The sequence below is a fragment of the Henckelia pumila genome, chromosome 1, assembly GCF_033568475.1.
Source record: "Henckelia pumila isolate YLH828 chromosome 1, ASM3356847v2, whole genome shotgun sequence".
Classification (NCBI taxonomy): Eukaryota; Viridiplantae; Streptophyta; class Magnoliopsida; order Lamiales; family Gesneriaceae; genus Henckelia; species Henckelia pumila.
Window position 1 is genome coordinate 115,900,672 of NC_133120.1, and position 144,179 is coordinate 116,044,850.

General features: G+C 35.2%; 7 protein-coding genes across 18 annotated transcripts; 5 read left to right on the forward strand and 2 right to left on the reverse strand.

The window, feature by feature from the left end:
* Positions 1-12,616: 12,616 nt before the first annotated feature.
* On the reverse strand, positions 12,617-15,566 carry LOC140873366 (uncharacterized). Its single transcript, XM_073276475.1, has 8 exons — positions 14,890-15,566; positions 14,663-14,806; positions 14,514-14,579; positions 13,818-14,423; positions 13,555-13,730; positions 13,325-13,490; positions 12,950-13,219; positions 12,617-12,871 (listed from the first exon to the last, which is right to left on the reverse strand). The coding sequence occupies exons 1-8, from the start codon at positions 15,496-15,498 to the stop codon at positions 12,617-12,619; spliced, it is 2,292 nt and encodes a 763-aa protein (XP_073132576.1). The 5' UTR covers positions 15,499-15,566.
* An 8,676-nt stretch (positions 15,567-24,242) lies between these two features.
* On the forward strand, positions 24,243-27,397 carry LOC140883133 (F-box/FBD/LRR-repeat protein At1g13570-like). Of its 5 annotated transcripts, XM_073289510.1 has the most exons (5): positions 24,243-24,482; positions 24,740-24,770; positions 24,998-25,822; positions 26,143-26,298; positions 26,712-27,397. In XM_073289510.1, exons 3-5 carry the CDS (start codon positions 25,007-25,009, stop codon positions 27,027-27,029), a joined length of 1,290 nt encoding a protein of 429 aa, XP_073145611.1. In that variant the 5' UTR covers positions 24,243-24,482; positions 24,740-24,770; positions 24,998-25,006; the 3' UTR covers positions 27,030-27,397. The 5 variants fall into 5 exon arrangements, with proteins under 5 accessions (XP_073145611.1, XP_073145619.1, XP_073145602.1 ...); XM_073289518.1 differs by having other exon boundaries at positions 24,243-25,822; positions 26,712-26,804; positions 26,914-27,397; XM_073289501.1 differs by having other exon boundaries at positions 24,243-24,770.
* A 14,427-nt stretch (positions 27,398-41,824) lies between these two features.
* On the forward strand, positions 41,825-49,165 carry LOC140874723 (uncharacterized). The gene is made up of 6 exons (XM_073278089.1): positions 41,825-41,843; positions 41,968-42,065; positions 47,970-48,286; positions 48,354-48,426; positions 48,505-48,601; positions 48,799-49,165. Exons 1-4 carry the CDS (start codon positions 41,835-41,837, stop codon positions 48,359-48,361), a joined length of 432 nt encoding a protein of 143 aa, XP_073134190.1. The 5' UTR covers positions 41,825-41,834; the 3' UTR covers positions 48,362-48,426; positions 48,505-48,601; positions 48,799-49,165.
* Positions 49,166-52,875: 3,710 nt separating this feature from the next.
* On the forward strand, positions 52,876-56,030 carry LOC140885955 (F-box/FBD/LRR-repeat protein At1g13570-like). Of its 5 annotated transcripts, XM_073292565.1 has the most exons (5): positions 52,876-53,115; positions 53,373-53,403; positions 53,631-54,455; positions 54,776-54,931; positions 55,345-56,030. In XM_073292565.1, the coding sequence occupies exons 3-5, from the start codon at positions 53,640-53,642 to the stop codon at positions 55,660-55,662; spliced, it is 1,290 nt and encodes a 429-aa protein (XP_073148666.1). In that variant the 5' UTR covers positions 52,876-53,115; positions 53,373-53,403; positions 53,631-53,639; the 3' UTR covers positions 55,663-56,030. The 5 variants fall into 5 exon arrangements, with proteins under 5 accessions (XP_073148666.1, XP_073148667.1, XP_073148665.1 ...); XM_073292566.1 differs by having other exon boundaries at positions 52,876-54,455; positions 55,345-55,437; positions 55,547-56,030; XM_073292564.1 differs by having other exon boundaries at positions 52,876-53,403.
* A 14,007-nt stretch (positions 56,031-70,037) lies between these two features.
* LOC140874722 (uncharacterized) lies at positions 70,038-77,829 on the forward strand. The gene is made up of 6 exons (XM_073278088.1): positions 70,038-70,220; positions 70,632-70,729; positions 76,635-76,951; positions 77,019-77,091; positions 77,170-77,266; positions 77,463-77,829. The coding sequence occupies exons 1-4, from the start codon at positions 70,059-70,061 to the stop codon at positions 77,024-77,026; spliced, it is 585 nt and encodes a 194-aa protein (XP_073134189.1). The 5' UTR covers positions 70,038-70,058; the 3' UTR covers positions 77,027-77,091; positions 77,170-77,266; positions 77,463-77,829.
* Positions 77,830-81,550: 3,721 nt separating this feature from the next.
* On the forward strand, positions 81,551-84,704 carry LOC140885877 (F-box/FBD/LRR-repeat protein At1g13570-like). 4 transcript variants are annotated; one of them, XM_073292559.1, is made up of 5 exons: positions 81,551-81,789; positions 82,047-82,077; positions 82,305-83,129; positions 83,450-83,605; positions 84,019-84,704. In XM_073292559.1, the coding sequence occupies exons 3-5, from the start codon at positions 82,314-82,316 to the stop codon at positions 84,334-84,336; spliced, it is 1,290 nt and encodes a 429-aa protein (XP_073148660.1). In that variant the 5' UTR covers positions 81,551-81,789; positions 82,047-82,077; positions 82,305-82,313; the 3' UTR covers positions 84,337-84,704. The 4 variants fall into 4 exon arrangements, with proteins under 4 accessions (XP_073148660.1, XP_073148661.1, XP_073148659.1 ...); XM_073292560.1 differs by having other exon boundaries at positions 81,551-83,129; positions 84,019-84,111; positions 84,221-84,704; XM_073292558.1 differs by having other exon boundaries at positions 81,551-82,077.
* Positions 84,705-125,237: 40,533 nt separating this feature from the next.
* LOC140873385 (uncharacterized) lies at positions 125,238-125,726 on the reverse strand. The gene has a single exon (XM_073276486.1). The coding sequence runs from the start codon at positions 125,724-125,726 to the stop codon at positions 125,238-125,240; it is 489 nt and encodes a 162-aa protein (XP_073132587.1).
* Between the last annotated feature and the right edge of the window lie 18,453 nt (positions 125,727-144,179).

Sequence of the window (144,179 nt, forward strand, 5' to 3'; positions counted from 1 at the left end):
TCTCATGGAACGATTCCATGGTGTGGGTATCAACCGTTCAACGATTGAATTATTGTGTGTGTAAAATTCAAATAACAATTTAAATAAATTTTACCTCAAATCTCGCAACGAGATTAATGGACACCAACAGAACAATTCTGCTCTTGTTGTCTCTCCCTGGAACCGATGAACGCCTTCAATCAGGTCCACGAACAGAGGTTTAATCCCTCTGATAGATTGCACTAGAAAATCTATCAGAAGTTTTCTGCGAAGAGAATACACGAATTTGATTCGTTATTCCTGACTGCAATTCAAAATCACAGACCGGAATTTCTCAGACAGAGAGGGAGGGGGTTCGGCCGAAATCTTTTGAGAGGAGGCTAGGGTTTCGAAAATCCTGTCTCAAAAATTATGACCTGTTGTGTTTTATTTCTGTACTGAAATAACTTATTTATAATGCAGGCCACTAACACCTTAGGGCCCATTAATCATAAGCTGGGGCCCGACAAGCAAAGCCCTGCTCGTTCAGAAATTAATATAAAATTCATCGTGACTCCGATTGATGAAACGATTTCACCAATGTGCACAGAAACCATTTCTGCACATTTTAAAGTCAAAATAAATTTTCCTGAATCCGAATTCAGTGGTTTCCAAAAATGTCCATCCCTATGTCATTTTAGGAAACCCTACTCCCTTACTCTTATTTAAGAAGTCCAACTCCTTAGTTCATTAAATTTAACTCTTTAAATTTAATTATCTCAACGGGGATTAAAACTCCATTACACTGTGTGACCCTCAATGGTTCAGGGATACAGCTAGCCGTGGGCTCACAACTCCTTGTGACTCGGAACAACACTTTCCGACTTGCCCAACGAATCATGGTAAAGCGCCTAGCAACATCGCCCCATGATTCCCTAGGTATCACTGATAGTGCCTACAAGAACCAGTAGATTTTGGTTAGCGTACAGTACGGTCCCTTCATCCATATATCCCGATCGAATCAACAACCATTGGTATATCGAGAGTCGCTCAAGATTCGATAACTATGCAATGCATCTTGAAGATCAAATTAGTGACATCGCATGTGCTACTAAGAAACCATTTCTTAAATCACATCAAGTACTCTGGCCAGAGATTTGTCACACTAATATCTCCTCAGATCGCATAGGATATCCACACTCGCAAGTATGTGGTGAATCCTCGACAACAATGCATCGACTCCTATATGTGTCGTAACTGTACCCAATCTCGACACCTGATGACCCCCTCAGAGTCGGTAAACGAGTCAAAGCACAGTACTAGCATATAGAGTCTCCATGATGTTTCGAGTCGTAAGGACTAATGGTGTACAACCAAAACCGCGGACTTTATCCACTCGATAAGTGATAACCACTTGGAAAGTCCGGATAGGGTAGTTCGACTATTCATCATATGAATATCCATTTGCATGCTTCGAACATCTCCATGTTCCCTACCAATGAAACGTGGTACTCCGCATCGCAAATGCTAGTCTCAAACTCGAGCGATCCTTATCCTTATTATCGGACGGCTCAATCGACTAGGAACGGTTTTAGAATATACAGTGACTATAAGATGTATTTCATGATAGACATCTCCATGTTCTACCACATCTTACATACACTATAGTATATTCAAGGTCTTTATCAAAACAACAATAGTATATCACAATATAACAATATGAAGTAATATAAAGTCATTGCCATTAAAAAGTGTAAATAATATTAAACAAAAGATTGTTTATACAAAGAGTCAACAAAGCCCATAGCCACACAGTTGGCTCACTGGGCACCTACTCTTACAATCTCCCACTTGCCCTATAGCCAACTAGTCATACTACGTAGACCCATTGCTTCGCGATGTTTGTCAAACAATGGTCCTGGCAAAGGCTTAGTAAGTGGATCAGCGATATTGTCTGCAGAGGCCACTCGTTCGACACTGATGTCTCCTCTTTCCACAATCTCCCGGATTATGTGGTATTTCCTCAGTACGTGTTTGGATCTTTGATGAGACCTTGGTTCCTTTGCTTGAGCAACGGCACCCGTGTTGTCGCAGTACACCGGGACTGGACCAACAAATTCAGGAATGACGCCCAACTCTTGGACGAAATTCCTCATCCAAACGGCCTCTTTAGCAGCTGATGCTGCAATGTATTCAGCCTCAGTGGTGGAATCCGCTGTGGTGTCCTGCTTGGAACTCTTCCAAGAGACAGCACCGCCATTGAGCATGAACACAAATCCAGAGGTTGACTTCGAGTCATCCACATCACTTTGGAAGCTAGAGTCGGTATAGCCTTCCAGTTTGAGTTCTCGTCCTCCATAAACCATGAACATATTCTTAGTCCTTCGCAAGTACTTAAGAATGTCCTTCACGGCTTTCCAATGCATCTGACCAGGATTAGACTGATATCTGCTCGTGACACTCAGAGCAAATGCTACATCCGGTCTGGTAGATATCATCCCATACATGATACTACCTATAGCTGACGCATATGGTACATGTGTCATATTCTCTATCTCTGCATCAGTCTTGGGACACATAGACTTGGATAGAGAAACTCCATGACACATGGGTAGATGTCCTCTCTTGGACCCATCCATTGAAAACCGTTTCAATATGGTATCGATGTAGGTTGATTGAGTGAGTCCTATCATTCTCTTAGATCTATCCCTATAGATCTGTATCCCAAGAATGTAGGATGCCTCACCCAAATCCTTCATCGAAAATCTACCTGATAACCATATCTTTGTTGACTGCAACATCCCTACATCATTCCCAATGAGTAGGATGTCATCAACATAAAGTACTAAGAATGTCACCGCATCCTTAAATACTTTCTTGTACACGCAAGGTTCCTCGGGTTCTTGATGAAACCAAAATCTTTTATTGTTTCATCAAATTTCTGGTTCCAACTTCTTGATGCTTGTTTTAGACCATAAATTGATCTCTGAAGCTTGCATACCTTATGCTCGCTTCCCATGGATGTGAACCCCTCAGGCTGCTTCAATATATTTCTTCCTTAATGTCTCCATTAAGAAAAGCAGTCTTCACATCCATTTGCCATATCTCATAGTCATACCATGCAGCTATGGCAATTAGGATTCTTATGGACTTGAACATTGCGACTGGTGAAAAAGTTTCATCATAGTCAACTCCTTGCCTTTGAGTATAACCTTTCGCCACCAATCGCGCCTTGTAAGTCAATATCTTACCATCAGGCCCAAGCTTTCTTTTGTAGATCCATTTACACCCTATTGGAACAATTCCATCGGGAGGATCCACTAAAGACCAGACTTGGTTAGTATGCATCGAATCCAATTCAGACTGCATAGCTTCAAGCCATAAATTCGAATCCGCATCAGAAATTGCTTCCTTGAAGCTTCTTGGATCACATCCAATGTCGGGTTCATCTTGACCCTCTTCAAGAAGAAGACCATATCGAACTGGAGGTCTAGAAGTCCTCTCGGATCTTCTAGGTGCAGGCGTGTCCAGCAATGGTTCCTGAGGTGTAGGATCGTTATTTTGTATTTCGGGTTCTTCTCGAACTTCTTCGAGTTCCATCATCTCGCCTTTCTTGTCCAATAAGAACTCCTTCTCCAAGAAGGTGGCATTCCGTGAAACAAACACCTTTGTTTCAGCAGGATAATAGAAATAATATCCGATTGAATTCTTCGGATACCCCACAAAATAACATAAGCTGGATCGACTATCCAACTTATCTCCCACTGTCCGCTTCACGTAAGCAGGACATCCCCAAATCCTCAAGTACGAATACTTAGGAGCTTTGCCATTCCATAACTCATATGGTGTCTTGTCCACTGCTTTGGTGTGGACGTTGTTTAACAACAATACCGCCGTTTCAAGCGCATAGCCCCAAAACGAAGGTGGAAGCTCAGTGAAGCTCATCATAGATCGAACCATGTCCAACAAAGTTCGATTACGACGCTCCGACACACCATTAAGCTGTGGTGTCATAGGAGGAGTCCACTGAGAGAGAATCCCATTCTCTTTTAGATAGTCCAAAAACTCGGTACTCAAGTATTCTCCACCTCGATCCGATCGAAGTGCTTTAATACTTTTACCTAGCTTGTTTTCTACTTCAGCCTTGAATTCTTTGAACTTTTCAAATGCTTCAGACTTATATTTCATTAAATATAAATACCCATACCTAGAATAATCATCAGTAAAGGTAATGAAGTAGGTGTGGCCATGTTGAGTCCCTACTCTAAATGGTCCACATACATCTGTATGGATCAAATCCAACAGATTTTGACTACGCTCAGGCTTCCCTTTAAAAGGAGATTTAGTCATTTTACCTTTTAGGCAGGATTCACAAGTAGGTAGAGAGTTAATATCAGACATATCAAACATGCCCTCTCCCACTAGCTTGTTCATCCTCCTTGAGGAAATATGACCTAGTCTAGCGTGCCAAAGGTTTGCCGGGTTTTGACTATCGATTTTCCTTTTGTTTGTTGTCGCCGGTTTATCAATATAATTTATTGGAACGTCTTTTAGTTTTAAGTTGTATAGATCGTTTTCAAGTTGTCCATTTCCAATTAAACATTCATTCTTGTAAATACTGCAAATCCCATTCACAAAATTACAAGAATAACCATCTCTATCAAGCATAGAAATAGAAATAATGTTTTTAATTAAATCTGGCACAAATAAAACATCTCTCAACAATAATTTAAAACCGTTCTGCAATATCAAACAAACATCTCCAATGGCCGTAGCTTCAACTCTGGAACCATTCCCGAGCCTCAGCTGGGTCTCACCCATTCTAAGCCTGCGACTTCTTGTCATCACCTGCAAATCATTGCAAATGTGAGATCCACATCCGGTATCCAATACCCAAGAAGTTGTATTAAGTGACATGTTTATTTCGATATAGAACATACCCTTTGCAGTTCCCAACTGCTCAAGATACTCCTTGCAGTTGCGCTTCCAATGACCCGGCTTCTTGCAGTAATGGCAAACATCCTTGGATTTTCCATTGTTTGAAGCCTTTGTCTTTTGCTTCTTCTCGGGTTCCACTTTCTTGGGTGGGGCAGAACGTTTCTTGCCCTTCATACTTGGCCCCTTCTTAGCAGAAGATGAGGAGCCCACCAAGAAAGCTGGCTTATCCTTCTTAAGTGTGGATTCATATGTAACGAGCATATTGACCATCTCTTCAAGGGTGGCCTCTATCTTGTTCATATTAAAATTTATCACGAATCCATCAAATGAGGAAGGAAGAGACAGAAGCAACAAGTCCACATTGAGTTCATGCTCCAACACCAAATCAAGGGTCGCTAACTTCTGTATGAGCCAAATCACTCGTACCCCATGATCACGGACCGAAGTCCCTTCACGCATGCGGCACGTCATCAACTCCTTAACAGTAGAGAACCTTTCAGCCCTCGACTGAGCCCCAAAAAGCTCCTTGAGTTGCGCGTGAATGTCAGCAGCATTCACCGTATCCTCAAATCGCCTCTGGAGTTCATCAGACATCGAGGCTTGCATATAGCATTTGGTCTTGATGTCATGGTCCCACCATGCATCAAGCTTGGCCAATTCCTCCGGACTAACATCAGCTGGTGCTTCCTTCGGAGGTGCTTTCTCTAACACGTAGAGCATTTTCTCCGAAGTTAAGACAATCTTCAACTTCCGGAACCATTCCGTATAGTTGGCGCCAGTCAGCTTGTTTTGTTCGAGGATCGAGAATAATGGATTTCGCGAATTCATTGTATGAAATACTGAAAAGAAAAACAGACATATATCAATGATTGTTTAACAATTTACTAAGACATAAAATAGGCGAATTTAATTTTATGAATCTCACTCCCACTATTTTAACGGTTTCACCACCCTCTAGTGAAAACGGGAAACTTTTTCCTTAGTGAGAACATGGAGTCCAATTGACAAACTTATGGTCCCGAATAATATCAGCCAACCATAATTCTCAAAAGGTAGAGCTCAATTGCTTCCAAAGCAACCCCCATGTGTTTACCTCATGTCCAATAAGGGCCTAATAATATGACGCCGTTTAAAGTGACATGTCAAGATAACCCATCAATATTAAGTTGTGATGGACGGTCGCCATGTGGATCCCCCAATAATATGAGCCGATCCCATGGGAGTTCCACCCAACTTACAACATTTGTCGATCCAATGTACAGCTTTCCGACGGACGGGCCCCCCCAATAATATGAGCCGGACCGTATCCGCGGGTAGCATCACATACATTGACCGTTGATGGAAGGTAGGAACATTTAAACAATATTTAAATTTCCTTTATTTATCTTGATATAAATTTTAAATCATATTTAAAATGAGGGATTTTAATTATAAAAATATTTGTCTCATCATTTTAATTTATTGCATGCATTGCCGGATTCACGCAATTTATGTCAAAACATGCATACAATCATAATATCACATATTATATAGGATGATCGATTCCATTTCTAATTGACCCGTGGTTGCCAATCACGGGTCTTAGTCCAATCCTAGGTAATATGCAGTATGCAAATGCAATCCTATTACATATGCTTCCAATTTACATTTCTTCAGTCTTCATTGTCTGCTGGGCCCACCATCTTCAAATCTTGATCTCCCACTAAATCTAATGTATTTACAATAAATAACAATGACAAGTAGGGGATACATTTTTAGGGGGTGGGAACGGGCTATAAACCAAGCCCACTTTTATTACATATGACATTCATATCGGGCCATAAACCAGGCCCATTAATAAAACCAACAACAATAAAGACAAAATGTAAATTCCTAACATACACCTACAAAATTGGTCATGGCAATCGATCATCCTTATCCAATAACATTTAATTCAAAATTAAATTATTGGATAACATGCATTGGCAATTCAAATTTAAACAAGATAAAATCATATTTTATATATAAAATCACATTTCACATATAAAATCATATTTTATCTACATATCAAATAAAATCATATTTTATCTATAAAATCCAATTTTACAAATAAAATCATATTTTACTCAATATATCATAAGATCATATCTTATATCAATTGTACCAAAATAATTGATTTCAAAATTCAATTTACGGATAAAATATTAAAATTTTCTAAAAATTCAAATTTATCCAAAATCAATTTTAAAATTTACGGACTCGAACAATTCGATCCGAAATCTCGTGAACCAATCAAAAACAATTTTTGACCGGACCAAAAATAAAATTTTAACATATTAAAATTAATTTTTAATAAAATATTAATTTTTCCCGCGGGCCACCCGGGACACTCCCGGGTTGGCCCGCACCCGGGGCGCGGGCCGGGGCAGCCCGGCTGCCCCCTTAGGGCAGCAACGCTTGCTGCCCTGGCGGCGCCTGGCGCCGCCGCAGGGCGGCGCCGTGCGTCGCCCTGGGCGGCGCTGTGCGCCGCCATGGGCAGCGCCGAGCGCTGCCCTGCGCAGCGCCGTGCGCCGCCCTGGGCGGCGACGGTCGCCGCCCTGGGCGGCGCCGTGCGCCCCCTTTGGGCGGCGCCGTGCGCCGCCCCTGGGGGCAGCGACCATCGCTGCCCCCTCCGGGCAGCGATCCAATCGCTGCCCGGGGTTTCGCCCCCGGAAAAAAAAAAAAAAAAAAAAAATTTTTTATTAAAAATATTTATTTTGTTTCAAAAACCGAGACTCAAAAATTTTGTACAATTGATTAATTCAATCGATTGATCTGAGCAACCTGGCTCTGATACCACTGTTGGAAAACTGGCGAGTTCCCAGACCAATTACGATTGATACCCGGTGCAGCGGAAGTTTAAAAATTTTTCTCATGGAACGATTCCATGGTGTGGGTATCAACCGTTCAACGATTGAATTATTGTGTGTGTGTAAAATTCAAATAACAATTTAAATAAATTTTACCTCAAATCTCGCAACGAGATTAATGGACACCAACAGAACAATTCTGCTCTTGTTGTCTCTCCCTGGAACCGATGAACGCCTTCAATCAGGTCCACGAACAGAGGTTTAATCCCTCTGATAGATTGCACTAGAAAATCTATCAGAAGTTTTCTGCGAAGAGAATACACGAATTTGATTCGTTATTCCTGACTGCAATTCAAAATCACAGACCGGAATTTCTCAGACAGAGAGGGAGGGGGTTCGGCCGAAATCTTTTGAGAGGAGGCTAGGGTTTCGAAAATCCTGTCTCAAAAATTATGACCTGTTGTGTTTTATTTCTGTACTGAAATAACTTATTTATAATGCAGGCCACTAACACCTTAGGGCCCATTAATCATAAGCTGGGGCCCGACAAGCAAAGCCCTGCTCGTTCAGAAATTAATATAAAATTCATCGTGACTCCGATTGATGAAACGATTTCACCAATGTGCACAGAAACCATTTCTGCACATTTTAAAGTCAAAATAAATTTTCCTGAATCCGAATTCAGTGGTTTCCAAAAATGTCCATCCCTATGTCATTTTAGGAAACCCTACTCCCTTACTCTTATTTAAGAAGTCCAACTCCTTAGTTCATTAAATTTAACTCTTTAAATTTAATTATCTCAACGGGGATTAAAACTCCATTACACTGTGTGACCCTCAATGGTTCAGGGATACAGCTAGCCGTGGGCTCACAACTCCTTGTGACTCGGAACAACACTTTCCGACTTGCCCAACGAATCATGGTAAAGCGCCTAGCAACATCGCCCCATGATTCCCTAGGTATCACTGATAGTGCCTACAAGAACCAGTAGATTTTGGTTAGCGTACAGTACGGTCCCTTCATCCATATATCCCGATCGAATCAACAACCATTGGTATATCGAGAGTCGCTCAAGATTCGATAACTATGCAATGCATCTTGAAGATCAAATTAGTGACATCGCATGTGCTACTAAGAAACCATTTCTTAAATCACATCAAGTACTCTGGCCAGAGATTTGTCACACTAATATCTCCTCAGATCGCATAGGATATCCACACTCGCAAGTATGTGGTGAATCCTCGACAACAATGCATCGACTCCTATATGTGTCGTAACTGTACCCAATCTCGACACCTGATGACCCCCTCAGAGTCGGTAAACGAGTCAAAGCACAGTACTAGCATATAGAGTCTCCATGATGTTTCGAGTCGTAAGGACTAATGGTGTACAACCAAAACCGCGGACTTTATCCACTCGATAAGTGATAACCACTTGGAAAGTCCGGATAGGGTAGTTCGACTATTCATCATATGAATATCCATTTGCATGCTTCGAACATCTCCATGTTCCCTACCAATGAAACGTGGTACTCCGCATCGCAAATGCTAGTCTCAAACTCGAGCGATCCTTATCCTTATTATCGGACGGCTCAATCGACTAGGAACGGTTTTAGAATATACAGTGACTATAAGATGTATTTCATGATAGACATCTCCATGTTCTACCACATCTTACATACACTATAGTATATTCAAGGTCTTTATCAAAACAACAATAGTATATCACAATATAACAATATGAAGTAATATAAAGTCATTGCCATTAAAAAGTGTAAATAATATTAAACAAAAGATTGTTTATACAAAGAGTCAACAAAGCCCATAGCCACACAGTTGGCTCACTGGGCACCTACTCTTACAATCTCCCACTTGCCCTATAGCCAACTAGTCATACTACGTAGACCCATTGCTTCGCGATGTTTGTCAAACAATGGTCCTGGCAAAGGCTTAGTAAGTGGATCAGCGATATTGTCTGCAGAGGCCACTCGTTCGACACTGATGTCTCCTCTTTCCACAATCTCCCGGATTATGTGGTATTTCCTCAGTACGTGTTTGGATCTTTGATGAGACCTTGGTTCCTTTGCTTGAGCAACGGCACCCGTGTTGTCGCAGTACACCGGGACTGGACCAACAAATTCAGGAATGACGCCCAACTCTTGGACGAAATTCCTCATCCAAACGGCCTCTTTAGCAGCAGCTGATGCTGCAATGTATTCAGCCTCAGTGGTGGAATCCGCTGTGGTGTCCTGCTTGGAACTCTTCCAAGAGACAGCACCGCCATTGAGCATGAACACAAATCCAGAGGTTGACTTCGAGTCATCCACATCACTTTGGAAGCTAGAGTCGGTATAGCCTTCCAGTTTGAGTTCTCGTCCTCCATAAACCATGAACATATTCTTAGTCCTTCGCAAGTACTTAAGAATGTCCTTCACGGCTTTCCAATGCATCTGACCAGGATTAGACTGATATCTGCTCGTGACACTCAGAGCAAATGCTACATCCGGTCTGGTAGATATCATCCCATACATGATACTACCTATAGCTGACGCATATGGTACATGTGTCATATTCTCTATCTCTGCATCAGTCTTGGGACACATAGACTTGGATAGAGAAACTCCATGACACATGGGTAGATGTCCTCTCTTGGACCCATCCATTGAAAACCGTTTCAATATGGTATCGATGTAGGTTGATTGAGTGAGTCCTATCATTCTCTTAGATCTATCCCTATAGATCTGTATCCCAAGAATGTAGGATGCCTCACCCAAATCCTTCATCGAAAATCTACCTGATAACCATATCTTTGTTGACTGCAACATCCCTACATCATTCCCAATGAGTAGGATGTCATCAACATAAAGTACTAAGAATGTCACCGCATCCTTAAATACTTTCTTGTACACGCAAGGTTCCTCCGGGTTCTTGATGAAACCAAAATCTTTTATTGTTTCATCAAATTTCTGGTTCCAACTTCTTGATGCTTGTTTTAGACCATAAATTGATCTCTGAAGCTTGCATACCTTATGCTCGCTTCCCATGGATGTGAACCCCTCAGGCTGCTTCATATATATTTCTTCCTTAATGTCTCCATTAAGAAAAGCAGTCTTCACATCCATTTGCCATATCTCATAGTCATACCATGCAGCTATGGCAATTAGGATTCTTATGGACTTGAACATTGCGACTGGTGAAAAAGTTTCATCATAGTCAACTCCTTGCCTTTGAGTATAACCTTTCGCCACCAATCGCGCCTTGTAAGTCAATATCTTACCATCAGGCCCAAGCTTTCTTTTGTAGATCCATTTACACCCTATTGGAACAATTCCATCGGGAGGATCCACTAAAGACCAGACTTGGTTAGTATGCATCGAATCCAATTCAGACTGCATAGCTTCAAGCCATAAATTCGAATCCGCATCAGAAATTGCTTCCTTGAAGCTTCTTGGATCACATCCAATGTCGGGTTCATCTTGACCCTCTTCAAGAAGAAGACCATATCGAACTGGAGGTCTAGAAGTCCTCTCGGATCTTCTAGGTGCAGGCGTGTCCAGCAATGGTTCCTGAGGTGTAGGATCGTTATTTTGTATTTCGGGTTCTTCTCGAACTTCTTCGAGTTCCATCATCTCGCCTTTCTTGTCCAATAAGAACTCCTTCTCCAAGAAGGTGGCATTCCGTGAAACAAACACCTTTGTTTCAGCAGGATAATAGAAATAATATCCGATTGAATTCTTCGGATACCCCACAAAATAACATAAGCTGGATCGACTATCCAACTTATCTCCCACTGTCCGCTTCACGTAAGCAGGACATCCCCAAATCCTCAAGTACGAATACTTAGGAGCTTTGCCATTCCATAACTCATATGGTGTCTTGTCCACTGCTTTGGTGTGGACGTTGTTTAACAACAATACCGCCGTTTCAAGCGCATAGCCCCAAAACGAAGGTGGAAGCTCAGTGAAGCTCATCATAGATCGAACCATGTCCAACAAAGTTCGATTACGACGCTCCGACACACCATTAAGCTGTGGTGTCATAGGAGGAGTCCACTGAGAGAGAATCCCATTCTCTTTTAGATAGTCCAAAAACTCGGTACTCAAGTATTCTCCACCTCGATCCGATCGAAGTGCTTTAATACTTTTACCTAGCTTGTTTTCTATTGTGGTACATCATCCGCAAATATTTTCCATTGTGTTGATGGTGCATTGTCAAAATTGCAGTACAAAATATATTTATATGTAGTACAAGACCTTGCAAATAAAGTACAAGAATTTCTGATTGTGGTATAAGCATTGGTTAGATGTGGTACATCGTCCATAAATATTTTCCATTGTGGTGCTGGTGCATTGGCAAAAAAACAGTACAAACTTTATTGATATGTAGTACTAGCCCTTGCAAATTAAGTACAATAATGCCTGAGTGTGGTATAAGAATTGGATAAATGTGGTACATCGTCCGTAAATATTTTCCATTGTGGTGCTGGTGCATTGTAAAAATAGCAGTACAAACTTTATTGATATGTAGTACAAGACCTTGCAAATAAAGTACAATAATGCCTGAGTGTGGTATAAGCATTGGTTAAATGTGGTACATTGTCCATACATAGATAAAAGAAACATAATATAGACGATTGGAGTAATATAGTAGAAGAAACATGAAGCATAACATAGCCTATTTGCAGTATCAGTTACATAGATAAGTAGTACACTATGTAGCAAATCAAGTAAAAAACGTTTTTACTTCCCTGATACAGTACCAAATTCATCAACAACACAGTTATGCATCCGATCAATACACCAAAAATAGTTATGGTGTAATAAGCACCAGTATGTTCAACCAAACTACCAAATACACTAACAAAAATCATTGTCCACTCCATTATCATTTCTGTCAACTCATTTTACTCAAACCATATTCGTCACTTAGGATGGCTGCAGCAACATATGCCCTTATACCGTCTATTTTGCAATCAGTCTGATGATTCCATGTAAACGGGTCATCACGAGCATAGCACTTTGCCCATAGGCAAGTAAACACACCACAATCGGGATTAGGCCCTTGGCCTCTACACTTTGGGAATCCAACGGTGCAATTGGAAAGGTCAAGGTCCTTGAACAGCCTCAAGTATCCTAATAGAAATTCAACCTGGACACAAATCGAATTATTGTAATAGTGAACTAATTGCATCACATAATGAGGGAGGTACAATACTGAAAGACTTACAAACTGTCTCGCACTTGTCCTGTCATATGAGCTGTCTATTGAGTTCCTCACCATAAATTCCTTTTTTTCATTATTCCACACAAGCAAAAACCAATGGGATCTCACACCAATAGGGAATAATACATATCTGCATATCATCATTACTTCCTTATTTAGATCGTGTAACTTCACCACAGTACTCTTCGTACACTTCGAGAGGAAGTCCACGTATTGATGATCCTCAAGTGATTTGTTCTTGTAATGCTCACCAAGTACTTTTAATACATCACGCTACAAAAAATATTTAAATTGTCAACAATCAATTTTAATACTTAAATACATAAATAGAAGAACAGTGGATGAAATACGGTTAATTACAAAGGTAGCCATACAAACCTGAACCCAAGGTTGAACCGTATAAATGGGGAGGTCGTGGTTATTGGAGCGGCACAAAATTTTCAGGTAGCATTCTATTATCTCTCCCCGGACATAATTTCCAAACAACAGATCACATAATTGAGGTCCTTCCACTGATAGGTATGAGTCATTCCACACCACACAACTGTGTAAAAAAAAAATTCAGTGCACTAGTTAAAATATACAATGTAATAAACATGATGACTTACTCCAATTTTTCCCGTGAAAGAAAAGAAGTAATGGCTTTTCTCTCTGAATCAGTCACTAAATCGTGTCCACAAAAATCTGTCCGACCCTTGTATGCTTGCAAAGGATCCTCCACCACCTGTCCAACATCTAGTGTCACCTGCTCAACAACACGATCAAGATCTACGAGGTAGTCATCCTAATGAAACACACAATCAAATAGAAGCAATATAAGTCACATATCAAATAAAGAAAATAAAAACTATACGTAATATATTACTATTACCTCTGTCGTACTACCAACCAAACTACTAGATTTCTCTCTCAATCGTTTTGAAACTCTTCTCGGCACATTCATCCAACTCTCCTTGTTACTCCTACTCGCGCGCTCCACTTTCTTTCTTATGTTTACAATCTTCTTAGGATCAAATCCACTTGCAGCATCGCTCTCGTCAACCAGCAATTTTGAAACACGATCATCAATATTTTGACCGAAGGCTTCTTCATCATCCTTTGAGGTCATTTTAATAGAATCCACAATCACATCATCAACTATCTTCTTTGGTTCATTCTCAACTTCATTTTCTACTTGCATTTTATCACCTTCCTTCTCATCTAACTTTTCAAATCCATCCTCCATTTCATCAGCAACATCATTCACATTTTCATGAATTTTTGGAACTTGTGTCTCAATCTGCACACTATATAAGTCATTGAAATTGCCATCAAAATCCTTACCACCAGAATTTTTTTGACTACTAATTTTTCCAGCACCACTTTTCGAACCGTATCTGCGTTTCAAATTCTCAATCTCAGAAGACTGTTCCCTAACAATCTTCTCCAAACGAGTGACATCTGTTTTCAAAATATACTCATTCGTTGTTGACATTACCTGTAACAAATCAATCACAGAATTCATCAACAAACTTTAAGAACATTACAATTAATTGGACAAAGTATAAATACGCATCACTTCACGTACCACAGCGCTGGAAGATATCTCCTCAACAAACACTCTTTCGTTAGGGAATGGAACTATAGGAACAATCTATTTATAACATAAAATCGCAAAGTTAGAACCTTATAATTATTTTGGATAATATTATATCAAAATGACATATCAAATAGGACCTTCATTCTCGTAATTGTGTTAAACAATTCTTCGACAGAATCAGAATTGTTAGGAATTTTGCACTTCGCCCAACGAAACACACGGGGAAATTTCCTAATACTTGTCTGAATGGCAAACAAAGGTACACTCTCATACAACCATGCCTACATTGAAAGATTTTTAGATTAAGTATGTACAAGAAGAAATGTTATATATGACCAATGTATTAAGGACAATAAATACTAACCATCAACCCCACTAAACAACCATCTAGATACTTCTTTCGTTCTACTACACCTTGTTCACCACCGATATGGGCAGCCATGTTCTCGCAAAGGAATCGGTACGCAGCATCACCCCATGAGTATTCAAAGAAATGATCCAGATCATCGAGATATGGCATAATAAATCGTGGAGTTGTATAATTTCCAACCGGAAAAATCACACAATTGAATAAATACAAGATAAACATCCTCGCAAAGTCCTCGACATATTTTTTTTTCTTCTTACGTGCTAGTTCAAGAAGTTTCAAACGAATACTTGATCGGATTACCTTGCTTACACTACCCCCAAAATAACGAGTTACAAAGGAAGATTCCATTTTCAAATCAATATTCACTGGTTGTCCAACATATTTTAACCCCATAACAATGGAAAACTCTGACGATTTAAAAGGAACCGATACATTACCATCACCAAACTTGAAGGACAAAGATTGAACGTCAAACCTGCTCAACACTGCCTCAACCTTCAAACAACTAAAGCTAAGCTTTGGCATCTTCAACCATTCTGAGAATGGAGAATCATTTATCCACTGTAGTTGTCTTCTCTCAATTACAGATGAAAGTTCTTCCATTGTACTCCGAAATACTGCAGCAGAGCAGCGGCTTGGTGTCTCATATGCCCTACGGATACTACGTTTCATCTCGGATCCTACTCGTTCTTGTACTATTTCTAAATCAAAAAAAAAAACCGTGTGTCAAAAGTCATAACGATAAGATTTTGATAAACAATTTTCACGGTAACAAAATAGAAAACATAAACTGAAGGGAATATTTTTAATTTGAACTATTTGAGTTGTCTATACCAAATTCTATCCAAACAAAACATTGATAAATCTAGTTTGAACTCTCAAAACTACAAATCAAATTTCCAAAATTTCGCATACACAAATTTTAAAATTGGTTTCCACAGTTTCAAAAGATTTGTAACAACCTAGATGAAATTGAATAAAAAGTTGGACAAATTGAATAAAAATATTAGAAGATAAAAAATATCAGAAGAAACTCACTGCCTTTTTTGCTTTGCTTCTGCTCGTTTTCCATGTGACTGACAGATTTCAAAGCGACGATAGTGATTTGAAATCTGTTGCAAGCCCGTGAGTTTAGCGTGGATGCTAGATGTTGGGAGAAGAGATGAATATTGGTCGAGATTGAGAGATCGTCGCTTTGAAATCTGTTGCAAGCCCGTGAGTTTAGCGTGGATGCTAGATCTTGGGAGAAGAGATGAATATTGGTCGAGATTGGGAGATAAGAGAAGATGATGAAAATTGGTGCAGGCGATTCTATCAAAATGAGGGAAGAGAAGAAGAGAAGAAGGGCGTGAGAAATGATTGAAAATAATTTTCCAATTAAAAATCTAGATAAAATAATAATAATAATAATTTAAACGGTAAATTGGAGTTATATACCCATCAAGAAACATATTTTGGCTTTCAGTTCCCGTGTCAGATAAATTAATTTTCCACTCCCTGACACACCACAAATCTTTTTACTAACTCCCTAGTTGAAAGATTTACGCATTCATTGAACAATTTGTGATTTTTTCTTCCTCTCTCTTCTCCCCTGTTTCACGGTACAAAAGCCCCATGGGAAAAAATGGAAGAACACCTATAAAAGTTTTCTCATCCTTCCTACACTGTCAACTCGATCTTCTCCTTTACTCTTGTTTTCTCATCCATTTTTTTTACCATTATTGTTTACTCCATTTGGGAAATCGCATATCAAAAAAAGTCTTTGCACTGATTTTTTCGATTTGTTGCACTTTTTATTACAGGATTTATTCAATTAACAGTTGATTTTTGTTCGATTTTCATAGGGTATTGTTCAATTTGCCTCTGTTTCCATAAATTTTTAGCTGCAAGTTCGATTTGCCTCTACTTTTCTGTTTTCTCTTCGCATGTTTCTGTTCAATTTTCTGTTGGTTTTTTTTCTGTAGGTTTTTGTTCAATTTGTGGTGGTTTTAAGAATGTCCCGTAGTTGATTTCAGACTGTGTTTTGGATGTTTTGTTGATCTTTCTTTTTTTGTTGTTCTCTTTTTTAAAAAAAATTATATTTTCGGATTACATTTCTTGATATTTGGGTTTTTATGTGTTTTTTTTAATTATTGGTGTTGATTGTTTAATTCTTGGTTGGACTTGAATTTTGATAATTTATTATTATTGGTGTTGATTGTTTCAATGAGAAAAGAGAACGAGGATCTGATGTTCACTAGCTTTTTGAACTTCGACTTGTGTAAGAAATCATGGATGTTAGGGTTAAATGATTCATGAGTTTCGATTGAGAACAATATTTTCTGCGTAGATTGTGCGGTTCAAGTTTTCAAAAGTTTGAAAGATTCTGGATTCTACTGATATGATATTCGTTTAGGATTTCTTTTTAGAAATGTTATTTATTGATGATAATTGAATTCGTAAAACATCTGGTTGATGTTAGCATGAAATTTTGACAGGATATTTCAGTATTTCTTAGTACACAAAATTGTATTTTCTTATCAAGCTATGAATACAATTTATTTTTATTATCCTAATTATTTCGTTTAATTTTTATTATTTATGTTGAGAGTTTATGTAGAATATAAACAAGATCAACTGTTTAGAAGCTAATTTATATTTGGTATGAGTTTGGTCGAAGCACAATATAGATGGATTCGAGAGATAGTTCGAAGTGAAGTGATCTTTGGTAGCTGTCAATACCATAGGGAGTTGTACATGATATTGGTAATGATTCGACGAGTTTATTGGAGTTATTTTTGGAGTTGTCAACAAAGTGTGTCGAGATTAATCGAGAGACGGTGTTTTCTCGTACGTAGGTCCTCATGATAAAATGTTTGTGACTTTGAACAATGACGATGATGTCTCGAACATGATTCAATTGTACATGCATCTAAAATTGACAATAATTGATATGCGGGCTCTGAGAAGAAGCAAACAAATGTGAATTAACAAATGTGTTGAAAGGTAGTTCTCTTGAATTTTCCTTTAAACTGAATTAGAGTAGTTGTATTGTTTTTCAATTTCTGTAATACTGATATGTTTTCTTAATACTAATTTTGTGGAAGTATTGTACTGCATCAATTGATTTTAAAGTTCACTCTCAGAAGATTTGTGCAAATTACAGCAATATAAAATTGATTCCATGTGCAAACGTCATCGAGACTTGTGTTCGGTGCCATAGGAAGGAAAATAACATATGCGCATTCAAAGAAGGGGTTTAAGATTATGTTTTTTGATAATATGTAACACATGCATTTAATGTTTTATTTTTTTTCTTGTTTGTCAATTTTTATTTATAATGTTCTTGGTTTCTTGGCAGAGTCAAATGACAAATGGTACATTGACAAGGATCCCCGTTTCACAAGCGTGGATGTACATCTAGTATTTGAAGAATGAAATTAGTCTTGTATTTGATGATCAAATTATCTTGGTGACTCAAATTTGTAGTACTAATAGTAGTTTATTTTGTTTTGCAGTTTGCAATGATATACTGATTTAAATTCTTGGTGTTGGTGTTATTTGGTTCTATCTTGACGGTGTTGGTGTTTTTTAGTTCAAACCCCATGTAGTACTAATATTATTCTAGAAGTAGCATTATTTTGATAATGATATTAGTACCGGGTAACTGTAGTACTAGTATTATTCATCATAGCTTCGTATTGTTTGGTTTAGCCACATGTAGTATAACATTGTTTTGACAATGATATGAGTATTAGGTGAAGCAAAAGTATTACTAATTAAACTAAAAAAGCTACATAAGGTCATTACAATGTAGTTAATTGAACTAATATCATACAAGAATGAAGACTCTAATTGATACATTAGTTTATAGTACCACACGGGGTATTATTGAAACAACAATTAAGATATTATGTACCACAAATCAAGAAATACGCACTATACAATAAATTCATCGTATTGCTGATATCGTACAAGAACAAATTTCATTAACTCATACATGTGTCCATGGTATCACGCATTGAGTATTATTGATACCACGGTTAAGCTACAGTGTACCACAAATAAAGACACAAGTACTATATAGTAAGATACAAGTACTATGTATCGTTACAAATGGTACTATATTTCTGATCATGCACCAACACCACTATGTAAAACATGTACGGAAGATATACCAAATTTAACAGATTCTCATACCATGATTAAAGGTTATTATACTTCATTTTCAAGTAAACGTACTACGTATCAATACAAATGATACTGCGTTTTTGAACCACGCACCAACACCACAATGTAAAACATGTGTGGAAGATATACCAAATTTAACAAATTCTCATACCATAATTAGAGATTATTATACTTCATTTTCAAGTAAACGTACTACGTATCAATACAAATGGTACTGCGTTTCTGAACCACGCACCAACACCACAATGTAAAACATGTATGAAAGATGCACCAAATTTAACAAATTCTCATACCACAATTAGAGGTTGTTATACTTCATTTTCAAGCAAAGGTACTACGTATCAATACAAATGGTACTGCGTTTCTGACCACACAACAATATAAAATGTAAAACATGTATGGAAGATGTACCAAATATAACAAAATCTTATACCACCATTTGACGTTATTATACTTTATTTGCTAGCTAAAGTACTACGTATCGATATAAATGGTACTTCGTTTCTGACCACGCACCAACACCACAATGTAAAACATGTATGAAAGATGTACCAAATTTAACACATTCTCATACCATAATTAGACGCTATCATACTTTATTTGCTCGCTAAAGTACTACGTATAGATATAAATGGTACTGCGTTGCGGACCACTTCATTTTCAAGCTAAAATATTTTGATTTATACTACAAAATTAGACATTTGATGTGTAAACATGTGTTAATCACCATTGATGATACAAAATTAGGACAATGGATGCATAGATAGAGTTGTTTTAATCATATATGTTACAAACATATACAATGGATACATATACATGTGTTTGTTAATCACCATATATGTTACTAAATTAGACATTAGAATGCATAAACATGTTATAATCATGATTGATACTAAAAATTTAGACATTTTATGAGTGAAAATGTTTTAATCACCATTGATGTTATATAATTAGGACATTGGATGCATAGATAAAGTTGTTTTAATCATAGATGTTACAAACATAAACAATGGATACATATACATGTGTTTTGTTAATCACCATATGTGCTACCAAAATTAGACATTAGGATTCATAAACATGTGTCAATCATCATTGAATCATGCACTTGATGCACAAACATGTGTTAATTACTAGTCATTGATCTCCCTTCTTGTAATGTATATATGCAGTACGAATGAAAATGTACCAAATTTAACAAATTCTCATACCATAGTTAGACGATATTATACTTAATTTGCAAACACTATGAGACATACCAAATTTAACAAATTCTCATACCAAATTTAATAGAATCTCATACCACAATGAGGCATTATTATACTTTATTTGCAAGATAAAGTACTACGTATCGATATAATTGGTACTGCGTTTCTGAACATGCACAACACCACCATGGAAAACATGTATGGAAGATGTACCAAATTTAACAAAATCTCATATCACAATGAGGCATTTATTATACTTCATTTGCATGCTAAAGTATTACGTATCGATATAACTGGTACTGCGTCTTTGAACACGCACAACACCACCATGGAAAACATGTATGAAAAATGTACCAAATTTAACAGAATCTTATACCACAATGAGGCATTATTATACTTCATTTGCAAGCTAAAGTACTACGTATCGATATAATTGGTACTGCGTTTCTGACCATGCACCAACACCACCATGGAAAACATGTATGAAAGATGTACCAAATTTAACAAAATCTCATACCACAATGAAGCATTATTATACTTCATTTGCAAGCTAAAGTATTACGTATCGATATAATTGGTACTGCATTTCTGACCACGCACCAACACCATCATGGAAAACATGTATGAAAGATGTACCAAATTTAACAGAATCTCATAACACAATGAGGCATTATTACACTTCATTTGCAACCTAAAGCACTACGTATCGATATAATTGGTATTGCGTTTCTGAACACGCACCAATACCACCATTGAAAATATGTATGGAAGATGTACCAAATTTAACAGAATATCATACCACAATGAGGCATTATTATACTTTATTTTCAAGATAAAGTACTACGTATCGATATAATTGGTACTGCGTTTCTGAACATGCACCAACACCTCTATGGAAAACATGTATGGAAGATGTACCAAATTTAACAGAATCTCATACCACAATTAGACATTGTTATACTTCATTTGCAAGCTACGTATCGATATAATTGGTACTGCGTTTCTGACCACGCACCAACACCTCTATGGAAAACATGTATGGAAGATGTACCAAATTTAACAGAATCTCATACCACAATTATACATTATTATACTTCATTTGCAAGCTAAAGTACTACGTATCGATATATAGTACTTATGTCTTTATATGTCGTACACTATAGTTTAATTGTGGTATCAATAATACAAAATGTGTGGAACCACGAACACATGTATGAGTTAATGATATTTTTTCTTGTATGATATTAACAGTACGAATGGTCTTACTATGTGTTACTTATGTCTTGATTTGTGGTACACAATAGCTTAGTTGTGATATCAATGATACCCAATGCACGATACCATGGACACATGCACGATACTTCATGTATGTTCCGTATCAATTACATTGTTATGTGGCACTAATGTGAAATATTGTGGTAATACTAAGACTAATTGTAGTATTATTACTAATGTCGCAAACTTCGATACAATGAAAACTAATTGAAGTATTAATACGGTTAAAATAGGACTCACGCACTTGCAATTACTCATTCGATACAAAAAAAACAAGTTCAACACCATTTGCAATGTGCTTGACCAAGCCAAACTTACAACAAAGCATCAACTACTTTTACTTATTTAACAGAGATTACAATCAATAAAACTAAGAGCAACAGACAAGCAACCCAACCAATGTGCACATATCCATCACCGACATGGGATCCACCAGATCTTTTCCCAACTTCCACGCAATTTTCATCGCCAAATTTTTTTGCTTGTCTTTGTATTCATCATTATTGGGGGTGCTCTGGGATTGATCTCTACTACTCTGATTTTTTGTATCTTCTCCCACAAGTCCAGATCCAAGTAATCTTGTAGCATAGTCTGGTTTGCACCAACAAAAAAAACCACACTGATTGTTTTGATTGAGGACTGAACACAAACTTCATGTTTTGATTAGGGATTTATCTCCAATTAACCGTAAAAAAAGGAGTAATTAACACTTTTATCCATAGACACCAATTTACAAAACTTACATTATAATATTCCCAAACAAATTGAAAATAACCAAATCAAAGTTGTGCAATTCAATTCAATCACTAAATTAAAGAGTGCCATAAAATGAACACTATACTATTCGACATTGCACTCCTAATCCATGGTCATTACTCCTAATTGAGTTTCAATTCATCAGGTTTTTATATAGATAGAATAATATTGTGATTTCAAATTTTTGCTCCTCAACCAGTATGAATCATTGGCATCAATATATTCTTTTTTTTTTTCTGACCATTTCTACATCCAGAACACACAAAATAGTATCACCATAATCAATATAAATAAACATATAAACTTTTAAAGTTTATCCAACATATATCATTAAGCTCAGTAACATAAGAAACTCATCAAATACAAAACATAAAGCACAAATCGTTGATTTTGTATCCTATTTTGATATATAAATTAGATTCCAATTTGTTGAGCTATTTTAGTCTATACAAACACCCAACAAAAATAATAAACATAAAACAAAATTAGGATAATAAAAAAAAAAAAGTATCAATTGCATCGATATCTTGCCTGTAATGGTAGATTGAAATGATCCCATATGTTGATTGAAATTGAACTATTTTTCTACCAACCGTCAATCAAAATAAACACAATTTCAAATCGACACAGAGAATCCAGTTCATCTTTAAAATTCCCACTTTGAGTATAAATTAAAAAAATAAAATATTCGGGTCCATTTTCATTCCAAAACCAACCAAATATTTCATGAATTCATTCATCACTGAAAAAAAATTTCTAAAAAGATTTCAACTTTTTAGAAACCACCATACAATCTACACAAAAGACATCTCCCAATCACAATTCGCCCATCATTCAACCATAATATATGCAACTATAGATCAATACTAATTAATAAATAAATAACGACAAACTGAGCATATCCTACAATAAAAAACCAATGAAAATTGAATAGAAACCTATGAAAGCCAACAAAACGTAATGGCAAAAATCAAAATATTAAACCCAACCATGAGTCAATTAAACAATCCCTCTGTTTTATGATGTTCCTCTTTTCTATCTGCTGGAGGGCAATACACTATATATACCCTCTACAATTTAAGGTGTCTGTGTGGTAAATTGTTTTACCCAATTCTCATGCAATTGCTGCTTTAATTCTGAAATTCGAACCTTGCCGAGGAAGAGGGGAAATTCTCGCTCAATTTTTGTTTGCCCCTTTCTCTAATATGTCGTCATGAAATTAGAAATTTTTTTCAATGGCTTCTTTTTGTAGAGCCGAGAAGAATAGCGATTATAAGAAGAAAAATGAAGGAGAACGAAGGACGGGGTTGAGGGAGCGACAGTGTTTCAGCGGCCATGGAGATATTGGTTAGGGTGGAGAAGAGCTGTGATGGGTGAGAGAAGATCTATTTTTTGTTAAAAAGAAACGGAATTCTATAAATTAAATATAAAATAAATGAGGAAAATATGTGGAATATGATATTAGGGAGTTCAAAATAAAGTTTTTTGTGTGTCAGGGATTCAAAAAAGAGAAAGACTGACACATGGACTGAATCATAATTTTTATTTATGAATAGGGATTTAATTTTTATTTATGAATAGGGATTTAAAGCTAGTTTCCCCTAATTTAAAAGGAGACAAGGGAGTGAAAAAAAATTTATTTGTTGTAGTAGGTACCTAAATCTCCAAATTTATGACATGGATACTGAACCCAAAATCAAGTTTTTGATTGGGTATTTAACTATAATTAACCGTAGATTATATTTGATTTGATTTGATTGATTAATTTTTATATAAAAATAATAAATTACCATTTTATCTTTTTTAACAATAAATAAAATATAATTAATATTATTTATAAGAGGTAATATAAAAAAAAGTAGAATTAGATAATATAAATTTATACACATATTCGCTACCAATCATAACTCCGGCGGGGTTTAGTAAATTCTTTAATGAATTCCGAGTCAAAGATCCAATCACACGAAAACATCCCATAAAACCGTCTCACCTTTGTTGCCCCTAATCTTAAATTTATACGACCACGACGTCCAAACCTAAATAATTATTCAGAGATTCTTCATCTCCTTCTTGGTGGCGGCGCAGCTGATATTCTTTGCCTTCTTCTTCATCTGTTCAACCCTCGCACAAATTTCCAGTATCTCAAGGTTTACCAATCTTTTGATCTGTAAAAAAAAGGTGAGATTTTTTTCAATGCAAAAAATTGCCCGAGAAACGTAAATTCTGCTTCTGATTGGAACTCTCTCGGATTTTAATTTTCGTTTGAGAAACTATCATCGGTGATGAGCCATCGAGATAGTCAAAATCACATCTTGTGGTAGTTTTCGTTCTGTTTTTATGTTACATTTGGGAAAATCAAGATTTGTTTCTATTGGATTTGAGTCTTGATTTTCATTCAGTAACTTGGATTTTAGTCTTGTACTGGTCGTTTGCAGATGAACCACGCAAAAACTCCTGAGAAATCAGGTCAGAGTTCTTTTGAAACAGATCTGCTGATTCGGTTATCCAATGATAATTGATTATTTTTTTATTTTCCCAAAGTAAAACTTTTTATTGAAAATAAGTGTTGTATAATATGGTAAAGTTGGTAATTAAACTGTATTAAATTCTTGATTATCGTATATTCAGATGTTTATTTTTAAAAAATAATTATATTTGCATAATGAAGTAATTTTATTTTGTTTCGATTTCAGGATAGAGCAATGAAAACAAAGAAGCGCTCAGCCATGGATTTAATTAGTTATCTTCCCTCTGATATTATAGAAAATATTCTTAAACGATTAATACTGCGCGATGCTGTGAGGACAAGTGTACTATCAAGAGAGTGGAGATATAAATGGGCTACTCTACCAGCTCTTGTTTTGAAAAGCTATTCGCTGCTAAAATTATCTCATAATCAATTGAATTCGGTAGTTAATCAAATACTAATGCTTCACCAAGGACCCGTAAAGGAGTTGGAGGTGGAATATTTGGATTTGGATAGTTCTCATTATCTACACCAATGGTTCGATCTTTTGTCAAAAGATCATCTTCAAAAACTCTTCCTTAGTTGGCGTTTTGGACTGAAACTGAAAGAGTATTGTCGGCTTCCTTCTAATTTTTATTCTTTCTCTCAATTAAGGTATTTGTATCTTTCAAGATGTGTGTTCAGGCTTCCGTCATCATTCAAAGGGCTTAATCGTCTTGTCTCCCTTAAATTCGAGAATGTTAAAATCAAAAGTAATAAGCTAAGTAGCTTAATTTCCAAGTCTCCTTTCCTCGAGTGTGTGGTGATAAAAGGCACTTGCTACACATTCAAAGCCCTTAGAATAAATGCGTCTAAGCTTAAAAAATTTTTCTTTCGTGGCTTTGCCTCATCCGTCTATTTTTTAAATGCTCCCCTCCTTGAGGAAGTCCATATTGTGCTCATCGGCAGATCTTACTTACCACTTCCAGATAAAGTGAAACAGGATAATTTTATGAAATCTCTTGCCCAATTTTCATCCATCACAAAACTGGCACTTAAAGGTTTTCTTCAGGTAAACGTTTCATTTGATCAGTTTTTTGTTATTTTCATTAAATGGATCCATCTCTTTCTATATTCTAATCTGAATGAATAGATAGTTTCCTTTGCATCCATTCATTGTTGAATTGTCTTCATCATAATTTCAATGCTACCAAGATTTTATCTCTGTTAAATGTTAATAAATATTTTTAATACTGATTTTCCTATTTATTAATTTATCACAACAGAAGCTTGCTTATGTGTTATCATTAAAATTGATTAACATGTTGAATTAGGTACATTGTGATTAGTTTGAATTATATATTTTTTACCTTTATTCTTGTTGGATTCCAGCCGATGGCATTAGATGGAGTATGGCAGAATCTTACCTTTGAAATGAATCATTTGAAGATCCTTGGATTGGAAATATCTTCTTATGAACTTGCTCAAATCCGCTGCGCTATCTGCCTGCTTAGAAGCGCCCCTAATTTGGAGACTCTGGAATTTATAGTAAGTGATGTAATTTTTGTTGTGGAATTTTTTGGGAGTAATGGTTACTGTACATCTAGGTTTACATCTTTCTTATTAATTACAAAACTTTCCCTTTGTATTTAAGAGAATATAATTAGGTGTAAGGTAAGGTGTACACCATAAGGTGTAAAAAAAAACATCTAGCATTTTTCATTTGGACTATGCTACATGTACAGAGGATTAAACTTTGGGTTACACGTTAAACTTGAAATTACATAAATATTCTTAGTATATTTTTGAAATAGTTTTTTCAAATAAAGTGGAGGGATAATTTTGTAATTTCATGTGGAACGTGTAATCTAGAGTTACATCAATGTGTACATGTAGCATTTTCCTTTTCAATTTTCGGATATTTTTTTTCTATTTTCCATTTATTATTTCTCTCTGTGTAGATTTCAGCCCCTGATCAGCAAATAATGACTACCTTAGTATATTTGGAGCAGCAACGAGAGGATAATAGCATTTCGTTAAGTGTCCTAAAAAAGGTATTGATTTGCTGGCTATCTCACAAAGAATTTGATTTGGAATTGGTCGAGCTTATTTTTTCTTTTTCCCCTGCGCTGGAAAAATTCTATTTTCCTATTTGGTGTGAAGAATCCTATTTACAAGAGAAATTAGTTACAATGCCCAAAGCATCACCAACAGTGGAAATTTCTTTTGATGATATGGATATGGAGACATGTGCATTCGATATTTGTGATTTTCGCTAGACATTTAAATACATTGATATTGGGGAGTTTAGAATCTTTGCTATCCATCATGGCTTGCTCCTGGCACTTCATACGGGCTTCGAAAATGTTTTGGCCTTCTCGGATTCTACTTAGGTGCTGTCCAAGCAGTGACCTCATCCTCGGATAATCGGAATCCTATCGGAACTAGGACATTCGCTTGTTTTTCTCTTTTGCACACCATATTGCTAGAGTTGCTTTATCGCATCCATCGATTGTAGCGTGGATTGAACGAATTTTTTCAACTTGGATTATGGATGTTTTCCTACTTGATTTCTAATATATTCTTGTCGAAAAAAATAATTCTTGTAATGTTATCTCCATCAATTATTTGCATTTTTATATCTTTATTTTTTGATTAATTTGTTGGATTATGTTAAAAATAATTTTTTACAAAGTATAAATAATTTCATTGTCTTTAATCTTCAATTTTTTTTATTGTCTTTTATTACGTGTAAACAGTATCATTAATAATGAATGTGTTAATCTAAAAAAATAATAATAATGAATGTGTTATTGGATATTTTCTTTTTATTTTTTATTCAAAATCTACTATTACAATTATTTGTTTCTTAATTTTTTCTTGAATGTTGAATACTTCCAATTAAAAATATAACATTTTGTCTTTGTTTTAACCGTCTTGTCGTTTGTGAGAATAATGTGTATTGTCGCAAAAAAATTTAATATATTCAAGTATTATCTTATAGTTAAAGTAAATTTTATTAATAATTTATAATAATATATATCTTTGAATAAAAAATTATTTACATGTCTTAATGATAAAATCATAATTTTTTTTTACCAACTAATAAAAACATTTTCAATATTGTCGAACAATGAAATTTTTACACTTTAAATATTAATCACTTACGGTCATCGATATTTTATAGTTATGTTAACATTTTAAAATAATACATTATCAATTAACTCATATTAGTTTATAGATATAATATTAAAATAAATAGTTTTATTCACATTGTTCAGAACCAATATATGTACAATAAAGATTATTTTCATTGGATGAATTTAAAAATTATTTAAAATTTTTAAGAATAATGCCTTTAAAATTTCTTAAGAACACATATTAAACACTTTAGATTACTTATATAAAAATTGATTCACTTTTAATCTTGTGTATTTTCTTCTTTTTTTACTTGTAATACATCCAACACTTTTCTATACATTTGTTTTTTGCATTTAACCTATCATCTTACGCCCAAGCAAATGATACATGTGTAAACCGATTAATTTTTCTTTTCATAAATTACAATACTGGATATATATATATATATATATAGTAATGATCACCTACACCCTAGGGTGCAGTGTGCGATCAACCCGGTACCGGGTTTTAGTGGTCGCACACGACAAATTCTGCACCCTAGGTGCAGGTGATCAAAATTATATATATATTTAACAATAACATAAGTTATTTATCATGTTTTCATTTCTTTATCGTTTGTATTCGGAACAAATTATTTTTTATTAATACCTTAATATAAATGCATGTTTAATTTATAAAAAAATAGAATCAATTGTACGTTACACTACAGACGTCGGTAAACATCTCATGAATTGAGTGTTAATGAGATTCTAACATATGGGTAATACTCAAATAATTCATCCAAGAGTCCACATCTCAACACATATGCATGATTAATATTATAGAGTTCACATGACATCAGAACCTCGTTTAAATATGAGCACCACACGATTCGATATCGAAAAATTCACGGCAAGAATGATTTCAGTCCATGGAGACGAAAAATAAGGGCATCGCTTGTTCAAAATGGCGTGGACGATGCACTCGTGGGAGATGAAAACATGCCTGATAAGATCAAAGGAATGGACAAGAAAGAAATTCTTGCGAAAGCTCATAGCGTTTTGATATTGAGCCTTGGAGACAAAGTATTGCGTGAAAATATCAAAGGATACGTCTGCTGCTACAATTTGGCTGAAACTCGAGCACCTCTACATGACTAAATCTCTGGCAAACAAGCTTTTCCTCAAGAAAAAGCTATATACATTCAAGATGCCAACTGGTAAGTCGATCGAAGGTCACAACGATGATTTTAATAAAATTATTTTGGATCTTGAAAATTTAGAGATTAAATTTGAAGATCAGGATCAATATTTGTTGTTATTGTATTATTTCCCTGATGCATATGATAATCTAAGAAATACATTGATCTATGGCAAAGAAACTCTCACTCTGGAAGAAGTACATGCGGCTTTGATATCCAAGGAGTTGAACAAGAAATCTGGAAACGAAAGTGATGATCAGAGTGAAAGGATCTTTACTAGAAGAAGATCTGATAAAAGAGAATTTAAGCCAAGAAACAACTCTCGATCAAAGTCAAGAACTAAGTTCAAAAGGAAAAGTTTATTTTGTCATAAGTAGGGGACATTTTAGAATAGATTGTACCGAAAAAAATAAGAAACAAGGTGTAAAGGAATCAGAATGATCAGGGGATGCAACTTTGGCAGAAGATGGATATGAAAGTGCTGATGTATTGCTGGTAACCAGTGATAAATATGAAAAGGAATGGATCCTTGATTCAGGATGTTCTTATCATATGAGTCCATGTAAGGAATGGTTCACATGTTTCACTGAGATCGATGGTGGAAAAGTCCTTATGGGAGACAATATTGTTGGATCATAAATCCAACGTTGAGCTTATATGTAAATAATTATGTGTTGTGGGCTGTCAAATAAAGTTAGCTCATAAAAGTGATCTAAATAAAGTTTCGGTTTATTTGGGCTTTAATGTATCTAATAGGATGTGGCCTTTAATGTGTAGATACTAGTGGGCTTTTCTATTTGATTGATGGACTTAAATAGAATCTCAAAATATAAATATAGGGTTATGGTCCCCAGATCACACGACGTCTACATCGACACAGTCATTCTATTCTATTTTCATCTATAGTTTAGAGAGCATGAGAGAACTGATGGAACTCTCAAAGGCAATCGTGTTGATCTGGAAGGCCAAACCATGCAGATCTACATCGGTATCAATTATTAAGAATTAAGGTACGCTTCCGCTTCAGTTTACAGTATTTAATCTTAATGATTTAGGATGATGATTCTGGGTTTAAGTTTATAGGAAATTTTCCCTAACAAGTGGTATCAGAGACACTCATGTTTAAATCATTGAGATACGGTTTATATTCGATTTGGTTTAATCGAAAACAGAAAATTACAGTGTTCGAATCAAATTCGAATTTTTCAGTCCAGGATATTTTTTTTAAATTTTTGGATTTAAAAAAAAACTGGAAAAATTCGAAATTGTTCCGAACTAGGGTTTGGCCGCCGGATTCAAGGCCCGAACGGCCCTTCCACGGCCAGTATCCGGCGGAAATCGTTGAGGGGTTTTCTTACCCATGTTAAGGCGCCCCTTCCAGTTCAGTCAATCGACCAGAAACCACCGCAAATCGGTCTGATTTCGGATCTATATTTGCGCATGTGTATTGTGCGCGAAAAAGGTGAAATCGAGACCCTTTTCCGGCCGTTCTCGTCGACGATTAGGACCGGAGATGGTGTAGTCGTGGTCGCCGACTCGTGCTCTACCAGTTTTCGGTCGGAATTTGGCTGGAGAAGTGACGGCGGCGGCGGCGGCAGGTTGAAGAAGGTGGAGATGGGTTAGGGTTTTGGCCCAATTTTCGAATTTTTGAAAATTTAATTTTTTTTTTTTAAAATTAAGGAAACAAAAATATTCAGATTTTTGGTAAATTTTTTCTAACCCATCACATATTTTTTGGATTAAGTTTAATTCGATAATAAACCCATTTTGTTTTGGGTTTTAAGGATAATTTGATTTAATGTTTAAATATTAAATTTATTTAAATAATGATAAGATTATATTTTATATATTTTAAAATGAATTAATTGAAACAATATGTTACCAAAGTGACATCTCTTGTGAATACTAATTTATTTTGAAATATAAAAGATTTCGGTTATGTAATTTTTATTTGTATTAATCGGCTCAAAGAAAGATTAATATTTAATATTATTACATATGTGTTTATATAAGGGTAAAATTGTGATAGTTATTCGGTTTTTATGTGAATAATAATCGGCCCAAAGGAAGATTATTATTTGACATGTTATTGACTATCAATTTTCGGTATCCCTTATGAGGTTTACATTATTTGAATTAATTGATTATTTTATATGGATTAAGTTTATCGGGTCAATATACATGGGTCAGTTAATTAATGAGCTTGGTTTATGGCCCAATTTGAATTGTAATTTGTAATAAAAAGTGGGCCTGATTTATGGCCCGTTCTCACCCTTAAATATGTATCTCCTACTTGTCATCGAAATTTATTGTAAATTTATTAGACATAGTGGAAGATAAAGATTTGAAGACAATGGTGGGCCCAGCAGACAATAAAAACCGAAAAAATGTAAATTGAAAGCTCAATGTAATAGGATTGCATTGCATACTTGCATATCACCTAGGATTGAACATAGACTCGTGATTGGCAACCACGGGTCGAATAGATCTAGGCATCGATCATCCTTAATATAATATATGATATTATTGTTGTATGCATGTTTAGACTAAAATGCATGAATCCCGCAAGCATACAAATATTGCATGATGAGACAGTTTTCAAAATTAAAAATCCCTCATTTTAAATATGATTTAAAATTGATATCAAGATAAACAAAAGGAAATTTAAATATTGTTTAAATATTCCTACCTTCCATCAACGAGCAATGTATGAGATGCTACCCACGGGCACGGTCCGGCTCATATTATTGGGGGGGCTCGTTCATCGGAAAGCTGTACATTGGATCGACACATGTTGTAAGTTGAGTGGAACTCCCATGGGATTGGCTCATATTATTGGGGATCCACATGGCGACCGTCCATCACAACTTAATATTGATGGGTCATTTTGACATGTCACAATAAAAGGCGTCATATTATTGGGCTTTTATTGGACATGAGATAAAAACATGGGGATTGCTTTGGAAGCAATTGGGCTCTATCTTTTAAAAATTATGGTTGGCTGATATTATTCGGGACTATGATTTGTCAATTGGACTCCATGTTCCCACTAAAGAAAATAGTTTCTCGTTTTCACTAGAGTGTATTGAAATCGTTAAAATAGTGGGAGTGAAATTCATAAAATAAATCTCGCCATATTTTATGTCTTAGTAAATTAATTAAGCAATCACTGATTATTGTCTGTTTCTTTTTAGTATTTCATTACAATGAATTCGCACAATCCACTATTCTTGATTCTCAAACAAAACAAACTGACTGGCGCAAACTATACGAAATGGTTCCGTAAGTTAAAGATTGTTCTAAGTTCGGAAAAGGCTTTCTACGTGTTAGAAAAGTCTCCTCCGAAGGAATCCCCGGCTGATGTAAGTCCGGAAAAGTTAGCTAATCTTGATAAATTGTGGGACCATGATATCAAGGCCAAAAGCTACATGCAGGCTTCGATGTCTGATGAACTTCAAAGGCAATTTGAGGATGCAGTGAATGCTGCTGACATTCACAAGGCCCTCAAGGAACTTTTTGGAGCTCAGTCGAGATCCGAGATGTATGCAACTGTCAAAGAGCTCATGACATGCCGCATGCGAGATGGGACTTCGGTCCGTGAGCATGGGGTACACATGATTGGGCTCATTGAAAAGTTGGTAAAACTTGATCTGACATTGGAGCACGAACTGAATGCGGACTTGTTACTTCTTTCTCTTCCTTCATCGTTTGAAGGTTTTGTGATGAACTTAAATATGAACAAGATAGAGGCCACCCTTGAAGAGATGGTCAATATGCTTGTTACATATGAGGCCACACTAAAGAAGGATAAACCGATACTCTTGGTTGACTCCTCTTCTAACTCTAAGAAGGGGCCAAATGAAAAGGGTAAGAAACGTTCTGCCCCACCCAAGAAAATTGTACCAAAGAAGAAGAGTAAGACAAAGGCTTCAAACGGGAACAAGAATGAAGATGCTTGCCATTACTGCAAGAAACACGGTCATTGGAAACGTAACTGCAAAGAATACCTAGAGCAGTTACGAACTGCAAAGGGTATGTTTTATATTGAAATAAATGTTTCACTTAATACTATTTCTTGGGTATTGGATACCAGATGTGGATTTTACATTTGCAATGATTTGTAGGTGATGACAAGAAGTCGTAAGCTTAGGATGAGTGAGACCCAGCTGAGGCTCGGAAATGGTTCTAGAGTTGAAGTCAAAGCTGTGGAAGACGTTTATTTAGTTTTGCAAAACAATTTTAAGTTATTTTTTAGAGATGTTTTATTTGTGCCAGATTTGGTTAAAAACATTATTTCTGTTTCTATGCTTGATAGAGATGGTTTTTCTTGCAATTTTGTGAATGAGATTTGAAATATTTACAAGAATGAATGTTTGATTGGAAATGGACAACTTGAAAATGATCTATATAACTTAAAATTAAAAGAGGTTCCAGTTAATTATGTTGATAAACCGGTAACAACAAATAAAAGAAAAAACGATAGTCAAAACCCGGCAAACCTTAGGCATGCTAGGCTAGGTCATATTTCCTCTAGGAGGATGAACAAGCTAGTGGGATATGGCATGTTTGATATGTCTGATATTAACTCTCTACCTACTTGTGAGTCCTGCCTAAAAGGAAAAATGACTAAATCTCCTTTCAAAGGAAAACCTGAGTGTAGTCAAAATTTATTGGATTTGATCCATACAGATGTTTGCGGCCCATTTAGTATTGGTACTAAATTTGGTCACACCTACTTCATTACCTTTACTGATGATTATTCTAGGTACGGGTATTTATATTTGATGAAATATAAGTCTGAATCATTTGAAAAGTTCAAAGAATTCAAGACTGAAGTAGAAAACAAACTAGATAAAAGTATTAAAGCACTTCGATCGGATCGAGGTGGAGAATACTTAAGTACCGAGTTTTTGGACTATCTAAAAGAGAATGAGATTATCTCTCAATGTACTCCTCCTATGACTCCTCAGCTAAATGGTGTTTCGGAGCGTTGCAATCGAACTTTGTTGGACATGGTTCGATCTATGATGAGCTTCACTGAGCTCCCACTTTCGTTTTGGGGCTATGCACTTGAAACGACGGTATTGTTGTTGAACAATGTCCACACGAAAGCAGTGAATAAAACTCCATACAAGTTATGGAATGGCAAAGCTCCTAAGTATTCATACTTAAGGATTTGGGGATGTCCTTCTTACGTGAAGCAGACAGTGGGAGATAAGTTGGATAGTCGATCCACCTTATGTTATTTTATAGGATATCCGAAGAACTCAATCGGATATTATTTCTATCATCTTACTGAAACAAAAGTGTTTGTTTCGAGGAATGCCACCTTCATGGAGATGAAGTTCTTACTTGATAAGAAAGGCAAGATGATGGAACTCGAAGAAATTCAAAAAGAACCCGAGATACAAAATAACGATCCTACACCTCAGGAACCATTAAACGACACGCCTCTTACTAGAAGATCCGAGAGGACTTCTAGACCTCCTTTTCGATATGGTCTACTTCTTGAAGGGGATCTGTGAAGCCACGTTTTTTGGTCATAGGCTAGAATTGTAACAGCCACAATGAGTATGCAGATTAGTATTGCATGTATCAGCCAAGGAGTGTAACAGCTAGAAATCAAAAGATTGTAACAGCTGCAATAATGAAGAATGATGGCTGTTAATATGAGTTATTGGCCATGAATGGGAGGCCCTTCAGCTGCTTCTTACACCTATAAATAGTGGCAGATTTAGCAGGGAGATCACACCAATTTCGAACACAAAAACTGAGTAAAACTCTGCACATTTTGAGTTCCAACCTTCTGCCACTTTTGAGGACTAGCAGAAGCACTACCAGTTCGATAGCAGCAGTTCAAGCAGAGCAAGGTTTCTGTTCCAGTTTCAAAGCAAGCATTCTGTTCTATTGTGGAAGAAGTTTTCTGCTCACGTTTGAGGCTTACCATCAACATCAAGTTCTGCACGATTTGTTATAAATCGAATACGGTAAGAGGGCTTATATCTATATATGTTTTAAATACGTTCATGATCGTGTTTGTGAAAATTCAATCGTACATGGCCTGGTTCATACTTCTTTGAAATTCGTACATGTTTGTTCTATGAAACTCCTTGTTATGCACTGTTAGAATTTGACTTAAGAAGTGGATAAGGAATTCCGAAAACATGATAAGATATGATATGACCCTGATGCGGTGGGTTATAATAACCGTTTAAGGCCACGCCCCCTTAGAGGAGTAAAAATTAGGGACTGATCAGTAGCCATGATTAACGAGATGAATAACAGTGCTATGTCTAAGTTTATGTGATATTCATGATATGTATTGATGCTCAGTTTCAATTCATGCCTTGTTCTGATCTATGTTGCGACATGTGTTGGAACGTGCTTCCTTTGAACTCCTATATATATATGTATATTCGACATTTGCATGTACGATTGGCCCCCTCTTGCTGAGTGTTTCCCAAAACACTTATCCCCCTTACTTCCCTTTCCAGATACTGAAGAGCAGTTGGATGATGATGAGAAAAACGCATTCTGGGGTTGGTGATCAAGTCTAAATTTATGGAATTGCTAGCAGTCTTATTAGTTTTATTATCGCTTATATTTCGCTTCCGCTATTATCATGTTTTGGTTATTGTAAAGACATTACTGGATTTGTAAAGACTGGTTGAAGGCTGTTTATGTACTACATGGCTTGTTGTTTTACGATTTAAAATTGTTTACAACGCTGATGCTACGTTCCGATCACGGGGCGTGACAGGATCAAAGTGAACCCGACATTGGATGAGATCCAAGAAACTTCAAGGAAGCAATTTCTGATGCGGATTCGAATTTATGGCTTGAAGCTATGCAGTCGGAAATAGACTCGATGCATACAAACCAAGTTTGGTTTTTAGTGGATCCTCCCGATGGAATTGTTCCAATAGGGTGTAAATGGATCTACAAGAGAAAACTTGGGTCTGATGGTAAGGTACTGACCTACAAGGCACGATTGGTAGCAAAAGGTTATAGTCAAAGACAAGGTTTTGACTATGATGAAACCTTTTCACCAGTCGCAATGTTCAAGTTCATAAGAATCCTTATTGCCATAGCAGCTTGGTATGACTATAAGATATGATAAATGGATGTGAAGACTGCATTTCTTAATGAAAACATTAAGGAAGAAATCTATATGATGCAATCCAAGGGATTCACATCCATGGGAAGCGAGCATAAGGTATGCAAGCTTCAGAGATCAATTTAAGGTCTCAAACAAGCATCAAGAAGTTGGAACCAGAAATTTGATGAAACAATAAAGGATTTTGGTTTTATCAAGAACCCGGAGGAACCATGCGTGCACAAGAAAGTAGTTAAGGATGTTGTGACATTCTTAGTACTTTATGTTGATGACATCCTGCTCATTGGGAATGATGTAGGGATGTTGCAGTCAACAAAGATATGATTATCAGGTAGATTCTCGATGAAGGATTTGGGTGAGACATCCTATATTCTAGGAATACAGATCTATAGAGATAGATCTAAGAGAATGATAGGACTCACTCAAGCAACCTACATCGACACCATATTGAAGAAGTTCTCTATGGATGAGTCCAAAAGAAGACATCTACCTATGTGTCATGGAGTTTCTTTATCCAAGTCTATGTCTCCCAAGACTGAGAAGAGATAGAGAAAATGACACACATACCATATGCGTCAGCCATAGGTAGTATCATGTATGGGATGATATCTACCAGACCGGATGTAGCCTTTGCTCTGAGTGTCACGAGCAGATATTAGGCCAACCCCGATCAAATGCATTGAAAAGCTGTGAAGGATATTTTTAAGTACTTAAGAAGAACTAAGAATGTATTCATGGTTTATGGGGGAAGAGAATTGAAATTGGAAGGCTATACCGACTCTAGCTTCCAAAGTGATGTGGATGACTCGAAGTCAACCTCTGGATTTGTATTCATGCTCAATGCCGGTGCTGTCTCTTGGAAGAGTTCCAAGCAGGACACCACAGCGGATTCTACCACTGAGGCAGAATACATTGCAACATCAGCTGCTGCTAAAGTGGCCGTTTGGATGAGGAATTTTGTCCAAGAGTTGGGCGTAATTCCTAACGTTGTTGGACCAATCTCGGTGTACTGTGACAACAATGGTGCCGTTGCTCAGGAAAAGGAACTAAGGTCTCATCAAAGATCCAAACACGTACTGAGTAAATACCACATCATCCGGGAGATCGTGGAAAGAGGAGACATCACTGTCGAGAGAGTAGCCTCTGCAGACAATATTGCTGATCCATTTACTAAGCCCTTGTCAGGTCCATTATTTGACAAACATTGCGAAGCAATGAGACTACGTAGTATGACTAGTTGGCTAGTGGGAGATTAAAAGAGTGGGTTCCCGATTAGCCAACTTGTGGCTAAGGGCTTTGATGACTCTATATATAAACAATCTTTGTTTAATATAATTTACACTTTTATAATGGCATTTACTTTATCTTTTATCATATTATTATGTTGTGACATACTATACGATGTTTAGATGAAAACCTTGAATATACTAGAGTGCATGTAAGATGTGATAGTGCATTGGGATGACTATCATGAAACACATCTTATAAGCACTGTATATTCTAAACAGTTCCTAGTCAATTGAGCCGTCCGCAAATGAGGATAAGGATCGCTCGAGATTGAGACTAGCATTTGCAATGCCGAGTACCACGTTTCATTGGTATGGAACATAGAGATGTTCAAAGCATGCAAATGGATATTCATATGATGAATAATCGAACTACCCTATCCGGACTTTTCAAGTGGTTATCATTAATTGAGTGGATAAATCCGCGGTTTTGGTTGTACACCATTAGTCCTTACTACTTGAAACATCATGGAGACTCTATATGCTAGTACTATACTTTGACTCATTTATCGACTCTATGAGGGTCATCAGGTGTCGAGATTGGATATAGTTACGACACATATAGGAGTCGATGCTTTGTTGTCAAGGATTCACCACACGCTTGCGAGTGTGGATATCCTATACGATATAAGAAGATATTAGTGTGATAAATCTCTGTCAAGAGTACATGATGTGCTTTAGGTTACTTGGTTTCCTAGTAGCACATGCGATGTCACTATTTGATCTTCAAGATGCATTGCATAGTTATCGAATATCGAACGACTCTCGATGTACCAATGGTTCTTGATTTGATCGAGATATTTGGATGAAGGGACCATACTGTACGCTAACCAAAACCTACTGGTTCTTGCAGGCACTATCAGTGATACCTAGGAAATCATGGGGTGATGTTGCTAGACGCTCTTACCATGATTCGATGGGTAAGTCGGAAATTGTTGTTCCGAGTTACAAGGAGTTGTGAGCCCACGGCTAGCTGTATCCCTGAACCACTGAGGGTCACACAAGTAATTGATTACTAATCCCCGTTGAGATAGTTAAATTTAAAGAGTTGAATTTAGCGAAAGAGAAGTTGGACTTCTTAACTAAAGGGAGTGGAATTTCAGAAAATGACATAGGGCTGAACATTTTTGGAAATCACTGAATTCGGATTCAGAAAAATTATCTTGACTTTAAAAGGTGCAGAAATGGTTTCTATGCACATTGGTAAAATCAGTTTATCAATCGGAGTCATGATGAATTTTATATTAATTTATATAATAACAGGCTTGGCTTGTTGGGCTTAAGTTATGGATTATGGGCCCTAAGCAGTTAGTGTCCTAATAGACATATAACTTAATCCAGTCTAGAAATTATATATATATATATATATATATATATATATATGTGTGTGTGTGTGTGTGTGTGTGTTTGTGTGTGTGTGTGTGTAATTTTCGAAAAACTCATTCATTCCAACCTTGCAATTTTCGAAAATCACATCTAAATATTAAAAGGAATTTTCAAAAATTTGAGAGAGTGTCTCAAGAGAATTTTCGAAATCCCTTCTCCTTTTGAGAAAATTCAGTTTGTGATTTTTATGAAAAATTACACTCTGAATTGACAGATCAAATCTGTTTAATCTCTTCGATAAACATCTGATTGATTTCTAGTGCAATCAATCAGAGGGTTTTAGTTTTCTGTTCGTGGACCTAATTCAGGAGATTAATCGAGCGAGTCATCAGTTCCTGGGATTTACAACAAGAGCAAAAAATTCTGTTGGTGTCCATAATCAAGCCATAGCTTGAAGAGGTAAAATTATAATTGTTATTATTATTTTACTTGTTGATTTTAATCGTGAGGATTTGATACCCATGATATGAAATTGTTCCATATAAGAAAATACAAATTTTAAAATTCCGCTGCACCGGGTATCACATCTTTGATCTGAGAACGCATTTTCCAACACACTGATCAAGCAGAAAGGAGGATAGCTCACGTGATGATACCAAACCAGATGATTCCAATTAATAAGAGGATTATTCGATAAGTAGATGAGGTTTCCAATTGTGAAGAAACAGTGGTGGTTGCAACTTGCAAAGCAACCACACCGACAAGTATGAGTTGAATTGTTTGGAATGCTTAGGGGCTTTGGAACCAACGAGCATTCCGTGAATTTAAAAGGCTTATAGCCGAAAAAGGATCCAGCTCTCCTTTTTTTTTTTTTTTTTTATCTAAGACGAAAATGAGGGAGTCTTTATGCAAGAATTGGAAAGCTTTGCTCGGATTCTTTGGTATGTTTGTGGTTGATTGTCGAGGATGCAGACGTGGTCTAAATATCGGGATTACGAGGACGTTATATGCGCCTACGAAAAAGGAGATGATAAATGCCTGAATAATTGTTAGGTTTGTACAAGGAGGGCAATGGGTCGAACATGGATAGTATATCATGTCTTCATCTCTATACTTGTTTATAAAATTCATCTACATATCTATTTATTAAATTCATCTCATACATACCCATATCCATACCCATAGTCATCTCGTCGGAGGATCAGATATTCACCTTACCCATTTACATTTATTGTATCTACCTCATGAAAATACATTTTTTCTTACAAATTTGAATTATTTTGATAAAAAATATGTTTATTTCCCAGATTTTTATACCAAAATTTTCAAGAGAATAATAAGAAAAAAATGAAAGATAAAAGAAAATCGATAACCTAGAAATTATATAAAAATAACAAAATATTGTAAATAATAATCACAATATCATTATTCACAAATAACAATACGTTTATATGAATTATTTTCATTGTTTCATCCAACCAACATAATTTAATAAAAATAAATTAAATTAGAATTTTTTAATATAATTAATATGTATATATATATATTATATATATATAAATATATATTATCGAATATCGGGTCGGATATTGGTAGGATGTTACTACATCTGTTTCCATCCTTATATACGATATGCCTATACCCATTTACATATTTCTTTAATCAAGTCCAAAAAAATAAATTTATACCCTATTCTATTCGGATCAGGTATCTGGGGTATTGTTTGGTTCGAGTGATATGATAAATAATATATGAATAAGTAATATAATGCAATATAAAATATATAAAAATGATAGTTAATATAGTATTTGATTTGATTGATAGATTATAGTTTATTTAATTTATTGATTAAATTTTATATAAAAATTAAAAATTACCATTTTGTCCTTTTAAGAATAAAATAAAATATGAATAATATTATTTAGGTGGGTGTATTCAAAGTGGGAGATTTAATTACTTTCACGGAGTCTTGTGGAGTTTAAAAGTCAATAGGTATTCAATCTAAACTTGTATAAACTCTACGAAAATCCAGAGGTATCCAAAATGATTAACACTCCTGTTAGACCATTTTACGGATCTATATCCGTGAGACGGGTGATCCGACCTGACCCAACTAAAATACCCATTCAGTTATAATTGGGATCTTAGCCAAAATCACCGATCTTCTTCAATTCTCACGTTTAGGGATGTAAACGAGACGAGACGAGCCGAGATTTTGAATGTTCAAGCTCGGCTCATTTATAAAAGAGCCGAGCCCGAGCTTATTTAACAAATATATTCATGGCTCACGAGCTTATTCGAGCTTTTATCGAGCCTAAACGAGCTTAATATATTTAAACTATAAATTTAAATATTCATTAAATTAATTAAAAACTAAATTATATATTTGAAAAAATATAATATTATTATTAAAATTTTTAAATTTATTCTAATAAATTAATTTTTATAGATTTTTCAATATTTTTTATAAGTAAAGTGTAAATTTATAAATTAAAAATCAATGCTATTATTTTTTCTTTACATCCCTACTCACATTCCTCGAGTTTCTCTACACGAACAAAATCATAAATCTTCTTCAATTTTTCTTTAATTCTCATGGAATCCCAATCCAAATTGGACGAGAGAATGTATTCTTCTTCAATTCTGGTGGAATCCCAATCCAATTGGGTTGCATTTCGATTGTCGATCTCTCCTCTCGCCGCCGCCGTCATCCTCAAACTCCTATCGCCGTTCTCGCCTTTGAGTCTGATCACAAGGTACGACTATGGATTCATTCGTCCCGCCGTTGCTTAAACCCTAATTTCCTAGTTGATTCTTTTCTTGTGCGTGTTTGGAGCTTGGAGTAATCGGATGAAGAGCGTTTTGGTTGGATGGTTTAGATCTGTTTGAAGCTATGCTTACAGATGTTGAATATGATAACCTACCCAACTTGATTTCTGGATGTTTAGTGCATGAGGTTACTATTGGATTCATGTGTTTGTTACCTAACTTGTTTCTAGTCTATAGCATATTTCACAATTGGTGGACAATTGAAATGGCAGAGGTACACTTTCTTTGTCTTTATTTATTTTTCATTAAAAGAAATTTGATGTTACATGAGAAGCAGGAATAAAAATTAGTTGAATTGTGTTTTGTACATCAATTTACCAGACTTTGTGTTGTTGCAGGAGAGTTACAAGGATTCCTTGCATGTCTATGACTTAAGTCAAGGTCTTGCCAGGCAATTATCGACAACCTGTTTTGGAAAAGCAATTGAAGGCATATGGTAAGATTTACGTTTGAATAGAAGTTTTGTTTTCCAATGCAAACCTAAGATTATGTAGGTTCGACTGTTGCTTCTCTGGGCCCTTAACTGTATACAATATGATTTTTATGTTCTTCATTCCCAATGGTAATTTATTTAAGTCAGGTATAAATACTGGTTTCTTAAGATGTCATTGCTGATGGTATATTAAGCACCTAGCATGGATAACATTTTGATTCAATTCCATACGAACCCTCATTTTTCTTCTGTGAAATACTCGTAATCTACAAGTAAATATAATGGTGGAAAGAATTTCAGCATTTCAATGTATCTTGGAACTATATTTCTCATATAAATTACCATTTGACATCAACTTATTGCTAATTTTTTAAATGTGTAGAAGGTTGATGAATGTTGTTTCTTTTATATTACAATCAATTAAATATTGATGTTTCCTTTTGTCTTATGTTTAGAGTTCCTTAATCATTGTATAGTGTACAAATTGTTAAATTTTAATGGAGTAATCTCTGTTTCTGTTTTTGTTCTTTAGTGTCCTTGTTCATGATTAAGGTATCTAATTTGAGTTGTGTTGAGGAATATACTCAATTTATGATTAGCCTTGTGAAATAAATTTCAACAGATACCAAACAAGGAGGGAAAATATTTGTTTTTTACTGAAGCATAATACCCACTCGAACATATTCATTTTATGAACATGCATGTGAAATAAATTTCAATAGATACTAAACAAGGGGGGCAAGGTCGCAAGGCTTTGTTTTGACTGAAGCACAATAACCCACTTTTTACGCTAGAAGATTCTCCGACTATCAAATTTAGGCTGGTGGTTTTAAGGTTATAATTGTTTGCATAGGTGATTTCAAAAGAATGAGATTTGTCTCCCTTTTTTAATGTAAGGTCAGGTAGGGAAAAAGGAGTGGTATATTTGTGTAGATTATGCAGGAATAATTCTTTTATTGATATTCCAACCTCTTTATAGAGATTCAGTACAACCTATAACTAAGGAAAAAAACATAAATAAGGAAAAGAGAATATACAGCTATACAATATTCTGTAATTACAAAATATACAATCAAATAAATATCCTAAAGATTCAGAATGTGATTTCCTTGACTTTGAACGTGATTCTCAACACTCCCCCTCAAGCTGGAAGAAAGATATCGTTCATGGCCAGCTTGCTTAGTAACTTGTCGAATTGCTTCTTTTGTAGGCCTTTTGTAAGAATATCTGCTACTTGTTCAGATGTAGGAATATATGGCATGATAATGAGTCCATTTTCTATCTTTTCCTTGATAAAATGTTTGTCAACTTCAACATGCTTGGTTCTATCATGGAGGACCGGGTTGTGTGCGATTGCTCGCTGCTTTGTTGTCACAAAAAACCTTTATGGGCAGTAGAATAGGAATCTTAAGCTCTGCAAGCAACTGTTTGATCCATAAAACTTCACAAATACCATGAGCTACTGCTCTGAACTCAGCTTCAGCGCTACTTCTGGCCACCACATTCTGTTTTTTACTGTGCCAAGTCACAAGATTTCCTCCAACAAAGGTACAGTATCCCGAAGTTTATCTTCTATCGGTTACACTCCCTGCCCAATCTGCATCAGTGAACACTTCAACTTGGAGATGTCTTCTATCTTCGAACATAATTCCTTTTCCCGGTGTCCCCTTTAAGTATCTTAATATCCTGTATACAGCATCAAAATGCTCTTGCTTAGTTGAGTGCATAAATTGACTCACCGTACTTACCGCGAACACGATATCAGGACGTGTATGAGAGAGATAGATCAACCTCCCAACTAGGCATTGGTACCTTTCTTTATCAACCATTTCTTCAAGATTTGCAGGTTGGAACTTCACATTTGGTTCTAGTTTCTGCCGGTTTACAGCCAAGTAGGCCAGTTTCTCCCAATAAATCAAGAACGTACTTTCTTTGAGAGACAAAAATACTCCTCTTGGATCTTGCAAATTCCATTCCAAGAAAGTATTTTAGAGGACCCAAGTCCTTGATTTCAAATTCGAGAGCTAAGGCCTTTTTTAACCTAGCAAGTTCTAGAACATCATCTCCTATCAGGATGATATCATCTACGTAAACTATCAGCACTGCCACTTTCCCTTCTCTTGAGTGTTTGAAAAACATAGTATGATCAGCTAGACTTTGGACATATCCTTGAGACTTGACAGCTTTTCCAAACCAATCAAACCAGGCCCTAGGAGATTGCTTAAGGCCATACAGTGACTTTTTTAATCGACACACTTTCAGGTTTCCAAAATTTTCTTCAAATCCAGATGGTATGTCCATAAAAACTTCTTCCTCTAAATCACCATTTAAAAATGCGTTTTTCACATCTAACTGTTGCAACGGCCAGTTAAGATGAACTGCAAGAGAAAGAAGTACTCGAATGGGATTGATCATTGCAACAGGTGAGAAGGTTTCCTGGTAGTCAATTCCATGAGTTTGTGTGAAACCTTTAGCAACCAACCTCGCCTTGTATCTCTCAATACTTCCATCAGGTTTACATTTGATTATGAAAACCCACTTACACCCTACTGTCTTCTTCTCCTTTGGTAGATCAACAATTTCCCAGGTATTATTTCTTTTAAGGGCTTTCATTTCTTCATACACTGCTGATTTCCACTCCAAGTGTCCTAGTGCTTCCTGTATGGTCCTAGGTACAAACAGGTTAGAAACATTTGTTGTGAATCCTCTGTATTTTTCTGAAAGTCTATGATAGGACAAATGCTTGGCGATAGGATATTTGGGACAGTTTCTAACTCCTTTACGTAAGGCAATTGGAACATCAAGGTCACACAAAGGTGAAGGAGTTGAGTTTAGAAGGGGACTACCAGATACCGAAGAACTAGGTGATGATGATTGACCATGCTCAGAATTGATAGGAAGATTCTCAATGGTGGACTTCAACCTGCGTCTATAGTAAACACGTAGCTCAGTGGACATAGGTGGTAATATTTCTCCCCCTGTGTTGGATCCAATATTATTTGGCATAGATAGATTAGACCTTTCTGAATTTTCATTATCCATAATATTCAGTTCTTGATTTATTTCAGGAACAAAAATCATTGGTTTTGGTTTTTCTTGTTGCCAAAAATGATCTTCACTCAAACTCTCCCCCTGAAGAGAGGTTTTGGTATAAAAAGGAGATTTTTCCAGAAACTGAATATCCATGCTAACAAAGAATTTTTTGTGACTGGATTGAAACACTTATAACCTTTTTTATTAGGGGCATATCCAACAAAAATACATTTTTCAGCCCGTGGATCAAACTTTGAACGAAGATAGGACGGAATATGTACAAAAACTGTGCACCCAAAAAGTTTTAAAGGGAGATTATTGATGAGACTTGTGTTTGGAAATGATGTTGTAAGAATTTGCAACGGAGTGCCATAGTTCAAAATTCTACTGGGCATTCTATTAATCAAATAACAACTTGTCAAGATTGCATCCCCCCAAAGATAAGTAGGGACACTCGTATGAAACATGAGAGCCCTAGCTACTTCAAGTAAATGTCAATTTTTACGTTCAGCAATTTCATTTTGTTGAGGGGTATCCCTACAAGTTGATTGGTGTACAATGCCCTTTTGTTTAAAGAAATCTCCTAAACATTCATTAAAAAATTCTGTTCCATTGTCACTTCGAAAAATACTTATTTTAGTTTGAAATTGTGTTTCAATCAAAGAGTAAAAATCTTTAAAAAGTTTTGCAACCTCATTTTTCGATTTCATTAAATAGACCCAGCATAGGCGTGTATGATCATCAATGAATGTCACAAACCATTTTTTTTCCATTAAAGTGGTGATCTTAGAAGGGCCCCAAACATCACTGTGTATTAGGTGAAATGGCTTTGAAGCACAATATGGTTTGCTTTTGTAAAAATTACGATGACTCTTAGCCAATAAGCAAGTTTCACAGACCAATGAGTTACAATCTATTCTCTTAAATAAATCTGGAAATAAATATTTTAAATAGAAAAAACTAGGATGTCCTAGTCTATTATGCCAAAGCATTATTTGATCATGAACAGGATTTGAATGGACACTACCAATGAAACCCTGAGCTTGTTTATTCCTAGCGCGGTTGTCGTCGAAATAGTAGAGATCTTCCATCATCTTAGCACTGGCAATCATCATCCCCGTGTTCAAATCCAGAAATTCACAATGAGAGACACCAAAAATAACCCGACAATTAGAATCTTGAGATAGACGACTAACTGATAAAAGATTAAAAGAGAGTCTTGGAACGTGCAAAACAGGTTTCAAGATTATTTTGTCGGACAAACGAATTGAACCTTGGCCAGCAATGGAAGATAAACTTCCATCTGCAATTCAGACTTTCTTATTTCCAGAAAAAGGTTCATAAGACATAAATAAATATGACAAATTAGTCATATGATGAGAGGCACCCGAATCTATGATCCAAGATGCACGTAAAGAAGAAGAGTATGCACACAAAGTTCGACCTGTTTGGGCCACGGATGCTACAGGGATACCAGGGGTAGATGACGTAGATTTCAGCAGCTTTAGTAATTGCTCAATCTGCTCTTCACTCAAATTTGGATTCCCTGCAGAATGTGCTCTGGCTGGGACATTATTCAAATCATTTTGTTTATGATTTCTCCACTCCTTAGGTTTCCAATCAGCTGGTTTTCCATGCAATTTCCAGCAAGTTTCACGAGTATGTCGTGTTTTGTCACAAACATCGCACCAAATCTTTGGTTTGTCGTTTTGACGATGCTGATTATGAGGTGTACGATAGGCAGCGGCAGCAGTCCCCAATAAGGCTGAATTTTCAACTGGTTCAGCGGGTATTTTCTTGCCAAGCATGACGGTTCTTCTGCTTTCTTCCCGTCGAACTTCAGAAAAAACTTCGCTAAGTGAGGGAAGAGGATGACGTCCTAAGATCCGAACTTCATCAAATTCGATGTTGAGGCCAGCCAAAAATCGGAAAATTCTCGAATTCTCCTCCTTCGTCTTAAAGTGTTTACAATCATCCGCGTTTTTTCACTCATAGTCATATCATTGAATAAGTCAAGATCCTGCCATAAACCTTTGAGAATATTGAAATATTTAGTGATAGAATTCTCACCTTGACACACTTCCATCAGTTTGAGTTGTATTTCGTATGTTTGGGACTGATTTCCAAGATCTGAATACATCAAAGTGACATTATCCCAAAGATCTTTGACAGTAGGATAACACATGTAATTTGCGCTAATTTCCTCCTTCATGGAATTCACCAACCAAGCCATTATCATGGAGTTTTCATCATCCCAAACTGCGTGACCAGCATCAGTCTTTTTGGGCTTTGAAATGTCACTGGTTAAATACCCGATCTTTCCTCTCCCCCTAATGTACATTCTAACTGACTGAGACCATCTGAAAAAATTGTTCCCATTGAGTCGAATTGTAGTTATTTGGACAGAGTGAGAGAGTGATTCAGTTGGAGGTTTGGATATATTAGGTTTGGTATTGACAGTAGCTTCTTCAGACATGGCTAGGCGGGAAAAAAAACAAGTGAATTTGTGAAGAACAGAGACCAATTACGTTGGCTTTGATACCATGTAGATTATGCAGGAATAATTCTTTTATTGATATTCCAACCTCTTTATAGAGATTCAGTACAACCTATAACTAAGGAAAAAAACATAAATAAGGAAAAGAGAATATACAGATATACAATATTCTGTAATTACAAAATATACAATCAAATAAATATCCTAAAGATTCAGAATGTGATTTCCTTGACTTTGAACGTGATTCTCAACAATTTGCATGTTGGATTATGTATCTGTTACTTTGGTTGCTTTGATGCACATTGATTCTGGCTTCTTTTGTTATCAGCATTTTAGGCTGGTGTTACATTAAAGTCTCGTTCCTTTTGCTTGTGTAGGCATACTGGAATTGTGGTCTATGGCAATCAATACTATTTTGGTAGAGGCATACAAAATGCTCCAGTGGGAACACCACCTTATGGGACTCCTCTTAAAGTAGTTGATCTTGGATTTACTCATGTGCTCAAGAATGTATTTGAAGCGTATTTACAAGAAATTGATCATCGGTACACAGCTGAGACTTACAGATTGCTTACTCATAATTACAACAATTTCAGTAACGAGGTTGCCCAGTTTCTGGTTGGTGCTTCGATACCAGACTACATTTTGAATCTCCCAAATGAAGTCATGGGCAGCCCCATGGGCGCTCTCATGTGTAAGTTTAACGCATTTTATGATCATAATCTCTTTTATTCTGTTAATATATTGAATTTCATCTTCAGCTTATTGACAACAATAGAAATAAAGTACTCAAACATTTTGGATTGGAATGAAAGATGCGCTTGATGTTGCAAGGTATCCATTTTTTAAGTGAACTTTTTATATTTTTCTCTGGTTTCATAGCTTTATCAAACTCTTTTTATCACTAACCAGAGGATTGGAATACTTACATGAGGTTTGCAACCCACAAATGATCCATAGAGATATGAAATCATCAAGTATTCTTCTCAATTCCAAGTTCAATGCCAAGGTAATTTTACTGAAGAATGCCAAGGTATCCAGTAGTACCATTTTTTAAATAATGTGATAGATCATCGGCACGTGGTTCTTGCTAGAACATATACATGTATATGTTTTTTTGTGTGAAGGATATGTTAGTTAATTTCTTAAAAGAATGAAAATTGAATCCATCGTGTTATTGTCCACTTATTGTCTTTGGCTGTGTAGAGGAGTTTGGGAGATCATGAAGCATAGGAAGAGTGTCTTGCGATATCTCATAGTTAAGTTTGCCAAGAGAAGTGACGATCATAAGTGGATTCTTGAGCGTAAGGAGGTGACGAATTTTGAGGCAAGATGACATTTAGCAATTGTGATGCTTCCTGATGTGAAGGATTAATATGAGAAGATGCATGAGTTTCTCATTGACCAAATGCATTTGCTGTCAGGATCATTCGCGTACATTGAAAATGCCGATGCAAAATTTTTACGTGTTGGTTTATTCATGGAGTTTAAGAATGAGGAGGGAACATGTCCTATGTACTGTGAGAGTGGTTTTTTTTTGTATGTCAAGCAATACTTGAGCAACTAATTTGAAATAAATAATATTAATGTTTTGTAAAAAGTATTAATTTTTATGCTAAAAGTATTAGTTTTTATATCAAAAGTATTACTTTGTAATATATGCTTATTTGACATTAAAAAAATAATATTTTAGTAAATGGTATTAAATATAATATATGCTTATTTGATATTAAAAAAATAATATTTTAGTAAACGGTATTAAATATTAGTTTTTATATCAAAAGTATTATTTTTTATGCCAAAAGTATTAATTTTTATGTAAAAAGTATTAATTTTTAATATATGATTATTTGACATTTAAGTTTTTGGAAATGACATAAAATATAATTTTATGATCAAAAATATTATTTTTTATGCTAAAAGTGTTGGTGTTTATGTCAAAAGCATTACTTCTAACGTATTTTTATTTGAAATAAAAAATATTATTTTTTGATCTAAAGTATTAGTCTTTATGTTAAAAGTATTATTTTTTTTAGTCTGAAGTATTAATTTTAATGTATTTTTATTTGACATCAAATAATACTTTTTTATGTCAAATTACATATATTAGAAGTAATATTTTTAACATAAAAAATAATAATTTTGACCAAAGAAGCAATATTTTTATCATAAAAACTAATACTTATTATGTCTAATTTGCATACGTTTGAACTAATATTTTTCACATAAAAAATAATATGTTTATTATAAAAACTAATAGTTTTCACAGCAAAAGTAATACTTTATGTCAAATTAGCAAACGTTATAAAATAACACACACAAAATTAATACTTTTGACCAAAAAAATAATATTTTTCACAAAAAAAGTAATATTTTTTATGTTAAATTATCACACGTACAGGACATCATGGATCATATATGATTTGATTAATCTATACTTATACATATATATTAAAAACATAATATATATATATATATATATACACACACACATTGATAATTTTTTTACTGACATCGATTTAATATAAGGTTTTTTTATCTGAAAGAGGAAATTTTAACCGAAAATAGTGTCTATTTTAATAAATGAAGGTGTTTTTTTTTAAATTTATATTTGACCGAAGCTATTTGTCTCAATTTGCATACTTTTTAGACATAATTTTATTATTGAAAAGTTAAATACTTAAATTTTCATAACCAAATCTGAAGAATTAGTTAATGGAATTACGCTAGTTATCAAATTACTTGTCTCATAACCTTTAATTATAACATTGAGATATTTTCAATTTTTCAAAGGTTTTTATGGAGAGGAAATGCCAATCATCTTATGAAGGTTTTGATGCATTTCATGAACTTGTGACAAAAAATTAATAATTTTAATCAAATAAACATTATTAAAAATTAATACTTGGGCATTTTTTGAGAATTTAATATTTTTTATCTAAAAAGTAATAATTTCATTCAAATAAACACAAGTTACAAATTAATACTTTTGAACATAGTAAAAACTAATACTTTTGACATTAAAACGAATACTTTTCAATCACATAAGTATATATTACGAAAATGATATTTTCCACAATATTTTTTGACATAAAACGTAATACTTTTATCGTGAAAACTAATATCTTTAACCTAACAAATAATACTTTTTAATCAAATAAACATATACAAGCAACCATCGCAAAGATCAGTCTCTCGACTTCAAGAATTACGTTAAACCATATCAATTGCCATTGAAAAAGTGGTCTCACCTTTTCAAGTTCATCTTCAACAGCCTTGGTCGTGCTGTGCTGATGGGGTAAGGCATAGCTCTCATAGAAACCTACAATGCATAAAAGAGAGACATGTATGATCCCACGGTCAGAAAATAAAAAGGGAAGCCACTGCAATGCAAATGAGAATATGGATTCTGCGTCTTGTCAAACAACAAAAGTTTTGAACAAAGTACTCTGGGAGATACAGTATAAACCATTCAACAAAAAAATTTACACGGTGAAAAGATCCTGATATGATAAAGATTAAATTTAACACCATCTTCTCCTCCAAGACCTGAACTAAATCCATCGCTTTTCACCAAAATAAAACCAAAAATTTCGAAACCCAGGATTTCGAGAACATGGATTCTTGGGAAAACTAACCTTACAGGGTGGAAGACAGAAGAAGATAAAAAAAACAATCTAAATGCTCACACGAAAATAAATGCATAAACAAAATTTTAAAAAAATGATTCATATCAGATTTATTTTGGTTTAGAAAAAAAAAAAAAAAAAGAAAGAAAAATGGCATTTTGAGCTTGCGATATGTCGATTGTCACAAAATTCTCACCTGATAAGTTTTAGTTCTTCGATGTTTGCGGCGAGTTTCTTATTGAATTCGAAGAATGGCAGCGAGTCAAGATGGGGAGGTAGTGTTTGATGGCTTCTCTGCTGAAGAGCGATGGAGTTCGCAGCATAATTTGGTCGACAAATTGGGATTAGAATATGGGTAAGAGCAGGCAGGTGGCGGGTTAGTTCCGACCCAGATTAAGATCCGTTGCACTGGTAATGCAACGGTTTCATACAAGTGTTTGCCATCCAAAATTAACTTCCGTGGAGTTTTTAAAAGTCATGTGTATTCAACATTGACTTTTAAAAACTTCATAAAAGTATAAAGGTATTCAAATTTTCAATGGATTTTTAATGACTCCATGAAAGTCATTGAAGTACAAACATAAAAACATAACGTACAATGCTAAAATGTCAAGATTTGTCTTTGATTCATCCTCAAGATTTGAATGGACTTCTAATTATTCATTTATTCTCTCTCCTCTTTCAAATAATATTTCTACATATTTCTATCTTTCCTAATTCAAATCACATTTCTATAAACACATTTTCTCTTCAAAATTTTCTAATTTTTAGCCCATTTAAAAAATATTTATAAAATTTTGATTAATTAATTTTTATAATTTGAAATTCAAAATTTTTAAAAACACCAAAAAATTCAATTTTTTGAATTTTGCTGGTTGGAATTTTGGAATTAATTTTTTATTTTAATACATAAATTATACAACTAATTTCATATTAATGACATTAAATGATACTACAGAAAAATAAATATATTATGATAGGTAAATATATTATTTTCGCCATAATACTATAATTTTAAAACTTTTGTATTTGTTTGTATATATTTTAACTATCGATATTTTCAATGTCGTTCAAGTTATAAAATCTATTAAACATATGTCTATGAAAGTCTGCCAAAAACTCTGCAAAAATCCGTAGAATTCTGTTTACAATTCTATAGCATTCTATAAAAAATAAAAATCTGTCAAACTGCATAAAAGTCTGTCATTTTAAAAGTCACTGAAAGTCATTAAAATTTTGAATTGAATACACCCCTGTTAGTATAATAATATGATAATTTTAATTCAATGATTTGATTGATGTAAAATAAATAATTAATATATGAATAAATAAATAATATAACATGAATAATGCGAAATTGGATAGAATAAGTTATATTTATGTTTGGTAAGGATTATTAGATAAATAATATAGATGAGTAATGTATTGTAATAAAAATAAATAAATTGATAGATTATATTTGATTTGATTTGATTGATTAATTTTTATATAAAAATAATAAATTACCATTTTATCTTTTTTAACAATAAATAAAATATAATTAATATTATTTATAAGAGGTAATATAAAAAAAAGTAGAATTAGATAATATAAATTTATACACATATTCGCTACCAATCATAACTCCGGCGGGGTTTAGTAAATTCTTTAATGAATTCCGAGTCAAAGATCCAATCACACGAAAACATCCCATAAAACCGTCTCACCTTTGTTGCCCCTAATCTTAAATTTATACGACCACGACGTCCAAACCTAAATAATTATTCAGAGATTCTTCATCTCCTTCTTGGTGGCGGCGCAGCTGATATTCTTTGCCTTCTTCTTCATCTGTTCAACCCTCGCACAAATTTCCAGTATCTCAAGGTTTACCAATCTTTTGATCTGTAAAAAAAAGGTGAGATTTTTTTCAATGCAAAAAATTGCCCGAGAAACGTAAATTCTGCTTCTGATTGGAACTCTCTCGGATTTTAATTTTCGTTTGAGAAACTATCATCGGTGATGAGCCATCGAGATAGTCAAAATCACATCTTGTGGTAGTTTTCGTTCTGTTTTTATGTTACATTTGGGAAAATCAAGATTTGTTTCTATTGGATTTGAGTCTTGATTTTCATTCAGTAACTTGGATTTTAGTCTTGTACTGGTCGTTTGCAGATGAACCACGCAAAAACTCCTGAGAAATCAGGTCAGAGTTCTTTTGAAACAGATCTGCTGATTCGGTTATCCAATGATAATTGATTATTTTTTTATTTTCCCAAAGTAAAACTTTTTATTGAAAATAAGTGTTGTATAATATGGTAAAGTTGGTAATTAAACTGTATTAAATTCTTGATTATCGTATATTCAGATGTTTATTTTTAAAAAATAATTATATTTGCATAATGAAGTAATTTTATTTTGTTTCGATTTCAGGATAGAGCAATGAAAACAAAGAAGCGCTCAGCCATGGATTTAATTAGTTATCTTCCCTCTGATATTATAGAAAATATTCTTAAACGATTAATACTGCGCGATGCTGTGAGGACAAGTGTACTATCAAGAGAGTGGAGATATAAATGGGCTACTCTACCAGCTCTTGTTTTGAAAAGCTATTCGCTGCTAAAATTATCTCATAATCAATTGAATTCGGTAGTTAATCAAATACTAATGCTTCACCAAGGACCCGTAAAGGAGTTGGAGGTGGAATATTTGGATTTGGATAGTTCTCATTATCTACACCAATGGTTCGATCTTTTGTCAAAAGATCATCTTCAAAAACTCTTCCTTAGTTGGCGTTTTGGACTGAAACTGAAAGAGTATTGTCGGCTTCCTTCTAATTTTTATTCTTTCTCTCAATTAAGGTATTTGTATCTTTCAAGATGTGTGTTCAGGCTTCCGTCATCATTCAAAGGGCTTAATCGTCTTGTCTCCCTTAAATTCGAGAATGTTAAAATCAAAAGTAATAAGCTAAGTAGCTTAATTTCCAAGTCTCCTTTCCTCGAGTGTGTGGTGATAAAAGGCACTTGCTACACATTCAAAGCCCTTAGAATAAATGCGTCTAAGCTTAAAAAATTTTTCTTTCGTGGCTTTGCCTCATCCGTCTATTTTTTAAATGCTCCCCTCCTTGAGGAAGTCCATATTGTGCTCATCGGCAGATCTTACTTACCACTTCCAGATAAAGTGAAACAGGATAATTTTATGAAATCTCTTGCCCAATTTTCATCCATCACAAAACTGGCACTTAAAGGTTTTCTTCAGGTAAACGTTTCATTTGATCAGTTTTTTGTTATTTTCATTAAATGGATCCATCTCTTTCTATATTCTAATCTGAATGAATAGATAGTTTCCTTTGCATCCATTCATTGTTGAATTGTCTTCATCATAATTTCAATGCTACCAAGATTTTATCTCTGTTAAATGTTAATAAATATTTTTAATACTGATTTTCCTATTTATTAATTTATCACAACAGAAGCTTGCTTATGTGTTATCATTAAAATTGATTAACATGTTGAATTAGGTACATTGTGATTAGTTTGAATTATATATTTTTTACCTTTATTCTTGTTGGATTCCAGCCGATGGCATTAGATGGAGTATGGCAGAATCTTACCTTTGAAATGAATCATTTGAAGATCCTTGGATTGGAAATATCTTCTTATGAACTTGCTCAAATCCGCTGCGCTATCTGCCTGCTTAGAAGCGCCCCTAATTTGGAGACTCTGGAATTTATAGTAAGTGATGTAATTTTTGTTGTGGAATTTTTTGGGAGTAATGGTTACTGTACATCTAGGTTTACATCTTTCTTATTAATTACAAAACTTTCCCTTTGTATTTAAGAGAATATAATTAGGTGTAAGGTAAGGTGTACACCATAAGGTGTAAAAAAAAACATCTAGCATTTTTCATTTGGACTATGCTACATGTACAGAGGATTAAACTTTGGGTTACACGTTAAACTTGAAATTACATAAATATTCTTAGTATATTTTTGAAATAGTTTTTTCAAATAAAGTGGAGGGATAATTTTGTAATTTCATGTGGAACGTGTAATCTAGAGTTACATCAATGTGTACATGTAGCATTTTCCTTTTCAATTTTCGGATATTTTTTTTCTATTTTCCATTTATTATTTCTCTCTGTGTAGATTTCAGCCCCTGATCAGCAAATAATGACTACCTTAGTATATTTGGAGCAGCAACGAGAGGATAATAGCATTTCGTTAAGTGTCCTAAAAAAGGTATTGATTTGCTGGCTATCTCACAAAGAATTTGATTTGGAATTGGTCGAGCTTATTTTTTCTTTTTCCCCTGCGCTGGAAAAATTCTATTTTCCTATTTGGTGTGAAGAATCCTATTTACAAGAGAAATTAGTTACAATGCCCAAAGCATCACCAACAGTGGAAATTTCTTTTGATGATATGGATATGGAGACATGTGCATTCGATATTTGTGATTTTCGCTAGACATTTAAATACATTGATATTGGGGAGTTTAGAATCTTTGCTATCCATCATGGCTTGCTCCTGGCACTTCATACGGGCTTCGAAAATGTTTTGGCCTTCTCGGATTCTACTTAGGTGCTGTCCAAGCAGTGACCTCATCCTCGGATAATCGGAATCCTATCGGAACTAGGACATTCGCTTGTTTTTCTCTTTTGCACACCATATTGCTAGAGTTGCTTTATCGCATCCATCGATTGTAGCGTGGATTGAACGAATTTTTTCAACTTGGATTATGGATGTTTTCCTACTTGATTTCTAATATATTCTTGTCGAAAAAAATAATTCTTGTAATGTTATCTCCATCAATTATTTGCATTTTTATATCTTTATTTTTTGATTAATTTGTTGGATTATGTTAAAAATAATTTTTTACAAAGTATAAATAATTTCATTGTCTTTAATCTTCAATTTTTTTTATTGTCTTTTATTACGTGTAAACAGTATCATTAATAATGAATGTGTTAATCTAAAAAAATAATAATAATGAATGTGTTATTGGATATTTTCTTTTTATTTTTTATTCAAAATCTACTATTACAATTATTTGTTTCTTAATTTTTTCTTGAATGTTGAATACTTCCAATTAAAAATATAACATTTTGTCTTTGTTTTAACCGTCTTGTCGTTTGTGAGAATAATGTGTATTGTCGCAAAAAAATTTAATATATTCAAGTATTATCTTATAGTTAAAGTAAATTTTATTAATAATTTATAATAATATATATCTTTGAATAAAAAATTATTTACATGTCTTAATGATAAAATCATAATTTTTTTTTACCAACTAATAAAAACATTTTCAATATTGTCGAACAATGAAATTTTTACACTTTAAATATTAATCACTTACGGTCATCGATATTTTATAGTTATGTTAACATTTTAAAATAATACATTATCAATTAACTCATATTAGTTTATAGATATAATATTAAAATAAATAGTTTTATTCACATTGTTCAGAACCAATATATGTACAATAAAGATTATTTTCATTGGATGAATTTAAAAATTATTTAAAATTTTTAAGAATAATGCCTTTAAAATTTCTTAAGAACACATATTAAACACTTTAGATTACTTATATAAAAATTGATTCACTTTTAATCTTGTGTATTTTCTTCTTTTTTTACTTGTAATACATCCAACACTTTTCTATACATTTGTTTTTTGCATTTAACCTATCATCTTACGCCCAAGCAAATGATACATGTGTAAACCGATTAATTTTTCTTTTCATAAATTACAATACTGGATATATATATATATATATATATATATATATATATATATAGTAATGATCACCTACACCCTAGGGTGCAGTGTGCGATCAACCCGGTACCGGGTTTTAGTGGTCGCACACGACAAATTCTGCACCCTAGGTGCAGGTGATCAAAATTATATATATATTTAACAATAACATAAGTTATTTATCATGTTTTCATTTCTTTATCGTTTGTATTCGGAACAAATTATTTTTTATTAATACCTTAATATAAATGCATGTTTAATTTATAAAAAAATAGAATCAATTGTACGTTACACTACAGACGTCGGTAAACATCTCATGAATTGAGTGTTAATGAGATTCTAACATATGGGTAATACTCAAATAATTCATCCAAGAGTCCACATCTCAACACATATGCATGATTAATATTATAGAGTTCACATGACATCAGAACCTCGTTTAAATATGAGCACCACACGATTCGATATCGAAAAATTCACGGCAAGAATGATTTCAGTCCATGGAGACGAAAAATAAGGGCATCGCTTGTTCAAAATGGCGTGGACGATGCACTCGTGGGAGATGAAAACATGCCTGATAAGATCAAAGGAATGGACAAGAAAGAAATTCTTGCGAAAGCTCATAGCGTTTTGATATTGAGCCTTGGAGACAAAGTATTGCGTGAAAATATCAAAGGATACGTCTGCTGCTACAATTTGGCTGAAACTCGAGCACCTCTACATGACTAAATCTCTGGCAAACAAGCTTTTCCTCAAGAAAAAGCTATATACATTCAAGATGCCAACTGGTAAGTCGATCGAAGGTCACAACGATGATTTTAATAAAATTATTTTGGATCTTGAAAATTTAGAGATTAAATTTGAAGATCAGGATCAATCTTTGTTGTTATTGTATTATTTCCCTGATGCATATGATAATCTAAGAAATACATTGATCTATGGCAAAGAAACTCTCACTCTGGAAGAAGTACATGCGGCTTTGATATCCAAGGAGTTGAACAAGAAATCTGGAAACGAAAGTGATGATCAGAGTGAAAGGATCTTTACTAGAAGAAGATCTGATAAGAGAGAATTTAAGCCAAGAAACAACTCTCGATCAAAGTCAAGAACTAAGTTCAAAAGGAAAAGTTTATTTTGTCATAAGTAGGGGACATTTTAGAATAGATTGTACCGAAAAAAATAAGAAACAAGGTGTAAAGGAATCAGAATGATCAGGGGATGCAACTTTGGCAGAAGATGGATATGAAAGTGCTGATGTATTGCTGGTAACCAGTGATAAATATGAAAAGGAATGGATCCTTGATTCAGGATGTTCTTATCATATGAGTCCATGTAAGGAATGGTTCACATGTTTCACTGAGATCGATGGTGGAAAAGTCCTTATGGGAGACAATATTGTTGGATCATAAATCCAACGTTGGGCTTATATGTAAATAATTATGTGTTGTGGGCTGTCAAATAAAGTTAGCTCATAAAAGTGATCTAAATAAAGTTTCGGTTTATTTGGGCTTTAATGTATCTAATAGGATGTGGCCTTTAATGTGTAGATACTAGTGGGCTTTTCTATTTGATTGATGGACTTAAATAGAATCTCAAAATATAAATATAGGGTTATGGTCCCCAGATCACACGACGTCTACATCGACACAGTCATTCTATTCTATTTTCATCTATAGTTTAGAGAGCATGAGAGAACTGATGGAACTCTCAAAGGCAATCGTGTTGATCTGGAAGGCCAAACCATGCAGATCTACATCGGTATCAATTATTAAGAATTAAGGTACGCTTCCGCTTCAGTTTACAGTATTTAATCTTAATGATTTAGGATGATGATTCTGGGTTTAAGTTTATAGGAAATTTTCCCTAACAAGTGGTATCAGAGACACTCATGTTTAAATCATTGAGATACGGTTTATATTCGATTTGGTTTAATCGAAAACAGAAAATTACAGTGTTCGAATCAAATTCGAATTTTTCAGTCCAGGATATTTTTTTTAAATTTTTGGATTTAAAAAAAAACTGGAAAAATTCGAAATTGTTCCGAACTAGGGTTTGGCCGCCGGATTCAAGGCCCGAACGGCCCTTCCACGGCCAGTATCCGGCGGAAATCGTTGAGGGGTTTTCTTACCCATGTTAAGGCGCCCCTTCCAGTTCAGTCAATCGACCAGAAACCACCGCAAATCGGTCTGATTTCGGATCTATATTTGCGCATGTGTATTGTGCGCGAAAAAGGTGAAATCGAGACCCTTTTCCGGCCGTTCTCGTCGACGATTAGGACCGGAGATGGTGTAGTCGTGGTCGCCGACTCGTGCTCTACCAGTTTTCGGTCGGAATTTGGCTGGAGAAGTGACGGCGGCGGCGGCGGCAGGTTGAAGAAGGTGGAGATGGGTTAGGGTTTTGGCCCAATTTTCGAATTTTTGAAAATTTAATTTTTTTTTTTTTAAAATTAAGGAAACAAAAATATTCAGATTTTTGGTAAATTTTTTCTAACCCATCACATATTTTTTGGATTAAGTTTAATTCGATAATAAACCCATTTTGTTTTGGGTTTTAAGGATAATTTGATTTAATGTTTAAATATTAAATTTATTTAAATAATGATAAGATTATATTTTATATATTTTAAAATGAATTAATTGAAACAATATGTTACCAAAGTGACATCTCTTGTGAATACTAATTTATTTTGAAATATAAAAGATTTCGGTTATGTAATTTTTATTTGTATTAATCGGCTCAAAGAAAGATTAATATTTAATATTATTACATATGTGTTTATATAAGGGTAAAATTGTGATAGTTATTCGGTTTTTATGTGAATAATAATCGGCCCAAAGGAAGATTATTATTTGACATGTTATTGACTATCAATTTTCGGTATCCCTTATGAGGTTTACATTATTTGAATTAATTGATTATTTTATATGGATTAAGTTTATCGGGTCAATATACATGGGTCAGTTAATTAATGAGCTTGGTTTATGGCCCAATTTGAATTGTAATTTGTAATAAAAAGTGGGCCTGATTTATGGCCCGTTCTCACCCTTAAATATGTATCTCCTACTTGTCATCGAAATTTATTGTAAATTTATTAGACATAGTGGAAGATAAAGATTTGAAGACAATGGTGGGCCCAGCAGACAATAAAAACCGAAAAAATGTAAATTGAAAGCTCAATGTAATAGGATTGCATTGCATACTTGCATATCACCTAGGATTGAACATAGACTCGTGATTGGCAACCACGGGTCGAATAGATCTAGGCATCGATCATCCTTAATATAATATATGATATTATTGTTGTATGCATGTTTAGACTAAAATGCATGAATCCCGCAAGCATACAAATATTGCATGATGAGACAGTTTTCAAAATTAAAAATCCCTCATTTTAAATATGATTTAAAATTGATATCAAGATAAACAAAAGGAAATTTAAATATTGTTTAAATATTCCTACCTTCCATCAACGAGCAATGTATGAGATGCTACCCACGGGCACGGTCCGGCTCATATTATTGGGGGGGCTCGTTCATCGGAAAGCTGTACATTGGATCGACACATGTTGTAAGTTGAGTGGAACTCCCATGGGATTGGCTCATATTATTGGGGATCCACATGGCGACCGTCCATCACAACTTAATATTGATGGGTCATTTTGACATGTCACAATAAAAGGCGTCATATTATTGGGCTTTTATTGGACATGAGATAAAAACATGGGGATTGCTTTGGAAGCAATTGGGCTCTATCTTTTAAAAATTATGGTTGGCTGATATTATTCGGGACTATGATTTGTCAATTGGACTCCATGTTCCCACTAAAGAAAATAGTTTCTCGTTTTCACTAGAGTGTATTGAAATCGTTAAAATAGTGGGAGTGAAATTCATAAAATAAATCTCGCCATATTTTATGTCTTAGTAAATTAATTAAGCAATCACTGATTATTGTCTGTTTCTTTTTAGTATTTCATTACAATGAATTCGCACAATCCACTATTCTTGATTCTCAAACAAAACAAACTGACTGGCGCAAACTATACGAAATGGTTCCGTAAGTTAAAGATTGTTCTAAGTTCGGAAAAGGCTTTCTACGTGTTAGAAAAGTCTCCTCCGAAGGAATCCCCGGCTGATGTAAGTCCGGAAAAGTTAGCTAATCTTGATAAATTGTGGGACCATGATATCAAGGCCAAAAGCTACATGCAGGCTTCGATGTCTGATGAACTTCAAAGGCAATTTGAGGATGCAGTGAATGCTGCTGACATTCACAAGGCCCTCAAGGAACTTTTTGGAGCTCAGTCGAGATCCGAGATGTATGCAACTGTCAAAGAGCTCATGACATGCCGCATGCGAGATGGGATGGGACTTCGGTCCGTGAGCATGGGGTACACATGATTGGGCTCATTGAAAAGTTGGTAAAACTTGATCTGACATTGGAGCACGAACTGAATGCGGACTTGTTACTTCTTTCTCTTCCTTCATCGTTTGAAGGTTTTGTGATGAACTTAAATATGAACAAGATAGAGGCCACCCTTGAAGAGATGGTCAATATGCTTGTTACATATGAGGCCACACTAAAGAAGGATAAACCGATACTCTTGGTTGACTCCTCTTCTAACTCTAAGAAGGGGCCAAATGAAAAGGGTAAGAAACGTTCTGCCCCACCCAAGAAAATTGTACCAAAGAAGAAGAGTAAGACAAAGGCTTCAAACGGGAACAAGAATGAAGATGCTTGCCATTACTGCAAGAAACACGGTCATTGGAAACGTAACTGCAAAGAATACCTAGAGCAGTTACGAACTGCAAAGGGTATGTTTTATATTGAAATAAATGTTTCACTTAATACTATTTCTTGGGTATTGGATACCAGATGTGGATTTTACATTTGCAATGATTTGTAGGTGATGACAAGAAGTCGTAAGCTTAGGATGAGTGAGACCCAGCTGAGGCTCGGAAATGGTTCTAGAGTTGAAGTCAAAGCTGTGGAAGACGTTTATTTAGTTTTGCAAAACAATTTTAAGTTATTTTTAGATGTTTTATTTGTGCCAGATTTGGTTAAAAACATTATTTCTGTTTCTATGCTTGATAGAGATGGTTTTTCTTGCAATTTTGTGAATGAGATTTGAAATATTTACAAGAATGAATGTTTGATTGGAAATGGACAACTTGAAAATGATCTATATAACTTAAAATTAAAAGAGGTTCCAGTTAATTATGTTGATAAACCGGTAACAACAAATAAAAGAAAAAACGATAGTCAAAACCCGGCAAACCTTAGGCATGCTAGGCTAGGTCATATTTCCTCTAGGAGGATGAACAAGCTAGTGGGATATGGCATGTTTGATATGTCTGATATTAACTCTCTACCTACTTGTGAGTCCTGCCTAAAAGGAAAAATGACTAAATCTCCTTTCAAAGGAAAACCTGAGTGTAGTCAAAATTTATTGGATTTGATCCATACAGATGTTTGCGGCCCATTTAGTATTGGTACTAAATTTGGTCACACCTACTTCATTACCTTTACTGATGATTATTCTAGGTACGGGTATTTATATTTGATGAAATATAAGTCTGAATCATTTGAAAAGTTCAAAGAATTCAAGACTGAAGTAGAAAACAAACTAGATAAAAGTATTAAAGCACTTCGATCGGATCGAGGTGGAGAATACTTAAGTACCGAGTTTTTGGACTATCTAAAAGAGAATGAGATTATCTCTCAATGTACTCCTCCTATGACTCCTCAGCTAAATGGTGTTTCGGAGCGTTGCAATCGAACTTTGTTGGACATGGTTCGATCTATGATGAGCTTCACTGAGCTCCCACTTTCGTTTTGGGGCTATGCACTTGAAACGACGGTATTGTTGTTGAACAATGTCCACACGAAAGCAGTGAATAAAACTCCATACAAGTTATGGAATGGCAAAGCTCCTAAGTATTCATACTTAAGGATTTGGGGATGTCCTTCTTACGTGAAGCAGACAGTGGGAGATAAGTTGGATAGTCGATCCACCTTATGTTATTTTATAGGATATCCGAAGAACTCAATCGGATATTATTTCTATCATCTTACTGAAACAAAAGTGTTTGTTTCGAGGAATGCCACCTTCATGGAGATGAAGTTCTTACTTGATAAGAAAGGCAAGATGATGGAACTCGAAGAAATTCAAAAAGAACCGAGATACAAAATAACGATCCTACACCTCAGGAACCATTAAACGACACGCCTCTTACTAGAAGATCCGAGAGGACTTCTAGACCTCCTTTTCGATATGGTCTACTTCTTGAAGGGGATCTGTGAAGCCACGTTTTTTGGTCATAGGCTAGAATTGTAACAGCCACAATGAGTATGCAGATTAGTATTGCATGTATCAGCCAAGGAGTGTAACAGCTAGAAATCAAAAGATTGTAACAGCTGCAATAATGAAGAATGATGGCTGTTAATATGAGTTATTGGCCATGAATGGGAGGCCCTTCAGCTGCTTCTTACACCTATAAATAGTGGCAGATTTAGCAGGGAGATCACACCAATTTCGAACACAAAAACTGAGTAAAACTCTGCACATTTTGAGTTCCAACCTTCTGCCACTTTTGAGGACTAGCAGAAGCACTACCAGTTCGATAGCAGCAGTTCAAGCAGAGCAAGGTTTCTGTTCCAGTTTCAAAGCAAGCATTCTGTTCTATTGTGGAAGAAGTTTTCTGCTCACGTTTGAGGCTTACCATCAACATCAAGTTCTGCACGATTTGTTATAAATCGAATACGGTAAGAGGGCTTATATCTATATATGTTTTAAATACGTTCATGATCGTGTTTGTGAAAATTCAATCGTACATGGCCTGGTTCATACTTCTTTGAAATTCGTACATGTTTGTTCTATGAAACTCCTTGTTATGCACTGTTAGAATTTGACTTAAGAAGTGGATAAGGAATTCCGAAAACATGATAAGATATGATATGACCCTGATGCGGTGGGTTATAATAACCGTTTAAGGCCACGCCCCCTTAGAGGAGTAAAAATTAGGGACTGATCAGTAGCCATGATTAACGAGATGAATAACAGTGCTATGTCTAAGTTTATGTGATATTCATGATATGTATTGATGCTCAGTTTCAATTCATGCCTTGTTCTGATCTATGTTGCGACATGTGTTGGAACGTGCTTCCTTTGAACTCCTATATATATATATGTATATTCGACATTTGCATGTACGATTGGCCCCCTCTTGCTGAGTGTTTCCCAAAACACTTATCCCCCTTACTTCCCTTTCCAGATACTGAAGAGCAGTTGGATGATGATGAGAAAAACGCATTCTGGGGTTGGTGATCAAGTCTAAATTTATGGAATTGCTAGCAGTCTTATTAGTTTTATTATCGCTTATATTTCGCTTCCGCTATTATCATGTTTTGGTTATTGTAAAGACATTACTGGATTTGTAAAGACTGGTTGAAGGCTGTTTATGTACTACATGGCTTGTTGTTTTACGATTTAAAATTGTTTACAACGCTGATGCTACGTTCCGATCACGGGGCGTGACAGGATCAAAGTGAACCCGACATTGGATGAGATCCAAGAAACTTCAAGGAAGCAATTTCTGATGCGGATTCGAATTTATGGCTTGAAGCTATGCAGTCAGAAATAGACTCGATGCATACAAACCAAGTTTGGTTTTTAGTGGATCCTCCCGATGGAATTGTTCCAATAGGGTGTAAATGGATCTACAAGAGAAAACTTGGGTCTGATGGTAAGGTACTGACCTACAAGGCACGATTGGTAGCAAAAGGTTATAGTCAAAGACAAGGTTTTGACTATGATGAAACCTTTTCACCAGTCGCAATGTTCAAGTTCATAAGAATCCTTATTGCCATAGCAGCTTGGTATGACTATAAGATATGATAAATGGATGTGAAGACTGCATTTCTTAATGAAAACATTAAGGAAGAAATCTATATGATGCAATCCAAGGGATTCACATCCATGGGAAGCGAGCATAAGGTATGCAAGCTTCAGAGATCAATTTAAGGTCTCAAACAAGCATCAAGAAGTTGGAACCAGAAATTTGATGAAACAATAAAGGATTTTGGTTTTATCAAGAACCCGGAGGAACCATGCGTGCACAAGAAAGTAGTTAAGGATGTTGTGACATTCTTAGTACTTTATGTTGATGACATCCTGCTCATTGGGAATGATGTAGGGATGTTGCAGTCAACAAAGATATGATTATCAGGTAGATTCTCGATGAAGGATTTGGGTGAGACATCCTATATTCTAGGAATACAGATCTATAGAGATAGATCTAAGAGAATGATAGGACTCACTCAAGCAACCTACATCGACACCATATTGAAGAAGTTCTCTATGGATGAGTCCAAAAGAAGACATCTACCTATGTGTCATGGAGTTTCTTTATCCAAGTCTATGTCTCCAAGACTGAGAAGAGATAGAGAAAATGACACACATACCATATGCGTCAGCCATAGGTAGTATCATGTATGGGATGATATCTACCAGACCGGATGTAGCCTTTGCTCTGAGTGTCACGAGCAGATATTAGGCCAACCCCGATCAAATGCATTGAAAAGCTGTGAAGGATATTTTTAAGTACTTAAGAAGAACTAAGAATGTATTCATGGTTTATGGGGGAAGAGAATTGAAATTGGAAGGCTATACCGACTCTAGCTTCCAAAGTGATGTGGATGACTCGAAGTCAACCTCTGGATTTGTATTCATGCTCAATGCCGGTGCTGTCTCTTGGAAGAGTTCCAAGCAGGACACCACAGCGGATTCTACCACTGAGGCAGAATACATTGCAACATCAGCTGCTGCTAAAGTGGCCGTTTGGATGAGGAATTTTGTCCAAGAGTTGGGCGTAATTCCTAACGTTGTTGGTCCAATCTCGGTGTACTGTGACAACAATGGTGCCGTTGCTCAGGAAAAGGAACTAAGGTCTCATCAAAGATCCAAACACGTACTGAGTAAATACCACATCATCCGGGAGATCGTGGAAAGAGGAGACATCACTGTCGAGAGAGTAGCCTCTGCAGACAATATTGCTGATCCATTTACTAAGCCCTTGTCAGGTCCATTATTTGACAAACATTGCGAAGCAATGAGACTACGTAGTATGACTAGTTGGCTAGTGGGAGATTAAAAGAGTGGGTTCCCGATTAGCCAACTTGTGGCTAAGGGCTTTGATGACTCTATATATAAACAATCTTTGTTTAATATAATTTACACTTTTATAATGGCATTTACTTTATCTTTTATCATATTATTATGTTGTGACATACTATACGATGTTTAGATGAAAACCTTGAATATACTAGAGTGCATGTAAGATGTGATAGTGCATTGGGATGACTATCATGAAACACATCTTATAAGCACTGTATATTCTAAACAGTTCCTAGTCAATTGAGCCGTCCGCAAATGAGGATAAGGATCGCTCGAGATTGAGACTAGCATTTGCAATGCCGAGTACCACGTTTCATTGGTATGGAACATAGAGATGTTCAAAGCATGCAAATGGATATTCATATGATGAATAATCGAACTACCCTATCCGGACTTTTCAAGTGGTTATCATTAATTGAGTGGATAAATCCGCGGTTTTGGTTGTACACCATTAGTCCTTACTACTTGAAACATCATGGAGACTCTATATGCTAGTACTATACTTTGACTCATTTATCGACTCTATGAGGGTCATCAGGTGTCGAGATTGAATATAGTTACGACACATATAGGAGTCGATGCTTTGTTGTCAAGGATTCACCACACGCTTGCGAGTGTGGATATCCTATACGATATAAGAAGATATTAGTGTGATAAATCTCTGTCAAGAGTACATGATGTGCTTTAGGTTACTTGGTTTCCTAGTAGCACATGCGATGTCACTATTTGATCTTCAAGATGCATTGCATAGTTATCGAATCTCGAACGACTCTCGATGTACCAATGGTTCTTGATTTGATCGAGATATTTGGATGAAGGGACCATACTGTACGCTAACCAAAACCTACTGGTTCTTGCAGGCACTATCAGTGATACCTAGGAAATCATGGGGTGATGTTGCTAGACGCTCTTACCATGATTCGATGGGTAAGTCGGAAATTGTTGTTCCGAGTTACAAGGAGTTGTGAGCCCACGGCTAGCTGTATCCCTGAACCACTGAGGGTCACACAAGTAATTGATTACTAATCCCCGTTGAGATAGTTAAATTTAAAGAGTTGAATTTAGCGAAAGAGAAGTTGGACTTCTTAACTAAAGGGAGTGGAATTTCAGAAAATGACATAGGGCTGAACATTTTTGGAAATCACTGAATTCGGATTCAGAAAAATTATCTTGACTTTAAAAGGTGCAGAAATGGTTTCTATGCACATTGGTAAAATCAGTTTATCAATCGGAGTCATGATGAATTTTATATTAATTTATATAATAACAGGCTTGGCTTGTTGGGCTTAAGTTATGGATTATGGGCCCTAAGCAGTTAGTGTCCTAATAGACATATAACTTAATCCAGTCTAGAAATTATATATATATATATATATATATATATATGTGTGTGTGTGTGTGTGTGTGTGTTTGTGTGTGTGTGTGTGTAATTTTCGAAAAACTCATTCATTCCAACCTTGCAATTTTCGAAAATCACATCTAAATATTAAAAGGAATTTTCAAAAATTTGAGAGAGTGTCTCAAGAGAATTTTCGAAATCCCTTCTCCTTTTGAGAAAATTCAGTTTGTGATTTTTATGAAAAATTACACTCTGAATTGACAGATCAAATCTGTTTAATCTCTTCGATAAACATCTGATTGATTTCTAGTGCAATCAATCAGAGGGTTTTAGTTTTCTTTTCGTGGACCTAATTCAGGAGATTAATCGAGCGAGTCATCAGTTCCTGGGATTTACAACAAGAGCAAAAAATTCTGTTGGTGTCCATAATCAAGCCATAGCTTGAAGAGGTAAAATTATAATTGTTATTATTATTTTACTTGTTGATTTTAATCGTGAGGATTTGATACCCATGATATGAAATTGTTCCATATAAGAAAATACAAATTTTAAAATTCCGCTGCACCGGGTATCACATCTTTGATCTGAGAACGCATTTTCCAACACACTGATCAAGCAGAAAGGAGGATAGCTCACGTGATGATACCAAACCAGATGATTCCAATTAATAAGAGGATTATTCGATAAGTAGATGAGGTTTCCAATTGTGAAGAAACAGTGGTGGTTGCAACTTGCAAAGCAACCACACCGACAAGTATGAGTTGAATTGTTTGGAATGCTTAGGGGCTTTGGAACCAACGAGCATTCCGTGAATTTAAAAGGCTTATAGCCGAAAAAGGATCCAGCTCTCCTTTTTTTTTTTTTTTTTTATCTAAGACGAAAATGAGGGAGTCTTTATGCAAGAATTGGAAAGCTTTGCTCGGATTCTTTGGTATGTTTGTGGTTGATTGTCGAGGATGCAGACGTGGTCTAAATATCGGGATTACGAGGACGTTATATGCGCCTACGAAAAAGGAGATGATAAATGCCTGAATAATTGTTAGGTTTGTACAAGGAGGGCAATGGGTCGAACATGGATAGTATATCATGTCTTCATCTCTATACTTGTTTATAAAATTCATCTACATATCTATTTATTAAATTCATCTCATACATACCCATATCCATACCCATAGTCATCTCGTCGGAGGATCAGATATTCACCTTACCCATTTACATTTATTGTATCTACCTCATGAAAATACATTTTTTCTTACAAATTTGAATTATTTTGATAAAAAATATGTTTATTTCCCAGATTTTTATACCAAAATTTTCAAGAGAATAATAAGAAAAAAATGAAAGATAAAAGAAAATCGATAACCTAGAAATTATATAAAAATAACAAAATATTGTAAATAATAATCACAATATCATTATTCACAAATAACAATACGTTTATATGAATTATTTTCATTGTTTCATCCAACCAACATAATTTAATAAAAATAAATTAAATTAGAATTTTTTAATATAATTAATATGTATATATATATATATTATATATAAATATATATTATCGAATATCGGGTCGGATATTGGTAGGATGTTACTACATCTGTTTCCATCCTTATATACGATATGCCTATACCCATTTACATATTTCTTTAATCAAGTCCAAAAAAATAAATTTATACCCTATTCTATTCGGATCAGGTATCTGGGGTATTGTTTGGTTCGAGTGATATGATAAATAATATATGAATAAGTAATATAATGCAATATAAAATATATAAAAATGATAGTTAATATAGTATTTGATTTGATTGATAGATTATAGTTTATTTAATTTATTGATTAAATTTTATATAAAAATTAAAAATTACCATTTTGTCCTTTTAAGAATAAAATAAAATATGAATAATATTATTTAGGTGGGTGTATTCAAAGTGGGAGATTTAATTACTTTCACGGAGTCTTGTGGAGTTTAAAAGTCAATAGGTATTCAATCTAAACTTTTATAAACTCTACGAAAATCCAGAGGTATCCAAAATGATTAACACTCCTGTTAGACCATTTTACGGATCTATATCCGTGAGACGGGTGATCCGACCTGACCCAACTAAAATACCCATTCAGTTATAATTGGGATCTTAGCCAAAATCACCGATCTTCTTCAATTCTCACGTTTAGGGATGTAAACGAGACGAGACGAGCCGAGCCGAGCCGAGCCGAGATTTTGAATGTTCAAGCTCGGCTCATTTATAAAAGAGCCGAGCCCGAGCTTATTTAACAAATATATTCATGGCTCACGAGCTTATTCGAGCTTTTATCGAGCCTAAACGAGCTTAATATATTTAAACTATAAATTTAAATATTCATTAAATTAATTAAAAACTAAATTATATATTTGAAAAAATATAATATTATTATTAAAATTTTTAAATTTATTCTAATAAATTAATTTTTATAGATTTTTCAATATTTTTTATAAGTAAAGTGTAAATTTATAAATTAAAAATCAATGCTATTATTTTTTCTTTACATCCCTACTCACATTCCTCGAGTTTCTCTACACGAACAAAATCATAAATCTTCTTCAATTTTTCTTTAATTCTCATGGAATCCCAATCCAAATTGGACGAGAGAATGTATTCTTCTTCAATTCTGGTGGAATCCCAATCCAATTGGGTTGCATTTCGATTGTCGATCTCTCCTCTCGCCGCCGCCGTCATCCTCAAACTCCTATCGCCGGTTCTCGCCTTTGAGTCTGATCACAAGGTACGACTATGGATTCATTCGTCCCGCCGTTGCTTAAACCCTAATTTCCTAGTTGATTCTTTTCTTGTGCGTGTTTGGAGCTTGGAGTAATCGGATGAAGAGCGTTTTGGTTGGATGGTTTAGATCTGTTTGAAGCTATGCTTACAGATGTTGAATATGATAACCTACCCAACTTGATTTCTGGATGTTTAGTGCATGAGGTTACTATTGGATTCATGTGTTTGTTACCTAACTTGTTTCTAGTCTATAGCATATTTCACAATTGGTGGACAATTGAAATGGCAGAGGTACACTTTCTTTGTCTTTATTTATTTTTCATTAAAAGAAATTTGATGTTACATGAGAAGCAGGAATAAAAATTAGTTGAATTGTGTTTTGTACATCAATTTACCAGACTTTGTGTTGTTGCAGGAGAGTTACAAGGATTCCTTGCATGTCTATGACTTAAGTCAAGGTCTTGCCAGGCAATTATCGACAACCTGTTTTGGAAAAGCAATTGAAGGCATATGGTAAGATTTACGTTTGAATAGAAGTTTTGTTTTCCAATGCAAACCTAAGATTATGTAGGTTCGACTGTTGCTTCTCTGGGCCCTTAACTGTATACAATATGATTTTTATGTTCTTCATTCCCAATGGTAATTTATTTAAGTCAGGTATAAATACTGGTTTCTTAAGATGTCATTGCTGATGGTATATTAAGCACCTAGCATGGATAACATTTTGATTCAATTCCATACGAACCCTCATTTTTCTTCTGTGAAATACTCGTAATCTACAAGTAAATATAATGGTGGAAAGAATTTCAGCATTTCAATGTATCTTGGAACTATATTTCTCATATAAATTACCATTTGACATCAACTTATTGCTAATTTTTTAAATGTGTAGAAGGTTGATGAATGTTGTTTCTTTTATATTACAATCAATTAAATATTGATGTTTCCTTTTGTCTTATGTTTAGAGTTCCTTAATCATTGTATAGTGTACAAATTGTTAAATTTTAATGGAGTAATCTCTGTTTCTGTTTTTGTTCTTTAGTGTCCTTGTTCATGATTAAGGTATCTAATTTGAGTTGTGTTGAGGAATATACTCAATTTATGATTAGCCTTGTGAAATAAATTTCAACAGATACCAAACAAGGAGGGAAAATATTTGTTTTTTACTGAAGCATAATACCCACTCGAACATATTCATTTTATGAACATGCATGTGAAATAAATTTCAATAGATACTAAACAAGGAGGGCAAGGTCGCAAGGCTTTGTTTTGACTGAAGCACAATAACCCACTTTTTACGCTAGAAGATTCTCCGACTATCAAATTTAGGCTGGTGGTTTTAAGGTTATAATTGTTTGCATAGGTGATTTCAAAAGAATGAGATTTGTCTCCCTTTTTTAATGTAAGGTCAGGTAGGGAAAAAGGAGTGGTATATTTGTGTAGATTATGCAGGAATAATTCTTTTATTGATATTCCAACCTCTTTATAGAGATTCAGTACAACCTATAACTAAGGAAAAAAACATAAATAAGGAAAAGAGAATATACAGCTATACAATATTCTGTAATTACAAAATATACAATCAAATAAATATCCTAAAGATTCAGAATGTGATTTCCTTGACTTTGAACGTGATTCTCAACACTCCCCCTCAAGCTGGAAGAAAGATATCGTTCATGGCCAGCTTGCTTAGTAACTTGTCGAATTGCTTCTTTTGTAGGCCTTTTGTAAGAATATCTGCTACTTGTTCAGATGTAGGAATATATGGCATGATAATGAGTCCATTTTCTATCTTTTCCTTGATAAAATGTTTGTCAACTTCAACATGCTTGGTTCTATCATGGAGGACCGGGTTGTGTGCGATTGCTCGCTGCTTTGTTGTCACAAAAAACCTTTATGGGCAGTAGAATAGGAATCTTAAGCTCTGCAAGCAACTGTTTGATCCATAAAACTTCACAAATACCATGAGCTACTGCTCTGAACTCAGCTTCAGCGCTACTTCTGGCCACCACATTCTGTTTTTTACTGTGCCAAGTCACAAGATTTCCTCCAACAAAGGTACAGTATCCCGAAGTTTATCTTCTATCGGTTACACTCCCTGCCCAATCTGCATCAGTGAACACTTCAACTTGGAGATGTCTTCTATCTTCGAACATAATTCCTTTTCCCGGTGTCCCCTTTAAGTATCTTAATATCCTGTATACAGCATCAAAATGCTCTTGCTTAGTTGAGTGCATAAATTGACTCACCGTACTTACCGCGAACACGATATCAGGACGTGTATGAGAGAGATAGATCAACCTCCCAACTAGGCATTGGTACCTTTCTTTATCAACCATTTCTTCAAGATTTGCAGGTTGGAACTTCACATTTGGTTCTAGTTTCTGCCGGTTTACAGCCAAGTAGGCCAGTTTCTCCCAATAAATCAAGAACGTACTTTCTTTGAGAGACAAAAATACTCCTCTTGGATCTTGCAAATTCCATTCCAAGAAAGTATTTTAGAGGACCCAAGTCCTTGATTTCAAATTCGAGAGCTAAGGCCTTTTTTAACCTAGCAAGTTCTAGAACATCATCTCCTATCAGGATGATATCATCTACGTAAACTATCAGCACTGCCACTTTCCCTTCTCTTGAGTGTTTGAAAAACATAGTATGATCAGCTAGACTTTGGACATATCCTTGAGACTTGACAGCTTTTCCAAACCAATCAAACCAGGCCCTAGGAGATTGCTTAAGGCCATACAGTGACTTTTTTAATCGACACACTTTCAGGTTTCCAAAATTTTCTTCAAATCCAGATGGTATGTCCATAAAAACTTCTTCCTCTAAATCACCATTTAAAAATGCGTTTTTCACATCTAACTGTTGCAACGGCCAGTTAAGATGAACTGCAAGAGAAAGAAGTACTCGAATGGGATTGATCATTGCAACAGGTGAGAAGGTTTCCTGGTAGTCAATTCCATGAGTTTGTGTGAAACCTTTAGCAACCAACCTCGCCTTGTATCTCTCAATACTTCCATCAGGTTTACATTTGATTATGAAAACCCACTTACACCCTACTGTCTTCTTCTCCTTTGGTAGATCAACAATTTCCCAGGTATTATTTCTTTTAAGGGCTTTCATTTCTTCATACACTGCTGATTTCCACTCCAAGTGTCCTAGTGCTTCCTGTATGGTCCTAGGTACAAACAGGTTAGAAACATTTGTTGTGAATCCTCTGTATTTTTCTGAAAGTCTATGATAGGACAAATGCTTGGCGATAGGATATTTGGGACAGTTTCTAACTCCTTTACGTAAGGCAATTGGAACATCAAGGTCACACAAAGGTGAAGGAGTTGAGTTTAGAAGGGGACTACCAGATACCGAAGAACTAGGTGATGATGATTGACCATGCTCAGAATTGATAGGAAGATTCTCAATGGTGGACTTCAACCTGCGTCTATAGTAAACACGTAGCTCAGTGGACATAGGTGGTAATATTTCTCCCCCTGTGTTGGATCCAATATTATTTGGCATAGATAGATTAGACCTTTCTGAATTTTCACTATCCATAATATTCAGTTCTTGATTTATTTCAGGAACAAAAATCATTGGTTTTGGTTTTTCTTGTTGCCAAAAATGATCTTCACTCAAACTCTCCCCCTGAAGAGAGGTTTTGGTATAAAAAGGAGATTTTTCCAGAAACTGAATATCCATGCTAACAAAGAATTTTTTGTGACTGGATTGAAACACTTATAACCTTTTTTATTAGGGGCATATCCAACAAAAATACATTTTTCAGCCCGTGGATCAAACTTTGAACGAAGATAGGACGGAATATGTACAAAAACTGTGCACCCAAAAAGTTTTAAAGGGAGATTATTGATGAGACTTGTGTTTGGAAATGATGTTGTAAGAATTTGCAACGGAGTGCCATAGTTCAAAATTCTACTGGGCATTCTATTAATCAAATAACAACTTGTCAAGATTGCATCCCCCCAAAGATAAGTAGGGACACTCGTATGAAACATGAGAGCCCTAGCTACTTCAAGTAAATGTCAATTTTTACGTTCAGCAATTTCATTTTGTTGAGGGGTATCCCTACAAGTTGATTGGTGTACAATGCCCTTTTGTTTAAAGAAATCTCCTAAACATTCATTAAAAAATTCTGTTCCATTGTCACTTCGAAAAATACTTATTTTAGTTTGAAATTGTGTTTCAATCAAAGAGTAAAAATCTTTAAAAAGTTTTGCAACCTCATTTTTCGATTTCATTAAATAGACCCAGCATAGGCGTGTATGATCATCAATGAATGTCACAAACCATTTTTTTTCCATTAAAGTGGTGATCTTAGAAGGGCCCCAAACATCACTGTGTATTAGGTGAAATGGCTTTGAAGCACAATATGGTTTGCTTTTGTAAAAATTACGATGACTCTTAGCCAATAAGCAAGTTTCACAGACCAATGAGTTACAATCTATTCTCTTAAATAAATCTGGAAATAAATATTTTAAATAGAAAAAAACTAGGATGTCCTAGTCTATTATGCCAAAGCATTATTTGATCATGAACAGGATTTGAATGGACACTACCAATGAAACCCTGAGCTTGTTTATTCCTAGCGCGGTTGTCGTCGAAATAGTAGAGATCTTCCATCATCTTAGCACTGGCAATCATCATCCCCGTGTTCAAATCCAGAAATTCACAATGAGAGACACCAAAAATAACCCGACAATTAGAATCTTGAGATAGACGACTAACTGATAAAAGATTAAAAGAGAGTCTTGGAACGTGCAAAACAGGTTTCAAGATTATTTTGTCGGACAAACGAATTGAACCTTGGCCAGCAATGGAAGATAAACTTCCATCTGCAATTCGGACTTTCTTATTTCCAGAAAAAGGTTCATAAGACATAAATAAATATGACAAATTAGTCATATGATGAGAGGCACCCGAATCTATGATCCAAGATGCACGTAAAGAAGAAGAGTATGCACACAAAGTTCGACCTGTTTGGGCCACGGATGCTACAGGGATACCAGGGGTAGATGACGTAGATTTCAGCAGCTTTAGTAATTGCTCAATCTGCTCTTCACTCAAATTTGGATTCCCTGCAGAATGTGCTCTGGCTGGGACATTATTCAAATCATTTTGTTTATGATTTCTCCACTCCTTAGGTTTCCAATCAGCTGGTTTTCCATGCAATTTCCAGCAAATTTCACGAGTATGTCGTGTTTTGTCACAAACATCGCACCAAATCTTTGGTTTGTCGTTTTGACGATGCTGATTATGAGGTGTACGATAGGCAGCGGCAGCAGTCCCCAATAAGGCTGAATTTTCAACTGGTTCAGCGGGTATTTTCTTGCCAAGCATGACGGTTCTTCTGCTTTCTTCCCGTCGAACTTCAGAAAAAACTTCGCTAAGTGAGGGAAGAGGATGACGTCCTAAGATCCGAACTTCATCAAATTCGATGTTGAGGCCAGCCAAAAATCGGAAAATTCTCGAATTCTCCTCCTTCGTCTTAAAGTGTTTACAATCATCCGCGTTTTTTCACTCATAGTCATATCATTGAATAAGTCAAGATCCTGCCATAAACCTTTGAGAATATTGAAATATTTAGTGATAGAATTCTCACCTTGACACACTTCCATCAGTTTGAGTTGTATTTCGTATGTTTGGGACTGATTTCCAAGATCTGAATACATCAAAGTGACATTATCCCAAAGATCTTTGACAGTAGGATAACACATGTAATTTGCGCTAATTTCCTCCTTCATGGAATTCACCAACCAAGCCATTATCATGGAGTTTTCATCATCCCAAACTGCGTGACCAGCATCAGTCTTTTTGGGCTTTGAAATGTCACTGGTTAAATACCCGATCTTTCCTCTCCCCCTAATGTACATTCTAACTGACTGAGACCATCTGAAAAAATTGTTCCCATTGAGTCGAATTGTAGTTATTTGGACAGAGTGAGAGAGTGATTCAGTTGGAGGTTTGGATATATTAGGTTTGGTATTGACAGTAGCTTCTTCAGACATGGCTAGGCGGGAAAAAAAACAAGTGAATTTGTGAAGAACAGAGACCAATTACGTTGGCTTTGATACCATGTAGATTATGCAGGAATAATTCTTTTATTGATATTCCAACCTCTTTATAGAGATTCAGTACAACCTATAACTAAGGAAAAAAACATAAATAAGGAAAAGAGAATATACAGATATACAATATTCTGTAATTACAAAATATACAATCAAATAAATATCCTAAAGATTCAGAATGTGATTTCCTTGACTTTGAACGTGATTCTCAACAATTTGCATGTTGGATTATGTATCTGTTACTTTGGTTGCTTTGATGCACATTGATTCTGGCTTCTTTTGTTATCAGCATTTTAGGCTGGTGTTACATTAAAGTCTCGTTCCTTTTGCTTGTGTAGGCATACTGGAATTGTGGTCTATGGCAATCAATACTATTTTGGTAGAGGCATACAAAATGCTCCAGTGGGAACACCACCTTATGGGACTCCTCTTAAAGTAGTTGATCTTGGATTTACTCATGTGCTCAAGAATGTATTTGAAGCGTATTTACAAGAAATTGATCATCGGTACACAGCTGAGACTTACAGATTGCTTACTCATAATTACAACAATTTCAGTAACGAGGTTGCCCAGTTTCTGGTTGGTGCTTCGATACCAGACTACATTTTGAATCTCCCAAATGAAGTCATGGGCAGCCCCATGGGCGCTCTCATGTGTAAGTTTAACGCATTTTATGATCATAATCTCTTTTATTCTGTTAATATATTGAATTTCATCTTCAGCTTATTGACAACAATAGAAATAAAGTACTCAAACATTTTGGATTGGAATGAAAGATGCGCTTGATGTTGCAAGGTATCCATTTTTTAAGTGAACTTTTTATATTTTTCTCTGGTTTCATAGCTTTATCAAACTCTTTTTATCACTAACCAGAGGATTGGAATACTTACATGAGGTTTGCAACCCACAAATGATCCATAGAGATATGAAATCATCAAGTATTCTTCTCAATTCCAAGTTCAATGCCAAGGTAATTTTACTGAAGAATGCCAAGGTATCCAGTAGTACCATTTTTTAAATAATGTGATAGATCATCGGCACGTGGTTCTTGCTAGAACATATACATGTATATGTTTTTTGTGTGAAGGATATGTTAGTTAATTTCTTAAAAGAATGAAAATTGAATCCATCGTGTTATTGTCCACTTATTGTCTTTGGCTGTGTAGAGGAGTTTGGGAGATCATGAAGCATAGGAAGAGTGTCTTGCGATATCTCATAGTTAAGTTTGCCAAGAGAAGTGACGATCATAAGTGGATTCTTGAGCGTAAGGAGGTGACGAATTTTGAGGCAAGATGACATTTAGCAATTGTGATGCTTCCTGATGTGAAGGATTAATATGAGAAGATGCATGAGTTTCTCATTGACCAAATGCATTTGCTGTCAGGATCATTCGCGTACATTGAAAATGCCGATGCAAAATTTTTACGTGTTGGTTTATTCATGGAGTTTAAGAATGAGGAGGGAACATGTCCTATGTACTGTGAGAGTGGTTTTTTTTTGTATGTCAAGCAATACTTGAGCAACTAATTTGAAATAAATAATATTAATGTTTTGTAAAAAGTATTAATTTTTATGCTAAAAGTATTAGTTTTTATATCAAAAGTATTACTTTGTAATATATGCTTATTTGACATTAAAAAAATAATATTTTAGTAAATGGTATTAAATATAATATATGCTTATTTGATATTAAAAAAATAATATTTTAGTAAACGGTATTAAATATTAGTTTTTATATCAAAAGTATTATTTTTTATGCCAAAAGTATTAATTTTTATGTAAAAAGTATTAATTTTTAATATATGATTATTTGACATTTAAGTTTTTGGAAATGACATAAAATATAATTTTATGATCAAAAATATTATTTTTTATGCTAAAAGTGTTGGTGTTTATGTCAAAAGCATTACTTCTAACGTATTTTTATTTGAAATAAAAAATATTATTTTTTGATCTAAAGTATTAGTCTTTATGTTAAAAGTATTATTTTTTTTAGTCTGAAGTATTAATTTTAATGTATTTTTATTTGACATCAAATAATACTTTTTTATGTCAAATTACATATATTAGAAGTAATATTTTTAACATAAAAAATAATAATTTTGACCAAAGAAGCAATATTTTTATCATAAAAACTAATACTTATTATGTCTAATTTGCATACGTTTGAACTAATATTTTTCACATAAAAAATAATATGTTTATTATAAAAACTAATAGTTTTCACAGCAAAAGTAATACTTTATGTCAAATTAGCAAACGTTATAAAATAACACACACAAAATTAATACTTTTGACCAAAAAAATAATATTTTTCACAAAAAAAGTAATATTTTTTATGTTAAATTATCACACGTACAGGACATCATGGATCATATATGATTTGATTAATCTATACTTATACATATATATTAAAAACATAATATATATATATATATATATATATACACACACACATTGATAATTTTTTTACTGACATCGATTTAATATAAGGTTTTTTTATCTGAAAGAGGAAATTTTAACCGAAAATAGTGTCTATTTTAATAAATGAAGGTGTTTTTTTTTAAATTTATATTTGACCGAAGCTATTTGTCTCAATTTGCATACTTTTTAGACATAATTTTATTATTGAAAAGTTAAATACTTAAATTTTCATAACCAAATCTGAAGAATTAGTTAATGGAATTACGCTAGTTATCAAATTACTTGTCTCATAACCTTTAATTATAACATTGAGATATTTTCAATTTTTCAAAGGTTTTTATGGAGAGGAAATGCCAATCATCTTATGAAGGTTTTGATGCATTTCATGAACTTGTGACAAAAAATTAATAATTTTAATCAAATAAACATTATTAAAAATTAATACTTGGGCATTTTTTGAGAATTTAATATTTTTTATCTAAAAAGTAATAATTTCATTCAAATAAACACAAGTTACAAATTAATACTTTTGAACATAGTAAAAACTAATACTTTTGACATTAAAACGAATACTTTTCAATCACATAAGTATATATTACGAAAATGATATTTTCCACAATATTTTTTGACATAAAACGTAATACTTTTATCGTGAAAACTAATATCTTTAACCTAACAAATAATACTTTTTAATCAAATAAACATATATACAAGCAACCATCGCAAAGATCAGTCTCTCAACTTCAAGAATTACGTTAAACCATATCAATTGCCATTGAAAAAGTGGTCTCACCTTTTCAAGTTCATCTTCAACAGCCTTGGTCGTGCTGTGCTGATGGGGTAAGGCATAGCTCTCATAGAAACCTACAATGCATAAAAGAGAGACATGTATGATCCCACGGTCAGAAAATAAAAAGGGAAGCCACTGCAATGCAAATGAGAATATGGATTCTGCGTCTTGTCAAACAACAAAAGTTTTGAACAAAGTACTCTGGGAGATACAGTATAAACCATTCAACAAAAAAATTTACACGGTGAAAAGATCCTGATATGATAAAGATTAAATTTAACACCATCTTCTCCTCCAAGACCTGAACTAAATCCATCGCTTTTCACCAAAATAAAACCAAAAATTTCGAAACCCAGGATTTCGAGAACATGGATTCTTGGGAAAACTAACCTTACAGGGTGGAAGACAGAAGAAGATAAAAAAAACAATCTAAATGCTCACACGAAAATAAATGCATAAACAAAATTTTAAAAAAATGATTCATATCAGATTTATTTTGGTTTAGAAAAAAAAAAAAAAAAAAAGAAAGAAAAATGGCATTTTGAGCTTGCGATATGTCGATTGTCACAAAATTCTCACCTGATAAGTTTTAGTTCTTCGATGTTTGCGGCGAGTTTCTTATTGAATTCGAAGAATGGCAGCGAGTCAAGATGGGGAGGTAGTGTTTGATGGCTTCTCTGCTGAAGAGCGATGGAGTTCGCAGCATAATTTGGTCGACAAATTGGGATTAGAATATGGGTAAGAGCAGGCAGGTGGCGGGTTAGTTCCGACCCAGATTAAGATCCGTTGCACTGGTAATGCAACGGTTTCATACAAGTGTTTGCCATCCAAAATTAACTTCCGTGGAGTTTTTAAAAGTCATGTGTATTCAACATTGACTTTTAAAAACTTCATAAAAGTATAAAGGTATTCAAATTTTCAATGGATTTTTAATGACTCCATGAAAGTCATTGAAGTACAAACATAAAAACATAACGTACAATGCTAAAATGTCAAGATTTGTCTTTGATTCATCCTCAAGATTTGAATGGACTTCTAATTATTCATTTATTCTCTCTCCTCTTTCAAATAATATTTCTACATATTTCTATCTTTCCTAATTCAAATCACATTTCTATAAACACATTTTCTCTTCAAAATTTTCTAATTTTTAGCCCATTTAAAAAATATTTATAAAATTTTGATTAATTAATTTTTATAATTTGAAATTCAAAATTTTTAAAAACACCAAAAAATTCAATTTTTTGAATTTTGCTGGTTGGAATTTTGGAATTAATTTTTTATTTTAATACATAAATTATACAACTAATTTCATATTAATGACATTAAATGATACTACAGAAAAATAAATATATTATGATAGGTAAATATATTATTTTCGCCATAATACTATAATTTTAAAACTTTTGTATTTGTTTGTATATATTTTAACTATCGATATTTTCAATGTCGTTCAAGTTATAAAATCTATTAAACATATGTCTATGAAAGTCTGCCAAAAACTCTGCAAAAATCCGTAGAATTCTGTTTACAATTCTATAGCATTCTATAAAAAATAAAAATCTGTCAAACTGCATAAAAGTCTGTCATTTTAAAAGTCACTGAAAGTCATTAAAATTTTGAATTGAATACACCCCTGTTAGTATAATAATATGATAATTTTAATTCAATGATTTGATTGATGTAAAATAAATAATTAATATATGAATAAATAAATAATATAACATGAATAATGCGAAATTGGATAGAATAAGTTATATTTATGTTTGGTAAGGATTATTAGATAAATAATATATAGATGAGTAATGTATTGTAATAAAAATAAATAAATTGATAGATTATATTTGATTTGATTTGATTGATTAATTTTTATATAAAAATAATAAATTACCATTTTATCTTTTTTAACAATAAATAAAATATAATTAATATTATTTATAAGAGGTAATATAAAAAAAAGTAGAATTAGATAATATAAATTTATACACATATTCGCTACCAATCATAACTCCGGCGGGGTTTAGTAAATTCTTTAATGAATTCCGAGTCAAAGATCCAATCACACGAAAACATCCCATAAAACCGTCTCACCTTTGTTGCCCCTAATCTTAAATTTATACGACCACGACGTCCAAACCTAAATAATTATTCAGAGATTCTTCATCTCCTTCTTGGTGGCGGCGCAGCTGATATTCTTTGCCTTCTTCTTCATCTGTTCAACCCTCGCACAAATTTCCAGTATCTCAAGGTTTACCAATCTTTTGATCTGTAAAAAAAAGGTGAGATTTTTTTCAATGCAAAAAATTGCCCGAGAAACGTAAATTCTGCTTCTGATTGGAACTCTCTCGGATTTTAATTTTCGTTTGAGAAACTATCATCGGTGATGAGCCATCGAGATAGTCAAAATCACATCTTGTGGTAGTTTTCGTTCTGTTTTTATGTTACATTTGGGAAAATCAAGATTTGTTTCTATTGGATTTGAGTCTTGATTTTCATTCAGTAACTTGGATTTTAGTCTTGTACTGGTCGTTTGCAGATGAACCACGCAAAAACTCCTGAGAAATCAGGTCAGAGTTCTTTTGAAACAGATCTGCTGATTCGGTTATCCAATGATAATTGATTATTTTTTTATTTTCCCAAAGTAAAACTTTTTATTGAAAATAAGTGTTGTATAATATGGTAAAGTTGGTAATTAAACTGTATTAAATTCTTGATTATCGTATATTCAGATGTTTATTTTTAAAAAATAATTATATTTGCATAATGAAGTAATTTTATTTTGTTTCGATTTCAGGATAGAGCAATGAAAACAAAGAAGCGCTCAGCCATGGATTTAATTAGTTATCTTCCCTCTGATATTATAGAAAATATTCTTAAACGATTAATACTGCGCGATGCTGTGAGGACAAGTGTACTATCAAGAGAGTGGAGATATAAATGGGCTACTCTACCAGCTCTTGTTTTGAAAAGCTATTCGCTGCTAAAATTATCTCATAATCAATTGAATTCGGTAGTTAATCAAATACTAATGCTTCACCAAGGACCCGTAAAGGAGTTGGAGGTGGAATATTTGGATTTGGATAGTTCTCATTATCTACACCAATGGTTCGATCTTTTGTCAAAAGATCATCTTCAAAAACTCTTCCTTAGTTGGCGTTTTGGACTGAAACTGAAAGAGTATTGTCGGCTTCCTTCTAATTTTTATTCTTTCTCTCAATTAAGGTATTTGTATCTTTCAAGATGTGTGTTCAGGCTTCCGTCATCATTCAAAGGGCTTAATCGTCTTGTCTCCCTTAAATTCGAGAATGTTAAAATCAAAAGTAATAAGCTAAGTAGCTTAATTTCCAAGTCTCCTTTCCTCGAGTGTGTGGTGATAAAAGGCACTTGCTACACATTCAAAGCCCTTAGAATAAATGCGTCTAAGCTTAAAAAATTTTTCTTTCGTGGCTTTGCCTCATCCGTCTATTTTTTAAATGCTCCCCTCCTTGAGGAAGTCCATATTGTGCTCATCGGCAGATCTTACTTACCACTTCCAGATAAAGTGAAACAGGATAATTTTATGAAATCTCTTGCCCAATTTTCATCCATCACAAAACTGGCACTTAAAGGTTTTCTTCAGGTAAACGTTTCATTTGATCAGTTTTTTGTTATTTTCATTAAATGGATCCATCTCTTTCTATATTCTAATCTGAATGAATAGATAGTTTCCTTTGCATCCATTCATTGTTGAATTGTCTTCATCATAATTTCAATGCTACCAAGATTTTATCTCTGTTAAATGTTAATAAATATTTTTAATACTGATTTTCCTATTTATTAATTTATCACAACAGAAGCTTGCTTATGTGTTATCATTAAAATTGATTAACATGTTGAATTAGGTACATTGTGATTAGTTTGAATTATATATTTTTTACCTTTATTCTTGTTGGATTCCAGCCGATGGCATTAGATGGAGTATGGCAGAATCTTACCTTTGAAATGAATCATTTGAAGATCCTTGGATTGGAAATATCTTCTTATGAACTTGCTCAAATCCGCTGCGCTATCTGCCTGCTTAGAAGCGCCCCTAATTTGGAGACTCTGGAATTTATAGTAAGTGATGTAATTTTTGTTGTGGAATTTTTTGGGAGTAATGGTTACTGTACATCTAGGTTTACATCTTTCTTATTAATTACAAAACTTTCCCTTTGTATTTAAGAGAATATAATTAGGTGTAAGGTAAGGTGTACACCATAAGGTGTAAAAAAAAACATCTAGCATTTTTCATTTGGACTATGCTACATGTACAGAGGATTAAACTTTGGGTTACACGTTAAACTTGAAATTACATAAATATTCTTAGTATATTTTTGAAATAGTTTTTTCAAATAAAGTGGAGGGATAATTTTGTAATTTCATGTGGAACGTGTAATCTAGAGTTACATCAATGTGTACATGTAGCATTTTCCTTTTCAATTTTCGGATATTTTTTTTCTATTTTCCATTTATTATTTCTCTCTGTGTAGATTTCAGCCCCTGATCAGCAAATAATGACTACCTTAGTATATTTGGAGCAGCAACGAGAGGATAATAGCATTTCGTTAAGTGTCCTAAAAAAGGTATTGATTTGCTGGCTATCTCACAAAGAATTTGATTTGGAATTGGTCGAGCTTATTTTTTCTTTTTCCCCTGCGCTGGAAAAATTCTATTTTCCTATTTGGTGTGAAGAATCCTATTTACAAGAGAAATTAGTTACAATGCCCAAAGCATCACCAACAGTGGAAATTTCTTTTGATGATATGGATATGGAGACATGTGCATTCGATATTTGTGATTTTCGCTAGACATTTAAATACATTGATATTGGGGAGTTTAGAATCTTTGCTATCCATCATGGCTTGCTCCTGGCACTTCATACGGGCTTCGAAAATGTTTTGGCCTTCTCGGATTCTACTTAGGTGCTGTCCAAGCAGTGACCTCATCCTCGGATAATCGGAATCCTATCGGAACTAGGACATTCGCTTGTTTTTCTCTTTTGCACACCATATTGCTAGAGTTGCTTTATCGCATCCATCGATTGTAGCGTGGATTGAACGAATTTTTTCAACTTGGATTATGGATGTTTTCCTACTTGATTTCTAATATATTCTTGTCGAAAAAAATAATTCTTGTAATGTTATCTCCATCAATTATTTGCATTTTTATATCTTTATTTTTTGATTAATTTGTTGGATTATGTTAAAAATAATTTTTTACAAAGTATAAATAATTTCATTGTCTTTAATCTTCAATTTTTTTTATTGTCTTTTATTACGTGTAAACAGTATCATTAATAATGAATGTGTTAATCTAAAAAAATAATAATAATGAATGTGTTATTGGATATTTTCTTTTTATTTTTTATTCAAAATCTACTATTACAATTATTTGTTTCTTAATTTTTTCTTGAATGTTGAATACTTCCAATTAAAAATATAACATTTTGTCTTTGTTTTAACCGTCTTGTCGTTTGTGAGAATAATGTGTATTGTCGCAAAAAAATTTAATATATTCAAGTATTATCTTATAGTTAAAGTAAATTTTATTAATAATTTATAATAATATATATCTTTGAATAAAAAATTATTTACATGTCTTAATGATAAAATCATAATTTTTTTTTACCAACTAATAAAAACATTTTCAATATTGTCGAACAATGAAATTTTTACACTTTAAATATTAATCACTTACGGTCATCGATATTTTATAGTTATGTTAACATTTTAAAATAATACATTATCAATTAACTCATATTAGTTTATAGATATAATATTAAAATAAATAGTTTTATTCACATTGTTCAGAACCAATATATGTACAATAAAGATTATTTTCATTGGATGAATTTAAAAATTATTTAAAATTTTTAAGAATAATGCCTTTAAAATTTCTTAAGAACACATATTAAACACTTTAGATTACTTATATAAAAATTGATTCACTTTTAATCTTGTGTATTTTCTTCTTCTTTTTTACTTGTAATACATCCAACACTTTTCTATACATTTGTTTTTTGCATTTAACCTATCATCTTACGCCCAAGCAAATGATACATGTGTAAACCGATTAATTTTTCTTTTCATAAATTACAATACTGGATATATATATATATATATATATATATATATATATATATATAGTAATGATCACCTACACCCTAGGGTGCAGTGTGCGATCAACCCGGTACCGGGTTTTAGTGGTCGCACACGACAAATTCTGCACCCTAGGTGCAGGTGATCAAAATTATATATATATTTAACAATAACATAAGTTATTTATCATGTTTTCATTTCTTTATCGTTTGTATTCGGAACAAATTATTTTTTATTAATACCTTAATATAAATGCATGTTTAATTTATAAAAAAATAGAATCAATTGTACGTTACACTACAGACGTCGGTAAACATCTCATGAATTGAGTGTTAATGAGATTCTAACATATGGGTAATACTCAAATAATTCATCCAAGAGTCCACATCTCAACACATATGCATGATTAATATTATAGAGTTCACATGACATCAGAACCTCGTTTAAATATGAGCACCACACGATTCGATATCGAAAAATTCACGGCAAGAATGATTTCAGTCCATGGAGACGAAAAATAAGGGCATCGCTTGTTCAAAATGGCGTGGACGATGCACTCGTGGGAGATGAAAACATGCCTGATAAGATCAAAGGAATGGACAAGAAAGAAATTCTTGCGAAAGCTCATAGCGTTTTGATATTGAGCCTTGGAGACAAAGTATTGCGTGAAAATATCAAAGGATACGTCTGCTGCTACAATTTGGCTGAAACTCGAGCACCTCTACATGACTAAATCTCTGGCAAACAAGCTTTTCCTCAAGAAAAAGCTATATACATTCAAGATGCCAACTGGTAAGTCGATCGAAGGTCACAACGATGATTTTAATAAAATTATTTTGGATCTTGAAAATTTAGAGATTAAATTTGAAGATCAGGATCAATCTTTGTTGTTATTGTATTATTTCCCTGATGCATATGATAATCTAAGAAATACATTGATCTATGGCAAAGAAACTCTCACTCTGGAAGAAGTACATGCGGCTTTGATATCCAAGGAGTTGAACAAGAAATCTGGAAACGAAAGTGATGATCAGAGTGAAAGGATCTTTACTAGAAGAAGATCTGATAAGAGAGAATTTAAGCCAAGAAACAACTCTCGATCAAAGTCAAGAACTAAGTTCAAAAGGAAAAGTTTATTTTGTCATAAGTAGGGGACATTTTAGAATAGATTGTACCGAAAAAAATAAGAAACAAGGTGTAAAGGAATCAGAATGATCAGGGGATGCAACTTTGGCAGAAGATGGATATGAAAGTGCTGATGTATTGCTGGTAACCAGTGATAAATATGAAAAGGAATGGATCCTTGATTCAGGATGTTCTTATCATATGAGTCCATGTAAGGAATGGTTCACATGTTTCACTGAGATCGATGGTGGAAAAGTCCTTATGGGAGACAATATTGTTGGATCATAAATCCAACGTTGGGCTTATATGTAAATAATTATGTGTTGTGGGCTGTCAAATAAAGTTAGCTCATAAAAGTGATCTAAATAAAGTTTCGGTTTATTTGGGCTTTAATGTATCTAATAGGATGTGGCCTTTAATGTGTAGATACTAGTGGGCTTTTCTATTTGATTGATGGACTTAAATAGAATCTCAAAATATAAATATAGGGTTATGGTCCCCAGATCACACGACGTCTACATCGACACAGTCATTCTATTCTATTTTCATCTATAGTTTAGAGAGCATGAGAGAACTGATGGAACTCTCAAAGGCAATCGTGTTGATCTGGAAGGCCAAACCATGCAGATCTACATCGGTATCAATTATTAAGAATTAAGGTACGTGTAAGAGTGGGTGCCCAGTGAGCCAACTGTGTGGCTATGGGCTTTGTTGACTCTTTGTATAAACAATCTTTTGTTTAATATTATTTACACTTTTATGGCAATGACTTTATATTACTTCATAATGTTATATTGTGATATACTATTGTTGTTTTGATAAAGACCTTGAATATACTATAGTGTATGTAAGATGTGGTAGAACATGGAGATGTCTATCATGAAATACATCTTATAGTCACTGTATATTCTAAACTGTTCCTAGTCGATTGAGCCGTCCGATAATAAGGATAAGGATCGCTCGAGTTTGAGACTAGCATTTGCGATGCGGAGTACCACGTTTCATTGGTAGGGAACATGGAGATGTTCAAAGCATGCAAATGGATATTCATAGGATGAATGGAGATTCATAGGATGAATAATCGAACTACCCTATCCGGACTTTCCAAGTGGTTATCACTTATCGAGTGGATAAAGTCCGCGGTTTTGGTTGTACACCATTAGTCCTTACGACTTGAAACATCATGGAGACTCTATATGCTAGTGCTGTGCTTTGACTCGTTTACCGACTCTGAGGGGGTCATCAGGTGTCGAGATTGGGTACAGTTACGACACATATAGGAGTCGATGCATTGTTGTCAAGGATTCACCACATACTTGCGAGTGTGGATATCCTATGCGATCTGAGGAGATATTAGTGTGACAAATCTCTGGCCAGAGTACTTGATGTGATTTAAGAAATGGTTTCTTAGTAGCACATGCGATGTCACTAATTTGATCTTCAAGATGTATTGCATAGTTATCGAATCTTGAGCGACTCTCGATATACCAATGGTTGTTGATTCGATCGGGATATATGGATGAAGGGACCGTACTGTACGCTAACCAAAATCTACTGGTTCTTGTAGGCACTATCAGTGATACCTAGGGAATCATGGGGCGATGTTGCTAGGCGCTTTACCATGATTCGTTGGGCAAGTCGGAAAGTGTTGTTCCGAGTCACAAGGAGTTGTGAGCCCACGGCTAGCTGTATCCCTGAACCATTGAGGGTCACACAGTGTAATGGAGTTTTAATCCCCGTTGAGATAGTTAAATTTAAAGAGTTAAATTTAATGAACTAAGGAGTTGGACTTCTTAAATAAGAGTAAGGGAGTAGGATTTCCTAAAATGACATAGGGATGGACATTTTAGGAAACCACTGAATTCGGATTCAGGAAAATTTATTTTGACTTTAAAATGTGCAGAAATGGTTTCTGTGCACATTGGTGAAATCGGTTCATCAATCGGAGTCACGATGAATTTTATATTAATTTCTGAACGTGCGGGCTTTGCTTGTCGGGCCCTAACTTATGACTAATGGGCCCTAAGGTGTTAGTGGCCTGCATTATAAATAAGTTATTTCAGTACAGAAATTACACACAACAGGTCATAATTTTTGAGACAGGATTTTCGAAACCCTAGCCCCTCTCAAAACGTTTTCGGCCGCCCCTCCCTCCCTCTGCCCGAGAAAATTCCGGTCTGTGATTTTGAATCGCAGTAAGGAATAACGAATCAAATTCGTGTATTCTCTTCGCAGAAAACTTCTGATAGATTTTCTAGTGCAATCTATCAGAGGGATTAAACCTCTGTTCGTGGACCTGATTGAAGGCGTTCATCGGTTCCCGGGAGAGACAACAAGAGCAGAATTGTTCTGTTGGTGTCCATTAATCTCGTTGCGAGATTTGAGGTAAAATTTAATTAATTGTTATTTGAATTTTACACACACAATAATTCAATCGTTGTATGGTTGATACCCACACCATGGAATCGTTCCATGAGAAAAAAAATTTTAAACTTCCGCTGCACCGGGTATCAATCGTAATTGGTCTGGGAACTCGCCAGTTTTCAACAGTACGCTTCCGCTTCAGTTTACAGTATTTAATCTTAATGATTTAGCATGATGATTCTGGGTTTAAGTTTATAGGAAATTTTCCATAACAAGTGGTATCAGAGACACTCATGTTTAAATCATTGAGATACGGTTTATATTCGATTTGGTTTAATCGAAAACAAAAAATTACAGTGTTCGAATCAAATTCGAATTTTTCAGTCCAGGATATTTTTTTTAAATTTTTGGATTTAAAAAAAAAACTGGAAAAATTCGAAATTGTTCCGAACTAGGGTTTGGCCGCCGGATTCAAGGCCCGAACGGCCCTTCCACGGCCAGTATTCGGCGGAAATCGTTGAGGGGTTTTCTTACCCATGTTAAGGCGCCCCTTCCAGTTCAGTCAATCGACCAGAAACCACCGCAAATCGGTCTGATTTCGGATATATATTTGCGCATGTGTATTGTGCGCGAAAAAGGAGAAATCGAGACCCTTTTTCGGCCGTTCTCGTCAACGATTAGGACCGGCGAAGTTGTAGTCGTGGTCGCCGGCTCGTGCTCTACCAGTTTCGATCGGAATTTGGCTTGAGAAGTGACGGCGGCGGCGGCGGCAGGTTGAAGAAGGTGGAGATGGGTTAGGGTTTTGGCCCAATTTTTGAATTTTCGAAAATTTAAAATGTTTTTTTTTTAAATTAAGGAAACAAAAATATTCAGATTTTTGGTAAATTTTTTCTAACCCATCACATATTTTTTGGATTAAGTTTAATTTGATAATAAACCCATTTTGTTTTGGGTTTTAAGGATAATTTGATTTAATGTTTAAATATTCAATTTATTTAAATAATGATAAGGTTATATTTTATATATTTTAAAATGAATTAATTGAAACAATATGTCACCAAAGTGACATCTCTTGTGAATATTAATTTATTTTGAAATATAAAAGATTTCGGTTATGTAATTTTTATTTGTATTAATCGGCTCATAGAAAGATTAATATTTAATATTATTACATATGTGTTTATATAAGGGTAAAATTGTGATAGTTATTCGGTTTTCATTTGAATAATAATCGGCCCAAAGGAAGATTATTATTTGACATGTTATTGACTATCAATTTTTGGTATCCCTTATGAGGTTTACATTATTTGAATTAATTGATTATTTTATATGGATTAAGTTTATCGGGTCAATATACATGGGTCAGTTAATTAATGGGCTTGGTTTATGGCCCAATTTGAATTGTAATTTGTAATAAAAAGTAGGCCTGGTTTATGGCCCGTTCCCACCCTTAAATATGTATCACCTACTTGTCATCAAAATTTATTGTAAATTTATTAGACATAGTGGGAGATAAAGATTTAAAGACAATGGTGGGCCCAGCAGACAATAAAAACCGAAGAAATGTAAATTGGAAGCTCAATGTAATAGGATTGCATTGCATACTTGCATATCACCTAGGATTGGACATAGACTCGTGATTGGCAACCACGGGTCGAATAGATCTAGGCATCGATCATCCTTAATATAATATATGATATTATTGTTGTATGCATGTTTAGACTAAATTGCATGAATCCCGCAAGCATACAAATATTGCATGATGAGAAAGTTTTCAAAATTAAAAATTCCTCATTTTAAATATGATTTAAAATTGATATCAAGATAAACAAAAGGAAATTTAAATATTGTTTAAATGTTCCTACCTTCCATCAACGATCAATGTATGAGATGCTACCCACGGGCACGATCCGGCTCATATTATTGGGGGGGCTCGTTCATCAGAAAGCTGTACATTGGATCGACACATGTTGTAAGTTGAGTGGAACTCCCATGGGATTGGCTCATATTACTGGGGATCCACATGGCGACCGTCCATCACAACTTAATATTGATGGGTCATCTTGACATGTCACAATAAAAGGCATCATATTATTGGACTCTTATTGGACATGAGGTAAAAATATGGAGATTGCTTTGGAAGCAATTGGGCTCTATCTTTTAAAAATTATGGTTGGCTGATATTATTCGGGACTATGATTTGTCAATTGGACTCTATGTTCCCACTAAAGAAAATAGTTTCTCGTTTTCACTAGAGTGTAGTGAAATCGTTAAAATAATGGGAGTGAAATTCATAAAATAAATCTCGCCATATTTTATGTCTTAGTAAATTAATTAAGCAATCACTAATGATTGTCTGTGTCTTTTTAGTATTTCATTACAATGAATTCGCGCAATCCAATATTCTTGATTCTCGAACAAAACAAACTGACTGGCGCAAACTATACGGAATGGTTCCGTAAGTTAAAGATTGTTCTAAGTTCAGAAAAGGCTTTCTACGTGTTAGAAAAGTCTCCTCCAAAGGAAGCCCCGACTGATGTAAGTCCGAAAGAGTTAGCTAATCTTGATAAATTGTGGGACCATGATATCAAGGCCAAAAGCTACATGCAGGCGATGTCTGATGAACTTCAAAGGCAATTTGAGGATGCAGTGAATGCTGCTGACATTCACAAGTCCCTCAAGGAACTTTTTGGAGCTCAGTCGAGATCCGAGATGTATGCAACTATCAAAGAGCTCATGACATGCCGCATGCGATATGAGACTTCGGTCCGTGAGCATGGGGTACACATGATTGGGCTCATTGAAAATTTGGTAAAACTTGATCTGACATTGGAGCACGAACTGAATGCAAACTTGTTACTTCTTTCTCTTCCTTCATCGTTTGACGGTTTTGTGATGAACTTAAATATGAACAAGATAAAGGTCACCCTTGAAGAGATGGTCAATATGCTTGTTACATATGAGGCCACACTAAAGAAGGATAAACTGGTACTCTTGGTTGACTCCTCTTCTAACTCTAAGAAGGGGCCAAAAGAAAAGGGTAAGAAACGTTCTGCCTCACCCAAGAAAATTGTACCAAAGAAGAAGAGTAAGACAAAGGCTTCAAACGGGAACAAGAATGAAGATGCTTGCCATTACTGCAAGAAACCCGGTCATTGGAAACGTAACTGCAAAGAATACCTAGAGCAGTTACGAACTGCAAAGGGTATGTTTTATATTGAAATAAATGTTTCACTTAATACTATTTCTTGGGTATTGGATACCAGATGTGGATCTCACATTTGCAATGATTTACAGGTGATGACAAGAAGTCGTAAGCTTAGGATGAGTGAGACCCAGCTGAGGCTCGGAAATGGTTCTAGAGTTGAAGTCAAAGCTGTGGAAGACGTTTATTTAGTTTTGCAGAACGATTTTAAGTTATTTTTTAGAGATATTTTATTTGTGCCAGATTTGGTTAAAAATATTATTTCTGTTTCTATGCTTGATAGAGATGGTTTTTCTTGCAATTTTGTGAATGGGATTTGAAATATTTACAAGAATGAATGTTTGATTGGAAATGGACAACTTGAAAACGATCTATATAACTTAAAATTAAAAGAGGTTCCAGTTAATTATGTTGATAAACCAGTAACAACAAATAAAAGAAAAAACGATAGTCAAAACCCGGCAAACCTTAGGCATGCTAGGCTAGGTCATATTTTCTCTAGGAGGATGAACAAGCTAGTGGGAGATGGCATGTTTGATATGTCTGATATTAACTCTCTACCTACTTGTGAGTCCTGCCTAAAATGAAAAATGACTAAATCACCTTTCAAAGGAAAACCTAAGTGTAGTCAAAATCTATTGGATTTGATCCATACAGATGTTTGCGGCCCATTTAGTATTGGTACTAAATTTGTCACACCTACTTCATTACCTTTACTGATGATTATTCTAGGTACGGGTATTTATATTTGATGAAATATAAGTCTGAATCATTTGAAAAGTTCAAAGAATTCAAGGCTGAAGTAGAAAACAAACTAGGTAAAAGTATTAAAGCACTTCGATCGGATCGAGGTGGAGAATACTTAAGTACCGAGTTTTTGGACTATCTAAAAGAGAATGAGATTATCTCTCAATGGACTCCTCCTATGACACCTCAGCTAAATGGTGTTTCGGAGCGTTGCAATCGAACTTTGTTGGACATGATTCGATCTATGATGAGCTTCAACAAAGTTCGATTGCAACGCTCCGAAACACCATTTAGCTGAGGTGTCATAGGAGGAGTTGGACATGGTTCGATCTATGATGAGCTTCACTGAGCTCCCACTTTCGTTTTGGGGCTATGCACTTGAAACGACGGTATTGTTGTTGAACAATGTGCACACGAAAGCAGTGAATAAAACTCCATACGAGTTATGGAATGTCAAAGCTCCTAAGTATTCATACTTAAGGATTTTGGGATGTCCTTCTTACGTGAAGCAGACAGTGGGAGATAAGTTGGATAGTCGATCTACCTTATGTTATTTTATAGGATATCCGAAGAACTCAATCGGATATTATTTCTATCATCTTACTGAAACAAAAGTGTTTGTTTCGAGGAATGCCACCTTCATGGAGATGAAGTTCTTACTTGATAAGAAAGGCAAGATGATGAAACTCAAAGAAATTCGAAAAGAACCCGAGATACAAAATAACGATCCTACACCTCAGGAACCATTAAATGACACGCCTCTTACTAGAAGATCCGAGAGGACTTCTAGACCTCCTATTCGATATGGTCTAATTCTTGAAGGGGATCAAAGTGAACCCGACATTGGATGAGATCCAAGAAACTTCAAGGAAGCAATTTCTGATGCGGATTCGAATTTATGGCTTGAAGCTATGCAGTCGGAAATAGACTCGATGCATACAAACCAAGTTTGGTTTTTAGTGGATCCTCCCGATGGAATTGTTCCAATAGGGTGTAAATGGATCTACAAGAGAAAACTTGGGTCTGATGGTAAGGTACTGACCTACAAGGCACGATTGGTAGCAAAAGGTTATACTCAAAGACAATGTGTTGACTATGATGAAACCTTTTCACCAGTCGCAATGTTCAAGTCCATAAGAATCCTTATTGCTATAGCAGCTTGGTATGACTATGAGATATGACAAATGGATGTGAAGACTGCATTTCTTAATGGAAACATTAAGGAAGAAATCTATATGATGCAGCCCAAGGAATTCACATCCATGGGAAGCGAGCATAAGGTATGCAAGCTTCAGAGATCAATTTATGGTCTCAAACAAACATCAAGAAGTTGGAACCAGAAATTTGATGAAACAATAAAGGATTTTGGTTATATCAAGAACCCGGAGGAACCATGCGTGGACAAGAAAGTAGTTAAGGATGTTATGACATTCTTAGTACTTTATGTTGATGACATCCTGCTCATTGGGAATGATGTAGGGATGTTGCAGTCAACAAAGATATGGTTATCAGGTAGATTCTCGATGAAGGATTTGGGTGAGGCATCCTATATTCTAGGAATACAGATCTATAGAGATAGATCTAAGAGAATGATAGGACTCACTCAAGCAACCTACATCGACACCATATTGAAGAGGTTCTCTATGGATGAGTCCAAAAGAAGACATCTACCTGTGTGTCATGGAGTTTCTTTATCCAAGTCTATGTCTCCCAAGACTGACGAAGAGATAGAGAAAATGACACACATACCATATGCGTCAGCCATAGGTAGTATCATGTATGGGATGGTATCTACCAGACCGGATGTAGCTTTTGCTCTGAGTGTCACGAGCAGATATCAGGCCAACCCCGATCAAATGCATTGGAAAGCTGTGAAGGATATTCTTAAGTACTTAAGAAGGACTAAGAATGTATTCATGGTTTATGGGGGAAGAGAATTGAAATTGGAAGGCTATACCGACTCTAGCTTCCAAAGTGACGTGGATGACTCGAAGTCAACCTCTGGATTTTTATTCATGCTCAATGGCGGTGCTGTCTCTTGGAAGAGTTCCAAGCAAAACACCATAGCGGATTCTACCACTGAGGCAGAATACATTGCAACATCAGCTGCTGCTAAAGTGGCCGTTTGGATGAGGAATTTCGTCCAAGAGTTTGGCGTAATTCCTAACGTTGTTGGTCCAGTCTCGGTGTACTGTGACAACACTGGTGCCGTTGCTCAGGCAAATGAACCAAGGTCTCATCAAAGATCCAAACACGTACTGAGTAAATACCACATCATCCGGGAGATCATGGAAAGAGGAGACATCACTGTCGAGAGAGTGGCCTCTACAGACAATATTGCTGATCCATTTACTAAGCCCTTGTCAGGTCCATTATTTGACAAACATCGCGAAGCAATGAGACTACGTAGTATGACTAGTTGCTAGTGGGAGATTAAAAGAGTGGGTGCCCGATTAGCCAACTTGTGGCTAAGGACTTTGATGACTCTATATATAAACAATCTTTGTTTAATATAATTTACAGTTTTATAATGGCATTTACTTTATCTTTTATCATATTATTATGTTGTGACATACTATACGATGTTTAGATGAAAACCTTGAATATACTAGAGTGCATGTAAGATGTGATAGTGCATTGGGATGACTATCATGAAACACATCTTATAAGCACTGTATATTCTAAACAGTTTCTAGTCAATTGAGCAGTCCGAAAATAAGGATAAGGATCGCTCGAGATTGAGACTAGCATTTGCGATGTCGAGTACCACGTTTCATTGGTATGGAACATAGAGATGTTCAAAGCATGCAAATGGATATTCATATGATGAATAATCAAACTACCCTATCCGGACTTTCCAAGTGGTTATCATTAATTGAGTGGATAAGTCCGCGGTTTTGGTTGTACACCATTAGTCCTTACTACTTGAAACATCATGGAGACTTTATATGCTAGTACTATACTTTGACTAGTTTATCGACTCTATGAGGGTCATCAGATGTCGAGATTGGGTATAGTTACGACACATATAGGAGTCGATGCTTTGTTGTCAAGGATTCACCACACGCTTGCGAGTGTGGATATCCTATGCGATATAAGGAGATATTAGTGTGACAAATCTCTGTCAAGAGTACATGATGTGCTTTAGGTTACTTGGTTTCCTAGTAGCACATGCGATGTCACTATTTGATCTTCAAGATGCATTGCATAGTTATCGAATCTCGAACGACTCTCGATGTACCAATGGTTGTTGATTTGATCGGGATATTTGGATGAAGGGACCGTACTGTACGCTAACCAAAACCTACTGGTTCTTGCAGGCACTATCAGTGATACCTAAGGAATCATGGGGGGATGTTGCTAGACGCTCTTACCATGATTCGATGGGTAAGTCGAAAATTGTTGTTCCGAGTCACAAGGAGTTGTGAGCCCACGGCTAGCTGTATCCCTGAACCATTGAGGGTCACAAAAGTAATGGATTACTAATCCCCGTTGAGATAGTTAAATTTAAAGAGTTGAATTTAGCGAAAGAGAAGTTGGACTTCTTAACTAAAGGAAGTTGAATTTAAGAAAATGACATAGGGATGAACATTTTTGGAAATCACTGAATTCGGATTGAGAAAAATTATCTTGACTTTAAAAGGTGCAGAAATGGTTTCTATGCACATTGGTAAAATCAGTTTATCAATCGGAGTCATGATAAATTTTATATTAATTTCTATAATAACAGGCTTGGCTTGTTGGGCTTAAGTTATGGATTATGGGCCATAAGAAGTTAGTGTCCTAATAGACATATAACTTAATCCAGTCTAGAAATTATATATATATATATATATATATATATATATGTATATATATACATATATATATATATATATATATATATGTGTGTGTGTGTGTGTGTGTAATTTTCGAAAAACTCATTCATTCCAACCATGCAATTTTCGAAAATCACATCTAAATATTAAAAGGAATTTTCAAAAATTTGAGAGAGTGTCTCAAGAGAATTTTCGAAATCCCTTCTCCTTTTGAGAGAATTCAGTTTGTGATTTTTATGAAAAATTACACTCTGAATTGACAGATCAAATCTGTTTAATCTCTTCGATAAACATCTGATTGATTTCTAGTGCAATCAATCAGAGGGTTTTAGTTTTCTGTTCGTGGACCTAATTCAGGAGATTGATCGAGCGAGTCATCAGTTCCTGGGATTTACAACAAGAGCAGAAAATTCTGTTGGTGTCCATAATCAAGCCATAGCTTGAAGAGGTAAAATTATAATTGTTATTATTATTTTACTTGTTGATTTTAATCATGAGGATTTGATACCCATGATATGAAATTGTTCCATATAAGTAAATAAAAATTTTAAACTTTCGCTGCACCGGGTATCACATATTTGATCCGAGAACGCGTGTTCCAACACACTGATCAAGCAGAAAGGAGGATAGCTCACGTGATGATACCAAACCAGATGATTCCAATTAATAAGAGGATTATTCGAGAAGTAGATGAGGTTTCCAATTGTGAAGAAACTGTAATGCCCGAGATTATTTAATTTTAATCCGAGAATATTTAATTTGAGAATTTTTGGAGTTTAGATTTAAATTCTAATATTCTTAAATTATTTAGGATTGAAATTGAATTAAAAAGAAGTTTCAAGGGTCAATTTGCAAATAGTGAAGAGATGAGGGGCCAAAGTGCAATTTTGACATTTTGAGTGGGACACTTGTCTACATATGCATATTCACGTGTATTGTGTATGAAATCATCAGATTTTCATCTTCTTCAATTGAGAAAACCGAGACTTCATTTTTTGTTGAGATTTCATCTTCAAACCAAGATATCTCAAGATCCGTCCGGTCGATTTCAATTCCGGGCATAGTTCTGCGATCCTTGAAAGACGAGCTTTGATTTGGTGTAAGTATCTTTATGATTCAGCATATTTCGAAATTGAGATGATAAGGAACTCAGAATTTGAGTATGGATATATGTTCTTGAGGTTCTATGTGTTGTATTATTGCAATCGGGTCGAAGATTGGATGCCGTTTCTATTTCTTATGAATTTTTCAGCATGTATTTCGAAATGGTAGCTGCTGATATGCTGGTATATTGATGTATTTTGGCTGGTTTATCATGTATTTGAAGTAGATATGAATGATAGATTGGTTGGATTTCAGTTCGGTTACCGATTCCGTACCGTTATGCCGTCGGCTTGAAAAATGATCAAGTTTGAGTCTAGATTATTTGAGCTGAGTATTATGTGAGTTCTTTCTGATGTTCTTAGACATGTTTGATGTATTTTCAGATTGAAAACAGGGGACTTCAAGTTAAGAATCACGACTTCGAAACCAATCGACGGAAGAACAAGGTTTGTGACTTGTTAGCCTTGAAGATTGAGAAGAGAATGAGCAGATTTTGATTGTGTTCTTGTTGTGCAGCTATATCAGATTTGAAGAGCTTTGAAACCAAGTTTGAAAGGTATAAGACAAACTTTGAATAAGGGCTTGTACATTCAAGAGATTTTGCTTGAATGCCCTTTCAAAACCACATACTATGTGCTTATATGTGTTGTATTTGCACATTTACTTGCTTGTTTGACTTAGCTTGTTATTAGTTGGCTTTTACTCTTATGCTTCTAGATTTTGATGCATTCATCTTGAGCCAACAACCCTTTGAGATTTGAAATGGCAGATTCGCCAAAAGAATACGGATGTTTGGATATATATAAAGGAACCTAGGAGATAGATCAACTCCTATGGTTAGAAACTTGATATAGTATGCCAATGTCCGGGAAAAGAGCTCTACGCCCCCCCGAAAGGGAGAGTAGGTGGGAGATTTGTTGTGTTCTTCTTCCCCAGGATCCCAAGAACTGATATAGAACTTGATAGCAGATTTTTAAAATCATGCATTGCAATAGATTGGTTTAATGCTTGTTGAGATGTTTATATGAGTATTTCTTTGAACTATATGTTATGCATGATCTAGTTGTTTTATACTGGGATTCAATTTTCACCGGAGATATCCGGCTATTTCTATGTTTGTATGTGTGCATGGGAATAGATGGGGCGAGCACAGGACAAAGAAGGTTGTAAGAAGAACGAGAGCAAGAGTAGCATGTGGTGAACTCGGGTTTATGCAGTAGAGTTGATGTCAACCTTTGTATTTAGATCTTGTCTATGTTTTGTTGTAAACACTTGCATATAAAGACTTGTATGAATGACAAGAATAAGAACATTTGAGCATATAGATATGTATGTTGTCAAGAACAAGAGTATGTAAGATCTTATGGTTGTATGTCAAGTTCCTTGTTTAGTTACTTGGTTAGCTCATGGATTTGCATGTTTTCATCTAGATTTTGATGTTAAATTCATGCTATATATGTTTGTCAATGTTTGAGAATCAAAACAGGGACAAAGACATCATTTTTCAGCTGTTTGGAAGGCAAATCAGAGGGTCAGGCGCGCCCGCCCAGCCCAGAGGTGCGGTCGCGCCTAACCAAGGCATCTTGGGTGCCCTGGACTGAGCCCTATGCGCGCCCGCGCGTCAAGGTCTACTAAAAAAAAAAAAAAAAAAATTTTGTTGATCTTTTGCGACGTGTTTTTGCGTCGCCAAATGTCCTGTATTATTTATTTTATTTTTAAGCAGATTAATATTCTGATTGAATATTTCTTGTTATTAATCGCCCTATAAGATGATATTAGCACCCGAGGTCCTCACAACAGGTGGTATCAGAGCGTAAGTTCTGGACTGATTAGAGAGAAGCGAGCGGGGTAGATCGAGTCCTCTTGATTGATTGATTTTTCTTGCATGATTTAATGTTTTAGATTAAATTGATCACATGATTATGTGTATTGATTTTATAAGCATGATTTATTGTCTTATCAAGTATGTATTATTTGAGAATGAATTAGAACCGGTTTTGGATCAGAACTTGATCTCTAGAGAAGGCATGAAAATGCTAATCAGAGGGGGGCTGAAACAGAATTGGTGAGTCTGATATATTGATACTTTTGTGTGCTAATCCTTTTGAATATCAGATATGCCTCCTCGTCAAGCGCCGGTTACTAGACAGACATTGGTCGTTCCTCCGCCAAAACAGGCAGATGTACCACAGGCCGCAGGAGCTCCTAGACCAGAACAGGGTAGTACATCCAATGATCCAATGGATGTTACAGAAACACCTATGGAGACTTTACTGAAAAGGTTTCAATCCTTCAAGCCGCCAAAACTGAAAGGAACCGAGAACTCAGTTGAATGTGAAGGCTGGTTAGAGGATATGGAAATGTTGTTTGATTCCCTAGATTATGCAGATGACAGAAGAGTCAGACTGATTGGGCACCAACTACACGAGGTTGCCAAGAGTTGGTGGATAACAACCAAGAGAGCTCTTGAAAATCGAGGTACACCTATCACTTGAAAAGTGTTTACAAAAGAATTTTATCAACGTTTCTTTCCAGTGTCGTACAGAAAGGACAAGGGTGCAGAGTTTGCAAATCTGAAACAGGGGAATCTGAATATAGAAGAGTACGTTGCCAAGTTCTCTACATTACTAAAGTTTTCTCCACATGTAGCTGGAAGTGAGGAGGACAAAGCTGATCAATTCATCAATGGACTGAATCCAGATGTCTTTACCCTTGTGAACTCTGGGAGGCCGAATAACTTTGCTGATGCACTTGATAGAGCAAAGGGAGCGGAGGCTGGTTTGATTAAACAGCGAGGAGCATCGTTCGTTGCACAGTCTCAACGACAACCACAACCCCCAGCTCAGTTTCAACAATCATCTCCTAGATTTGAGGGAGGTAGCAGCAGCGGTGGTAAGAAAGATTATCTGAAAGCAAAAGGGAAGCAGTTTAAGAAGTCAGGCAGTGGTTCATCCAGCTCTAGTGGGCCAAGACAGAGCAGTGCTGGACAGGGTTCAGGCTATACAGGAATGTATTGCAACAAATGTGGAGGAAGACATCCTAGTGATCAGTGCAGAGGTGTGTCTGGGAATTGCAACATATGCCATCAGCCAGGACATTTTGCCAAGGTGTGTCCACAGCGTGGTTCAGTGAGGTCTCAAGGTGCGGGGTCATCACGATCAGTGGCTCAGCCTGAAAGGCAAGCATCTACTGTACACTCCTTCCAGCCACAGCCTCAACAACAGAATAGAGCAGGAGGTAGCCAAACAACGAATCAACCTCCAAGACAACAGGCTCAAGTCTTTGCCTTGACTGAAGTGCAGGCTCAGGCAGCACCTGACGACGTTATAGCAGGTAACTGTACTCTCTGTGGTTATCCTGCTTATGTGCTCATAGATACAGGTGCATCCCATACGTTTATATCTAAACAATTTACTATATTACATGCATTGCCTGTTGAGTCATTATCTGCTGTAGTATCTATATCTTCACCTTTGGGGAGCGGTATAGTATCAGTGAAATCTGTCAGAAATTGTATACTACAGTTTGAAGATAATGTGATAGAGATAGACTGTATTGTTCTTGGGTTGTCAGACTTTGATTGCATTATCGGAATCGATATGTTAACCAAGTACAGGACTACCGTAGACTGTTTTCAGAAAGTTATGAGATTCAGACCAGAAATGGCAGGGGAATGGAAATTCTATGGTAAAGGTTCAAGATCTCGAATACCTTTGATATCAGTTCTATCTATGACTCGTTTATTGCAGAAAGGGGCAGAGGGATTCCTTGTTTATGCAGTAGATATGTTGAAAACTAGCCCAGAATTGGCAGATCTGCCAGTGGTTAGTGAGTTTGCTGATGTCTTTCCAGATGAAATTCCAGGATTACCTCCAGCCCGGGAGATAGACTTCAGTATTGAATTGATGTTAGGTACATTACCGATTTCTAAAGCACCTTACAGAATGGAACCAATAGAGTAGAAAGAATTAAAAGACCAGCTTGAAGATCTTTTAGCAAAAGGGTACATTAGACCGAGTGTTTCACCCTGGGGCGCTCCGGTTCTATTTGTACGGAAGAAAGACGGCTCAATGAGACTTTGCATTGACTACCGGCAACTGAACAAGGCAACGGTAAAGAATAAATATCCATTGCCTAGAATAGATGATTTGTTTGACCAGTTGCAGGGTTCCTCAGTGTATTCCAAGATTGATTTACGATCTGGATATCATCAGTTGAGAGTTCGGGATGAAGATATACCGAAGACCGCATTTAGAACGAGGTATGGTCATTTTGAGTTTATCGTTATGCCGTTTGGGCTGACGAATGCTCCAGCAGTATTTATTGGTCTTATGAATAGAGTATTTCAGAAATATCTCGATGACTTTGTTATTATCTTTATTGATGATATTCTGATTTATTCTAAGAATCTGTGTGATCATGCCGAGCATCTCAGAATTATTTTAAAGACTTTGAGAACAGAAAAGTTGTATGCCAAACTGTCAAAGTGTGAATTCTGGTTGAAGAAAGTGGTCTTCCTTGGGCATATTATATCCAGAGATGGGATTTCTGTTGATCCTACCAAAGTTGAAGCGGTGATCAGTTGGCCTAGACCGACATCTGTACCAGAGATACGGAGTTTTATGGGCTTAGCAGGTTATTATCGCAGATTTATTAAAGATTTCTCCAGTATTGCCAAGCCTATTAATCAGTTGACTCAGAAGAATGCACCGTATGTCTGGACTGAAGCATGTGAAGCCAGTTTCCTTGAGTTGAAGAAGAGATTGACGAGTGCACCAGTTTTGACTATTCCTTCAGGTACTGGTGATTTTACTGTATATTGTGATGCTTCTCACAGGGGATTAGGTTGTGTGCTTATGCAGCGAGGACATGTCATTGCTTATGCCTCGAGACAGCTGAAACCACACGAGACCAGATATCCTATCCATGATCTGGAACTTGCATCCATCGTATTTGCATTGAAGATATGGCGACATTATCTATACGGTGAGAAATTTGAGATTTATTCTGACCATAAAAGTTTGAAATATCTACTTTCACAGTCTGAGCTGAATATGAGGCAACGAAGATGGCTAGATTTACTGAAAGATTTTGATTGTGAGATTAAATATTATCCGGGAAAGTCCAATGCAGCTGCAGATGCCTTGAGTAGAAAGGTATGTGCCTTATCCTTATCTACGATAGGTATCACTAAATTGGTAGAAGATTGCTGTGTTTCTGGATTGATATTTGAAATAGATATGAAGTTTATCAGAATTTGTGCACTTCAAGCTGAGCCAGAATTGTTGGTTAGAATCAAAGAAGCACAGAGAAATGATCAGAGTATTCAAAAGTCCGTTGACATGGTCAGATCAGGGCATCAGTCTGAATACAAGGTTAGTGTAGATGGTGTTTTATATGTGAATAACAGACTTGTTGTTCCAGATATTTCAGATTTGAAACAGCAGATATTAAAAGAGGCTCATTGTAGCAGATACAGTGTTCATCCTGGTGGCAGAAAAATGTACAATAATTTGAAAACTCAGTATTGGTGGGAACAGATGAAATCTGATGTTACAGAGTTTGTATCTCGTTGTTTGAATTGCCAGCAGGTAAAGGCCGAAAGAAAGAAACCAGGTGGTTTATTGCATAGCTTACCTATTCCAGAATGGAAGTGGGATCATATTTCTATGGATTTTGTAACGAAGCTACCGCGATCATCCAGAGGTTGTGACGCTGTTTGGGTAGTTATCGACAGATTGACGAAATCAGCCTGTTTTATTCCGTACAGAATGACATACAGACACGATCAGATGGCAGAGATTTATGTCAGAGAAGTGGTAAGATTACATGGTGTGCCTAAATCTATCGTTTCAGATCGAGACCCTAGATTTACATCGCACTTTTGGCACAGCTTGCAACAAGCTCTTGGTACTCGATTGCATTTGAGTACTGCATATCATCCTCAGACTGACGGACAGTCAGAGCGGACTATCCAGACACTCGAGGATATGCTTAGAGCTGTAGTGCTAGATTTTGGCACTAGTTGGCAAGATTCATTACCACTTGTGGAGTTCTCGTACAATAACAGCTACCAGACTAGTATTGAGATGGCTCCATTTGAAGCATTGTACGGAAAGAAATGCAGATCTCCTCTTTATTGGGATGATATTTCAGAGACACCTGATATTGGGCCAGATATGATCCAAGAGATGACCGAGAAAGTAAGACTGATTCAGAAAAGAATGAAAACAGCACAAGATCGACAAGCCAAATATGCAAATGTCAGACGCAGGCCTTTGTGTTTTGAATAGGGGGATAGAGTGTTCTTGAAGATCTCACCTTTCAGAGGCACTGTCAGATTCGGCAAGAGAGGGAAGTTATCTCCACGGTTTATCGGTCCTTACGAAATTCTTGAGAAGATAGGCAATCTTGCCTATAGACTTGCTCTTCCTTCAGCTTTTTTTGGAATACATGATGTCTTTCATGTTTCTATGCTGCGGAAGTATCAGCCTGATATTTCTCATGTTCTCCAGCCAGATGAAGCAGAATTAGATGAGACTCTGAGTTACTTTGAGAAGCCGATACGAATACTTGATCAAAAAGGAAAACAACTCAGAAACAAGACTATTCCTCACGTGAAAGTTCAGTGGAGTAGACATGGAGTTGAAGAAGCAACTTGGGAAGTCGAATCAGATATGAAACAACGCTTTCCAGACCTATTTCACTGATGTGAGTCTTCTTCAGTATTTCTGTTATTTCTTTCTCTTATATGTGTATAGATTGCATGAGATTTCGAGGACGAAATCATATCTTAGAGGGGGAGAATTGTAATGCCCGAGATTATTTAATTTTAATCCGAGAATATTTAATTTGAGAATTTTTGGAGTTTAGATTTAAATTCTAATATTCTTAAATTATTTAGGATTGAAATTGAATTAAAAAAAAGTTTCAAGGGTCAATTTGCAAATAGTGAAGAGATGAGGGGCCATAGTGCAATTTTGACATTTTGAGTGGGACACTTGTCTACATATGCATATTCACGTGTATTGTGTATGAAATCATCAGATTTTCATCTTCTTCAATTGAGAAAACCGAGACTTCATTTTTTGTTGAGATTTCATCTTCAAACCAAGATATCTCAAGATCCGTCCGGTCGATTTCAATTCCGGGCATAGTTCTGCGATCCTTGAAAGACGAGCTTCGATTTGGTGTAAGTATCTTTATGATTCAGCATATTTCGAAATTGAGATGATAAGGAACTCAGAATTTGAGTATGGATATATGTTCTTGAGATTCTATGTGTTGTATTATCGCAATCGGGTCGAAGATTGGATGCCGTTTCTATTTCTTATGAATTTTTCAGCATGTATTTCGAAATGGTAGCTGCTGATATGCTGGTATATTGATGTATTTTGGCTGGTGTATCATGTATTTGAAGTAGATATGAACGATAGATTGGTTGGATTTCAGTTCGGTTACCGATTCCGTACCGTTATGCCGTCAGCTTGAAAAATGATCAAGTTTGAGTCTAAATTGTTTGAGCTGAGTATTATGTTAGTTCTTGCTGATGTTCTTAGACATGTTTGATGTATTTTCAGATTGAAAACAGGGGACTTCAAGTTAAGAATCACGACTTCGAAACCAATCGACGGAAGAACAAGGTTTGTGACTTGTTAGCCTTGAAGATTGAGAAGAGAATGAGCAAATTTTGATTGTGTTCTTGTTGTGCAGCTATATCAGATTTGAAGAGCTTTGAAACCAAGTTTGAAAGGTATAAGACAAACTTTGAATAAGGGCTTGTACATTCAAGAGATTTTGCTTGAATGCCCTTTCAAAACCACATACTATGTGCTTATATGTGTTGTATTTGCACATTTACTTGCTTGTTTGACTTAGCTTGTTATTAGTTGGCTTTTACTCTTATGCTTCTAGATTTTGATGCATTCATCTTGAGCCAACAACCCTTTGAGATTTGAAATGACAGATTCGCCAAAAGAATACGGATGTTTGGATATATATAAAGGAACCTAGGAGATAGATCAACTCCTATGGTTAGAAACTTGATATAGTATGCCAAAGTCCGGGAAAAGAGCTCAACGCCCCCCGAAAGGGAGAGTAGGTGGGAGATTTGTTGTGTTCTTCTTCCCCGGTATCCCAAGAACTGATATAGAACTTGATAGCAGATTTTTAAAATCATGCATTGCAATAGATTGGTTTAATGCTTGTTGAGATGTTTATATGAGTATTTCTTTGAACTATATGTTATGCATGATCTAGTTGTTTTATACTGGGATTCAATTTTCACCGGAGATATCCGGCTATTTCTATGTTTGTATGTGTGCATGGGAATAGATGGGGCGAGCACAGGACAAATAAGGTTGTAAGAAGAACGAGAGCAAGAGTAGCATGTGGTGAACTCGGGTTTATGCAGTAGAGTTGATGTCAACCTTTGTATTTAGATCTTGTCTATGTTTTGTTGTAAACACTTGCATATAAAGACTTGTATGAATGGCAAGAATAAGAACATTTGAGCATATAGATATGTATGTTGTCAAGAACAAGAGTATGTAAGATCTTATGGTTGTATGTCAAGTTCCTTGTTTAGTTACTTGGTTAGCTCATGGATTTGCATGTTTTCATCTAGATTTTGATGTTAAATTCATGCTATATATGTTTGTCAATGTTTGAGAATCAAAACAGGGACAAAGACATCATTTTTCAGCTGTTTGGAAGGCAAATCAGAAGGCCAGGCGCGCCCGCCCAGCCCAGAGGTGCGGCCGCGCCTAACCAAGGCACTTTGGGTGCCCTGGACCGAGCCCTATGCGCGCCCGCGCCACATGAGGCGCGCCCGCGCCACATGAGGCGCGCCCGCACGTCAAGGTTTACTAAAAAAAAATTGTTGATCTTTTGCGACGTGTTTTTGCGTCTCCAAATGTATGGTTTTGCGTCGCCAAATGTCCTGTATTATTTATTTGATTTTTAAGCAGATTAATATTCTGATTGAATATTTCTTGTTATTAATAACCCTATAAGATGAGATTAGCACCCGAGGTCCCCACAAAAACGGTGGTGGTTGCAACTTGCAAAGCAACCACACCGACAAGTATGAGTTGAATTGTTTGGAATGCTTAGGGGCTTTGGAACCAACGAGCATTCCGTGAATTTAAAAGGCTTATAGCCGAAAAAGGATCCAGCTCTCCTTTTTTTTTTTTTTTTTTATCTAAGACGAAAATGAGGGAGTCTTTATGCAAGAATTGGAAAGCTTTGCTCGGATTATTTGGTATGTTTGTGGTTGATTGTCGAGGATGCAGACGTGGTCTAAATATCGGGATTACGAGGAAGTTATATGCGCCTATGAAAAAGGAGATGAAAAATGCCTGAATAATTGTTAGGTTTGTACAAGGAGGGCAATGGGTCGAACATGGATAGTATATCATGTCTTCATCTCTATACTTGTTTATAAAATTCATCTACATATCTATTTATTAAATTCATCTCATACATACCCATATCCATACCCATAGTCATCTCGTCGGAGGATCAGATATTCACCTTACCCATTTACATTTATTGTATCTACCTCATGAAAATACATTTTTTTCTTACAAATTTGAATTATTTTGATAAAAAATATGTTTATTTCCCAGATTTTTATACCAAAATTTTCAAGAGAATAATAAGAAAAAATGAAAGATAAAAGAAAATCGATAACCTAGAAATTATATAAAAATAACAAAATATTGTAAATAATAATCACAATATCATTATTCACAAATAAGAATACGTTTATATAAATTATTTTCATTGTTTCATCCAACCAACATAATTTAACAAAAATAAATTAAATTAGAAATTTTTAATATAATTAATATGTATATATATATTATATATATATAAATATATATTATCGGATATCGGGTCGGATATTGGTAGGATGTTACTACATCTGTTTCCATCCTTATTGTAGTGACCCTTACCCGGATCACCTACTAAACAGAACTTAGGCATGCAATTAACTTAATAAAACAGATATCAGAATAAAACTGCGGAAATCATAAACATTATACAATCCCAAGTAAAGGAATCTGTAATTTATCCAATAATATACAACCAAATCGAATAGCTGTATAAACCCAAAACAACAGTAATAAAACCTAAGCGAAGCTCCAGCTGGCCAACCACTGACTAGCCCCTCCTGGATCCACCCTCCTCGTCCAATCGCAAACCTGCCCCATGGAATAGGGTGTCCATAATATACAGAGTACGAGACGTGAGCATAAAACGCTCAGTGCGAGAGTATGAGTATACATGCATGCAAAGTGAACTCCCTATAGACTCGAGGTCAAGGATCAGATATCAAAGACAGACCGGACCCTGGTATGTAGCACGCTGCGCCATCGCTTCAGGAGGTGGCTCCCATACCGAGATAACCGTAGATACGCCGGACCCAAATCGATGGAAGTCCATCCACTAACAGGATAGGGTACAACCCTACTAACAGACATCTCGAAAGAGATACAGCAAGATGCAAATGAATGCAGCATAATATCATGGCATATAAATCATGCAGCCACATAATACATGCATACTCAGTCAGGATATCTCGAACAGTACTTTCGTACGTCAAAACAGTGCAAGCTCTACCAACTCTAGGTCCACGCCTATAGTCTGTGTTGGAAAAATGCGACTCTCAGATCAATCAGGATTGATACCCGGTGCAGCGGAAGTTTAAAATTTTAATATGGAACAATTCCATAGTGTGGGTATCAACCTTACGATTAAATTATTTGTGTGTGTAAAAATTAAATAACAATTATATAATTTTTACCTTTAATCTCGAATCGAGTTTCTGGACTCCAACAGATTTCTCTGCTCTTGTTGTCTCTCCCTGGAACTGATGAATAATCTTTCCTTCAATCAGGTCCACGAATGGAGGTTTAATCCCTCTGATAGATTGCACTAGAAAATATATAAGAAGTTTTCTGCGAAGAGAATAACGAATTTGATTCGCTAATCCTGACTGCAATTCAAAATCACAGACCGGAAAATCTCAACCAGAGGAAGGGAGGGGCGGCGGCCGTGTGGTTTTGAGAGCTAGGGTTTTTCGAAAAAACTGTCTCTCAAATTATGACCTGTTGTATGTAATTTCTGTACTGCAATAACTTATTTATAATGCAGGCAACTAACGGCTTAGGGCCCATTAGTCATAAGTTCAGGCCCGACAAGCAAAGCCCGCATGTTCAGAAATTAATATAAAATTCATCGTGACTCCTATTGATGAACCGATTTCACCAATGTGCACAGAAACCATTTCTGCACATTTTAAAGTCAAGATAAATTTTTCTGAATCCGAATTCAGTGGTTTCCAAAAATGTCCATCCCTATGTCATTTTAGGAAATCCTACTCCCTTACTCTTTATTAAGAAGTCCAACTTCTTTGTTCATTAAATTTAACTCTTTAAATTTAACTATCTCAACGGGGATTAAAAATCCATTACACTGTGTGACCCTCAATGGTTCAGGGATACAGCTAGCCGTGGGCTCACAACTCCTTGTGACTCGGAACAACAATTTCCGACTTGCCCAACGAATCATGGTAAAGCGCCTAGCAACATCGCCCCATGATTCCCTAGGTATCACTGATAGTGCCTACAAGAACCAGTAGATTTTGGTTAGCGTACAGTACGGTCCCTTCATCCATATATCCCGATCGAATCAACAACCATTGGTATATCGAGAGTCGCTCAAGATTCGATAACTATGCAATACATCTTGAAGATCAAATTCGTGACATCGCATGTGCTACTAAGACACCATTTCTTAAATCACATCAAGTACTCTGGCCAGAGATTCGTCACACTAATATCTCCTCAGATCGCATAGGATATCCACACTCGCAAGTATGTGATGAATCCTTGACAACAATGCATCGACTCCTATATGTGTTGTAACTGTACCCAATCCCGACACCTGATGACCCCAATAGAGTCGGTAAACGAGTCAAAGCACAGTACTAGCATATAGAGTCTCCATGATGTTTCAAGTAGTAAGGACTAATGGTGTACAACCAAAACCGCGGACTTTATCCACTCGATAAGTGATAACCACTTGGAAAGTCCGGATAGGGTAGTTCGATTATTCATCATATGAATATCCATTTGCATGCTTCGAACATCTCCATGTTCCCTACCAATGAAACGTGGTACTCTGCATCGCAAATGCTAGTCTCAAACTCGAGCGATCCTTATCCTTATTATCGGACGGCTCAATCGACTAGGAACAGTTTAGAATATACAGTGACTATAAGATGTTGTTTCATGATAGACATCCCTATGTTCTACCACATCTTACATACACTATAGTATACTCAAGGTCTTTATCAAAACAACAATAGTATATCACAATATAACAATATGAAGAAAGATAAAGTCATTGCCATTAATAAAGGTGTAAATAATATTAAACAAAAGATTGTTTATACAAAGAGTCAACAAAGCCCATAGCCACAAGTTGGCTCACTGGGCACCCACTCTTTCAATCTCCCACTTTCCCTATAGCCAACTAGTCATACTACGTAGACCCATTGCTTCGCGATGTTTGTCAAACAATGGTCCTGGCAAGGGCATGGTAAGTGGATCAGCGATATTGTCTGCAGAGGCCACTCGTTCGACAGTGATGTCTCCTCTTTCCACAATCTCCCGGATGATGTGGTATTTCCTCAGTACGTGTTTGGATCTTTGATGAGACCTTGGTTCCTTTGCTTGAGCAACGGCACCCGTGTTGTCACAGTACACCGGGACTGGACCAACAAATTCAGGAATGACGCCCAACTCTTGGACAAAATTCCTCATCCAAACGGCCTCTTTAGCAGCAGCTGATGCTGCAATGTATTCAGCCTCAGTGGTGGAATCCGCTGTGGTGTCCTGCTTGGAACTCTTCCAAGAGACAGCACCGCCATTGAGCATGAACACAAATCCAGAGGTTGACTTCGAGCCATCCACGTCACTTTGGAAGCTAGAGTCGGTATAGCCTTCCAATTTCAGTTCTCGTCCTCCATATACCATGAACATATTCTTAGTCCTTCGTAAGTACTTAAGAATGTCCTTCACGGCTTTCCAATGCATTTGACCGGGATTAGCTTGATATCTGCTCGTGACACTCAGAGCAAATGCTACATCCGGTCTGATAGATATTATCCCATACATGATACTACCTATAGCTGACGCATATGGTACATGTGTCATATTCTCTATCTCTTCATCAGTCTTGGGACACATAGACTTGGATAGAGAAACTCCATGACACATGGGTAGATGTCCTCTCTTGGACCCATCCATTGAAAACCGTTTCAATATGGTGTCGATGTAGGTTGATTGAGTGAGTCCTATCATTCTCTTAGATCTATCTCTATAGATCTGTATCCCAAGAATGTAGGATGCCTCACCCAAATCCTTCATCGAGAATCTACCTGATAACCATATCTTTGTTGACTGCAACATCCCTACGTCATTCCCAATGAGTAGGATGTCATCAACATAAAGTACTAAGAATGTCACAGCATCCTTAACTACTTTCTTGTACACGCATGGTTCCTCCGGGTTCTTGATGAAACAAAAATCTTTTATTGTTTCATCAAATTTCTGGTTTCAACTTCTTGATGCTTGTTTTAGACCATAAATTGATCTCTGAAGCTTGCATACCTTATGCTCGCTTCCCATGGATGTGAACCCCTCAGGCTGCTTCATATAGATTTCTTCCTTAATGTCTCCATTAAGAAAAGCAGTCTTCACATCCATTTGCCATATCTCATAGTCATACCATGCAGCTATGGCAATAAGGATTCTTATGGACTTGAACATTGCAACTGGTGAAAAGATTTCATCATAGTCAACTCCGCCACCAATCGCGCCTTGTAGGTCAATACCTTACCATCAGGCCCAAGCTTTTTCTTGTAGATCCATTTACACCCTATTGGAACAATTCCATCGGGAGGATCTACTAAAGACCAAACTTGGTTTTTATGCATCGAGTCTAATTTTGACTGCATGGCTTCAAGCCATAAATTTGAATCCGCATCAGAAATTGCTTCCTTGAAGTTTCTTGGATCACATCCAATGTCAGGTTCATCTTGATCCCCTTCAAGAAGAAGACCATATCGAACAGGAGGTCTAGAAGTCCTCTCGGATCTTCTAGATATTGGCGTGTCCAGCAATGGTTCCTGAGGTGTAGGATCGTCATTTTGTATTTCGGGTTCTTCTCGAATTTCTTCGAGTTCCATCATCTCGCCATTCTTATCCAATAAGAACTCCTTCTTCAAGAAGGTGGCATTCCTTGAAACAAACACCTTTGTTTCAGCAGGAAAATAGAAATAATATCTGATTGAATTCTTCGGATACCCTACAAAATAACATAAGCTGGATTGACTATCCAACTTATCTCCCACTATCTGCTTCACGTAAGCAGGACATCCCCAAATCCTCAAGTACGAATACTTAGGAGCTTTGCCATTCCATAACTCGTATGGTGTTTTGTCCACTGCTTTAGTGTGGACATTGTTCAACAACAATACTGCTGTTTCAAGCGCATAGCCCCAAAACGATGGTGGAAGCTCAGTGAAGCTCATCATGGATCGAACCATGTCCAACAAAGTTCGATTACGACGCTCCGATACACCATTAAGCTGTGGTGTCATAGGAGGAGTCCACTGAGAGAGAATCCCATTCTCTTTTAGATAGTCCAAAAACTCGGTACTTAAGTATTCTCCACCTCGATCCGATCGAAGTGCTTTAATACTTTTACCTAGTTTGTTTTCTACTTCAGCCTTGAATTCTTTGAACTTTTCAAATGCTTCAGACTTATATTTCATTAAATATAAATACCCATACCTTGAATAATCATCAGTAAAGGTAATGAAGTAGGTGTGGCCATATTGAGTCCCAACTCTAAATGGTCCACAAACATCTGTATGGATCAAATCCAACAGATTTTGACTACGCTCAGGTTTCCCTTTAAAAGAAGATTTAGTCATTTTTCCTTTTAGGCAGGATTCACAAGTAGGTAGAGAGTTAATATCAGACATATCAAACATGCCCTCTCCCACTAGCTTGTTCATCCTCCTTGAGGAAATATGACCCAGTCTAGCGTGCCAAAGGTTTTCCGGGTTTTGACTATCGATTTTCCTTTTGTTTGTTGTCGCCGGTTTATCAACATAATTTATTGGAACGTCTTTTAGTTTTAAGTTGTATAGACCGTTTTCAAGTTTTCCATTTCCAATCAAACATTCATTCTTGTAAATATTGCAAATCCCATTCACAAAATTGCAAGAATAACCATCTCTATCTAGCATAGAAACAGAAATAATGTTTTTAATTAAATCCGGAACAAATAAAACATCTCTTAAAAGTAACTTAAAACCGTTCTGCAAAATTAAACAAACATCTCCTACGGCTGTAGCTTCAACTCTGGAACCATTCCCGAGCCTCAGCTGGGTCTCACCCATTCTAAGCCTCCGACTTCTTGTCATCACCTGCAAATCATTGCAAATGTGAGATCCACATCCGGTATCCAATACCCAAGAAGTAGTATTAAGTGAAACGTTTATTTCAATATAGAACATACCCTTTGCAGTTCGCAACTGCTCTAGATATTCCTTGCAGTTACGCTTCCAATGACCGGGCTTCTTGCAGTAATGGCAAACATCCTTGGATTTTCCATTGTTTGAAGCCTTTGTCTTGTGCTTCTTCTCGGGTTCGACTTTCTTGGGTGGGGCAGAACATTTCTTACCCTTCGTACTTGGCCCCTTCTTAGCAGAAGATGAGGAGCCCACCAAGAAAACCGATTTATCCTTCTTTAATGTGGATTCATATGTCACAAGCATATTGACCATCTCTTCAAGGGAGGCCTCTATCTTGTTCATATTAAAATTTACCACAAATCCGTCAAACGAAGAAGGAAGAGACAGAAGCAGTAAGTCCACGTTGAGTTCATGCTCCAACACCAAATCTAAGGTTACCAACTTCTGTATGAGCCAAATCACTCGTACCCCATGATCACGGACCGAAGTCCCTTCACGCATGCGACACGTCATTAGCTCCTTAACAGTAGCGAACCTTTCAGCCCTCGATTGAGCCCCAAAAAGTTCCTTGAGTTGAGCGTGAATGTCAGCAGCATTCACGGTGTCCTCAAATCGCCTCTGGAGTTCATCAGACATCGAGGCTTGCATATAGCATTTGGTCTTGATATCATGGTCCCACCATGTATCAAGTTTGGCCAATTTCTCTGGACTTACGTCAGCTGGTGCTTCCTTCGGAGGAGATTTTTCTAACATGTAGAACATCTTCTCCGAAGTCAAGACAATCTTCAACTTCCGGAACCATTCCGTATAGTTTGCGCCAGTCAACTTGTTTTGTTCGAGGATCGAGAATAATGGATTACGCGAATTCATCTTATGAAATATTGAAAAGAAAAACAGACATATATCAATGATTGTTTAAGCAATTTACTAAGACATAAAATAGGCGAAATTTAATTTTACGAATCTCACTCCCACTATTTTAACGATTTCACTACCCTCTAGTGAAAACGGGAAACTTTTTCCTTAGTGAGAACATGGAGCCCAATTGACAAACTTATGGTCCCGAATAATATCAGCCAACCATAATTCTCAAAAGGTAGAGCCCAATTGCTTCCAAAGCAACCTCCATGTATTTACCTCATGTCCAATAAGGGCCCAATAATATGACGCCGTTTATAGTGACATGTCAAGATTACCCATCAATATTAAGTTGTGATGGACGGTCGCCATGTGGATCCCCCAATAATATGAGCCGATCCCATGGGAGTTCCACCCAACTTACAACATGTGTCGATCCAATGTACAGCTTTCCGACGAACGGGCCCCCCCAATAATATGAGCCGGACCGTATCCGCGGGTAGCATCTCATACATTGATCGTTGATGGAAGGTAGGAACATTTAAACAAATTTAAATTTCCTTTATTTATCTTGATATCAATTTTAAATCATATTTAAAATGAGGGATTTTTAATTATAAAAATTTGTCTCATCAATTTTTAATTATTGCATGCTTGCCGGATTCACACAATTATGTTTAAAACATGCATACAATCATAATATCATATATTATATAAGATGATCGATTCCATTTCTACTTGACCTGTGGTTGCCAATCACGGGTCTTAGTCCAATCCTAGGTAATATGCAGTATGCAATGCAATCCTATTACATTAGCTTCCAATTTACATTTCTTCGTCTTTATTGTCTGCTGGGCCCACCTCCATCTTCAAATCTTGATCTCCCACTAAATCTAATGTATTTACAATAAATAACAATGACAAGCAGGGGATACATTTTTAGGGGTGGGAACGGGCCATAAACCAAGCCCACTTTTATTACATATGACATTCATATTGGGCCATAAACCAGGCCCATTAATAAAACCAACAACAATAAAAACAAATGTAAATTCCTAACATACACCTACAAAATTGGTCATGACAATCGATCATCCTTATCCAATAATATTTAATTCAAAATTAATTTATTGGATAACATGCATATGGAAATATAAATTTAAAAAGGATAAAATCATATTTTATATATAAAATCTTATTTTACATATAAAATCATATTTTACATTTTTATCAAATAAAATCATATTTTATCTACAGAATCCAATTTTATAGATAAAATCATATTTTACTTAATATATCCATAAGATCAAATCTTATCATCAATTGTACCAAAAATAATTGATTTCAAAATTCAATTAAAGGATAAAATATTAAAATTTTCCAAAAATTCAAATTTATCCAAAAATCAATTTTAAAATTTTCGGACTCGAACAATTCGATCCGAAGCCTCGTAAACCAATCAAAACAATTTTTGACCGGACCAAAAAATAAAATTTTAACATATTAAAATTAATTTTAAAATAAAAAATAATTTTTCTCGCGGGCCGCCCGGGACACTCCTGGGCCGGCCCGCACCCCCGTGGGGTCGGGCCGGGGCAGCCCGGCTGCCCCCTAGGGCAGCGACAATCGCTGCCCCATCGGGCAGCGATCCAATTGCTGCCCGGGTTTTGCCCGGAAAATTTTTTTTTTATTTTAAAAATATTTATTTTGTTTTAAAAACCGAGACTCAAAAATTTTTGTACAATCGATTAATTTAATCGTTTGATCTGAGCAACCTGGCTCTGATACCACTGTTGGAAAAACGCGACTCTCAGATCAATCAGGATTGATACCCGGTGCAGCGGAAGTTTAAAATTTTAATATGGAACAATTCCATAGTGTGGGTATCAACCTTACGATTAAATTATTTGTGTGTGTAAAAATTAAATAACAATTATATAATTTTTACCTTTAATCTCGAATCGAGATTCTGGACTCCAACAGATTTCTCTGCTCTTGTTGTCTCTCCCTGGAACTGATGAATAATCTTTCCTTCAATCAGGTCCACGAATGGAGGTTTAATCCCTCTGATAGATTGCACTAGAAAATCTATCAGAAGTTTTCTGCGAAGAGAATAACGAATTTGATTCGCTAATCCTGACTGCAATTCAAAATCACAGACCGGAAAATCTCAACCAGAAGAAGGGAGGGGCGGCGGCCGTGTGGTTTTGAGAGCTAGGGTTTTTCGAAAAAACTGTCTCTTAAATTATGACCTGTTGTATGTAATTTCTGTACTGCAATAACTTATTTATAATGCAGGCCACTAACAGCTTAGAGCCCATTAGTCATAAGTTCAGGCCCGACAAGCAAAGCCCGCATGTTCAGAAATTAATATAAAATTCATCGTGACTCCTATTGATGAACCGATTTCACCAATGTGCACAGAAACCATTTCTGCACATTTTAAAGTCAAAATAAATTTTTCTGAATCCGAATTCAGTGGTTTCCAAAAATGTCCATCCCTATGTCATTTTAGGAAATCCTACTCCCTTACTCTTTATTAAGAAGTCCAACTTCTTTGTTCATTAAATTTAACTCTTTAAATTTAACTATCTCAACGGGGATTAAAAATCCATTACACTGTGTGACCCTCAATGGTTCAGGGATACAGCTAGCCGTGGGCTCACAACTCCTTGTGACTCGGAACAACAATTTCCGACTTGCCCAACGAATCATGGTAAAGCGCCTAGCAACATCGCCCCATGATTCCCTAGGTATCACTGATAGTGCCTACAAGAACCAGTAGATTTTGGTTAGCGTACAGTACGGTCCCTTCATCCATATATCCCGATCGAATCAACAACCATTGGTATATCGAGAGTCGCTCAAGATTCGATAACTATGCAATACATCTTGAAGATCAAATTAGTGACATCGCATGTGCTACTAAGAAACCATTTCTTAAATCACATCAAGTACTCTGGCCAGAGATTCGTCACACTAATATCTACTCAGATCGCATAGGATATCCACACTCGCAAGTATGTGGTGAATCCTTGACAACAATGCATCGACTCCTATATGTGTTGTAACTGTACCCAATCCCGACACCTGATGACCCCAATAGAGTCGGTAAACGAGTCAAAGCACAGTACTAGCATATAGAGTCTCCATGATGTTTCAAGTAGTAAGGACTAATGGTGTACAACCAAAACCGCGGACTTTATCCACTCGATAAGTGATAACCACTTGGAAAGTCCGGATAGGGTAGTTTGATTATTCATCATATGAATATCCATTTGCATGCTTCGAACATCTCCATGTTCCCTACCAATGAAACGTGGTACTCTGCATCGCAAATGCTAGTCTCAAACTCGAGCGATCCTTATCCTTATTATCGGACGGCTCAATCGACTAGGAACAGTTTAGAATATACAGTGACTATAAGATGTGTTTCATGATAGACATCCCTATGTTCTACCACATCTTACATACACTATAGTATACTCAAGGTCTTTATCAAAACAACAATAGTATTTCACAATATAACAATATGAAGAAAGATAAAGTCATTGCCATTAATAAAGGTGTAAATAATATTAAACAAAAGATTATTTATACAAAGAGTCATCAAAGCCCATAGCCACAAGTTGGCTCACTGGGCACCCACTCTTTCAGTCTGCTCTACACTTCGTCCGTCTTTAGCCCTTTGATGTCGATGCCTCCAGAACTTGGGCACAACTCCGCTACGACTACCGAACGCCTCGCCGACCTCCGGACCAAGCCTAAGAAGATTAGAACAGCTCCAAAAGGACTAGAAAGGAAAGGAGAACTCGGAATTGGCAAATGAAAGTGAAGCCTCGGCCTTCTATTTATAGACAACGATCGGAACTTCCGATCCTTGATCGGAACGTCCGAACCTCGATCGGAACGTCCGATCCTGCCATCGGAGCTTCCGAAGATCCTGATCTGCCACGTGTCAAAATATCACTTGTTGACTCCGGATAGGGGTGATCGGAGCTTCCGATCCTGATCGGTGCTTCCGATCCAACCACACGTCATGCCTGACGTAATACCAATCGGAGCGTCCGATCCTCTTCGGAGCTTCCGATCTCACCTTTGGAGCTTCCGAACTCTACCCAAGTAATTATGATTAATTCCTTTAATTACTCAATTAGGGTATGGGCTACTACACTTATATACGATATGCTTATACCCATTTACATATTTCTTTAATCAAGTCCAAAAAAATACATTTATACCCTATTCTATTCGGATTAGGTATCTGGGGTATTGTTTGGTTCGAGTGATATGATAAATAATATATGAATAAGTAATATAATGTTATATAAAATATATAAAAATGATAGTTAATATAGTATTTGATTTGATTGATAGATTATAGTTTATTTAATTTATTGATTAAATTTTATATAAAAATTAAAAATTACCATTTTGTCCTTTTAAGAATAAAATAAAATATGAATAATATTATTTAGGTGGGTGTATTCAAAGTGGGAGATTTAATTACTTTCACGGAGTTTGGTGGAGTTTAAAAGTCAATAGGTATTCAATCTAAACTTTTATAAACTCTACGAAAATCTAGAGGTATCCAAAATGAGTAACACTCCTGTTAGACCATTTTACGGATCTATATCCGTGAGACGGGTGATCCGACCCGACCCAACTAAAATACCCGTTCAGTTATAATTGGGATCTTAGCCAAAATCACCAATCTTCTTCAATTCTCACGTTTAGGGATGTAAACGAGCCGAGCCGAGCCGAGATTTTGAATGTTCAAGCTCGGCTCATTTATAAACGAGCCGAGCCCGAACTTATTTAACGAATATATTCATGGCTCACGAGCTTATTTGAGCTTTTATCGAGCCTAAACGAGCTTAATATATTTAAACTATAAATTTAAATATTCATTAAATTAATTAAAAACTAAATTATATATTTGAAAAAATATAATATTATTATTAAAATTTTTAAATTTATTCTAATAAATTAATTTTTTATAGATTTTTCAATATTTTTTATAAGTAAAGTGTAAATTTATAAATTTAAAATCAATGCTATTATTTTTTCGTTACATCCCTACTCATATTCCTCGAGTTTCTCTACACGAACAAAATCATAAATCTCTTCAATTTTTCTTTAATTCGCATGGAATCCCAATCCAATTTGGATGAGAGAATGTATTCTTCTTCAATTCTGGTGGAATCCCAATCCAATTGGGTTGCAGTTCGATCGTCGATCTCTCCTCTCGCCGCCGCCGTCATCCTCAAACTCCTATCGCCGGTTCTCGCCTTTGAGTCTGATCACAAGGTACGACTATGGATTCATTCGTCCCGCCGTTGCTTAAACCCTAATTTCCTAGTTGATCCTTTTCTTGTTCGTGTTTGGATCTTGGAGTAATCGGATGAAGAGCGTTTTGGTTGGATGGTTTAGATCTGTTTGAAGCTATGCTTACAGATGTTGAATATGATAACCTACCCAACTTGATTTCTGGATGTTTAGTGCATGAGGTTACTATTGGATTCATGTGTTTGTTACCTTAATTTTTTCTAGTCTATAGCATATTTCACAATTGGTGGACAATTGAAATGGCAGAGGTACATTTTCTTTGTCTTTATTTATTTTTCATTAAAAGAAATTTAATGTTACATGAGAAGCAGGAATAAACATTAGTTGAATTGTGTTTTGTACATCAATTTACCAGACTTTGTGTTGTTGCAGGAGAGTTACAAGGTTTCCTTGCATGTCTATGACTTAAGTCAAGGTCTTGCCAGGAAATTATCGACAACCTTTTTTTGGAAAAGCAATTGAAGGCATATGGTAAGATTTACGTTTGAATAGAAGTTTTGTTTTCAAATGCAAACCTAAGATTATGTAGGTTCGACTGTTGCTTCTCTGGGCCCTTAACTGTATACAATATGATTTTTATGTTCTTCATTCCCAATGGTAATTTATTTAAGTCAGGTATAAATACTGGTTTCTTAAGATGTCATTGCTGATGGTATATTAAGCACCTAGCATGGATAACATTTTGATTTAATTCCATACGAACCCTCATTTTTCTTCTGTGAAATACTCGTAATCTACAAGTAAATATAATGGTGGAAAGAATTTCAACATTTCAATGTATCTTGAAACTATATTTCTCATATAAATTACCATTTGACATCAACTTATTGCTAATTTTTTAAATGTGTAGAAGGTTGATGAATGATGTTTCTTTTATATTACAATCAATTAAATATTGATGTTTCCTTTTGTTTTATGTTTAGAATTCCTTAATCATTGTATAGTGTACAATTGTTAAATTTTAATGGAGTAATCTCTGTTTCTGTTTTTGTTCTTTAGTGTCCTTGTTCATGATTAAGGTATCTAATTTGAGTTGTGTTGAGGAATATACTCAATTTATGATTAGGCTTGTGAAATAAATTTCAACATATACCAAACAAGGAGGGAAAGTATTTGTTTTTGACTGAAGCATAATACGCACTCGAACATATTCATTTTATGAACATGCATGTGAAATAAATTTCAATAGATACTAAACAAGGAGGGCAAGGTCGCAAGGCTTTGTTTTGACTGAAGCACAATAACCCACTTTTTACGCTAGAAGGTTCTCCGACTATCAAATTTAGGCTAGTGGTTTTAAGGTTATAATTGTTTGCATAGGTGATTTCAAAAGAATGAGATTTGTCTCCCTTTTTTAATGTAAGGTCAGGTAGGGAAAAAGGAGTGGTATATTTGTGTAGATTATGCAGGAATAATTCTTTTATTGATATTCCAACCTCTTTATAGAGATTCAGTACAACCTATAACTAAGAAAAAAAACATAAATAAGGAAAAGAGAATATACAACTATACAATATTCTGTAATTACAAAATATACAATCAAATAAATATCCTAAAGATTCAGAATGTGATTTCCTTGACTTTGAACGTGATTCTCAACACTTCCCCTCAAGCTGGAAGAAAGATGTCGTTCATGGCCAGCTTGCTTAGTAACTTGTCGAATTGCTTCTTTTGTAGGCCTTTTGTAAGAATATCCGCTACTTGTTCAGATGTAGGAATATATGGCATGATAATGAGTCCATTTTACTTTTTCTTGATAAAATGTTTGTCAACTTCAACATGCTTGGCTCTATCATGGAGGACCGGGTTGTGTGCGATTGCTATCGCTGCTTTGTTGTCACAAAAAACCTTTATGGGCAGTAGAATAGGAATCTTAAGCTTTGCAAGCAACTGTTTGATCCATAAAACTTCACAAATACCATGAGCTACTGCTCTGAACTCAGCTTCAGTGCTACTTTTAGCCACCATATTCTGTTTTTTACTGCGCCATGTCACAAGATTTCCTCCAACAAAGGTACAGTATCCCGAAGTTTATCTTCTATCGGTTACACTCCCTGCCCAATCTGCATCAGTGAACACTTCAACTTGGAGATGTCCTCTATCTTCGAACATAACGAGTGTCCCCTTTAAGTATCTTAATATCCTGTATACAGCATCAAAATGCTCTTGCTTAGTTGAGTGCATAAATTGACTCACCGTACTTACCGTGAACACGATATCAGGACGTGTATGAGAGAGATAGATCAAACTCCCAACTAGGCATTTGTACCTTTCTTTATCAACCATTTCTTCAAGATTTGCAGGTTGGAACTTCACATTTGGTTCTATGGGAGTTTCTGCTGGTTTACAGCCAAGTAGGCCAGTTTCTCCCAATAAATCAAGAACGTACTTTCTTTGAGAGACAAAAATACTCCTCTTGGATCTTGCAAATTCCATTCCAAGAAAGTATTTTAGAGGACCCAAGTCCTTGATTTCAAATTCGAGAGCTAAGGCCTTTTTTAACCTAGCAAGTTCTAGAACATCATCTCCTGTCAGGATGATATCATCTACATAAACTATCAGCACTGCCACTTTCCCTTCTCTTGAGGTTTGAAAAACATAGTATGATCAGCTAGACTTTGGACATATCCTTGAGACTTGACAGCTTTTCCAAACCTATCAAACCAGGCCCTAGGAGATTGCTTAAGGCCATACAGTGACTTTTTTAATCGACACACTTTCAGGTTTCCAAAATTTTCTTCAAATCCAGGTGGTATGTCCATAAAAAATTCTTCCTCTAAATCACCATTTAAAAATGCATTTTTCACATCTAACTGTTGCAACGGCCAGTTAAGATGAACTGCAAGAGAAAGAAGTACTCGAATGGAATTGATCTTTGCAACAGGTGCGAAGGTTTTCTGGTAGTCAATTCCATGAGTTTGTGTGAAACCTTTAGCAACCAACCTCGCCTTGTATCTCTCAATACTTCCATCAGGTTTACATTTGATTATGAAAACCCACTTACACCCTACTGTCTTCTTCTCCTTTGGTAGATCAACAATTTCCCAGGTATTATTTCTTTTAAGGGCTTTCATTTCTTCATACACTGCTGATTTCCACTCCAAGTGTCCTAGTGCTTCCTGTATGGTCCTAGGTACAAACAGGTTAGAAACATTTGTTGTGAATCCTCTGTATTTTTTTGAAAGTCTATGATAGGACAAATGCTTGGCGATAGGATATTTGGGACAGTTTCTAACTCCTTTACGTAAGGCAATTGGAACATCAAGGTCACACAAAGGTGAAGGAGTTGAGTTTAGAAGGGGACTACCAGATACCGAAGAACTAGGTGATGATGATTGACCATGCTCAGAATTGACAGGAAGATTCTCAATGGTGGACTTCAACCTGCGTCTAGAGTAAACACGTAGCTCAGTGGACATAGGTGGTAATATTTCTCCCCCTGTGTTGGATCCAATATTATTTGGCATAGATAGATTAGACCTTTCTGAATTTTCACTATCCATAATATTCAGTTCTTGATTTATTTCAGGAACAAAAATCATTGGTTTTGGTTTTTCTTGTTGCCAAAAATGATCTTCACTCAAACTCTCCCCCTGAAGAGAGGTTTTGGTATAAAAAGGAGATTTTTCCAGAAACTGAATATCCATGCTAACAAAGAATTTTTTTGTGACTGGATTGAAACACTCATAACCTTTTTTTATTAGGGTCATATCAAACAAAAATACATTTTTCAGCCCGTGGATCAAACTTTGAACGAAGATGGGATGGAATATGTACAAAAACTATGCACCCAAAAAGTTTTAAAGGGAGATTATTGATGAGACTTGTGTTTGGAAATGATGTTGTAAGAATTTGCAACGGAGTGCCATAGTTCAAAATTCTACTGGGCATTCTATTAATCAAATAACAACTTGTCAAGATTGCATCCCCCCAAAGATAAGTAGGGACACTCGTATGAAACATGAGAGCCCTAGCTACTTCAAGTAAATGTCTATTTTTACGTTCAGCAATTTCATTTTGTTGAGGGGTATCCCTACAAGTTGATTGGTGTACAATGCCCTTTTGTTTAAAGAAATCTCCTAAACATTCATTAAAAAATTCTGTTTCATTGTCACTACGAAAAATACTTATTTTAGTTTGAAATTGTGTTTCAATCAAAGAGTAAAAATCTTTAAAAAGTTTTGCAACCTCATTTTTCGATTTCATTAAATAGACCCAGCATAGGCGTGTATGATCATCAATGAATGTCACAAACCATTTTTTTCCCATTAAAGTGGTGATCTTAGAAGGGCCCCAAACATCACTGTGTATTAGGTGAAATGGCTTTGAAGCACAATATGGTTTGCTTTTGTAAAAATTACGATGACTCTTAGCCAATAAGCAAGTTTCACAGACCAATGAGTTACAATCTATTCTCTTAAATAAATCTGGAAATAAATATTTTAAATAGAAAAAACTAGGATGTCCTAGTCTATTATGCCAAAGCATTATTTGATCATGAACAGGATTTGAATGGACACTACCAATGAAACCCTGAGCTTGTTTATTCCTAGAGCGGTTGTCGTCAAAATAGTAGAGATCTTCCATCATCTTAGCACTGGCAATCATCATCCCCGTGTTCAAATCCTGAAATTCACAATGAGAGACACCAAAAATAACCCGACAATTAGAATCTTGAGATAGACGACTAACTGATAAAAGATTGCAAAAGAGTCTTGGAACGTGCAAAACAGGTTTCAAGATTATTTTGTCGGACAAACGAATTGAGCCTTGGCCAGCAATGGAAGATAAGCTTCCATCTGCAATTCGGACTTTCTTATTTCCAGAAAGGTTCATAAGACATAAATAAATGTGACAAATTAGTCATATGATGAGAGGCACCCGAATCTATGATCCAAGATGCACGTAAAGAAGAAGAGTATGCATACAAAGTTCAACCTGTTTGGGCCACGGATGCTACAGGGATACCAGGGGTAGATGATGTAGATTTCAGCAGCTTTAGTAATTGCTCAATCTGCTCTTCACTCAAATTTGGATTCCCTGCAGAATGTGCTCTGGCTGGGACATTATTCAAATCATTTTGTTTATGATTTCTCCACTCCTTAGGTTTCCAATCAGCTGGTTTTCCATGCAATTTCCAGCAAGTTTCACGAGTATGTCGTGGTTTGTCACAAACATCGCACCAAATCTTTGGTTTGTCGTTTTGACGACGCTGATTATGAGGTGTACGATAGGCAGCGGCAGCAGTCCCCAATAAGGCTGAATTTTCAACTGGTTCAGCGGGTATTTTCTTGCCAAGCATGACGGTTCTTCTGCTTTCTTCCCGTCGAACTTCAGAAAAAACTTCGCTAAGTGAGGGAAGAGGATGACGTCCTAAGATCCGGCCCCGAACTTCATCAAATTCGATGTTGAGGCCAGCCAAAAATCGGAAAATTCTCGAATTCTCCTCCTTCGTCTTAAAGTGTTTACAATCATCCGCGTTTTTTCACTCATATTCATCATTGAATAAGTCAAGATCCTGCCATAAACCTTTGAGAATATTGAAATATTTAGTGATAGAATTCTCACCTTGACACACTTCCATCAGTTTGAGTTGTATTTCGTATGTTTGGGACTGATTTCCAAGATCAGAATACATCAAAGTGACATTATCCCAAAGATCTTTGACAGTAGGATAACACATGTAATTTGCGCTAATTTTCTCCTCCATGGAATTCACCAACCAAGCTATTATCATGGAGTTTTCAGCATCCCAAATTGCGTGACCAGCATCAGTATTTTTGGGCTTTGAAATGTCACTGGTTAAATACCCGATCTTTCCTCTCCCCCTAATGTACATTCTAACTGACTGAGACCATCTGAAAAAATTGTTCCCATTGAGTCGAATTGTAGTTATTTGGACAGAGTGAGAGAGTGATTCAGTTGGAGGTTTGGATATATTAGGTTTGGTATTGACAGTAGCTTCTTCAGACATGGCTAGGCGGAAAAAAAAAACAAGTGAATTTTTGAAGAACAGAGACCAATTACGTTGGCTTTGATACCATGTAGATTATGCAGGAATAATTCTTTTATTGATATTCCAACCTCTTTATAGAGATTCAGTACAACCTATAACTAAGGAAAAAAACATAAATAAGGAAAAGAGAATATACAGCTATACAATATTCTGTAATTACAAAATATACAATCAAATAAATATCCTAAAGATTCAGAATGTGATTTCCTTGACTTTGAACGTGATTCTCAACAATTTGCATGTTGGATTATGTATCTGTTATGTGTAAGTTTGATGCATTTTTACGTGTTGGTTTATTCATGGAGTTTAAGAATGAGGAGGCAACATGTCCTATGTACTGTGAGAGTGGTTTTTTTCTTGTATGTCAAGCAATACTTGAGCAACTAATTTGAAATAAATAATATTAATGTTTTGTAAAAAGTATTAATTTTTATGCTAAAAGTATTAGTTTTTATATCAAAAGTATTACTTTGTAATATATGCTTATTTGACATTAAAAAAATAATATTTTAGTAAACGGTATTAAATATAATATATGCTTATTTGATATTAAAAAAATAATATTTTAGTAAATGGTATTAAATATTAGTTTTTATATCAAAAGTATTATTTTTTATGCCAACATTATTAATTTTTATGTAAAAAGTATTAATTTTTAATATATGATTATTTGACAGTTAACATTTTAAAATAATACATTATCAATTAACTCATATTAGTCTATAGATATAATATTTAATATAATTTTTCTTCTTTTTTGAAATAAATAGTTTTATTCACATTGTTCACAACCAATATATGTACAATAAAGATTATTTTCATTGGATGAATTTAAAAATTATTTAAAAGTTTTAAGAATAATGCCTTTAAAATTTCTTAAGAACACATATTAAACACTTTAGATTACTTATATAAAAATTGATTCACTTTTAATCTTGTGTATTTTCTTCTTTTTTTACTTGTAATACATCCAACACTTTTCTATACATTTGTTTTTTTCATTTAACCTATCATCTTACGCCCAAGCAAATGATATATGTGTAAACCGATTAATTTTTCTTTTTATAAATTACAATACTGGATATATATATATATATATATATATATATATATAGTAATGATCATCTACACCCTAGTACCAAGTTTTAGTGGTCGCACACGAAAAATCCTGTACCCTAGTTGCAGGTGATCAAAATTATATATATATATATTTAAAAATAACATAAGTTATTTCTCATGTTTTCATTTCTTTATCGTTTGTATTCGGAACAAATTATTTTTTATTAATACCTTAATATAAATGCATGTTTAATTTATAAAAAAAAATAGAATCAATTGTACGTTACACTACAGACGTCGGTAAACATCTCGTGAATTGAGTGTTAATGAGATTCTAACATATGGGTAATACTCATATTCATCCAAGAGTCCACATCTTAACACATATACATGATTAATATTATAGAGTTCACATGACATCAGAACCTCGTTTAAATATGAGCACCACACGATTCGATATCGAGAAATTCACGGCAAGAATGATTTCAGTCCATGGAGACGGAAAATGAGGGAATCGCTTGTTCAAAATGGCGTGGACGATGCACTCGTGGGAGATGAAAACATGCCTGATAAGATCAAAGGAATGGACAAGAAAGAAATTCTTGCGAAAGCTCATAGCATTTTGATATTGAGCCTTGGAGACAAAGTATTGCGTGAAAATATCAAAGGAGACGTCTGCTGCTACAATTTGGCTGAAACTCGAGTACCTCTACATGAATAAATCTCTGGAAAACAAGCTTTTCCTCAAGAAAAAGCTATATACATTCAAGATGCCAACTGGTAAGTCGATCGAAGGTCACAACGATGATTTCAATAAAATTATTTTATATCTTGAAAATTTAGAGATTAAAGTTGAAGATCAGGATCAATCTTTGTTGTTATTATATTCTTTCCCTGATGCATATGATAATCTAAGAAATACATTGATCTATGGCAAAGAAACTCTCACTCTGGAAGAAGTACATGCGGCTTTGATATCCAAGGGTTGAACAAGAAATCTGGAAACGAAAGTGATGATCAGAGTGAAAGGCTCTTTACTAGAAGAAGATCTGATAAGAGAGAATTTAAGCCAAGAAACAACTCTCGATCAAAGTCAAGAACTAAGTTCAAAAGGAAAAGTTTATTTTGTCATAAGTAAGGGACATTTTAGAATAGATTGTACCGAAAAAAATAAGAAACAAGGTGTAAAGGAATCAGAATGATCAGGAGGTGTAAAGGAATCAGAATGATCAGGGGATGCAACTTTGGCAGAAGATGGATATGAAAGTGCTGATGTATTGCTGGTAACCACTGATAAATATGAAAAGGAATGGATCCTTGATTCAGGATGTTCTTATCATATGAGTCCATGTAAGGAATGGTTCACATGTTTCACTGAGATCGATGGTGGAAAAGTCCTTATGGGAGACAATATTGTTGGATCATAAATCCAACATTGGGCTTATATGTAAATAATTATGTGTTGTGGACTGTCAAATAAAGTTAGCCCATAAAAGTGATCTAAATAAAGTTTTGGTTTATTTGGGCTTTAATGTATCTAATAGGATGTGGCCTTTAATGTGTAGATACTAATGGGCTTTTCTATTTGATTGATGGACTTAAATAGAATCTCAAAATATAAATATAGGGTTATGGTCCCCAGATCACACGACGTCTACATCGACACAGTCATTCTATTCTATTTTCATCTATAGTTTAGAGAGCATGAGAGAATTGATGGAACTCTCAAAGGCAATCGTGTTGATCTGGAAGGCCAAACCATGCAGATCTACATCGGTATCAATTATTAAGAATTAAGGTACGCTTCCGCTTCAGTTTACAGTATTTAATCTTAATGATTTAGCATGATGATTCTGGGTTTAAGTTTATAGGGAATTTTCCCTAACAAGTGGTATCAGAGACACTCATGTTTAAATCATTGAGATACGGTTTATATTCGATTTGGTTTAATCGAAAACAGAAAATTACAGTGTTTGAATCAAATTCAAATTTTCAGTCCAGAATATTTTTTTTAAATTTTCGGATTTAAAAAAAAACTGGAAAAATTCGAAATTGTTCCAAACTAGGGTTTGGCCGCCGGATTCAAGGCCCGAACGGCCCTTCCACGGCCAGTATCTGGCGGAAATCGTTGAGGGTGTTGGAAAAAACTGGCGAGTTCCCAGACCAATTACGATTGATACCCGGTGCAGCGGAAGTTTAAAATTTTTCTCATGGAACGATTCCATGGTGTGGGTATCAACCATACGACGATTGAATTATTGTGTGTGTAAAATTTAAATAACAGTTATTAAATTTTACCTCCAATCTCGCAACGAGATTAATGGACACCAACAGATTTTATCTGCTCTTGTTGTCTCTCCCTGGAACCGATGAACGCCTTCAATCAGGTCCACGAACAGAGGTTTAATCCCTCTGATAGATTGCACTAGAAAATCTATCAGAAGTTTTCTGCGAAGAGAATACACGAATCTGATTCGTTATTCCTGACTGCGATTCAAAATCACAGACCGAAATTTCTCGGGCAGAGCTGGGAGGGGGTTCGGCCGAAATCCTTCTTGAGAGACTAGGGTTTTCGAAAATTTGCTCTCAAAAATTATGACCTGTTGTGTGTAATTTCTGTACTGAAATAACTTATTTATAATGCAGGCCACTAACTCCTTAGGGCCCATTAATCATAAGCTGGGGCCCGACAAGCAAAGCCCGCTCGTTCAGAAATTAATATAAAATTTATCGTGACTCCGATTGATGAACCGATTTCACCAATGTGTACAGAAACCATTTCTGCACGTTTTAAAGTCAAAATAAATTTTCCTGAATCCAAATTCAGTGGTTTCCAAAAATGTCCATCCCTATGTCATTTTAGGAAATCCTACTCCCTTACTCTTATTTAAGAAGTCCAACTCCTTAGTTCATTAAATTTAACTCTTTAAATTTAACTATCTCAACGGGGATTAAAACTCCATTACACTGTGTGACCCTCAATGGTTCAGGGATACAGCTAGCCGTGGGCTCACAACTCCTTGTGACTCGGAACAACACTTTCCGACTTGCCCAACGAATCATGGTAAAGCGCCTAGCAACATCGCCCCATGATTCCCTAGGTATCACTGATAGTGCCTACAAGAACCAGTAGATTTTGGTTAGCGTACAGTACGGTCCCTTCATCCAAATATCCCGATCGAATCAACAACCATTGGTATATCGAGAGTCGCTCAAGATTCGATAACTATGCAATACATCTTGAAGATCAAATTAGTGACATCGCATGTGATACTAAGAAACCATTTCTTAAATCACATCAATTACTCTGGCCAGAGATTTATCACACTAATATCTCCTCAGATCGCATAGGATATCCACACTCGCAAGTATGTGGTGAATCCTCGACAACAATGCATCGACTCCTATATGTGTCGTAACTGTACCCAATCTCGACACCTGATGACCCCCTCAGAGTCGGTAAACGAGTCAAAGCACAGTACTAGCATATAGAGTCTCCATGATGTTTCGAGTCGTAAGGACTAATGGTGTACAACCAAAACCGCGGACTTTATCCACTCGATAAGTGATAACCACTTGGAAAGTCCGGATAGGGTAGTTCGACTATTCATCCTATGAATATCCATTTGCATGCTTCGAACATCTCCATGTTCCCTACCAATGAAACGTGGTACTCTGCATCGCAAATGCTAGTCTCAAACTCGAGCGATCCTTATCCTTATTCTCGGACGGCTCAATCGACTAGGAACGGTTTAGAATATACAGTGACTATAAGATGTATTTCATGATAGACATCTCCATGTTCTACCACATCTTACATACACTATAGTATATTCAAGGTCTTTATCAAAACAACAATAGTATATCACAATATAACAATATGAAGTAATATAAAGTCATTGCCATAAAAGTGTAAATAATATTAAACAAAAGATTGTTTATACAAAGAGTCAACAAAGCCCATAGCCACACAGTTGGCTCACTGGGCACCCACTCTTACAGAGGGGTTTTCTTACCCATGTTAAGGCGCCCTTTCCAGTTCAGTCAATCGACCAGAAACCACCGCAAATCGGTCTGATTTCGGATCTATATTTGCGCATGTGTATTGTGCGCAAAAAAGGAGAAATCGAGACCCTTTTCCGGCCGTTCTCGTCGACGATTAGGACCGGCGAAGGTGTAGTCATGGTCTTCGGCTCGTGCTCTACCAGTTTTCGGTCGGAATTTGGCTGGAGAAGTGACGACGACGGCGGCAGGTTGAAGAAGGTGGAGATGGGTTAGGGTTTTGGCCCAATTTTCGAAAATTTAAAATTTTTTTTTTAATTAAGGAAACGAAAATATTCAGATTTTTGGTAAATTTTTTCTAACCCATCACATATTTTTTGGATTAAGTTTAATTCGATAATAAACCCATTTTGTTTTGGGTTTTAAGGATAATTTGATTTAATGTTTAAATATTCAATTTATTTAAATAATGATAAGGTTATATTTTATATATTTTAAAATGAATTAATTGAAACAATATGTCACCAAAGTGACATCTCTTGTGAATATTAATTTATTTTGAAATATAAAAGATTTTGGTTATGTAATTTTTATTTGTATTAATCGGCTCAAAGAAAGATTAATATTTAATATTATTACATATGTGTTTATATAAGGGTAAAATTGTGATAGTTATTCGGTTTTCATGTGAATAATAATCGGCCCAAAGGAAGATTATTATTTGACATATTATTGACTATCAATTTTCGGTATCCCTTATGAGGTTTACATTATTTGAATTAATTGATTATTTTATATGGATTAAGTTTATCGGGTCAATATACATGGGTCAGTTAATTTTTGAATATACGGGAATCCAACCCGAAAGGATCACCCATGACTAGAAAATTGTCTGATTTGCCCACCAGTCGGCATTGATCTTACGATCAATGGTTAAATAATTGAATTTGAGCAAAATACTTAAAATTTATTTTTTAAGAAAAAGGTCAATTTTATTTGATATTAAATTTGAATAAAGGAATAGTTAAGGTATATATATTTTGGAATAAATTGGTTGAAACAACATGTCGCCAAAGTGACCTCTATTGTGGAAATTAATTTGTTTTGGAATATAAAAAATTTTGTACATGTAACTTATGTGAATAATTAATCGGCCCAAAGGATGGTTATTATTTAACAGAATTACATGTGCAGTTATGGTAATAAATATGTGATTATTATTTGGTTTTACATTAATAAATCGACCCAAAGGAAGGTTTATTATTTGATATGTTCTTATGATCAGTATTTGATTACTACATATAATTTACAAGTTAATATTTTGTCCAAAGATGAAATATTAATGGAGTGTCCGGTATCTTGAGATGGGGATTGCCTTTATTTGAATTTAATACTACTTATTTGGGGCATTTTTGTGAGAATATTTAATTTATTGATAATTTTCCATTCAGTTATTATTTGAATATTTCTGCTAGTTTTATTGTCCGCATCAACTTTATTCTAACTTTCAAAGATTATCGTAAACTTCAAGTTATGAAAAAGTAAACATCTTGATAGTTTTTGGAATAATGATCAAAGATATTGCAATAAAAATTTATTCAAGCATACCTTTTTTGAACTAGAGTACCTCTTTTAAAAGGAGGGAGATGAAAAGGTATAAGAAGTTAAAATTGCATGTTTGATGATCATTAAGGTAGTCATTTAGGAATCATTAGGGTAATATGTCGAAAAGATATAACTACAGTTAAGAATCACCTTAAGAATATTGAAAATGATGTTTGTCAAGAATGAAAGGGTGAATTTTGTACGTTCTTGACAACTTCACATTCAATGAGGTATAAAGATAAATGATTAAGGATAAAGTAAGCTGCAGATATAGCAATTCAAAAGAAACAACAAAAAAAACCGAGTTAATCGAAAAATAATAGTTGTTTCTTCTGTGGAGCTAAAAGGCTCATGAAAAGAAAGTTTCTTAATTTGATTTGTTTTAAGAATAATTTATCTTTGATGCCACATATGATTGATAGATTTTGGTGTTATCATCAGTGTGTCTATGTGGTGCTATTATTACTATTGCTAAAGTTCAAATGATGATGAAAGATTCATCGGTGTACAATGGTAAAACAGTTAAATTTGAAATAATTGAAAATTTTAGATTATTGTTAAAACCTGAGTTTTATTTGAATCTGAATGAAACATTTATTGTACCAACTTTCAGGCGGAATAATTTTTATTTCTATTTTGGGCAAATTCGGTTTATCTTGCTCATTTGAAAATGAAAATTTTGGTTGTTTCATGATTAAAAATTGGTTGGCTCTGGTTTTTCATCTCGTTACAATAATCTTTCTTCGGTTGATACAATTGTTTCATTTAATAAGCCCTTGCAATTAAGTTTACAAGACTCAAAGATAAAAATAAGTAAATGAGAATTCAGTTACGTCATAACATGAGATATTATCCGGATGGAGAATAAAGAAAATTATGTATGAAGAAAATCTCAATCCTTTAAATTTAACATATTTGATATTTGTGTTAAATGTATAAAGGGAAAACAAACAAATTAAAGAAGATCTGAAGTCAACAAGAATTTGGACGTCTTTGAACTTATAAATACGGATATTTGGGGATCTTCCTAATGGTTTTTTGGAATGATCAACAATAATTTATATTGTTCATAGATGATTATTTTAGATATGACTTCTTATATCTCATTCATGGAAAAACACTAATGTTGTGAATATTCCTCGCAAGCGTACGAGTGTCAAGTTTTAATATAGTGATAAAATCAAGTATCGATCCCTCAGGGAGTAAAATGAAAATATTTAGTACTTGTAATTAGAATAGTCCAAACTTTATCTAAAAAATTAATAATAAAAAATTTTGCAATTAAAATAAAATAATTAATTGATTTTAGATAGCACGCAAACAACTTTCAGGAATAATCAATCAGAGAAAATGGTCTAGAGGTATAGATTTCACCTGGTTTCAACAACAATCAATCCTAATTAATTAATCTTCATGAATTTCAGTCAATTAATAGCCAAGAACACTTACGTGTATTATTTCCTCTCCCGAGTGCCGAATAAAATATATCAACTACAATTCAATTCCAATATCCCTATTAAAAATCTACTTGCAGTGATCAATTCAAAACTATGTTCTCTTTAAAAGCTCTGTTAAAGTTATAAGCTCTCCCGAGTCAGATAAACAATTAACAGTGTATTTTCCAATGGTCCTATTCAAAATCTCCTCTCCCGAGTGCCAGACTTCAAATAAATATTACAAATCAATTATTGATCAGATAATTGAAAAGACAATCAATTCTAGAAAAAACAATTAATCTAGAAGAAATTCAATCCAATAAAATCAAGAATTCAAGAAAGTGTCTACACCAGGTTCCATCCGACCTCTAGACTCTAAAAAAATTAGTTCATAATAAAATTTTGAATAAAATAATAATCTATAAATTCAAACATATTCAGAATAAAATAAAATATAAAATAAACAAATCCGTCATCGACGCCGTGTCCGGTCGATCAAACTCCGTCTTTGTTCTTCAATTAAGCTCCAGAATAATATAAAAGTCACGATCAAATCTCCGATTCCTGTGTAAATTTTTGTGGCGGCTCCCCCCCCTCTCTATGTCTGATAAGAAATCCTTTTATAGCGTGCACAAAAAATCCCAAGAATAAAGCCCAAGAAAATATAACAATTTCCTTTCCCGATTAAAATTTCCAAGTTCAGATTTAGGCGACGCGCGGGCACTCCAGAGCTCAGGCGGGCGCGTATGACTTTCTGCCTCCAGTCTTCAAATCTTTCGGAAAGATGCGCGATAGCTCTTCAATCCCTCACTTTAGCGCTAAGTTAAGCGCTATCCTTAGGCCCAATAAGAAAGCCCATACTATTCCTTCTTATTTTCTTCCCTGATCGTTTCTTTCTTCTTCTTTTCTTTTCTTTGTTCTCTTCCAACTTTCTCTATTTTCTTCTTTTCTTTTATTCTTTTAATTCCCTTATTTTCTTCTTCAGTTTCTTCTTTTTCTTCTATTTTCCAAATAAATCCATAATTTCCTACGAACACAAAAACAACAAAACCCAGACATAAATCTGCTCGAAACAAATATTTAATAATTAAAATCATATATAAATTAAGTGTATAAAATACACTTATCAAATACCCCCAAACTTAGACTTTTGCTAGTCCCGAGCAAAACTATTAAATTCCAACAACTCATTCTATCAAACCCACAAAAATAGTCAAGAAATATTATGGAACAACGACCTCAGCAGTGATTTCAAAAATTTAAATCCAATCTCATCCAACCTACTAACACTTGAAAGTTTTAATCATAAGCAAAATAACCGCATAAACTCACAATCTCCGCAACTCACGTTCAAAACACCCTTATCCAAATTCAATTCACACATTCGTAGATCACGAGAACTTTTCAAGGTAGCATGGATCAAATAAAGGATAATTATAAAAAACGCTCACAATCAGGTAAATGCAACGAATAATAGTGTGTGCGTGTTTCGATCAAAATTCATAATCATTAAAAGCATCAATCAACAGTTCATATGCTAAATTCTCGCAACTCTTCTCCACTAGTATATTGGGCAACTGAGACTCGGTCAATAGGACTTATTCAGCTTATAGTGTAAGGTCTGGCTCATGGCTACAAATGAAAGATAAGAATTCAAAATAAGTAGTAATTTATCATTATCAAACTCAATTACGACTCCTTTTTCATTCACAATTTCACTTCTATTTCAATTCACTTCATTTCTCAACTTTTTCACAACTCTTCTTTTCACAACTTTTTCTTTATTTCACAACTTTTTCAACCCTATTTTTCAACTCTTTTTTTCTACTACCTTTTTTTTCATCTTTTCAATTCATCCACCACACCAATCCTTTTTTTCACAAATAAAGCTAGGAGTATAAAACATTTTAGCATTCAAATTACTCACTTAAAGGTAGGAAATAGTGTTTAGGCTAATTAGGTAGTCAATGTAGGACCTTGAAATAATGACGAATGAGGGTTTAATCACACGTTTACACGCATGCCATTCGATTTTCAATACAGCTCAAACAAGATACTAGGGATAAAATAGATAATTAGGTAGCTTGACAGGCTCAAACGAATTCAGAAAAATCGCCTAAATCATTCCTAATCTAAGTTTTTGCCCGTATTTCGCCTCGAAGAGTGTCCGAACTAGTTCTAGACAAGTCTCAATCCACAATTAATTCATAAAAATATTAATCAGTGCAGAAAATATAATCATCAGCAGTAAATGATGGTTTTCAACAAAATTTCAGATTTTTCTGTACCTCAATGTACGTGTAGGCTCAAATAGGCAACTAAAGATAAATTATTTCAATGAAAATTAGGCCAAAAAAATTCAAACAATGCCTCAATCATATCTATGTCTGTATGTTTCAAAACTCAGATTCAAGTATTAATCATAGAGTATATAGGAAATTGTTCATTCAATTGGTTCCATTTTCTCAAAAATATTTGTCAGATAGGCAGACAGTCATGGAGTTATAGTACAAAAAATATTTTTTTATCATCCATGCATACATTTCTTTCTTGACTCCTTTTCAACTCAACTCAACAAAAACAACAAAAATTTTATCTATGAAGCACATCTATAATCCAACTAATCAACTATCAACCAACTACTAAATCAAACAAAAATTGATTCTTCCCCCCAAACTTAATGTAATCATTGTCCCTAATGATTAAAAATCAAGAAAAAGAACAAGGGACTCATACCTTCGACACCGAGTATCAGTACTCGGCGTTATCAACTTCATCTCCATAAAAAAAATTTGCAACCAAAACCGCAACCATTGGAGAGATGATAAGCGCAATATGGGCATCCATTAACCTGAAAAGAAGACATGCACACTATAAAGATACAAACATAAAGCCCAAAGAAATCAAGAAAATAACAAACTCTTAATGGCTAAATAAAAAAAAACGAGTGCTAGGTATAGTAGCCATGAAAGTAGATGGTGCATGGAAGAAAGGCCATGAAGATGAGGCTGTTTGCACGTTGCTGGGATGAGCGTTTGCTCCGATCGTGTGCGCATGATAGTGAGATTGGAGCTGCTATGGCGCATGGATGGAGCAAGGAAGGAAGCTAGGTTCGGACAGGATGTGCGCTATAGCACACAGATGTGCGCTAATGGTAGAATGGAGTGCGCAATAGCGCTTAAAAATGGCACAGACAAGGGGATGGGGACGCGCAATTGCGCTTTGTGGAAGGTGGAGGTGAGGCGCGATTTCCCTAGTGTGAGCGCTAATGGAGAGGCGGTTAGCATGCGCGATTGCGCTGTGGTCTTGCGCGGATAACATGCGCGATAGCGCAAGAACAAGCGCACTTTGTAATTCAGTGTAGCATGGGGTACGCGCGGGCGCTCGAATGGAGTGGCGCGGGCGCGCCTATTGCTCTGGTTTAAGATTTTTTTTTAGCTTGAAAAAAAATGAAAATTAAGAAAAATTAAGTTCAAAACTTTAAAATAAAAAAAACTTAAACAATTAAATAACAAAAATTAAATAACCTGAAGATAAAAGAAAATAAAATAAAATAAAATAAAATAAAAATTCTTGGGTTGCCTCCCAAGTAGCGCTTGGTTTAAAGTCATCAGCCCGACTTTCACCGGTGTTAGATTTTCCCTTTCTCTTTAACTCGCCAAGCATCAATCAAAATTGGCGCTTTGAGATCGTCTCATAAACTGCAATTAAAATTAAGAAGAAATTACTTAGTAACTTAAAAATAAAATAAAAAAACTCTAAATTAAATCTAGACTAATTGGTAACAAGACTAAAAAATAATCAAAATTTACTCCCCGGCAACGGCGCCAAAAACTTGTTGTGAAAATTCCTCGCAAGCGTACGAGTGTCAAGTTTTAATATAGTGATAAAATCAAGTATCGATTCCTCAGGGAGTAAAATGAAAATATTTAGTACTTGTAATTAGAATAGTCCAAACTTTATCTAGAAAATTAATAATAAAAAATTTTGCAATTAAAATAAAATAATTAATTGATTTTAGATAGCACGCAAACAACTTTCAGGAATAATCAATCAGAAAAAATGGTCTAAAGGTATAGATTTCACCTGGTTTCAACAACAATCAATCCTAATTAATTAATCTTCATGAATTTCAGTCAATTAATAGCCAAGAACACTTACGTGTATTATTTCCTCTCCCGAGTGCCGAATAAAATATATCAACTACAATTCAATTTCAATATCCCTATTAAAAATCTACTTGTAGTGATCAATTCAAAACTATGTTCTCTTTAAAAGCTCTGTTAAAGTTATAAGCTCTCCCGAGTCAGATAAACAATTAACAGTGTATTTTCCAATGGTCCTATTCAAAATCTCCTCTCCCGAGTGCCAGATTTCAAATAAATATTACAAATCAATTATTGATCAGATAATTGAAAAGACAATCAATTCTAGAAAAAACAATTAATCTAGAAGAAATTCAATCCAATAAAATCAAGAATTCAAGAAAGTGTCTACACCAGGTTCCATCCGACCTCTAGACTCTAAAAAAATTAGTTCATAATAAAATTTTGAATAAAATAATAATCCATAAATTCAAACATATTCAGAATAAAATAAAATATAAAATAAACAAATCCGTCGTCGACGCCATGTCCGGTCGATCAAACTCCGTCTTTGTTCTTCAATTAAGCTCCAGAATAATATAAAAGTCACGATCAAATCTCTGATTCCTGTGTAAATTTTTGTGGCGGCTCCCCCCCTTCTCTATGTCTGATAAGAAATCCTTTTATAGCGTGCACAAAAAATCCCAAGAATAAAGCCCAAGAAAATATAAAAATTTCCTTTCCCGATTAAAATTTCCAAGTTCAGATTTAGGCGACGCGCGGGCACTCCAGAGCTCAGGCGGGCGCGTATGACTTTCTGCCTCCAGTCTTCAAATCTTTCGGAAAGATGCGCGATAGCTCTTCAATCCCTCACTTTAGCGCTAAGTTAAGCGCTATCCTTAGGCCCAATAAGAAAGCCCATACTATTCCTTCTTATTTTCTTCCCTGATCGTTTCTTTCTTCTTCTTTTCTTTTCTTTGTTCTCTTCCAACTTTCTCTATTTCCTTCTTTTCTTTTATTCTTTTAATTCCCTTATTTTCTTCTTCAGTTTCTTCTTTTTCTTCTCTTTTTCAAATAAATCCATAATTTCCTACGAACACAAAAACAACAAAACCCAGACATAAATCTGCTCGAAACAAATATTTAACAATTAAAATCATATATAAATTAAGTGTATAAAATACACTTATCAACTAATGACTGCAACATATATCCTTAACAAAGTTAGATTAAAGTGATTCTTAAAGATCTAAGGGTTAAAAGTTTTATGGTCCCACAATTAATTTGATTTTCAGTTAGAAAAATGCTTGTTTTTTGAGGATGTCGAGTTTGTAGGGGAAATAAAGTTTTGAAATTGTCTTTAAGGAAGAATATTATTATTCTCACAGGTGTTATTGACATTGATCAAAATTCTATTTTTTTGATTTTGTTCAAAACACAATACGGTAAGACAATTTAGAAAAATCTCTCATTCAAGAAATATTCTAAAAGAACAAACTCTTACATCTCAATAACCTTGTCATTATGGAGTTCTACTCGAGAGAGAATAAATATAGTCTTAGGTAATTTGATTGTATTTCTTTAAGAGAATAAGGTCAACATTGACATGATAAAAAAATGATTTTATCAATTTCTATCAAGTCATAAAAATTTTAACTCTCCAAATGGATTGATGTCAATATCAAGAGATAAAATCTTTGAAAAAAAATGACATTTGATATCTTGTCTCATTGCCTAAAGTGTGAAGTTCATTGGTTCTAAATGGATATTTAAAACTATGAATATTCAAAAGGTAATGTGAGATATATAAGACTTGTTTTGTCATTCATAGATTTTACACAGTAAGGACATTAATGATAAAAGGGTCTTTTTTTTGGGTTTCTTTGAAAGACTCTTCAAGAATATATTGACATAGTATTGAATTTTAATTAATAAATGATATTTTTACATTTCATCACGTTATCATCTCGTTCGGTTTTGAGATGAATTTGGTCGATGATTGTATATATCATAAAGTTCTGTGGGAGTAAATATTTTTCTGGTTTTCTATGTAATGATAGTCTGCTCGCTTGTGACGATATAGATATGTTGCATGACACCAAGAGATTTCTAGCTAAGAATTTTGAGATGAATGATCTTGGTGATGCATCTTTTGTATTGGGTATCTAGATACATAGGGATCGCTCTTGATGTATTCTTGGATTATCACAGAAAAGCTATATCGAGAAAGTTTTAAAGCAATATGGGATGCAAGATTGTAAACCAGTTGATACCCTAAGTTAAGGAAGACAATTTAGTCTCAACCAGTGCCCTAACAATGATTTAAAGAAAAGAAATACAAAAGATTCTTTATGACTTAGCAGTAAAGAATCTAATGTATTGATAAGGTATATACACGTAAAGTTTTTATTTACGTGACTGGGATGTTGGACAAATATTTAAATAATTCAGGAATAGACTATTGGAAAATAGTCAATTATGTATTATGGAATTTACAAAATATAAAGAATTATATGCTCACATATCAGATGTCAGATCGGTTTTGAGATCATTTGGTATACTGACTCTGATTTAAGGGATGTCTAGATAGTGTGAAAACTATGTTGGACTATTTAAACTACGGCCAAAAGGTGTTATCTCACAAAAGAGTACTAAAAAGTAACTTTTTATAGTCTTTTTTGTCATGACAGTAGATTTTATAGTGTGTTATAAGGCATCCAATCAAGTTTCTGATTATTGAAAAAAGAGTTCAGAGTGAATAATGTCTATAAAGCACATCGGTACAAACTCCATGATTGTGGATCCATTTGCTAAGGGACTATCACCCAAAAGGTTTTGTGTGCACATTATTTGTATGGGTGTTTTGTCAATTAAAGATATTCAGTTTTAGTGGGAGTTTGTAATTTTAAATGCTTTATAGACATGTTTCAGTGATTCGGTTTTTTGGGTTTATGGATACATTAGGAAAGGTTATTTCTGCAGAAATAAAGGTTTTGATTTATTCACACACTGACTCTGTTTTGGTTGATCTCACTAAAGGTAAGGGTGGACCAGTTGGAAATAGGCATGTTAAGATCACGTTACATGAAATTTCCATGCTACACATCCACATCATAATACATGTCGTTCAGTTATCTGGCATATGTGACCATTGATGGGTCGAGTTACGATGAATGTGACAAATGCCTCTTTGATCCTATGTTAGTATGATTGATGGACCGGATTAGCAGTAGATACATTTCGGTAATGACAGCAAAGTTGAGCTCATTTGGTTTTTTGGCAAAACATAATTATAAAGTTTCACATATAGCCCAGTGGGAGATTGTTGGATCATAAATCCAACGTTGGGCTTATATGTAAATAATTATGTATTGTGGACTGTCAAATAAAGTTAGCCCATAAAAGTGATCTAAATAAAGTTTCGGTTTATTTGGGCTTTAATGTATCTAATAGGATGTGGCCTTTAATGTGTAGATACTAGTGGGCTTTTCTATTTGATTGATGGGCTTAAATAGAATCTCAAAATATAAATATAGGGTTATGGTCCCCAGATCACACGACGTCTACATCGACACAGTCATTCTATTCTATTCTTATCTATAGTTTAGAGAGCATGAGAGAACTGATGGAACTCTCAAAGGCAATCGTGTTGATCTGGAAGGCCAAACCATGCAGATCTACATCGATATCAATTATTAAGAATTATGGTACGTTTCCGCTTCAGTTTACAGTATTTAATCTTAATGATTTAGCATGATGATTATGGGTTTAAGTTTATAGGGAATTTTCCCTAACAAGCTTAAGTTTATAGGGAAAAGTCCTTATGGGAGACAATATAGCATGTCAGATTGAGGGCATAGGGTCTATCAAGATTAAACTCATTAATGGCATTTTCAAGACTTTGTCTGAAGTTAGATTTGTACCAGGATTAAAGAGGAACTTGATATCACTTGGAATGCTAGATCAGTCGGGCTATGAATTCAAGGCTAAGGATGGAGTTCTCACCGTAATTAAAGGTGTAATGGTTGTAATGAAAGGATTGAGGAATAATGGTCTATATGTTTTGGAGGGGCAAACATATGTTGAGAAGAAAGCACTGACTGCACAAGCTAGCCTTGGTAGAACTTTACTTTGACATATCAGACTAGGGCATATCAGTGAAAAGGAAATGATTGAGCTATACAATCAAGGAATTTTTGGTAAGGAACAGATTAACAAGTTGAGCTTTTGTGAACATCGTGTTTGGGGAAGCAGACTAGATTAAAGTTTGAGAAGGGCAAGAACAGAACCAAAGACACTTTGGATTATATGCATTCTGATGTATGGAGGCTTGCAATAATTCAGATACATGGTGTCTCTAGGTACTTCATAACCTTCATAGATGATTACTCTAGAAGAGTATGACTATAAACAATGAAGCACAAGAGTGAGGCCGTACATAAATTCAAAGAATGGAAAGTTCTGGTCGAAAATCAGACATGCAAGAAGATAAAAGACAAAGGACTGATAATGGTTTGGAGAATCTCATTTAAGAGTTCGCTGATTTTTGTAAAAAGGCAGAAGGAAATCTCACACCAATGACCAAGAAGTCTATATTTCATGGATATCCAAAAGGTACTAAAGGCTATAGAGTGTGGATCTTAGATGATGGGCGAGAAAGTGTTGTTGTCAGTAGAGACATTACTTTCAATGAAGATGACATGTTGAAGGAAACACCTTTTGAAAACAAAACAAGCCTAGATGAACATACAAGCAAGAATGATCATGTTGTGCTGGAGTCAAATGAAGGAAAATCTTTTGAACGATCTGGGAATTCATAGGATGTAGGAGTTCATCATTCACATGATGATTCTGAATTGAAGGAATACAACCTTGCAACGGTTAGAGTAAGAAGATAGATCAAACCACCAGAAAGATATGGATATGTAGATTTGATTTCATATGCACTTAATGTGTCAGAAACCTTGAGTAACAATGAATCAAATACTTATAAAGAAGCAGTGATTTTTCAGCATAATGAAAAATGTAAAGAAGCTATGCTTGAAGAAATAAACTCACTTAAAAGAATGATACTTGGAAGCTGGTGGAGCTACCTAAGGACAGAAAGTTTATAGGTAGCAGATGGATATTCAAAATTAAGGAAGGTATACCAGGAATTGAAGGCACCAGATTTAAAGCAAGGTAAGTAGCCAAATATTTTACACAAAAGGAGGGTATAGTTTTCAATGAGGTCTTCTCACATGTTGTCAAACACATGTATATCAGAATTCTCTTGGAATTGACAACAAATATGAATATGTAACTAGAGCAAATGTATGTAAGAACATAATTTTTACATGGAAGTTTACATGAAACCATCTTCATGAAACAACCCAAAGGTTTTGAAATAAAGGGTCAAGAAGATAAGGTGTGTTTGCTGCAGAAGTTCGTTTATGGATTAAATCAATAATCAAGATAGTGGTATAAGCATTTTTACAGCTTCATGATATGCAATTCATTCAAGAGGAGTGAATATGATAGATGTGTTTACTATAAGATGAGTCCAGGTATCTGTACAATCTACCGCCTAATCTATGTTGATGAATGCTCATAGCATGCGAGAGTATATGAGTGAGATAAATGAGCTCATAGATAAACTTAAAGCTGAGTTTGATATGGAGGATCTAGGTCCAGCACAAAAGATATTTGGGACGAAAATTGTAAGGGACAAAAATAGGAGGAACTTATATCTATCACAAGAAGATTACCTTAAAAAGGTTGTAACTAAATTTTATATGATGAAATCAAAGGAGGTTATGACTCCTCTGGCTGCTCATTTCAAGTTGTCAAATGATCAGTGTCCAAATAAACTTGAAGAACGGTCATACATGGAACATATACCATACTCGAATGCCACATGAAGTTTAATGTATGCTATGGTATGTACTAGACCAGATTTTGCATATGCTACTAGCCTGGTGAGTAGATTTAAGAGCAAACCAGGAAAAACACATTGGAATGTTGTTAAGTGGATATTGAGATATCTGAAGCAAAGCCTATCTACTGGATTGGTGTATGGAAGAACAAAGGGTAGCCAGGAAGGTTTGATTGGATATGTCGATGCGGATTATGCAGGTGATATTGATAGTAGAAGATAAATAAGTGGATAACACATTCACTTATAATGGATGTGTCATCAGCTGGAAAGCAACATTACAAGCCATAATGGATTTTTCCACAACGGA

Excerpts from the sequence above, each read along its gene's own strand:
- LOC140883133 (XM_073289485.1), top strand. The coding sequence starts at position 25,007 with ATGAAAACAAAGAAGCGCTCAGCCATGGATTTAATTAGTTATCTTCCC. Across the intron at positions 25,823-26,142 it reads CACTTAAAGGTTTTCTTCAG|CCGATGGCATTAGATGGAGT; the intron begins GTAAACGTTTCA and ends GTTGGATTCCAG. Across the intron at positions 26,299-26,711 it reads TGGAGACTCTGGAATTTATA|ATTTCAGCCCCTGATCAGCA; the intron begins GTAAGTGATGTA and ends CTCTCTGTGTAG.
- LOC140885955 (XM_073292562.1), top strand. The coding sequence starts at position 53,640 with ATGAAAACAAAGAAGCGCTCAGCCATGGATTTAATTAGTTATCTTCCC. Across the intron at positions 54,456-54,775 it reads CACTTAAAGGTTTTCTTCAG|CCGATGGCATTAGATGGAGT; the intron begins GTAAACGTTTCA and ends GTTGGATTCCAG. Across the intron at positions 54,932-55,344 it reads TGGAGACTCTGGAATTTATA|ATTTCAGCCCCTGATCAGCA; the intron begins GTAAGTGATGTA and ends CTCTCTGTGTAG.
- LOC140873366 (XM_073276475.1), bottom strand. The coding sequence starts at position 15,498 with ATGGAAGAACTTTCATCTGTAATTGAGAGAAGACAACTACAGTGGATA. Across the intron at positions 14,580-14,662 it reads ACACAATTACGAGAATGAAG|ATTGTTCCTATAGTTCCATT; the intron begins GTCCTATTTGAT and ends TGTTATAAATAG. Across the intron at positions 13,220-13,324 it reads CGGTTCAACCTTGGGTTCAG|CGTGATGTATTAAAAGTACT; the intron begins GTTTGTATGGCT and ends TATTTTTTGTAG.
- LOC140874723 (XM_073278089.1), top strand. Across the intron at positions 42,066-47,969 it reads AAAGCAATTGAAGGCATATG|GCATACTGGAATTGTGGTCT; the intron begins GTAAGATTTACG and ends TTGCTTGTGTAG.
- LOC140885877 (XM_073292558.1), top strand. The coding sequence starts at position 82,314 with ATGAAAACAAAGAAGCGCTCAGCCATGGATTTAATTAGTTATCTTCCC. Across the intron at positions 83,130-83,449 it reads CACTTAAAGGTTTTCTTCAG|CCGATGGCATTAGATGGAGT; the intron begins GTAAACGTTTCA and ends GTTGGATTCCAG. Across the intron at positions 83,606-84,018 it reads TGGAGACTCTGGAATTTATA|ATTTCAGCCCCTGATCAGCA; the intron begins GTAAGTGATGTA and ends CTCTCTGTGTAG.
- LOC140873385 (XM_073276486.1), bottom strand. The coding sequence starts at position 125,726 with ATGTCTGAAGAAGCTACTGTCAATACCAAACCTAATATATCCAAACCT.
- LOC140874722 (XM_073278088.1), top strand. The coding sequence starts at position 70,059 with ATGGAATCCCAATCCAAATTGGACGAGAGAATGTATTCTTCTTCAATT. Across the intron at positions 70,221-70,631 it reads CCTTTGAGTCTGATCACAAG|GAGAGTTACAAGGATTCCTT; the intron begins GTACGACTATGG and ends GTGTTGTTGCAG. Across the intron at positions 70,730-76,634 it reads AAAGCAATTGAAGGCATATG|GCATACTGGAATTGTGGTCT; the intron begins GTAAGATTTACG and ends TTGCTTGTGTAG.